Source organism: Onychostruthus taczanowskii, unplaced genomic scaffold, assembly GCF_017590055.1.
Source record: "Onychostruthus taczanowskii isolate IOZ18803 unplaced genomic scaffold, ASM1759005v1 scaffold175, whole genome shotgun sequence".
In the NCBI taxonomy this organism is placed as follows: Eukaryota; Metazoa; Chordata; class Aves; order Passeriformes; family Passeridae; genus Onychostruthus; species Onychostruthus taczanowskii.
Window position 1 is genome coordinate 86,226 of NW_024498962.1, and position 121,896 is coordinate 208,121.

Consider the following 121,896-nt stretch of genomic DNA (forward strand, 5'->3'; position numbering starts at 1 on the left):
GAAAAAAGGTTCAGCTCTTCAGGTCTGCCTTATGATTATGAAGCTGGAAGTAAGCAGACTGGTGGTGTGGGCTGCTGTAGCTCTGAAGCTCAAAGGTGCTCAAAACACTGGCAGCTTGCAGTTTCCCTTACAGATATTAAAATACCTTACATTGAGGGATTTTTAGCACACCTGCTTTCTCTTCCCTCTCCCTGACCTGTACATGAAAGTACAGGCATGACAAAAAGAAGTGCCATTAATAAAGTAAATATAGCTTGAGAGGCTGAATGAATTTTTGGCTTCACTGCAGTAGGGAATACTTACTGCTGGAATCTAGCACACTGGAGTGAAACATAAATCAATGTACTGAATAGGTACATTTTTAGCCATCACTCCAGAACCTCTCCTGCACGCAGAAAGCAGTCCCTGCCTTTTAAGTATTTTGTAAAGTATTGTTGGTATGTGTGTGTGAGAAAGAGAGAGAAAACTGCAATCATTTTTTAAGGTCTGAAAGAGCCTCAGACTATCCCAAATCTCTTAAACACAACCCTTGTGCTGATCTCAGCAGCCATGTCCAGTCTTCCCGGGTCAAATGCAGGTAATGAACAAGCACATCATTGCCCTTGGTAACTTTTTCGAAGTCACAATTAAGAATGAGTCTTTTTTCTCAACGAAATTTGCCTCTGTCCTATGTCAGCTCTTGGTTTGTCTCCAAAGATTGGATGGGCAAGTAGCACGTTTTTCAGTACACCTCAAAAGTCTCGTACAACATCATTAAAACTGCTGTTTGTCTAACAAAGAGTTAGAATTAGTGTGAAATACTCTGTCATTTATTTCAAAGGCAGAATTCATGTCCTTTTGGTGGCTGTTGGAAGCACTACCCAAAGAAATAAAACATCTCTCAAAAATAAATTGTATGAATCACAATTATGGGTTCTGAAATGCAGCATGAGGTAAGCTTTCAAGTATTTTTTGTCTTATTCTGATATTCAAGGATCTGACAGAAACTGATTTCCAGCAGCTATATTTCTCTGCTTATTTGTACACCTGTGCTTGGAGGTATTTTCCTGGTATTTAAATACAGGGGAAAAAAGAGTTATGCCACTGCCATTAATCCCTGACACCTCAGTACTTTGATTTTTTTGCCACACAGTGTTGATGAGATCATTAGTTAAATACTTCTAGTAAAAGAACATTTCATACCTCCCGCTATTACAAGTAAGGGATCAGGCTGGATCTACCTACTGCAGTTTCCAACTGCTGCTGTTTGTTACAGTTTATATAGTTATACTTTTTATTTGCTCCTATTCAAAAGTGTTTACAGCTTTTAATTTGGAATTGTTCAACATACTCTTTGATCCCCAAAACTTCTACAGGAGTCAATATTTATGTCTCTCCAACTTGTGCTTTTGCTTATGCCCTATTGACAGAAATGGCACAAGGTCTGAGCACATACAGCAGTTAACTATCACTGAAAATTCAATATAAAAAAAGAGAACACTGAAATCCACACAGCACAGGAATTATTTTTACATTCTCAGTTGTGATTCTGCACAAGGAGACTGCAGGACTTTATGCACTTCTATTGCTGGGAATCATACACCTGAAGAAATGAACTATTACATGTATTTCTCAAGTATCCTACTAAAAACTTGTCTTGGAGAATAGGAGTTTGGGCTTTAACCACAAAAACTTCACTTTATGTACAAATGCTGAAGCACTCTGCTATTACCCAGAAGACAGGTATAAGCAAATCAAGCAATAATTTGACATGACATCTACCTCCAGGAGACACTTACCAGCTAAAGTGCTCAATCACTTAATGGCACATCATCTCCTACTGGGGTGCAGCTCACAAGGTTTCTCTCATGCTTTATTGAGGAAAATCTTCAAGTCAGATCGACGGAATTATCAAACTGCAGCATTAGACAATTTGCACTATGTATTAGGCCTGCAAATGTAGCTTGTGACTGTACTTTATTTTGTATCTTGTAACTCCAAATAAAAATTGTGAGCTAGTTGAAGGTGGGATCCAAGGTGTCTGAATGACCAGACTCTTGTGGCAAACAACTATGCTGCGTCCCTTTGTTCTGTTAGACTGCCCAGGCGATAGCACTTCAACACCATCATGAGCACTTACACCTTCTCCTCCAGACAAATTACTTTCACCCCTTTTACTAAGTCACTTCTTCATTAAGTCTCTGTTCACCTAAGTTTCTGATGTTTGTAGAGGGCTCTAAAAAGAAAGCCCAGATCTGCAATTGTAGTGCAAGTTTTGGGACTACATGACTCAGTGTAGTCATGAATCAATGTATCAGTGCAGCTGTCTCTCAGCCGTATAACCTGTAAAGTGAGATTCATCACTCAGTGCGCACGAGATCTTTGATGAGAAACTGCTGCATGCACAGCAATTCTCAATGAAAGCTTGAGAACAGTTGCATCAAACATCATGCAGTTAAACACCATCTTCAGACTAAAAACATGCAGTAAAACATGAGTGAAATGAGGATGCCACATACAAAATAATGTCATACACTGAAAACACCAAAAACTACTAAATGGCATAAGTTCTGCTGAAGGTAAAAGCAAACTCCAAATAATGCAGTGAAGAGCTGTGTGGCATTAAACCACACAACACAGAGGAGACTCTTGGAAGAATCAGTCTCATCCACTTTTGGTGGGACATGCACGTGCTATAAATAAAATACAAAATATTGACATGTTTCTCTGCAAGACAAATTTGTGGTCTTTTTCAACTTATGATATCTACATGAGAAAGCCAAAGCACTGGCTGGCCTCTGCATTAGGAATATTGCTGTGCAGATTTACGTGGAGATCTTTTTTCTTTCTTCTAGGTTTCCCATTAAAAGCCCGTTAAGGTCATCAGTTCTGTTTCCAAACAGAGTTCAAGGGAAACATCTTTATCTGCTTTAAGTCATATATTGATTTTTCCAATTGGAACATGTTAACTCAAATCTTTTTTTTTAAGGTTAGGCCCTCAATGCAATTATATTTTAATGCTACATTGTGTCAGTCTAACTGATATACACACATTACATAAATAATTTGCATGTGGAATCATTCCATAAGAAGATGCAGAGCAAGGACTCCAAGACTCCTGCACTTTAAAAAAAAATAAATTTAAGTAATGTTCATCATCTACTTTTGATAAAGAAAGGTATAGTGGAGCCAAGACATACAGCTACTACTTTGCCACCATCTATAATCTGCACATTTAACAAAAAATGTTACTGAATGTGGCTACTGGTAGGCATTTAGAGCCTATCAATTTAGTCATTTAGAGACAATTGCATGGAGGGAATGCAGAGGAATAATTTTTAAAAAATTCCTAGACTGCTCTCAAAGTTTGAAGAGGGACCATGTTTTTTCTCCCAAAGTTAATTCTCATTGCACATACACGGGATCAAATCTCACCTGAAATTTCACGTGTGTACCTACCAACAAGTATCCCAAGGACCGATCCCTGGCACAGGGGCCAGCTTGCCCAGAACAGATTTCATCAATGTTATTTACCTCCTGAACTCCGTAACAGGCTGATCACATCCAAAGTGCCCACTAGAGATGGTACCTTGCCAGTTCCTGAATTGAGCACAGGCCAAAATCTGTGCCAGCAAGTGTTCTAACAACCAGTTGTACAGATGACTGAGCTACAGTGTCCCAGAAAATTTCCCAGCACTACCAAGTCCAGTGACATAGATGTAGTGTGGCAGGCTTAACATTAAGCCTTTAATGTACTCATTTTGGTCTCAGTCAAAAACATGATTCAACTTTTTTTAACCACCTACTTTAGGATGAAGTAATCTCTAAATAAGCTTTTGTCGCTCTAATTCTGACTAAAAGAGGCATCTGACATCTCACAGCATTATTGCTATTAAAGCAAGAGCAAAGCATGGGTTTTTGTGACATTTAGCCTTGGAAGCATATTAAATATGGTACGAATAAAGCTGAAGTGTGGTCTTTGCAAATAAGAAATGCATTTTACAAGTTTTCTTGTCAAGTGTTTTTCTTCTCTTGATGATCCAATACAAAATGTTGAATACCTCTTATTTTTTAATGCACATTGAATTTTATACAAGCTCGTGAGTCACAGTCCTCATGAAAAACTCTGGAGTTAAAGGAATTTTTCTCCACCTTTTTTTTTTCCCTCACCCTCAATATAAAGATGTTCTAGTAAGACAATGTTTTGAATAACCTTTGTATAATATCCCTGAAGAGTAACTGAGACCTCAGGGTAGTCAAGAGCAATGTAAGCCAAGAAGTTGTGCAAACACGCAGAATTTGATTTGCAAAACGAGCACAAAGAGCAACAATTGGTAAACAGAAGCTGCTTTGACATTGGAAGGAGTTGGAAGAATGGATGTGTGACTTTCCAACCCCCTCACCGTGACTTTACTGTGTATCAGCACATTCAAGTTTGAGTTGTGGGGATAATTGACACAGACACCTCTTCTGTTAAGATTTTAGCAGTTTTCTGAGACTTGAAGTCCTGGAAATGACAACACTTGCTCGGTATGCTCACAGGTGGCACAACTGTGCATTTTATAACTTCATTCTTGACATAACTTTAGTTTCATTTAGCTTCTTCAGGTTTCCACATGCATTTAAGACTAGCTCAAACTACAAATTACAAATCTATCATAAAAGCTAGTCTCTAAACCATTATTACAATTCATAAAAATAGTGCCTCACAGTTTGAAGGGTTTGCATCTGGTGATTATTAACTTGCAACAGGGTAACTGAATTTTGCATAAAATTATTTTTTAATATCAGGATGTTGTGAAGTACTAGGTCTTTCATAAAAACAGTGTAGTAACTTCCCTTTCCAATACTTATTTCTTAGTCTTTAAAAAATATTTATTAAATTTTTATCAATTTGTCTTTTCTTAATTCAGTTACATTAAATCAAGTGAATTAAATTACATTACAAATATTGGCAGTTCAGTATAGTAGCATATTGATTTCAGTAAATCTAGACTTCAATTTTTTGTTTTGTACAACTGTCACTGATCTGTCCAAGAGTCAGTCCTTACTTTTATACCCTTTTTCTCCCACTCTAGCAATTGAAGTCACTTAAATGATACCAAATGCAGAGAACAGCTCATGTTCTACTTGGGCTTCTGATGTTTCCAATTTACTGGAAATATTATTTTCAAAGAGAAAAACATATCAGGACAATCCAAGATTTTAGAAGCTATAACTGTCTTTTTTTAAAACAGGAGATTCGACATGTCTCTTGCAAATTCTACAAGCAATGTATTGGGAATCACTTATTTGTTCACTTGAGCTATTATCTATTTGACATGTTTGCAGTCTAGTTTGTTATTTAATATGAGCAAGGAAAATTTTCTAGCACCTAAAGTCTCCAGAGAGAGTCCATGGTCCTTAAAGAGCTACCAGAGGTAAGTACTGACCACCTCCCTGATGCAAGGTACAAACCCAAAGGAAAAGTGGCAAAAAGGAGGACTCTCTGTAAAGAAGTCCTGGAGCTGGCAGTCACTAAAAGGAACAGAATAAAGGCAGCCGCTTAGGAGCACTGAGGAAACAGAAAGCAAGGGCTGGATCAGAAAGTACTCACTGTTTACTGGTAAACTAGGGGCCAAGAAAAAATGACTTGCAGGTGGAAAAAAAATTAAGAGCAGTAAAAAGTAAGTATTGTTCACGGAACAGGCTGCATCTTAGATAAAAGAATAATTCAGAGCTTCATGATTCATTCATCCAGGTCCAAAAGTGCATGTTGTAAAGAAGGAAATCCAGACCATTACTGTGGGCTTTCCATTATTGTATTATCGTATTTTGAGGAATTGAGGCAAACAATTTTTTTATTCAACTTCAGAAGACTAAAATTATTTATAGATTCAGCATAAATTACAACCTTCTGTAATGAGTTGGCAGATACAATGACCAATAGTTCTTCTTCAAGATCACAATGTCTTTTGACTTTTTAAAACCAAAACACAACGCCCCCAATACACACACACACTCACACAGACACACACATACACATCAACCTTCTTGCATCACTTCTGAAGAGCACATTTGCAGTTTATCAGTAGTTTCATTTGTTAAGATCAAGTGAGGTGAAAGGCACCAATAGAACATTCTTTAAAGAGAACCAGACTAGTAGCTTATCTTAGGTAAACATACTGTCACACGGGAGAACAAACTACTTATATTTGTAAGGCCAGCATGTGGACATACTACAAAAAAGATTGAAAAAGAGCCCTAGATAAAACTATGCAAATACCTTTGTCCTTGTGTACCCCCTAGTGGCTGTCGAGGTTGTGCTAGCCTCACATTAAGCAGGCAATTTCCTCAACCAGACAGAATCAGAGTGCTTCCCTCTGCAACATCTCTTTTAAAGAGATGGAGATTCATGAGATCAGGGTTCTGAGCAGGCGAAAGTATGGATTATTTGAAGTTTAAAATTTACAACAAATTCTGCCTTGTTAGTTTAATGAAGTGAACCCAAGTTTTCCACTTAAAAAGTGCCAAGATACATCAAGCTATCCACACAGCAAGCATTCAGAGCATGTGCCTGTGTAAAAGTGGTGTATGTACACGCAGCATGCAAACTGTGGCAACATCAGTAAGTTAACCTGGTTATTACTCTTCCAGAAGTCCTCTCAGGTGGAAAAAAATCCAACACACAGGATCAGAGACTACATAAGAGCCACCTATGTATGAAATAGCAGTTTCAGACTACTGTAATTAAACTAGAAATGGCTGTTTTGTCTGTACATGCTGAAGAACTGGATTACATCAGGGACAAAAACTGTCATCCAGCGTAAGAACATTCTCCAAGCAAACAACCAATGTTTAATTTGGTTCGTCTTAAACAAACATAAAAGACTGTACAACAGACATTTCAAATAAACCCACTAAAAATCTCCACCCCTCACACCCAAACTCTCCAGTAAATAAAAGCAAAGGTCAGCACCCTAGTCAAGGTACGAAGTCCTCTCCATAATGGAAAAAACCTCAAGTCAATTCTCACTGCTAGGATTTATCAAAAGAATATAAATTCATTCCACTGTATAGTGGACCACACAGCTGGTAAAACATGTAAATTAACAACAGTCAAAAAGAACTCTTTTTCAAGAACTCTAGATGCAACAGCTAGCTGCATCATTCAGCTAAAGATGCAAGTCATTAAGAAACACCTTGAAAGCTGCTGAAGTGTTGAGCCTTCAAGAAAACATTACAAAATTTGTGCAGGAGGGAAGTATTGTGTGGCCTCTCATGATGCTGTGCCATTATAAATGAGGCACTCAAATTATCAACACGATGAAGCAAAGGGTGCAGAAATTAGACTAGATACCAATCCCTATATATTACAATAAAAAAATATCAAAACACTGTCTTGAAATAATATGAAATAATGCACATTCAAGATGAAGACTTCACAAAGAACAGGATGCACACCACAGATGTACAACACATAAGAAGTAAACTGAATCGCAGGCTACATGTACAACAGACATTACTTTTAATAAAAAGGTTCTTTTTTCTTCGGTACAGCATATGGACAGAGCTGTCCAGTCAGTCCTGCAGATAACTGAGATCGTTTCCCTTCAGACACAGCAATTAAGTAGTCAGCAGCAAGAACACTGGCTCTACTCTACATGGCAGGCACAGGTGTTTTTTCTGTACCCCAGATGTACATCAGAAAAAAAGCCATGTGATCATATAGTCTAACCAGCTCTTTGCTTATGCTATTCACCTGCACCATAGGTTCATAGGCAGCAATGCAAAAATCCCTCTTTCTGTGTGTTTACAGCTTGAGTTTAAGGTAGTCCTTTCTCCATTTTTGAAGAGAAAACCTGAACAAGTGGCCAGTCATTCATCCCCATGCCTGAGTTTTGCAATAATGCAGTACAAGCTTGCCATCACTTCCAAAACACTGCAAAAAAAAAAAAAAAAAAAAAAAAACAAAAAACAAGAGCTGTTACAATTATTCATGGGCCAGCATACACATGAAACAAAACAAAAAGTCTTCCCAGATAAACATGTCATGGAATATTGTCACGAGAAAGCTCCCCATTACAGTGAGAGGCATAAAAACACAATGCACACGAAGGAATGCATTTCCAGAGACTGCATGAAGTCACATCTCTCTGGATCCCATTTACACAGATCTGTGAATATCAACTACACCACATTAAATGCAAGCTATTAGTGCCAGGGGCAGTGAGAGATTTCAAGTGCCTGAGGTGTGCTGACAAATCCTGCTAAATGCATTTGGAAAGTATATTTAGGATGAAAGTTACCTCATAGAGGGTCCCCACTTCCTGGTCTGGAGATGGAGCAAAAGACTGGTTTACATATATGAACTGCAAGAAAATGAGAGAGGAGATGGAGATCACACAAGGACCCCACTGGGAACACAGAAGAATCACTCTGCAGTCAAAAATTCTGCTATAATCTTTAAGCACATAACAGACTATGACCAGTTACTATCTTCACTTCAGCGTGGGGGAGCAACAGGACCATGAGGAGTCACCTGTCTGGCCAGCCAGACCAGGGCAAAGTAAACGTGCTGACTTCCTTTTCCTGCAAGCTGACCCATTACTGTCCCACACAGCTGCACAAAGTGGTTTAGCTGTTGCTCTTATTTCAGCCCAATCCACTCATGCTATTCCAGATTTGCTCAATTAGAGAGTGGCCAACAGACAAATCAGAAACATCCTGTTATATTTTCAAGTCATCCTTCTCACTTCCTGCTCCAAAAAATGCATTTACACGTATAGCAGCTAATCCTCAATGACAAAGAGGGCCTTGGGATCTGCCGTGTGAGGCAGCAGTGGGTACTGAGGTATCATGTGCTGTTTCCAGATAAAAGATATAAAATTCCTAGGGCTTTGTTCTTTGAGTATAGCCTTAGGCTTCAGCCACACAGGAAGGCTATGTGTTCCTGGGTTTTCGTCCTGAGATAATGAGATGACAGTCACTGAATCAAACTGTTGAGAATGTCCTTAGTCAATATCATACTTATCACTTTTCTTTGAGATATTAAACCATGGAAAAGCAGATCCCTCATGACTTCCAGGTGAACCAGAAGGCCAGTGCATTTATGCCTATATACTTAAATAAAATCCTCCAAACCAAGAACAGAATGAATTCAGCTACACTTTAGTTAACTACTTTAATGAGTCTAGCTTTATCTGTATGTCTTCAATAAAAACTCTGGACTGTATTGAGAGTTCACTGCAGAACAACAAAATCAGTGCAGTTGTATTTCCAGCTCGTCCAGTGTTATCACGAGACCACTTTGGCTAGTCACTTCTGTAGGAAGGACCCCATAAATAACACTGTCAAACTGCTGCCCAAGGGCAAACACTTCCCAACTCCCCATTTTAAAAGCAAAATCAGTCCTATGACAGTAGCTAAACTGTTTTAGATGCGAGTTCTGAAGGAAACAGACACTCAGATTCAGAAAGCTGATCCCAAAAACTCTGGACTGGTTCTCCAATACTCTGTCTCTATACCTAGTTTCACCAGGTACACAGTGCCTAGCAATGTTTCCCTGGGACACACGGCTGCCCAGTGTGCACACAGCTCTGCCTGGCAGACACCGAGAAATACAGACACTGCAAAAACCCCAAAGGTCAGCACCGAGCATACCCACACTGCGCTGCAGCAGCTCGCTCAATATTACATACAACCTGGGGCCTACTTGGAATAGTTCTCTCGGTGCTCCTACTCCAAGTTTCCTGCAGGCAGCTGCAGCCTGGATTCCAACAGTCTTTGCAGGGTTTGACAACGCAGGCCCTGCACGCTCAGCCCTCCCCCAGTGCCCGCCCGTACCAGCTGTTCGGAGGCCATCAGCTTGAGAAACTTCTTGATGAAGTCCACGAGGCCCTGGATGGTCCGGGTTCTCTCCACCGCCCACTTCTTGGTCCTCATGATGGGGGTGTCGCCCACGGCCTTCAGCAGCACGTCAACTGCGGGGAGCGCCGCGTCACAGCGGGCCCGCCCCCGCCGCTCATTGGCCCGCACCGCCCGCCCGCGCCGCCCATTGGCCGCCGCGCCTGCCCGTCACCGCTCCCGCCCGCCCCGGCGGAGGCCTCCCGCCCCATTACTTTTCCTTTTTGCGTCGCCCGCGGGCTCTTCGGTGCCCGGCGACCCGACCGGGGGCGGGCCCGGTTCGGCGGGCCCCGCCGCGGCCGCGGGCCCGCCCCCCGTCCTCCCCGCCGTCGCTCCGGCCGTCGCTCTGCGCCGTGGCGGGCGGCGGCCGCTCCTCGGGCTCCGCCATGGTGCCGCTGACTGAGCGGGTGGCGGGAAGTGACGCCACGCGAAGGGCGGCCTCTGCTCCGCGACGCGTTTTGTCCCTCGTGGGACGCCGCCTTTTCCGTCACGTGACACGCCAGGAGTGTCACGTGCGGCGCGAGCCGTCCCGCCGGCAGCGGCCGCGCCCCGCCGGTCACGTGGTGCGCGCGCCCCGCTGGCAGCGGCCCGGGAGCGGGAGCGGGCTGGGCGAGGGAGCCACAGCCGGGGCGAGGGAAGAGAAGAGCAAGGGAAGGAGGGAGGAGGACATAGCACCGCTCGTCCGGCCGCCGCCGCCCGCCCCCGCCCCACCATGATCAAAGCCATCCTCATCTTCAACAACCACGGCAAGCCGCGGCTCTCCAAGTTCTACCAGCGCTATGTACGGGCGGGCCGGGGCTCGGCGGGGCGGGCGGGCGGGGGCCGGGCCGTGGCCGGACGGCAGGGTCGTACGCGAGGGCCCCCTGCCCTGCCGGCTGCGCCGGGCCCGGGGCAGCGCCGCGGGAGAGGGACGGTGCTGGGACTGCGTACTGGAGGCTTCGGAGCCAGCCGGTCCTGTTTTCCCTGGGAGTTGCCTTAAGGAGCTCCGGAGGTGAAGGGGGCAGCGAGGGAGGCAGTCTTGTCCGGCGGCAGGCTCGGCTCTCTGAGCTGTGGCGGGGAAGCGGCGCTCTGAACTCCGCTGTCCGTCGCCGTGCTGCGGGCCGGTGTCACGGAGGGGCTGGCAGGGCGGGCCGGAGGAGCTCCTAAACAGAACCGGCCCTTTCGGAAAGCCCCGGTGCCCTGTGAAATTGCAGATGACGTGAACACGTAACGAACTAGAAAAGAGCATTCTTTTACGTGGTAGAAGACAGGAAGCTCTGAAAAGGCAGCACAAACGCTCAGTCTGAATGGAAAGAAGGTGCACTGGAAACTCGTGATTTAGTTAAAGGATAAGAGATTTTAAGATACGTTTTGAGCACACTGTATTTCCTAGCAAATATGCTGAGGTCTACTTAGGCATTAAATACAAGAAAACAGTTGGTATTTCTTAAAATTACATAAACAAATAAGTCGTTTTTTAGCAGTGCAGTTACGTAGATTTGTGGCCTCTTTCTTGCAGCTCTGATGATTAGCGAACTCATAGTTCATTGGAAGGGATGTATCTTACTTGCACACCTCAGGGCAGAAGTGGTGACTGTGACACTTCAGTTTGCACGGTCAGGTTTTGAATTAAAGGAGCGTAACTGGTACAGGTCCTTCTTGGGTGTGACTGAAGTAGAAGGGAAAGGAGATGAACAAATGGCCAGAGGATACCAGATTTTTCTTGTAAAACCATTCTGATCTCTTAGTTTCATAACTGGTGTTTAAACAAATTCTCAGGGCTTAAGTAGGGTAATATGTTTGTGTAAACAGAATGTTCTGAAGTTTTGAAAATGTGAGTAGCAAATTAAACTAAGAAACTTTCTGGTGCACAGAAACAGGTGCAATTATTTAAATTGTATTTCTGATGTGTGATTTCAGTAATGTGGATTTGTTTGTGGATGTTTTGAAACTTTTGCATTCTTTAGTATCAATTGAACTGGTACTAGAGGCAAATCTCAGCTTTTGTCTATGAGGGGATGCATCTCCTGCTTTCTAGAGGGATTAATTTGGTCAGATCTGTGAAAGCAGTACTTACTTCTGTCATGATACTGAAACTTATAATATGGGTCTGACTTTTTCAGCTGATATATGTGAGAACAGAAACTGCATAAAATGGAGTTAGTATTTCGTAGTTAGGTAGAAAAACAATTTATGGCAATTAAAATACATGTCATCATTTCGTCTTTCAGAATATAGACCCATGGCCGTAATTTCAGAGTTAAAAATAAAGTTTCTAAAGAGCCAGAAGAATTGGGTCTCAGAAGAGATATTCTGCTCTGCTAAGAGTTAAGGTCATGGCTTAGGAGAACCTGTTGCTCATGGTGCCCTTGTGTTTTAGGGTATTTCTGGAAGTGTTACATATTGTGGGATTTGAAGCTTCCTTGCTCTCTTCGAGCTTTGAGGATTTTGTTTTACTCTCAGTTTATGGATAAAAGTAGTTCCGGCTACCTTGGAGATACAAAACATTCGAGATACTTGAGAGCACTTCTGGTTTACTTAAAACTACTTTTAGATTAATTTGTACCGAAGTTCCCAGTTTTCCACATTACTCAGTTATACCTTCTTCTGCAACTTGTAAATAATGTCTTTTTGTGTTGAAATGCCACAAACAATACATGTCTTGTTAACTGGCAGATTTAAGGCTTCAGAAGTACATAGTTTGAGAGTGCTGATGTACTTTGTGTTTTACAGTCTTGTGTGCTGTGCGTTGTCAGTCCTGTTTAGCAAAGTGTATTTTCTTTCACAGAGTGAAGATACGCAGCAACAAATTATCAGAGAAACTTTCCATTTAGTATCAAAACGTGATGAAAATGTCTGTAATTTTCTAGAAGGTGGACTGTAAGTATCAAGTTTGAAATAAATGCCCAAATACTGGCTTTCAAGTATTATTATTTCTGATTACCTTACAGCTTTTCACAGCTGTAATGTAAATGCCATGCCACTTGAGACTTGTTGATACACAAGGAATTAAATCATTCTGCAGCAAGTGTACATATTCTTCACTAACTGAAGCATAACTGTATATACCAAAATGTCTTAGGCAATAAAATTTTTTTTTCTATTGCTGTAATGGCCACAGTGCCATATCAAGTGCCATGATTATTTCAGATACAAGGATGGGGAAGGAACAGGCAGATGTTGTTTTGCTATAATCAAGCTAAAGATTTCTGGTCACATTTTAAGAGGCATTGGCATATGCCATACACACTGACTCACTGAATCACAGAAAATTCTGAAGGGATCCACAAAGTGTCTGAAGTGAAGGACCTATACAGGAATCCAGAGTGCAGCCTTGGTGTTTTTAGCACCATGCTCTGACCAACTAAGCTAAATCTCTAGAAAATTAAATACTTTGGAACTGTTCTTTGGCTTGAACTCCTAAAATTTGAGCAGACAACCTTTATAGTAGGGTTCTGCAGCCTTTTTATCAGGATTTGGGCTTGCTGTATGAACTAAGAAGAAAAAAAAAGTTTTAAATGTGCTAACTAGTACAGTTTCAACCAAGATATTTTATTAATAAAGGAGAACCAAGGCAGGAGGAAAATGAGGCTTACGTGTTCTGTCTCTGTAAGACACCAAAAAAATCTCTTTAGAATCATCTTCATAGTTTTTGGAAGTCATCTTGCTTTAGCTGAAGAAATTCTGAAATGGAGATGTATTTTATTTTGAAATATTTACTAGCCATCAAGAGTAAATAGATAAAAAGCCACCTTCTAGAAGAAGGAATCAGAACCGGTGGAAAAACCTCATGATCTCCAGTGTGGGACAGAGATTGTCATAGTTAAATATTACATTTATGGGCATTTCTGGTTACTGAAAGTTGATCTTCTAACACCTAGATTTTCTGTGTGCAGAGTCAGTTAAATGCTTAGCTCTACCATATCAGCTAGGATATCTTTTTTCTTGCTCAAAATTATGCCTGTTTTTTTATATACTGTTTTTTAAATATAAATTATTATTTTCTGACAACTCAGCTGGTGATTCTATCATCAGGTTCTTGGAGGTGATCTCAAGTTGGAAACATTCTGGCTTGAATTCTGTAAGTCAAAGGCAGAAGACATTTGGAGCTTTTTAAAAATCACAGCTGCTTAACAAGAATAAACAGACAGAGAACAGAATTCTGGCTTTCCTTCTACTGCTCAGTTACAGGGTTACCATTTCAATATTTTTTTCAGTATTTTTTTCTTTCAGGACAGGGTTCACTTTATAGTTTGCAGTTAACCCAAAGGCCTCAACAGTTTATGTGTAGAAGTATGTATACTTCAAGTATGAAGTATTTGAAAGAACTGGGTAAATAGATGACACAAGAAGAAACTTCAATTGCTAGGTATTTCCGCTGTTCTATTTTTTTGTAATACTGTTGTCTGATACATAAACGTAATTCCTGCTCTTCAGAAACAGAGTTCCCCGTCCCTACTCCCATCCCTGGTCTCTGCCAAGCATTAACGCAGAGCAATGTGCTTAAGCAAAAGTGACCTAAAAGATTTTAATTCTTTTTTAAATCTGTGTATTCTCTCCCTGTGATAATGACAGAAACTAAAGGGATGAGTTACGTTGCACCAAATGGGTGATGCAGTTCTGGTACAGAATTAAGGAAGAATCACAATAGTCATGGCCATGTAGGTTCAGCCTAAAAAATACTTTTGTTTCTCTTGGAGTGGGTCTCTTACAGCTCAAAGCAAATGTCAGTGATCTGATGTAGATCTCCTGTGCTTTATGTGCCTTTTTTTGGAAGGCTATAGCAGAAGAGTGGAAGAACATACCTCTTTAGACCTCTTCTCATTCAGTGCCATGATGATTAGTGAGTCCATAAAAATATAATTGCTTCTGTGACTGTAACATTGCATCATAAACTATTGCTTGAAGCATCGTCCTACTTCTCAAGATGCCAAACATTTGTAGCACAAATGTTACATGTTCTTGGTTATTAAATGGATCATAAACCTAATTTAAGGTGTTTTTTTGGTAATCCAAATGCCAGTCTTCATTACAGTTTGTTTTGGTTTTTTTTCCCCTCTTGATGCTCTTCTGAGAAGGTGAGGAAAGGATTCATAGGCATACACTGTTAATCTGTAAAGCAGATTAATCCCTGTGCAGTGGCTGCCTGCTAGTGTGGAATGGAAGGACGTTTAATATCTGCTTTTTATTGTGATCTGTTTGAATTGATTTTAATAAAAAAACGTGCACAGGTTGATGTCATTTTTATTCATATGGATAACAATAATTGCTTGTGTGGTAAATGTAAATTGGTCTGTATTGTTACTTAGTCTTCTGTTGGAATTATATCACAAAATAAAAGTTGCAATATAGTTGTATTTAGGATAGCTCCAGCTGTTAATAATAGGCCTCCTATTAATTGAAATTACTGTGAGGATTTGCTCAGCTTACCTGAGAAGCTAACTAAGCTTTTCTTGTTTTATTTTCTCTTTAGATTAATAGGTGGATCTGATAACAAACTAATTTACCGACACTATGCCACCTTGTATTTTGTCTTCTGTGTGGATTCCTCAGAAAGTGAGCTTGGTATTTTAGACCTCATACAAGTAAGTTCTTTTTGCTGCTTTGTGGGGTTTTTTTTAGTTCTTAATTACTGTAATTCAACTCTAAAGTAGCTTAGAAATTAAATATTTTGCTTGCCTTTTTTTGGTAATATTTGGAAGGTTGCTTTTATACTGTGAACATACCAAGAAGTGCTGAGTATTATTTTCAGATTGTTTACAGTTTTATGGGCTGTCTTAGAAAAAATTGTTGTCCAAGTTGACAGGAAAGTGAGGAAACTGTTGTGAGCCTCCTGAGCACAAACTGGTTTTTGTTTTAGCTTTTCAGGATCTTTTTTGGCTGCAGGTAAAAATGGCGCAACATTTGCTATACAAGTGTAGATTTTGAGAACTTTAATAGGCAATGCTATGTATTTATAATTATATATATTAATATATATCCAAACTTGCACACGCATACATGCATGCATATATATACTCACTATAAATGTATAGTGCATAAATATGTTCAAAACCTCTTTGGATTAAAATTTCCTTGTCGCTTATGAGCTTTTTAACAGGTATGCCCTAGAAAAGGAGGGGAAATGCTCCCCTAGGTATGTGTTCTCCCCGAGGGGAATTGGGATGGGTAGGGTGAGGATTGGTCAGGAGGAAGATGATCCATAAGCCTATGTTCTTTATTTCAGTAAGAAAGACTCAACAGCACAGATGGTTTAATAACATAACTGCTTAATAGAACAGCGTGAGAAGCTGAGTGTAGGTGGTAAATTTTACAGCCCTTCAGGTGCTGGGCATACCACCTTCATGTGGCACCTAGTAGAATCCAGGTGGGTTTTTCTAAAGTGTGCAGGGCAGACAGATCCTGTGTATGGAGAGAGGCTTTCCCTCTTTTGAATCTTTGAGCTATTATATGATTTCCTCAAAGGGAAACAGCTCTTGCTGAAGGATATTTTCAGGAGAACTTCTTGCGGCACTTTGAGGTCATGGTGAGGCCATGCAGGTCGCATGCTCTCTGGTACGATGTGGGAGCTGCCTGCAGTCTCCTCTGTTACACTGAGCTGGCTGAGTTTATCCCTTAGCCAAGGAATTTCTGCAGCACAGCACAGGCCTCTGTGTCTATTCAGGTTGTGTTATGTGGATGACTAACCCATAAACATACAACAGTCTCTTGGTCAGAATCGGTACGTTCCGTTCCTACGGTTCATTTTTCCCAAGGACATCAGAGGTTATAGATTATATTAAGAAAATCTGGCCTGATCAGCCCAGTAGAGCAGACATGGCCTGTTCAAGATCACTCAAACAGAATATCTTCTGCAAGGCATTCTGTACAGGTACAGTTTCCTGTACAGGTACAGTTTCCTTCCAACTCAGGGACCCATTGGGACCATTGAGTTCAACTCCTGGAATTGCCCAGGACCCCCAAGAATAACACCATATGCCTTAAAGCATTGTTCAAATGCTTCTTAAACTCAGGCAGGTTTGATGCTGTGGCCAGTATTTAAACTGCTAAATATGTCCATTATCAACCTAGTAACAAGTATCGTGTCTGGTAATACGAGCAATCCTAGGTCGAGGCTTCTGACTAAATGAGTGTTTTTTCCAACTTAAAACTTGCAAATAAACAATTTCACCGATGATCATTAGTGAACTGAGATGTGGCAGAAAACAGGTTCACACCACGAAGTGATTTACGTCAATGCATAAAAGGGTTCTCTCTTACATATCTATGTATATAAAACAATAAATATAACTTACTGTTAAGCCTTTCAAAAGCTTGCACATCAAGAGAATCGATTTATTACATAAGTAAAATCTGTCCTGAGACGTGGGACTGTATCAGTTGGTTATTTCACTGTGCATCTCTGAAGCCTCACAATTCCTTGCAGACCTTTCTTGAAGCTGCATAGCTTCTCACAGACACCTCCTACTGTTTTAGGAACAGCTGCTCCAGTGTTGCTGTTCCAGACAGTAGATCCAGAAAAGTGCCTGTGTTCAGGGAAGGAAACTCCCATCTGGATTCTTACATGATCTTTGGTCATAGAACATTCTGCAGTATCTGAACAGTGCAGCGTTAATGAGTAAGGTACACGATGGCTCTACCTCTTCATAGCAGTTTGTTGTACAGTGTTGTTTAGTTGCCTATCAGATAGTGTGTCTGCTTACTTGGAAGTGCCAAAATATTTATGAACAGAGAAAAGACATATTCATACGTAGACAGTGCAACCTAAATTGTACACTCGGGTGTGGAAGCAAATTGCTTGAGCTTACTACTACCCATAATTATATAGCCCCAAACTTTTTGAATTAGAGAATTTAAACTTTTCTCTAAAATGTTTTGGTTTTTGTACCAAAAATACTTAAATAGATTTTGATCTCCTGGTGTTTGTGTTTCGCATCGTTTCCAAAAATGCCCCAGTGTTTAATTACATATCAACATAATTGCTTAAAGGAAACGGAAATAAAAATGCTATTTCCATTTGTAGAAATATTTTGTTTTTCTGACTTGTATGATTTTGTTTATAAATCATACAGTCTTACCACAGTACCTACAGCTGTTGAGGATTCCAAATTCTCTTACACAATGTAATTCAATCATTTGATTATAGTATAGAGTATTGGAGATTGTCTTAGTTTGGAAAGACAGGTGTCTGCTAAGGCAGGAGCCTCCCCTGAAATGGAAAATGTAAACCCCCTCCCTCTGAATTGCTATAAAGTTTAAATTAAGGGGATTTCAGGCAAAAATACAGGAGCAGGAATAACAGTTCTTTATTAGGGAAGAAAATAAGAAAAGATAAAATAAACAATGCAGTAAAGCAAAACAACACTGACAGAGTCAGAACACAACCTGACACCCTGTTGGTCAGGGTGCTGGAAGCAGTCCAATTGGAATTGTGGCTGCAGCTCTCCTGGAGTGTCAGGTGTGGCTCTGTTGGAGCAGGGATCCTGTAGAAGGGTGTAGTCTTCCTCTGAAGATCAGTGGAAGAGGCAGCTGTTCCTCGGGGAAATCCAGTGGAGAAGCCATGCTGGTGTTCCAGGATCTCAAGATTATTTCCTGGTAGGAATGCCTGACTCCTCCCTCTGGGCAGAGCATCTCCCAGTGGCATGCTGTAGTTCTTACCAGTCATGCAGTGACATTCCGTAGCCTCTTACCAGCAGATGTGTCCCAGGAGGGAGGAGTGGTTGTGGAAGAGAAAAGGAGAACTGCCCACTTAACAAAAGACAGCTGCTATATGGATGGCAAATAGAATACAATTTGCTTGGGAATCCAGGATAGAGATATGTTAAATATGAGGAGTATTGACGTTAATTAAATATTTTTAATTTCTAGACTGGCTCAGAAGAAGGATCTGTTTGATCCTCTTAGCAATAGCAATCAGAATTGAATGTATCTTTTACTGAAGGAGGGCCCTCAGAAAGTTTCTTATTACTTGTCAATCCCACATGCAGTGTAGACTATCACAATATACACATGAATATTGAATTGAGCAAATAAGCTTTGTTTCTTCCTGAAAGTGTTGAACCATTTTTATACATCTTTGTTTATTGTAGTTCAGAGATAACACAGGTAAGAGTAAGACATCTGGGCTTTGTTATGAGTCATAAATGTAATGAATTGTCTAAGTAAGTAGATATGTAGTAAGTAGATAGGTATGTTAGTTTATGATGGAAAGTAAACTGGTGAAAGGAACCTAGAACTCAGTATAGCACTTTAGAGGTTTCTGTCATGTAAACTGAATAAATGCATGAGAGATTAGATTACGTATGACAGTCTGCGGTTCTTTTCAGCAGAAAGTTTTTGTTGCGATACTTACGATACTTTCGTGAATGTCACTTATCCCCCCATTAGGTCAGAGCTGTGTCACAGGTAAATCTTCTTGACTCTGGCTTAATGAGTATGCTGTATGCATTACAAATCATAGACTCTGCCTCAGGTTTGATACTGTCTTCAACTTGGATTTCTTTGTTTGAAAGGCAAATTCACTTTATTAATTTTTGACCATTTTCTTCCCTTTTTTTTCTAAATACAAACACAAGTTTCTTTTTGCTTACTTGGATTGGGAGATAGATCAGCATCTGTGCTATGCATAGGTTTTGCAGTCTTTTATATTAAAAATAAAAATTCTGTCATGCTGTTTTAGTCTCTTTGTGTTAGTCTGTGAATTGTAAGGTTTTAGTGCACGGAAGGAAAGTGCGTGTGAAAACTCAACTAGCTGTAGACTGCCATAAGGAAGAAATGAGGGGTCTTTACAATGGTGCCTTAACTATGTTATGGACCTAAGAGCCTATGTCAGCTCCAGGAATTAGTGAGTGTCTTGGCCCATAGTTGTACTTTGAAGACATAATGGTCAGCAAGATAAACTAGATTTTTTTTACACTAACATTGCTTGGCCTGTTTTAAGATGCCTGCAATAATTGCCACAGTGTGCAATTCATTTGACTCAACTAAAATTCAGATGAAAGTTATTCTTATTTTATTTACCATTGCAATTATTGCTGGCATCTTAAAACAGGCCAAGCCCACGGAAGACTGATCTCACATACTCCGCTGACCAGTGTTTTAAAATATCATCTTTAACATCTTTGTCATTTCTGGCATTATTGTGAGTGAACTTGCCATCATGAATGGAAGATGGGGGAAATTTCCAAAGTTTCCATGAGAAATCCTTGGTCAGTGAAAAATCTCTGTGAAGGAATAGTGAGTGCCAGCTGATTTCCCTTAGATTAAAAAATGTTTGTTGCGCATTGCTGGTCATGCATTGTAAGCAGAGATTTGTGAGTTTGTTTAGTGTGTGGTGGGGTGCTGTGTAATAGGTAAAGGTTTAAAATTAACCGCTCCAACAGTGAATCAAGTGTTGCTATAGAAGCTTTATCTACTGGAAGAATGTCACAAAAGTTAGACTTTTATGTTGTTGATATGTGAGCCTGTATGCTGCTACTAAACATATTTTGGGGGGGTGTTTTTAGGATTCTTGAGTTGCCTTTGTCTTTAATGGGTTCCTTTGTTTTCCAAGGAACTTGACAGATGTCAAAGTCAGAGTGTGTGAATCATGTGCAGAGTTGGTGACTATATGAGGAATAGTGTCAAACTCTTAGCTCTTGTAACTAAAACCATTGGACAGAAGTTGCATTTACACTGTTTCCAATCTTCTTCTTGCAGCTAATGTCAAACAGCACTGTTCTTGTAACTGCATTCTTCTAAGGTGCAAGGAAAGTAAGAGAATGTCTTTGGTGATTTGTTTTGCTGCACATGTTGTCAAATGTGTAGTTTTTTTCTGCTTAACATACAAGTTTTTTTTTTTATTTGCTTGCATCCCTTCTTTATAGAACACTGTTATTATTGCAATCAATTAATAACTGCTTGAAGAAAAATCCTTGCTTTGCTTAGCTTCAGTATAATTTAACAGAAGCATATTCATTTTCTTAGTTAACTTGTCACCAAACCTTATTGTCCTGAGTCTGTCTCTGAATATGCTCTGTGTTCCTAGTTTAAGTGACAGATTTGTATTTTTAGTATTAAAGAATAGTCTAAATGCATGGATCATTAGTTAATTTGTAGTTTGATTTCAACATTTAAAAGACTTTAATACTAGTGTAATAGCAAGGGCAGGGTGTGATCATCCTCTCTTTTGCAGTGTGAGAAGGATCTGAAGACCAGCGATTAAGATATGAAAGTAATCTTTGTTGATAACGTGAGATAGACAGTTGGGAATGGGTGATGTCAAGCAGATCTCTTTCACTGGGTCAGTAGATACAAATACATGTCTGTAGAAGCAGGACTTTTATCCACAAAGAGTGGAGGTGAATGGAATTACATCCAGGGGGTGTCTGGTCAGCAGTGGTGTTCCCCATGGCTCAGTGTTGGGGCCAGGCCTCTTTTAATATCTTCATCAGTGATCTGGATGACGGGTTCGAGTGTTCCCTCAGCCAGTTTGCATATGACTTTGTTCTGGGTGGAAATGTTAATCTGCTGAAGGGATTCATACAGGCTGGAGGGATGGGCCAAGGTCAGTTGTAGGAGGTTTGACAGGGCCAAATGCCAGGCCCTGCCCATAGCAGTCCCAGGCTGGGACAGAGTGGCTGGAAAGCTGCCCAGTGGAAAAGGACCTGGGGGTGCTGGTTGACCCCTCAGCATCTGAGCATAAGCCAGCCATGCCCAGGCAGCCAGGAAAGCCAATGGCAGCTTGGCTTAGGTCAGCAATAATGAAGCCAGTGACTGTACTGGGCACTGGTGAGGCCATGCCTCAAATCCTGTGTCCAGTTTTGGGCTCCTCACTACTAGAAAGACACTGAAGGCGTGGAGCAAGACCAGAGAAAGGCAGTGGAGCCGGTGAAGGGGCTGGAGCACAAGTCTTACAAGGAGAGATGGCTGAGAGCTGGGAGTGTTTAACCTGGAGAGAAGGACTGGGGGGACCTTAACTTTCTATAAAGCTGTGTGAAAGGAGATTATAGAGATGCTTCAATCTCTTCTCCCAAGAAAGAAGAAATATGACAAGAGGAAACAGCCTCAATTTGTGCCAAGGGAAGTTTAGACTGGATGTTAAAAAAAAAATCACTGAAAGGATTGTTGGACATTGGAGTGGGCTGCCCAGGGAAGTGGTGGAGTCACCATGCCTAGTGTTTTAAAAACATCTAGATGTGGCACTCAGGGATTTGGGTTAGAGCTGGATTTGGCAGTGCTAGCTTACCTCTTTGATTCATTCATCTTTAGGTTTCCAACCTAAACGGTTCTGTGATCTATGTCAGACCTATGCCTGGGCCTAGGCAGTTTAAAATCTGGTGCCTTTCAGATACTAAGGTGGGGTTCATAAATCATGTGGAACAGAGAATCGAAATGAGGTGTTTGTCTTCCATATTTTTTCTTTAGGATGTTTGAGTTAAGAATTGAATAAAAGATTGCATACAGTGACAGCTTAATAAGTAATATTAAATATACATTGTGACAAAATGGCCTTGAAACATACAAAACTGATTCAAATTTCCAACAAGTTGCAATTTATTTTCATGCCATTAAATAAAAGGTAAATAATTTTTTTTCAGAAATTTGTTTTAACTTTGAAGACCCTAAGCTCAATTTTACATTTACCTTAGAGAGATCTTGACATACCCTGTGTCTGTAGAAGGTATCCCTTGGGCAAAGGGAACTGTGTGTGTGCAGCTCTAAGACTGGAGTCTCTGACAGCACTCACCACAAGCACATGGTGGTTGGCATTCAGGAACTTCAGGACTGCAAGTACAATCATAATTTCATTATCTGGACTAACTGGGGACCAGGTACTTTTGGTGTACCAAAGTACAAACATAAATGCCAAGGAATCTGTTTCAGAAACACCCAGAGGAAGGTGATGTACAGGCCGTATCTGACAGGGAGCATCAGTTGCTGGAGTTCAGCAGCTGCTTGGATTTTTATGCTTTTATATTCTGGATTCAGAAAGAAATTATTTGCCTATGTGTGAACTGCTATAAACTTTTCTAAATTTATATGGTAGTATGCCTGACAGGATCAGGACGTGTGACATTAAGACAGATGCCTTTTTCATCCTGGATTCAGTGAGTTTGTGCTGTACTGGTGCTGGAAGGAGTGAAGTTTACATTTAATAGCAATGTTAGCAGTCTGGTTACCTAGGAATGCCTGCAATGCAGTAATTATTAAAAATAATGATGGGAAAAGCTGGTTTTCTTTGCTTCATAATTGAGTTCTAATGAAATGGGAAGGAGTACTTTGAATCACAGCTGAGATTATAGTATAGGTTATGTTACTGGTTTTTCAAGATGTATCTGTTTTTTAAAACAGTGTGACTTTAAGCAGAATTTTAACCTAAATTGGCTTGTGCATACTGTTTTGCCCTCTACATAGATAACATACTTTTGACATAATGTTAACCACATAATTTCTGTAAATGCCTTTAATGCGTTAAGATCTGACCAGTATTTAATTTCTGTATTTGCTTTTCTTAAACATCACACCTAATGGAACTGTAGAGTTTTTGTTAAAGATTGATCTATGGTGCTTTTTTCCCCTCTTTGCAGGTATTTGTGGAAACACTAGACAAATGTTTTGAAAATGTCTGTGAGCTGGATTTAATCTTCCATGTAGACAAGGTACTGTGATGACATCCTGTTACATTTTTATCAAGTAGAATATTTGGTTCAGCTCATACTTGGGATTAAACTCTGCCTTACTTTCCAGAGAAGGGTAACAAAGCTGGTGAGGAGTCCAGAGAGTAGAGTCTTGTGAAGTGTGGCTGAGGGAGCAGGGGATGTTTGGGCTGGAGAGGAGGAGTCTGGGGGAACCACACTGCCCTCTGCAACCACCTGAAGGGAGGTTGTTGGTCTCTTCTCCCCAGTAACCATGGGCAGGCAAGAGGAGATGCCGTCAAGCTGGATACCTCTTCCCTCAAAGAGTAGTCAGGCATTGAGGCAGACTGCCTGGGAAACTGACACCATAACCAGAAGTGTTCAAGAAACAATGGGACATGGCACTTAGTGCTGTGGTTTAGTCAGCATGGTGGTGTTTGGTTAAAGGTTGGACTTGGGGGTCTTGGAGGTCTTTTCCCACCTTACTGATTCCTTGATTCTGTTACTTAATTATCAGTGAAATGTAGACTGTTTCTGCTAAAATACTACTTTTACTACATGAAAGCTGCAATGGAACATGCCTTTCTGAGGAGCAATAAAATAATACGGGAGATTTGCCTAATAGTACTGCACATCAAATTGTAGAATCTAAGATATCTGATTATTCTTAGGGTGGGAAGAGCTTCAAGAAATAGTGTTCTATTTTGTTTATGGTTAGGTTTTATATAACTCAGAACTGAAGTTGTTAAGCGTTTTCCAGTTTGGACTGGAAGGTGCATTTCATATGCTATGATTATGTCATTTAAATACTGTGTGGATCTTTCTCTTTAAAATCTCTCACGGACTTTGTCTTTTTTCAAACATTTAGAAACAATGTTGTTTGAATATTCCCAGCTACAAGAAACAAGTGTTGTACTAACTTAATTGGTTTAGAGAAATTCTCTTACTATAGTCACCTTTCATTTAAAAGGACTTTGGCATTTTTTGGTGTAATACCCAAAATGCTGAGAATTTAATATACAGAATTTATTTCTCCAGTTGCATTTTGTGCCTGCTGCTGCTTTCTGTGCAGTCGCCTGTCCCCTTCTGTGAACATCTTTCTGCATCAACAGCAAAAGATGTCAAAGGAAAGTACGACAGAAAAAGCAGACTGGAAATAATATCAAGTTAGGTATCTGAAAGAACTATTTCAAACTGACATAGTTTGTTTCAAAATCAGGAAGTTCTTTTGGAAGAAACACTTGCACCTTGACCAGACAGTGAAATGCAGATTACCTAGAGTGAATGTTTAACCAATACATAGATCATGAAAAGTCGTTAGATTTTCTAGTAATTTCCATTACTGGAACATGTTGGATATTTCCAAATGACAGATTAAAGTACAAAAGAGTTTGAGTGTTTATATATTGCCTTCTGAGCTTAAAGAATGAAAGTACTGCAGTCATTTTGTGGGAAGGAGTTTGGTCTTTGTCGGGGATGTACTCCAAGTTGTTTCATTAAAGACTATTGAATAACACAACTTCATAAGCAAAACATTTCTAATAATATGTAGAGAACTTAGGGCCTTCAAAATGTTAAATTTCTTGAAGAATATTTTACTTCAAATTGGCTATGAGGTGATATTTCTTCTTGAAAATTACATATCAAATGGACACTAGAATTTAACTGTTTCATTTGATTTACTAAAAATCTGCCTGAGAATCCCATTAAATGTTTAGACTAGAATTTTTAAACTCTGAGGAAAATGGGAACCGTAAATACTAGTTAGATACTTAAGTAAAAATAATACATTTTCACAATAAAAGGCAGTGAAGCCTTGAGTTAAAAAAGCTCTGAGCTTGACATTAACCAATGCTGTGATTTTTAGCTTGAGTGTAAATGAACAAAAGAATTCAATGTGGAGACATGAACTTCTGCAGTAAGGCAAGGCTGTCACCAACTGTACAGTAGCATTAGTTGGGCAGATGTGACTAATTTAATGTTGTCTCCATTCTTCCTTTTTTTCCCCTCCAGTTTAAGTTCATCAGTATTTTATAGGTCAGAGAACAAAACAGGAAGATGTATCTGTGAGAATTAAAGTGTTAAATTGTCTTTAAATGGCATCAACTTGTCAAGAAGCATAATGCACTGAGCCTTCAGAGTTAATACATTCACTTTCTCTTTCTTGTTAGTATATTTCAAGTGTGCAAAAGGGAAAAACAGCAGCTGTTGCTGTTTGATCTTGACAGTCTTAGTCATAATGGGTGCTTATTTGGGTGCTTATAATGGGTGCTGTTTGGGGTGAAATCTTTAAAATATTTGTATTTTGAGTGGTCTGATACTGAGAAAAGTGAGGTTTGGCTAAGTTATTTGAATGAGAGTTGTTCTGTGTCTTCAGTTCTTGATGGAGCTGTGGCAGATTGCTTTCGTGCAATTCTCTTGTGAGAGCTGCCCAAACCAACATTTTTTCTTGTAAAAAGATGACGTGGCATGTAGAAGAGTTAAACTATGTCATCTCAACAGCTGTTGTCTCCTTAGTAAGATTTTATGTGGTATTTCTGTAAGGAAATATTTATGCTCATCAGGTTTTTGCAATTGTGCAGGACTCAGCAGTGACTTAGAGTAACCTGGAGCCAAGACAGATGCTTATTCAAGAATGTCGATAAAAGTATGATAAATTCATTTGGAGAACGGAATGTACGTGGGAATGAGTGTTTCTAATGTGCTGTAAGAGATGAGGACTTGGGGTGTTGGGGAGTGTTGTTCATACAGGAGAGAATTTAACTTCTTTTCATCTGTATTACAAGCAGCCAAAAAACTTGCTATAGGTGGAGCAAGACACTTTCACATGTCTTGTGAGGAAGAAGGCCAGGTTTATTTCAGTCCTGCACTCATTCCCATTCTGAGTCCAAGAGCCTAATGCTTTCTGATGGAAAAGGCATAACTGAAAGCTATTATACAACTAAAATAATAGAATACATTCAGCTAGGGATGTAAGGGAATACTTTGTTTTTTTCACTAGTTTTTGGCACCTATTGAAATATCACTGGGAGTATCATGATCTCTTGCAAGAGTTTATTATCTAACCAGATGAGTGAACCATCCAGAATCAAATTTCTTGAAGACAAGAAAATGGCGTTTGCCAAATTTTCCTGAGAGAGTTTTTTCTTTATAAATTCCTTCTTGTTTAGAATATGCATTCATGCTTTTAGAAAGTGCATTGAACATAAATAGGAAGCACTCTTGATTTTTGTAAAAACACTTTAAAATTGTTACTACAAAACAGCCGTTTCAAATTTTAAAAAGTTGATGTTCTCAACAGTCTGATCCCTTCTGGAATATAAAATATCTGTTCCTTGTGCCTTCTGTCTTCCACTTAAATACTATTTGGAATACACTATTGAAGTCTCTTTTGCACTTCATTGCCACTTAATGCATTTTTATTTAAGATTTTTTTTAGTTGTTGCTGTTTCTTTATGAAAATAATTAGTGTTTTTTAAATAAGAAAAGATAGAGACAAGAATGTGTATTTGTACATGCAATACGTATTTGCAATGGATTTTAATTTGAAAATAAAAAACAGTTGCTGTTTATTTTTATCTTGTTGCTGCTTGCATATGAGCAAACATATATTTAAGAGGAAGGAGTCAATGGATTATGATAGTTATGTAACTTTGTCAAAGCTGTGATTTCCTTTTATATGGAGATTGCCAAATAAAATTAATTAAATGCTGTTATTTTGAAAGCTGTCCCTTTAGAAGAAAAGTGGGGCAAGACAAAATAGTCAAGCTTCTATAAAGCCATCAGTGCTTTGAACATTTTTAAATACTGTGTGTTAGACTTCAGTATTGCACTCTGAAAGTAGGAAAAAATGCAGAGAAAAGTAAGAATCGTAACCCAAGGTATGGGGTGTTTGCATTGAGGAAGAAGTTAAATATTCTAGAGACTGGAGGCAAAGGAGTAAGAAGTATATAGAAAGAAAGGTTTTGGAAGAGCACAAAGGGGCCTGATGGAGGGCTGTTTACAGCTTAGCCAGATACATTAACTATACATTTGTTCAGAAATACACTTAAAAAGTATCACGGACACAAACTCAATTTTGTTTTTTAGGTATGACACAAAAGGAAGGACTGTGTTGGTTTTTGATGTACTACCTTCCGGTTATTTGATTTGGAGATTTACTTCTGTCCTTGATCCATGGGGAAACTGGGAGAATGTCCAAAATAGTAGTTAGAATTATGCTTTTGAGATACCAGATTGTACATGTTTATTTCTGAAAAGTAGAAAAATACTCCTTGTCTTCAGATTTAAATACTAATATAAGTTTAAAATATTACACATTATGTGGTAACCCTGGATTTTTATAAGTGTGCAGAAGGATGCCTTTTAAAAAAGAAAAAAACCCAAACCAAGTCTTTAATACAGTTTGAATGCAGACTCTGAAGCAGCGATTTATGAACCAGGTCTTTCATCCTCAAGTCAGGGCTGCAGGGAAGAGAGATACTCAGACATGCCCATTTCAGTAATGTCCCTAGCTGGTTTATGTGCTCCTGCAGTTTGAGTCCTGGCTGTCAGCCTTAGCTGTAGATACTGAAGACTCCATATTTATCAGTTGTCTCAGGAATGTCAGTTCTACTTCTGAGCCAAATCTTGGGGTCTGTGATGGGTGAGCATCAGAGTCTCTTCCTTCCCAGGTGTAACCCGGAGGAGTGTTTACACATCTACTTGTGAGCAATTTGTTTAGTCTTGTAGGACCTGCTTCCTAGAGGTGTTACTGCTGTTGATGCTAACTCAAACTCTAATAACTGATGGAAAATGGGAACAAAGAAAGAGGAATGTGAAAGTTTCTTAGCACTGAGAGGTGGTATAGCAGATACGTTTGTAAGAACATGAACATGGAGATAGGAATATGAAATTATGAGCTTTGTTTCCAACTGGCTTTAGATTAAATGCTAACATTAATTAAATGACTTATAGAATACATGTTTCCCTGTACTGAGGTATCTAGACCATCTTTCCAGATTGTGTGCAGGATATTTTACATTTTTAAATTCTCTTTTTGTCTCTTTTAGGTCCATAATATATTGGCTGAAATGGTCATGGGTGGAATGGTTTTGGAGACTAATATGAATGAAATTGTTACTCAGATTGATGCTCAAAATAAACTGGAGAAGTCTGAGGTAAGAGTGATGCACTGTGTGGTTTCTAAACTAAAAGCAGGGTTGTAGTAAATGCATGCTGTATAATGCTGTTTGTACTTCATAGCAAACTAAATAGTGTAAGCTGTCTGCTTTTAGTGCCAACAATTTGCAGTGTATCTCAGGGTGTTGTACCTTTCATCAGAAGTAATAAACTGCTTAGTTGTTGCTGGTTAGATTTTGCTTTTTGTATCTAATCGCATTGTGCACCATTGCTATTAAGATACTTCTGTATTTCTCTAAGTTTCTGTTGTAGAAAACCTTTAGTTCCAGCCTACTTGTTATGCTGGACTAGTGACTTCAGCACTTAAATGAAATTAGATAAAGAAACAAAGCGTGTCTTCGAAGACTACATATTCCTGTCTGATAGTATGCTTCTAAGCATCTGAAATAAATAGCAGCACTAATACTGCAACACAAAGAAATAAATTGGACTGAAGTGGATTAGATATACTTTAAAGCCCAGTTTTAGACACTTGTGAATTCTGCAATTTTGATAATCTGAGGTTTTGGTCTTCAGTGAGTGAGACAATTATATTCTGTATTTGTCCATAATGGGCTAAGTGAGGGATCACACAAGAGTTTTGGGAATCCTTTTTCAATTCAAGTTGTTTAATTTGTGTTTAGGAAAGACATTTGGATTAAGAAGGGATCTTAGAATTACTTTATCTTTGATACAGAATATTACTGTCCCTTTAACGTCACCATATTGGCCTTGTAAGCCAAAATGCTGCTAATGTATCTTTGCTAAGTCTGTGCTGGATTCTAAATGATGGGAGTAATTCCACCAAGGAATACATCAAAGCAATAATAACCAACTTTCTAAACAAGCCTTTGCTTGAATTGAAGACTTTCTGAAGTTGAAGTCAGCTGAACAGACTGAAATCTTCCAGTTGATATAAATATGAACTAAATGGCATTTTAGGAGAGGAACCAGAGAACTTCCTAGTTCTAACTGAAGTGCAATAAAGAGAAAAATGAATTTTTCAGATTTTTTTGTGGTACAATCTATGCTGTTCTTATTCTGCAGTCTCAAGCTGTGCCACCTCAAGTTTTTTTAATACATTTAATTTTTTGTTTTGCACAACTTCCAAACTATATCCATGAACTGGTCAACAATATGTGAAAAACAAGAAAAAGCTAGGTATGATATGACACAATACATAGCAATATGTATCTGAAAGGATTCTGTAGTAGATTTTGGACATGTCCAAGGTGTTCATTTTAATGTTTTTCTCACACTCAGAATGAAACACTGATCACAGAGAGGAATATTTGGAGTTATTCTCATAGTTTTTTATTATATTTTAATAATACATTTTCCTTGTATGATAAAAAACAGTCATGTTCCCAAAAGCTGAAGTTGTTCAGCAGTTGTGTTCTACCACGTATTATGTACATGTTGGTTCTATCTGAAAGCATAATAATGTAAATTATGCTACCAAATGATGTAAATTATGTTACCAAATCAACTGTAGAGCAATCTTTGACTAGTCTTCTGAATTGACAGTGCAGCCAGCTGCAATACTTGCTGTCTTCATCATTCACCAACAAGTCATTCTTTCTTTTAAGAGCTTTTAGTATAAAAGTACATGATCTGAAAAAAACCCACATGGAACTTGAAATATATACAAAGCAAAAGGAACTTGCTCCTTTACATTCAGCAATGAATTATAGAAGGTAAAGAAGTAGCAGTGATAAATTAAAACACTCGGTGACGGGGATGAAGCAGAATATTTCACAGTCTGCTCACCACAAATACTTTCTTTTTCCTTAGTTCTGTGACTATTTATTTTCAAATTTAACAGTTACTGTAATGCTGAGATACATCACAATACCTGATAATTATTTCCTTAGATCATTAATAATTTGTTTCATGTATATCCACAGAAAATTCCTGATTGCTATTTCTTTTCCTTTTGTCTTTTTGATCAAGATTATAAATCTTCGAGTATGTCTTTCCTGAACACATTTTCAAGACACAAGCAAATCCATGTAAATAAAAATAAGTAATAACTTAATAAATTTTGAATGCTGGTCACTAAGAAAACACAACGAGTGAATCTTCCTAATTTTCTTTCATTAAAAAAAAATTAGAAATTAATATTGATGTAGTCCATAGTTTATAGGGGTGCCACCTGTGCCCCACATCACTGTTGCTTTAGTCCCTTTGGCTTTTAGACCACCGTCATACCTCATGCATTTACAAAGCAGCTATTTTAAGGTTAAATGGCCTTTTCTTTTATAGCTGAAATGATGAAATTAATAAAGCTGTAACTGGGTTACATTTTCAGAAATACTTCCATTTTTATTGCGCCCATGTGGCTTTCGGTAATATACAAAATTTAGCTATTTAACGTGAGGTATTTGTTTAGTTATGCACTAGGTTACTAAACAGGCTTTCAGCTAGAATTAAGTGAAAAAGACTGAATGTATTTATTAAATTTACATATATTTGAGCAAAGTTATCAGCTCGAGGAATTTATGAATATTTTCAGCAGAGATTAATTAAACCACTGTAAGGGAGTCCTTAGCTTTGATTTGTGATTCAGCTAATATTGTTTGGATGGGCTACAAAAGAAAGTGTTTGTACCCTGAGAAATGTTGTCTTATTGCATTTCCCTGCCTTTCAGTTTAGTGTTAATCTGTGAATGGGTTTCTGGTTGATCCTAAAGCCAAAGAATCATTGTGATAAAGGGAGGGAATTCTTTGGGAGAGGGGGTCATTGGGATTTTATTCTGAGCTTCTGGAAGTATTGTAGGTAAAGCTGGGCTACCTCTTCTCTATTTGGAGTGTTCAACTGCGTGTAATTTAGACTTTTAAGGTGGGCCTCATTTTTTCTGAACCTCCTGATCTTTTCTGGCTCTTTCCATTCTTCTCTCTTACAGACCTTTATCTTTCAGTCTCCCAGACAGGACAGGTAGACAAAGGTATTGCTGACTTTTAGAAAAAAATGTACTTTTAACAAAAAGGGAAAGCAAAATGATGTCAAAGGCAATAAATTACGTAGGCCAGACTCAAAAATTATGTGTAAAAATACCCATACTAGTCCTTGTAGCCTACTTTTTGTGCTAGTTTCTTGTAGTTCCCTCATCTTTTTATTGGCTATAGTGTATTTTACTAGCTTTTCATTGACATCATATTTTTTTATTTTATTTCTCTTCCTGCATTTTAGAATTTAACTTTTCTTTGTGTCATTGTTAAGAAACAAAGGAATATGAACTTGTGTGAATATTAGCCAAAAATCCTGCAAAATTAATGTCAATAAAAAATGAACACATAGATAACCAAAAAGATATGATGACATAATACAGATAGCTCCTTTGTTGGGAGAATTTTGTCCCTGATAATCTAAAATAAGCCATACAAACTCTTCTGCTTCACCATTTAGTATTTCCAGATGAAAACAAAGAACTTTTCCCTGCTTGCTAAGAGAAGCTTCAGAATAAGCTTCAGTTGAATGAAACATGAAAAATCCCACAATCAAAACCAGCAAACTGAAATAGTTCTGTATAGAGAGAATAAAATTATCAGTGCAATTTGTAAAGATGATGTAAAAATTCCAAAGTTCTTCATCCAGCCTTAAGGATGTTGAACATAAAATGAGAAGGGCTGTCAGCACGTACTCAACGTCAGATGTACATTTGCTGTCATTATCATCTGAATGTCCAGATTTTGCTGTAAGATGTCCTGGTAACTGTAGTCCCTGAACATGAATGTTAGCAAAGAACAGAAAAAGGAGAAGGAAATTGTGTGTTTGAAGTTCAGTTTATGGTCAATATCACCTGCCATTTGTTGTTTGAAATTTTTAGTTTAGCTCAACAGTTTGAATGTCAGTCAGTGTTAATGGCAATACTTGAAAATTAATTTCCACTTGTTTTAAGTTTCTGTGTATTCAAACTGCAGGTATTTTAAACAGGTGGAATCTTAAGCAATTGAAACTTATTTAATTTATTAATAGCTTTGCTCTTTCATTTTATGTGATCTTCCTAGGGTAGTGTACTGCAATACCATTAAGATTTAAAAAATATAACTACACAATTGGATTTAGTAGCACTGAGTTATAAAAGCATTAGCTAAAAATAGTTCTTGGTAACATGCAACATTTGAACCTAAATTTGAAGTATGCTACAGCACATGAAGAAAATCAAGGACGTGACCTTCCTCTGCCTAATATGTTCACTAACACTTGTAACATACAGTCTGTATTTTATTGGTAACACTAGGGAGCTTGATCTCAGATTTTTGGTTTGGTTTCTTTTTTTTTTTTTGTTTTTCTTTTTGTGCAAAGCTACTTTTCTTTTTCTGTGTTCTGCTCACACATACTCTGTTTTTATTTTTGGGTCTGGCAATGAAAAACAAACAAAGAAATAATTAATCATTCCCATCCATTACTCTTTTTGTGATTCAAGTGCTTAAAATTTCTAAGAGTATGTCTTAAGTCTTCTTATCTGTTTGGCCTCATTTTGATATACTTGCAGACTTCATTTTGGTTTTTCTCTAATTACGTTCATTTATTTAACCTCATGAGCAGGGGACATGATCATTCCTTTATATTATGTATCACATCCTTTCATGATTTCATATCCCTGCTGCTTTGATGTCATACTTGTTCTGAAAAGAAGCATTGCTATGAAACACCAGCAGCAGAGAGGTCCTAGTACCTCTGAAGTATCTGGAAAAGGGTGGCTTATTTTGCAGTGTTAGCCTTCATTATTTTGTTTTCCACTAGGCTGTGTTTTTTATATATTTATTTTAGTGCTAGCTAGCTCTGTGTAGATTTATTTGGGATGACAGTTGGAACATTTTTATTTGTATATGCATATTAACAGTGTTTGTGATGTGCAATACTTTACCCAAATGATCTGAATTTCTTTTTAAAGAGTAAAACAAGGTTGCTGGGATGACTTTGATATAAAGTTACCAGTTGGGCATTCTAAGAAAGGGTGATAAGAACAAAGAAAATTGATTCCTATAGTGATTAATAATGACCTAAGTAAATTAATGACAGCTTATGTTTCTCACTCGATAGATTAGGACCAGTAGAGTAAAAATCCTATTACTAAATGTGTGTATTTGAATCTGTGAAATAGTGTCCTTTTTTGCATGTATGGTACTGCTCTTTGAAAGTGTATGAACATGTTTGCAAGCATTTTTTTTGCAGTAATGGAACCTAAAATTTTAATATACAGCATTTCAACATTAAAGCACATCCTTCAACAGCAAATGAAATTGAGAGTACAAAGAAGCTGCAGCAAAACTATGTTGTATTGGCTTATTGTTATACCAGCTGTATACAATTCATATTGTCTTTCTGAAATTGCATTAATTATGTCTTAAGAAGTTTCAGTTTCACTTGCTTCAGTCGTTTGCTTCCTGTGACAGACAATTCATCATTCTCGCAGCATGTTTAAAGCTTGCTACATGTTTTGTTTTTTCAAGTGGAACGGTTTTTTCTTTGCACGTCACCAACTTGCCTGCTGAATTACATGATAAAAAAGGCAGGTGGAACTTGTTGGGTTCAGTGTTACAGTGGAAGCTGAATGCCTCAAAAGTACATGGGGCTGAAGGTACTTACTTGTTGTACCTTTGTGTTTTTAAATACAGCTCGCTTCCAGTAAAAGAAATTGAAGGGTTGTGTACTAGTTCACTGCCTGACATGCTAAAAAGGAGTATTAAGGAATTAAAATATAATAGCATCTGAATTGTATTTGTTATCCAGCTTGGGAGTTCAAGTGCTTTTCAGTAATTTTATCCGTTAGACATTTTTTATGAGCTGTTTGCTCTCTCTTAGAAATGCTGTGTGCGTTCTGCTTGATAGGGTGGACATTAATTGTGCTAAATAGCATTCTGCTATGCATTTTATGTATCCACTGTTCTACAAACTCACTTAATACAGAGAATTCCAGGAGAAGAGAATGTAATAAATAGTTTGAAAATCTCTACTCCAGCATCTGATAGTGAAAGATAATCTTGCTGTCGAAAAAGAGGTAATCTGACAGTCAGTTTGTAATCTGACAGTTTTGTCAGGGATCTTCACTAATCTTGATCCAGAATGGTCCTCATGAAATGTGACTGTTGGAAGTTGTGACTGTGTAGGGGGGTGGAGGGGCAGTGGTTGTGTCAACTGTGGTATTTTTAATGATTCTCAATTGTGTCTCCATTGTATCCTATGCCATTGGGGCGGGAGGCAGGGGACTGTAAGTCTGTATAAAGAGGATAGTAGCAGGTAGGTAAAAATAATAACCAGTTATACTAAAAATGTTATTTGTCCATTAAGACTAAATAACTTCCATTAAATTAGGGTAAAGAATCTCCATCCAAGTCACACAGAAGGCACCTCTCCTTTGAATTGCCAGCCATGTGCCAGCATGTCATTACTTATTACATTTTTCAGATTTCCCGTTGTTTCAATTGTAGTCTGTATAATTCATTCCTTTAATTAGTATTTTCATCTTCTCCATGGAAAACAGTTTACATTGCCCCATTTTGCTTAATGAATTTTTCTTCCATTACTGCAAATAGAATTTAATGGATTAAAAGCTTTTACTGTTTCATCCAATAAGACTTCACTGGAATTACCTCTTCATTCAAAATGAGTATTTCCAAGTTCTCAGTTATAACAGGACAGTGTTGGGCACCTTCATGCCTTCTGCACTGTTTTTTAATAAACAGAAAGAAATTGCAATTTCTAATACTGCTCCTTTAACTTATTGCAGATTCAGGGGTATTAGCAGATTTTAGACACTTTCTTAATACTGCTAGTGTTAGATCCAGGCTTTCCCCTTTAGGAAAATACTGCTATTGAAAGTGCCTCTGAAGTGAATGACCTGATAGATTTGGTGGTGTTATGGAAAATTAAGGAAAAAGAGGGTTTCAAAATACTTTTTTGCACCTTTTGAGTTTTACTTGGTCTGTACTTCTGAGAACTGATAATTTGGTTTATGTCAGGGCCGAAGTGAGAGCAAATTTGATGACATCAGAGATGCAGTTTTCTGAGCTATCTTCTCTGCCCAAAATGCTTTTCCCAACTTTGCCATGTCTTACATAGGAGGATTTGACAGGGAAGATATTGTTAATAGATGACTTACAGCTTTCTGTGTTTCTTCTTCTGGGAATCATTCCATAACTAAAATCTAGGGATTTATGACACTTTAGCCTTTCCACGTGAAGTGTTAGTTCAAAATTGGAAACTTCAATCAGTTTTATTTTGACTTGGGTTATGTTTTTAAGGGGAGAAGGAAGAAGAGTAGGTAGGATTTTAAGTGAAGATCTTATGTTAACTTGACTTTATTTCTTATAAAAGAGTAGTAAAAGGGAGAAAAAAAAAAATTTCATAGCCTTCAAAAAGTAGAGTTGTTATCTGACGAGTGTGTGGGGCGTCTGTCTCCTTTTGTGCCGTTGACCAGTCCGACACTGTGGAAGTCAGGTGTACTTCTCAGTAATTTTACCCTGCACTTGCAATGAATTTTAGTGAAAACCGAGAATCTGAAAAGGTTATTCTTTGGGTGGTAGTCATGTACCAGTGCTTTTCAATAATCAAATATGACACAGCCTTCTTGAAGCTTTTCTTCTTTAATTTTGCTGTATTTCTTGTTCAGAAATACTTTGTATGCAAATTGACTGGTTTTCTCAGTCTTGGACAAACCTAAAATTAAAGACCTTCCATTTCTCCAGGTTTAGTCTTTTTTTAAACCAATTCCTAGCATCTTGCTTTGTTTCTTGTGGATTGCTCCTTTTTACTGGACCTGTAAGATGCCACACTATAAAACTAGTAAATCATACTGTGATTTTTATTGTTTTTGAATATTTTTAATCTTACTTTTAAAACTTTAAAATAAAAGTTAATTCTTTTTACATATTCAGAGAATTTGTAATATGGTATCTTTTTATGCTAAAGATACCATATTCTTATTCTGCTAATAAGAACTCTTCTTTTAAAAATCTCTCATGCTTTTTTATTTCCTTGCAAATATAAAAATTATTTTTACACTTTTGTGGCAAGCTTGAAGTAAAACCACACTGCAAATTTTAAATCCGCATAGGGAATCTGAACTTTTAGGAGAAACATTTCCATACCTAAAATGAATAGTATTGTTTTTTTGCTACATCAAATATAGTAGTAACACTTACCAGTCTTGTTTTAATAGTCCTTAAAATAACAAGGTTTTGAATAGGTTTTTTTCAGAAGCAGTAGGGAAAGATGATTTTTGGTATGTCTTCAGGCCTCTGAGCTGTAAATTGTTAACATTTCATAATATACCCCAGTGTGCAAACTTGGCAGCTACTTTAACTAAAAGCAAAAAGGAAGTCAGCAATTCTCTATTGTAAAACTTGCATGTTTATACAGAAAGGCTCTAGTTTTGTATGCAAAGATGCTGCATGCAGTGGAGAACTTTAATAAAAAATATATGCTGTTTAATAGTTTAATTTGGCATAACTGTATTGTTGTGTAACGCTCAAGGGGATGCAGATATGTTAGTGTATGGTTAGCTACTGTGGGAAACAGATTATTCTAGTTTGGCTGTAGAAATAATCTGTCTGCATGCTCTTTATCAATCACAAATACAGGGTGTTTATCCTTTTCATCTTAGTCTAAATCACCTTGAAATACCTCTGTGTGTACATATATATGTATTTTTGTATGTGTATATATATACACACACACGTGTGTATGTGTTTGTTTATTGATTTGACTGACATTCAGCACCTTGTTACTTTGAGGTTACTTATTCTGAACCTGTAACCAATGCTAGTTAAGTGTGAACCACGTGAACTTTTAGAATAGGTAAGCGGCAAAGGCAGCACACTGGACACCCAACACATCAAGACTGTCTTGTTCTGTAACATGTACATTATATGTGCTTGGATAAGCCTCCTGTTCCTTCCTCTCATACTTTTCCATCCAGTTGACATTACACGTTTTACCATATAAAGAGGAATATGTGAACTGTTTTCTCTTTCTGGTTTAATATTTCCAAGTAACCCATTTCATTCCAAACACAATTACCATGTGGTTTTTCTAATTGTGTAACCATGGAAATACTTGAAAAGTTCGTTGTCTGTGTAGATTGCTGTTGAATCTTCTTGTGACTGACTTTGCCTGACTTGCATTTTTCCTCACTTTATATACAGGCTGGTTTAGCTGGAGCTCCAGCCCGGGCTGTTTCAGCTGTAAAGAATATGAATCTGCCAGAGATCCCAAGAAATATTAATATTGGTGACATCAGTATAAAAGTACCAAACCTGCCCACTTTTAAATAACATGGCTACTCCAGGTAATATCAAGGAAGAAATGTAATAGAGATTTACTGCATAATTGTTTACTAAATAAACATGTCTAACTTTTATTGTTTGGATAAAACTCAAGGTACTGCATAGACATAACCTGAAAAATCAGTGTGTGTGGAGTTGAATGTTGCTTTTGTCTTGTTTGTGAAATTTAAGGAAAGGGGTAGTTCCCATGTGATTTCTAAATTACATTCCTATGCCCTTGCAAGGCATATCACTGTGTCTCAGCTGCTGCAGTATTTTGGGGAAATATTTAAGATGTTCTTTACTTTGTATAACCTATAATGCTGAGGTTTTTTGTATATTCACCAAAGTCTATAATTAGTGCGTTCTTTAACTACTTCTGTTTGTCATGATTATTTAAGACTTAAGTGCAAATGTTGCATGAAAGCATTTAACTCATGTTTTGTTAAATAAAATCATAACAAGCTGGACTTCGAAATACCTGTTTTTTGAAGTCTACTGTTTGCAATAAACCATGTTATTTCCTATTCATGGAGCCAATTGACTATGTATACTGTTGTAGCAGACATTGATGTTGTAGTTTAATCTCTGAAGGGCTTACACAGGGGTATTATGCTGAACATATTGGCTCTTTACATTTCTCACAAAAGCTGTTCATTATTATACTAAAAGAAAAACTGCCTTTACCGAAGATCTGATGATTTTTGTTTACATACACATGTTGATACTTACACAATCTGATAGACTTTCACTGATGGTCTGACTTTGTTTTGGGGAAAAATGGGCAGCCCTGTGATTGCTCTGTATTGTGAGAAGCACAGAATGGGCTGAAGACGTTATATTTGGGCAGCTCAAACCTGTACATGAGAGTCTGTCAAATAATGTGGTAAAGCAAAGCACTCTGGAAAGATAATTGGGGATACTTTAATAGGGCCTCTGTGCCTGGTGACATTTGTGATTCTCTACTTTGAGAATTAGATTTATGAAACACAGTATTGTCAAGTTCTTGGAGAAATCTAAGTGCTATCACCTCTGCATAAATTGCTCAGCTCTTAAACTCTTCTGTGATTTAAAAAACATAAAAGGGGGATAGTGATTGTTTTTTATAATCATGCTCTTAAGCTCTGTGTGATGTATAAGTCTGTTTTAATGAATAATAAAAATATCATTGGGATATTTAAGAATTCCTGCAAAGCCTTTTTTTTTTCCTCCAAAGAACTATTTAGTTGATACAGTATATGAAAATGCAATAATACTGTATCAAGAAAAACAGATTTCAGGGCTAGTCTGAGAGGTCCTGTCTTAATTCAGGAATTTGGATTTGATGTAAATGAAGCGTTATTTTCCTTTCAGTTGAATATTAAGACATAGTCTATAGGATGTGCTTTGAAGCACATCACATTTTCTGTTTGATCAACAGTAACTAACATCTTTTGGGAGCATTTTAGAGAGAAAAGAAAAAGAGAAATTCCTTCTGAGGTAGAAAATCTGATACAATCCCACGAATTGTAATGTATTTCTTAAGGTGGGGTGGGGAGAGAACAACAACTTTATGTATATTCTTGGTATTACATTGGTAAACACCAACTAACATACACCATTTTAAAAATGCTTTTGAAAACAGAGTTGCTCTCTCCCAGCCTCTCAAAAAAAAAATTTCTTCTTCCAAGTGAATTCCTTAGTTTGAGGCTTCCAGAAATTTCAGATGGGGTTTAAGTAATTAACTGCCTCTTTATCATTTTGACCAAAGACATGAAGAGAGTAAAATATGCGGCCATTTTTTATCCCCTATGTGAGGTATTCCTCAGTATTCCCAAGTTGGACATCCTAGCTAGTACAAAACTGAAACTCACCATTTCACCTGCTTTTGCCTACTTTTGTTTATCTTCTTAACGCGTGGCACATGTGACATTGAAAGCAAAGATGTTGAAAGCTTTCCTCATTGTTGCCCCTGTTATGATATGGTTAGTTCTCCTGCCAAAGGAGGAATAGGATGTTTTGAAACATTTGGTACTCTGACCTACAGAATGTTTGTTCTTTGGGCGATTTGTTAAAGCACTCAAAATTTCAGAACGTCTTCTGAGTCCTCTATTTTTGTCTCACTTTCTTCCCTCTAGTTCTTTTTCAGATTTGTAAGCTTGTGTAGTTAAAAAAATTTTCATTCTTTGCAGAGAAATATTTTCTGCATTTATTTGGATGAAACACTTGAAAGTATGTCTGAGATGCATCTTGACATGAAGCATATTTCAGATTAACTTCTTACCTGTCAATAGCCAGCCTGTCTTTCATTTTAGTTTACTAGGTTCACTAGGTTCTTTGCTTTTAACAGTTATATGGCTGTTCTAAATTCTTTTGGTTTAGCTTTGTGGGTTTTACAACTGTTGTCTGTGCTGCTTCTTTCTGACCTGATGTGTCTTCTGCCAAAAGACTTTTTCTCTGGACAGCTCTTCTACTGACACCAGGTTTTCATGAAACCTCTCTGTGACTAGCCAGCAAATATTTAATGTGAGGCTGTAGCTCAGAGCTGGGGCTTCCTTATTTAGAAGTTCTTAAGATGGGAAGAAACATTTTATCAGATTTTTTACAGTAAAATTGCGCTCCTTTCAAAGAAAAATTCTCATCCATGGAAGAGTCTCAATGGTAGAACTTTCCCCTCAAATAAATATTGATGCTATGACCATGTTGGCTTCCTCCAGGTAGCTGAACCTGTCTGCTTGCCACCCCTTTGCCAGAGGAATATCTTTACTTTGCCTGGGGAGGTACTGTTCTCTTACCTTGTTGTTAGACACTGCTGGGAAGAGGGGATACTTGCTTAATAGAAATTATGGAAATAGTATTCTTTCCCTTTACCTTTTAAGGCTTGCCTTATGTCATATTCAGATATTCATAGGTTTGCCACAATATTGATCTGCTTTTGTTCTTCACCTTCATGAGAATGACGTGCCTTTTAAGTTCTTTCTCCTATTTCAGCAGTTTCCTCTCAACCACTGCTTAGAATTTAAAATGGAAACAAAATGTGGGATCTAAATGTTTAAGCTCTTGATTATGAACTTAAGTGTTTTTAGTGCTTTTGTAACAGAAAACCCCACCCATAGCAAATATAGGTGTTTGTGTTTGGATATTTATATGTTTGTATGTGTATGTCTATATAATATCAGTCTTTTGTACATTGGTAAGAAGGAGAAAAGGTCATCTTCAGTCATCCGTCATCTGCAGGAGACAGGCAACTAATTTGCCATTCTCCAAATCCATAGGGTCTGCCTTGTGATGTTGTTAAGGGTACCAGCATGTGTAAGTGAATCACTGAAAGCCATTTTTCCTAACTCCAGGCCTCTCTTAGGACAGCAAAATGGATTCTTCTAAACAAATAAAAGTGGCAGAAAGGATAATATTTCAATAGGGTAAGTGGCCATTATCATCTGCCTCCATAGACTTGGAACAGAGCAGTTAGTTTTCCACTGGGGCAGGGGCAGTAAGTACTGCTGAAAAAAACATCTGGCTCTTCTTTTCTTAAAAGGTAAGCATCTCATGTTGGCGGAGAATGCTGCCTGTGATATCGGCAGCACAGACAGTACACATGCTGTGTCATTGTGTTCCTCTCTCCTCCCTGACACAACTGTTTTGAATATATTATGGGGAAAAGGGAAAATTTTACATTACCAGCATATACAGATTTCCTCCTCTTTAAAACACCTGTTGCTGCTGAGATTCATTCTGCTTGACATGGGTCAGTGGAGGAAGGTGTCATTTGTTGCAAGGAGAAACAGGTTCAAGCCAAAAATTCAAACTCATGCTGCCTTCCTGTGAGCACATTTGACCTTTTCTTTCTAGCAGCACGTACCACTAAATGCTAAAATTAGTCTTGAGTTTTCTTAGGCCTATGATAGTCAAATGAGAACTCGCTAAAGTTCTAAAGGTTACCTCATAAAACTCCTTGATACAGCATATGCAGGGCATACTGAAGGAATTGTCTGCTTATAACTGTTAAAGAAAAACAGAGCCTAGGTCTTGCAGAAAATATATTTCTCAACTTCTGCATAGAGTATTCATAATTTTTAGGAAAAACAAGGAAAGCAACCAAGTACTGCCAAAACCTGAATAAAGGTGAACAGTACAAAAAGTACTGTTTTGTTATTTGCTGCTAACAATTACCATAACAAATCATAAATCTTTTTCCATTGAGGGAAATGATCTGTCCTTGCAATTTTTAATGTTCAGTGATTACCCCAAAATACTCAGTTACTGCTTTCATTTTGTGGGCAAGAACGCAAAGGTAGTCACTCTGCAATGTTGGCTTGGCAGTCAGATCTCTTTTGTGCTGGTTTTGGTCTTGTGGCACAGTAGCAGTGCAGTGTGACCTGAGAGCAGCCACAGGTCAAGACACCCTCTCTTTGCACAGAGCAAGTATGCCTGTGACTGGAATCCTAGGGACCTTGGAGTTGATCCAGCATCTACCCCATGAGGCAGGCTGTCAGGCACACTTGTGTGACATATTCCGCTGCTCTCTTGCCCAGCTGGGCTCTTCTGAGACTCAGCAGCACGCACAGACTTTGGGTGTCCCTTTCTGTGCTGGCTCTGCTTACAACCAGCCAGAAAGGCTGCTGGAGGTGTGGAGGAAATCCCTCTCCAGATTCTTTCTGAACATGACTATAAGCTTGTTACCAGAGCTGCATGTAAACACAGGCCTGTGACCACAGCTGTGAGCTACTTAGATAGACACCTCTCTGTAGTGTGTTTTTTTTTTTGTTAGCTTTCACAGATAAATCCATAGACCTTCTTCTCATAAGATTGTTAAGACTCAGCCAGCAGAATTGCTGTAGAACATGAGTCGAATGTCACAGGTTGGGATGTGTGCTGGTGACTGCATGACCTGTGTGCATGGTAGGATACCTCTGTGATCAGCACTCTCTCTGCACCTGAGAAACTTCACTGGTGTAGCCACAGTGTGTGGCACCCACATCTTCCTCTCTAAAGGGCCATATGAACAAGTTTGGCCAAGCAGTCTGCAGAAGAGAGAAGCAAAACTGAAATGACTATGCATTTGAAATAGGTCATTGCAATAATTTGCTCTGCAGATATATGTCAGAACAGCAAAAATCTTTCATAGTTCAAACAGCCATCCCATTCCTGAGTGAGGTGCTGTTTTACTTCATGTGTGAACTATTTGGGTTGTAGGACAGAACTCATAATTCCTTTCCTTTCCTGAGACACAGTGACGTATCATGTGTCATTGCTTGCCTGCCTCTTACACAAAGTCTGTTTCCACAGGGAGGGCTGTCTGTGTCTGTCTGTCTGTCTTTTTTGTGTTTTCAGGACAGGTACTCCAGCCAAGTCCAGCAGGGCACATCCTGGCTGCTGTTCCTCCTCAAGGTGTTGAGCAGTCATTCAAGATGTGATTGTGCTGGCAACATGTAAAACATAAATTCAAACTGAGAGACAGTGTGTTGAGATTACATGTTAGTAAGCCGTTGTTTACTGCCTGGGAGGTGGCAGTAAAAGGGGTTGCCCACAGAAATTGTGGATGCCCCACCCCTGTAAGTGTATAATGCCAAGACCGAAGGAGCTCTGAGCAACCTAGTTTAGTGAAATTTGTCCCTATCCGTGGCAGGAGGATTGGAACTATGTGACTTTTAATGTTCAATCCCAACCATTCAGTGATTTTATGAATATGTTTCTCTATAGAACTGTGGTAATGCAGACATCTGCATCCTGGCTGAGGTTTCCCTTGCTACTTTAAAATCAAGGACGGGTAAAGGCTGGTTAGGGACAAGCCCTTCTGTGGACCTTCCTCCTGGAACCATAGTGCAGGCAAAGGAGGGAGAATGAAAGTTAGTACGAAAGCCTCTTGCCAGAGGGTAACTTGAGTCTGCACTGTAGAACTGATGGTCTGAGGAAGCTTCATGAGGTGTTACAGTTGTCCTGGGGGCTATGAGTCTACGCAGAAGGCCTAATCCAGGTCTTCAGCAGGAGATGATCTGTGGGAAACAATTGGCAGGTGGGAGCAGAGAGGGTATTTTACAATTTAGAGTCAGACAGGAAATCAGAAGGAAGGTAAGAAATAATACTCATCCTTTCCCTCATGGCATCAGTGCAGCAGATTACAAAAGCTTGCAAGTGTTACCTATTAAAGGGGCCTCCTTGACCTTGGATATTTCAGATTCTTAGGAATCTGTTACAGCCTATTTAAGTAATTTAATGCCACTATAGTATCCCTTTAGTTTGGTTGCAGTTTACTAAAATACTTAGTATTATTTATTATTACTTATCCAAATATACTTATCCAGGTGTTGTGAGTTAGCACAACACAAGTTCTCAGCTGTCCCAGCTGTGTTGCCTCCCAACTTCCTGTGTACTGCCAGCCTGCTTGGAGTGGGGTGGTGTCAGAGAAGGCTTTGCTTGACCCTGCAATACCTGAAATGGGGGTGCTGTCTGTGCTGGTTAGTTACAAATCCAAAACATAGCACCATAGGGGCTGCTATGAAGAAAATGAAATCTGTCCCAACCAATTCCAAGGGAATAGTAAGAGAAATAGTAGGATGAGGGAAGATGATATGAGAAGGTAGTAGCTCAATAAAATGTTGTATCATGCATGAAGTCATTATTTTAAATTAATTCTTTCATAAGTATGTATGGTGAGAGGCTTCCTGCTAAATCTCACTTACGTTTCCCAGGAGGCAAACACCAAAGAGAGGGCTTGGGCAAAAAGAAATTGGTAGTTTGCAGAGCAGCTTGGAAAGGATGCTGCCCAAAAGCTATAAGAAAAATGAGTGTAATTAAGGTTGTAAAAGAAGAAGGAGCTAAACAGCTAATTTTATACTCTGGGAACAAAAGTGTGATGTAATTGAGAAATCATTTATTGGGTTACGTGAGAGAGGGAGGGAGAGAGGGAGGGAGAGAAAATAGCCATTGCAAACTCAGGTCTTTTTTGGCTAATGACAAAAACAGCAAGCTTTAAACTGCTAAAATATGTGTGTATTATCTGACAGTTGATCTAATGTTGCTTTTCTGACAACCATTTATCTAATGGCAGCATGAATGATGAGGAAGCACTAACAAAGATTAATAGAAAACAAATGGATTTAAATGAGAGAAAAGGGAAAACTTGCTGTTTATTAGTTAATTCTACTTAGTATTAGCTGCAAACATGAATGTAAGAAAGTACTTACAGCATGTTTATGCACTTTCTGATGAAAAACAGTGATAAGGCTGCTGTTGGGGTGAATATTCAAGGTATGTAGTGTTAACAGATGGGTTCTCCAGTCTCCCTTTTCCCCTAGCCCCCTTCTACCTGTGCTACCTCTTAAATAAATGACAGACTAAAAAGGAGGTCTGGATTCCTTCAGAGCGTATGTCAATTTCAGTGCCAAGACTGGGATTCCCAAGTGATGTTTCCTTTTAGAAAATTTCTCTCCTGCCCATGAGAGGAATGAATAACATTCCAGAGTCATTAAATTTGCTTGGCATCCATGTTTTTCAAGATTTCAGATATTTCAATTTGTAAGAGTATAAGGAAGACAAAGCATCTTGATCAAAATCAAGAGTGAAAATAACAGTTTGCTTCGTACTTCAGAGTTATATTTAGAAAGTCTTCTCTGAGTTTGACTGTAATACTGTCTGTCACTACTCATTGTGTGCTGTGACAGTCATACCTGTTAGGAGGACACAATTCTGGAATTTCAAATGTCTCTCCTTGTTCCTCCCACTCATCACTCCTTCCTTGTAATTTTTTAGCCAAATGTTTCTAAATAAAAGTTTGAATATGTTGGGAGGGCTAGAGTTGTTAATGGAGATGACAAGGGTTTTAAGTGAGTTTCCAAAATTAAGGCACTTCACTCACTTCCTCCCAAGCTGATCCTCTAAGTTTTATCTTTGCTACTAAAAATTTGGTAAAATAAAAACTCCTTAACACAAGTATGGTATTAAGAAGCAGGCATTCTTTATTTGGGTGGATGCACAGGGACATAGCTCCTCCAATATCCAAGCATGCCGAGTACAGGATTGTTACTGTTTTATACTGTGTTTTACACACATATTGATTGATTGTCCCAGAATAAACATACATATGTTTATCATTTCCCCAAAATCATTAACATATTTCCCCTCCCCTTTACGCATGCATTCTTCTGGGGCTTTCTCTGGTGGTCCCTGGTGGTTGTAGACCACGCTCTTCAAGGTGACCTGGCTGAGTTGGCAGGGCACTGGGGCTGGTGAACTTCCAGTTCTCCTTCTTACACAATAGGCTTTGTGCAGTTTTATAGGCCAGTGGTTTTGGGGAACAAGCATTGTGTTAGCTCACCAGGTATACACAATTTATCATCTGGTAATATCTTCATTAGCTGGTAGAGATATCTGGTGCATTAGCAGGGAGACTGTATTCTTCTAGAAGGGATGGGGAAACTGCAGCCTCCCTTGAGCCCTTCAAAGCACAGCATGTATGAGAGAGCTGAGAATGGGCTACTGTGGCTTCAGGCTACAGACTCACCCCAGGGTGGATGGCAAAAGCAGAGCTGTGTCTAGACAGCAGTGAGGAGGCTGAATGCAGGGTGTTTCAAGTTAGAGAAAACAGTGAAGAAAATAGAGATAATCCATTGCCAGAAGACATGCTAGTGGCTTTTTACTTACTTAGTCTTTGTGTTAGATGTAAATACTGTGCCAAATGTTTGGGAGATCCCGTGATATTTAATGGCCAAAGACCTGTTTAGCACACAGGGTTTCAGCACAGGGCCAGTGCAAATATATTATAATTTTTTTCTGTCCCCAAGTTAATTATTAGACCATATGTTTTCTTTGCCTTAGCAAAATTGTTCTCTTTCCCCCTCCCTAGCTTCTGAGTTTCTGTATTAAAAAAGGCCCAGTTGGAATTTTTGTAGAGATAGGATTATAATTGTCATCATTATCGTTATTACTCTTCTTACTGATTTGGCAGATAAGGGGTTTGGGGAGGCAGTTTGAGTGGAGCATTGGTTTATAGGTGATCTGATGGACAGCTTGGGTTCACAGCTTTATGTGTGAGAAGAACTTCTAATTCACATGGTTACAGCACACATGGGAGCTGCAGACTCCTCCCTTTAGCTGGAGAGGGAACTGCAACTCCGGTGTTTCTGTGTGAGAGGCCACTGAACTTCCTTGCTTGACATCAGGCAAGAGTGGTTTTGACAAAATCCATTAATTTAATGGATTAAAATGAAAGAAATAGAAAACTTGGGGATGCAAGTGGAAATTGAAAAAAGCTAGTTTCATGGCAAGAAGAGAAAACAAATTAAGCACAGTTTGGGTAAAGCGATTTGAGAGAGAGGTGATGGAAAAAGTCACGGGAAGGAGGACAGGCACACAGAGGCCATATGTAGAAATTTCTGAAGGAAAAAATTCCAGAAAGATGATTCACAAATGTAGGATGGGAGGGTAGGAATCAAGATGCTACAGGAAGACTCTGCAGAAGGTGAAGTTTGTTAGAGGACTGCCAGATGAGAAAATCAGGAGGGGCTGTGGCTTCGCTGCAGAGCCATTTGACTGAATGATCAATATGGATCCCATCAATTCCCTGGTGAGAAATATTGGTGAAGTTCTCTCTTTGGACAACTCTGAAATGTCTTCTCCAGGTGGACAGACTTTTACATAATAAATAAAATCTTAATACCAAACTCACATTGATTCTATTTTGTGAACGCAGTAGTATAAAATACATACATACATACATATATATGTGTGTGTGTGTATATGTGTATATATATAAAGTCAGTTTTATTAATGGTAGAGAATTTGCATGAGTTATGTTACCATATTTGCCAAATGAGGTCCAAATGAGAGTTGTACAGCTGCTTAGCTTTGGAGTGAACACATAAAAGTTCTGTTGTTTCTATTAGTGCATTGTTTTAGTATAATCTTAGAGTTAAATGGTACTGCATTCACTTTCTGGTTATGGAGGTGTTTGGGTGGAGGGACTAGAAGAGAGAGGAATGTGAATCAAAGTAGGGTTCTAGGAGTTATTGTTGATGTATATGGAGGAAAATGGGATCTCTGTTTCAAAGGAGCTGTTTCTAAGTGTGCAGGACATGGCTTAAGGGGGAGATAAGCAGGTAGATAGAGAAATACACAGATAAAAGTGCAGTAATTTATTATTCTACTACTTTTCGGAACTCCTTTTACAACTGTGAAAGGTACTTTGTCCAAGATGAATAAATCATAGCCTTACTTACATGACAGTTTTATCAAGATGATTCTGCAATGTACACAGTGACCAAGGAATAAGCACAACTTAAATTAAGACTTAATTAAGGCTTAATTAAACTTAATGTATCATGGTTTCTCTGCAGTTTAAAAGAACAAACCTTCTCCCCAAAAAAAAACAAACAAACAAACAAACCCCCCCCAAAAAACCAAAACAGAAAAAAAACCAAAACAAAACAAAAAAAAAAACCCAAAAAAATCCAACAAAAACAAAACAAAAAAAACCCAAACAAAATATATATATACTGACACAGCATTTCTAGTTTAGGTAGCCACACTTCTCCTTCCTCTATTTTCCCTGTTTTCTATTGAACAGAATTGAACAAAAGTAAAACAGTCAATAAATTTGAGTTGTAGCTGTCTAAGGTGCACTTCCACTGAAAAATCACATGCTCTTAGTTAAGAAGTAATAGTATACCAAAAAAATAAAATCCATGAGAGTTTGTGAAGACCAATATACTTAAATCTCTGGATTTTGTGTTTTGAAGTTTGGGTTGTTTGAATATGTTCTTCTCTGCCCCTTTGATTATAACTTTGAAAAGTAGATTTTTAAATGCTTTTGAGTGGTCTGAGCAGGTCTGACTTGGATGTTTTCAGATCTATTAATGTTGTATAACATTTTTTGAGCTCTACCATAATCAAGCAGTCACAAGGAGCAAGGAGGCTGTGTTACTTCCTTAGGCAGAGCTTTGTAGGGACAGCATAAATGTCCTGACATAAAGGAGATTGAGGATTGTGACCTAAACTGTGTCAGCTCTGATGATTAACTAGTGTTGCTAAGAAATCAGCTGTGCTTGGGGAAGGGAAGAAGGACAAGCACGCTGTTTTTTGAAGCGGTTGTAGAACTTCAGGCACAAAACTACCCTGTTAACCAGCGCTCTATTGTGACTCACTGGTGTAATTAGAAACACACTGTGTTTATTTGTATCCCTCAAACTAATCAGCTAAACTTGCTCCTCCTCTAGGAATAGTAAGATCCATCTCGTGTTTCAGTGGATCACAAACAAGAGGCTAGCATTTTTGTGCTCAGCATCATTGTTTATTTAGAAATGTCCCAATTCTCTACCACATAGCAATTCCCAAATGCAATCACTTGTAAATTAATACAGAGCAGCTTGTTTGTCTGAGGAGAGAGGCATCAATTCAGCGGATGATGAATTTTTCAAAATTAGAGTGTTGTAGAAGGTGCTTGGTTGTGACCACAGCTGTTAAGGAGTGAATCTGAGCTGACAGGAATTTTTAATGACAGTTTTCACTGCATGCAATTTTTGGTTAAAACCAAAGCAACTACCAAAGCAGCCCTGGTGCAAGGACAGCTGAAGCCCTGAAGTCAAACAGTAGTTCCAAATTAACAAAAATGTTATTATCTACTTTGAACTTTTCACTCCCAGTTTCTTTGCAGGAAATCTTGAAAGTTCTTGGGTTTCTTCCTAAATGGCACAGGAATAATTTTCAAAGTTGGAACAGTTTCCAGGCACTCCTCCTAACTCCATCTAACTTGTAGTTGTCTTGAGACACCATCTTCCTAACTAGTTAAACTTCAAAAATACCTTTCAAGTCCTATTCACTGAAGATTAATTATGTTATTTATTTTTATCAGACATTTCCCTAGTGAAACACAAGTGTGGGAATTACGGTAAAATGCAGCATCATTAAGAGCTGGATTGTGAGGAGGTTAGTGGAGTTTAGCAAGACAGGATGTTTTAAAGGTAGTCACTTGGAATCAGACTTGTGTAAGAAAGTTATGTGTGATAAACAGTTCTTCACAATTAGATCCTAATGATGTGAAGGTTTACTTCAGGCCTATAGGGGTTTTTTTTTTCCTCCTTTACATGTCAGCATTTAGAAAATAAAGGTGTGTTTTTACAAGTTTTCACTTTTCAGAATTGTTTCCAGGTTTTGTGATTGAGGGTGATTATGTTGGATGTGAATACATTCCCTATTATATAAATATGTGATTTTGAAATGCAATACATTACAGTGCTTTCTTTAATGTAATATGATTACATAAAAACAGTTTGTTCCCCCAAGATCCAAACAAACAAAATATGTTCTGTATTTACTTCATGGGTTCAACCACAAGAAATTTGACCTTTTTTTTTTTTTTTTTTTTTTTTTTTTTTTTTTTTTTTTAAAAAAAAAAAATATTCTTTTTTTTTTTTTTTGCATAGTTTTTTTCTGTTTAAAAACATGCAGTATCCAACACATTAATCTACCTTGTATCAAAACCACTATAAGACATGATTTTTTCTCAGTATGTGACATCTCAAATTAATAGAAGATTGGCATTTTTGTTTTCTGTGTTATGCAATAGCAAAAATCCAATACTTTCAGTAGGTAGAAAAAATTCTTTGTTTCAGGTGGCAGTTTATGTTACATGGGAGAAATACGCCCATGTTTACAATTACCATTATTTGTTTCTATGAAACATTATATCTTTATATAATTCTTCATATCCCTCCCATTTAAGTTACGAAGGTTGTAGGGAGAGGTTACAAGCCAGGCTTATACCATCTGGAATTTTTTCTTTCTTAGCCTTAAGCACCAGGAAACAGGACCAGGAAATCCAGAGCTCTGGCCGTAGAGAATGAGTTTTTCAAAAAAAGTCACTCTAGTTTTAACAGAGTTGAACTTTTCATTTGGGACTCCACTCAGAATTAGTGTGTATAGCTGCACGCTGGGAAAGAAACCAATAAACCTACAATTTACATTTCTGAGACCAAGCAGTACTGATTAAACCAGCTTCCTTGACACCCTTGCAGCACTGTGCATAAAACTGTGACAGGAACAATGGAAACTGAAGCTAGATCTTGCTCTGAACACAGGGTAGCTTTATTTAACTGAGTATTTTTTAATGGGACTAATGGGTTAAGCAAGTTTCATAAAGGGTCTGGAAAGTAGGATGAGGGGCTGAACCCTGTGATCAAATTTGCCAGTGTTGCTCCATGCATTTTTGTACTCTTGTGTACTCCTGGGACCTCTGTAATTCTGGAAGCCTCTTTGATATTACAGTTTGCACAAACTCCTCTGAAGAGTGCAAAAATTGGCAAAGACTTGCAAAGACTGGTCTAAACAAGTCTGTCTCTCCAGGGTGAACCTCAATGACAAACTCAGCATCATTTTGAAACCACATGCCATATCAAACCACAAAATCCTAACATTCCTAAATGGTTCACAGCATGGCTGTGTGTGCAGAGACAAGAAGGTCCATTAGGCCATATTTAAAAGGCATTTGAACACCTAACTACTACTGTCCTAAGCCAAGGTTCATGAAATAACTTTGGACCTCTGCTTATGGTGCTCTTTTTTTCTAGCTAACAATTTGTTTGCAAACAGAAAAGATTGCCTAGAGGAGCAATCCAAATTAAAGTTCTTTCTTTACACAGATAAAAAGCCCTGCCTGTAATGTGCCCAGTTGTAGATGAACGAACTAATGATAGGCTCTGCCTTAAGCTAAGGAATTGCAGCTCTCCATATACCTCCTTGTTTGGATTGTCTTCCAGATTTCAGAAAAAATAGTCAAACAAGATCTAAAACAATAAAAGGGGATTAGAGTGTCTTTCTGCCACCTGGATTTCATGGCTCAGCTTCTTTTCCAGTGGTTTTGGAGAGCTAGGCTGCTGAGAGTCTATCCACCAAGCAACACAATGCATGGGAAGATAATCACTAGGGGTGCTGAGGAAAGCAACAAGGATTAAGTGTTTAAAAAAAGCAAAACAATCAGTGTCTGTGTGGATGTGTCTTCCTGAGCATATCATGAAGTCCAGTTAACCTTAACCACTCAGTGGAAAGGTGATAAGATCTATGACACCAAAACAGGTGATTCCTGAAGGTTCTGCATACTCTGAATCTCCCCCTGGCTTAGGGCTTTTTAGGGTTCACTGAGCATCCTGACTTGGGGTTTGGTCCCTTGCCAAGCTGACTGACAGTTGCGAAGGCAAACAAAACAAATTCGTTGGAGTGTCATATGAATACATTATATTTTGAGAAGGGTAAAGGTAAACATTTCTATCCCTAAATTAATATGATCAAATGTAAAACAAATTATTCCAGTTGAAAAAGGAATGCAGACCGGATGCATGATATTCTCAGTTTTCCTGTTAAATAGAAGTATTTCCCCACAAAAGGGAGAATAATCTCTCTGGAGTTTTTAGGAGTGGGAAAGCAGCTACATGTTGCAAGGTAGGGACATTTTTTAGCTGAAGCATTCCTTATTTTGATTTTTAAAATGTATTTTCCTCTTACTTTCCACACAGCAGAGCACGTGTATTGTTTCCTGGAACAGGAATATGACCCATCCTTATCCAGAGAGCTTTAGCCAAGCATTACTTTCAAGCAGCAATATCCCATGACAATTTAATCTCAAGAAAAAAGAACCTGTATTAGAGTGCAATTCCTAAAAGATCAGAAATTGCCGTTAGAATAACAATGTTCCATGTACTTGCTGAGACTTGGTAAGTAAACCAGAAGGAAAGACAAGCTATTCCATGAGCAGCAGAACTAGTGAATCCTGATTTCCTCTAAAACCATGCACTCTGTCACCCAACACCAAGCCAGTTTCCCTTCCAGTAACCTGGGAGATGTGCCTCTCAGTAACTTGAGATCTTGCTATGCTCGCAGATTTCCCAGTTCACCACTTTCCTCTATATTCTTGTCTCTTTTCCCACCCTCTGTGTTTCTGAGGTGAGGGGACAAACACTGGCTACAGTTAAGAACAAGCTAATGAGCCAGGCAGTGCCACATGCCATGAGAGCAGCCAAAACCTGTGGGATGGATGGCCTGCGACTCCATGCCAAAGGAAATGGTGTATAGCAGTTCCCTCAGCAAGAACACTATTTCATTTTTTCTCTCTGTAGATACAGAACACCTGGGTAATTAAATGTCTTTGAGATGTCTGGTTTTGTCACATAGGCTGAAATGGATCAACAGATTCAAAGGTGAGAATAAACTGAAAAAGCTTTCTTCCTTAGATACATGACAATAATTGTGTATCTGCCATTTAGCATGGGTAAGCATAGCTTTAGCTATTTGAGACATCTGGATGGCATGTAATGATTGTAGTATGGAAGCTTAGATATATAAATAAACAATTAGTAACCTACTGCAGTTGGGTAATTCAGTGGTTATGAAGTTTAGCATAAAAACCAACTGGCTGCCCTGCCATGTTGTAGAGCTGGAGGATTCATCCAGCATTATTAGTGCATGGATGCAGTGTCTGCTCTTATTTCCTTAATTATGTGATGTGTAAAGAACAAAAGTTGAGCTCCACAGATTCTCAAAGTTTTTTCTCTGTTTATAGAGCAACCAGTTCTGACTTCCCAAAAGACATATTATTTAGAATTGGATAAATGTGCTTAGGGTTTGGAAAGTTTTGTTTGTTCTCTTCACCTAGCCATGCCAACTGTGTTCTAACTTATAAACACAGGTATATTAAATAATTTTTTAAAAATTCCAATACATTGTGTTTGTGGGAGTTATGATGTCATAAACATGTTGGATGTGTTATTAACATGAGCCCATCTAGAGAAAAAAGTGCTTTAACCCTTACATGAATACTAATCCAGATTCTTTTATGAATTTATTTCCTTCCATTATGTATAATTTTTCTTTCACTGTGTATCCTCACATAAGGCAGTAGTTTATTTTAAGTCTTATATTTCTTACTAGGATGTAAAACTTGACTGATTACATTTTGTATAATCCACATCACTGTAAGTGCTGTAGCTTGATTACTCTCCAGAGGTCTTTTCATGTTAATCACATTGGGATGGCTTTCTTCATGTGGTTAGGGCAATTATATTAAAGTCTGAAGAACCAAGGCTGTATGCTTTGGAAAGTGGCTGTTTTAACTGGATCTGAAAGTATAAGCTATTCCATACAAGTAAATGCCATGTAATGGAAACATAGGAAAAAAAATTTCAAAATTGTATGTGCTTTTCTTGCAGCTCACAAAATAACTTTTCATAAAGGCTGGTTCAGCTGTTACAAATAAAATATGTTTCTGATTCAGTTGCTTACTTCTTTTGGATGACAAAGTTACTTAACAGACAGCCTTTTGTTTTCAAAGCTATTAAAAGTTCTGGAGAATTAAATATCTATCTTCCTATTTATTGTAAAGAGACTTTAGCATCTGTCTGTTTCAGATGAGATACTTGATTCACTCTCTGAATGCCTCCAGCAAAGTTTACTACTTTGTGCAGGTGAAAAATTCTGATTTTTCTTTTCTATTCCTCAACTGCCCTGTTTTATTCTCTTTCTTCTTGTACAGGATATAAAAGGTCCATTTGTCTTTAACAAATGAATCCATTGTGTATTGTGTATGCTCTTTGTGCCTTTTTAGTAGCCTGTAGTAGTTTGTAGTTTTAGTAGCCTCTAGCTGTTGCTTCTAATCAGTATTCCTCAGAATTTTTAGTAGCCTTTAGTTATTGTTCCTGATCATTATTAACTTGCCTTACCTGCCTGGAGAAGAGCTCTGCCTGTGTCCCAAAAAGCTCTTCAGAGCTGCGCAGACTTTATCAAACACGACATCGCTCCTTTACAAAGCCTCTTGTCATTTCTGCATGATGGATTGCAAATTGCTCATCAGTCTGAGATTCTGTGCTGACTGCTTGTGCCACAGTATCTCCTGCCTCTCTTCTCCTTTCTTGGGAGGACTCAGCCTTAGCAACCTATTAAAAAGTGCAAGGCTAAAACAGATAAGCCTCAAGACAAAGTGGAAGTAAAAAGGGGCTCCTGAGATGAGTTGCAGAGACAGATGCAGTGTAGGAAGTGTGAAAGTGTAATTCAAGACAACAACCTTGTGCTGCTTCTCAGTTTTTTATAGGACCTGTAGCATGCCAGTACATCCTCAGACAGTATCTGTGCTTTTCCCTGACCTCTGAGCATAAAAAAGGGTTGCTGGCCAGTGAAACTGGCTGTGCCCTACAACTGCATAGCTTAGCTGTGTTTTGATGGGTTTGGCTTTATTAGTTACTGAATGACAATGACAGAATCTAAATCTTGGTCTGTGCTTTCTCCCCAAGGCTCTCTATTCCCATGATTTCCTGTTTGCAGTGTCAAGATCGTGGTCTTATCCTCACTTGTCAAACCCAGATAAACTAACCACAGGATCATGGAACCCAAAGAGACCTCATGTCTTTCCTAATGTTACAGCTGAATGAACCTGATGAGCTTCATCAGGCATTTTACTGTCCCAGTTTTCAGGTGTTTTCTAAATCTTCATCTGCCCTGTGCTGTCCATTGTAAGCAACAACAATTTAATAAGTGGAGAGCCAAAGGACAGGCCTTTTTGGATGCTCCTAGGCAGTATATACTGTATAATATTTCTGAGAATTTTGGGCATACAGCCAGTTTATTTAAAGGCATCAAAACAAAGACTAGGGTAAAAGTTTCTCTGTTAAACAGCCTAACATGAAAATTTTAAAGTGATAGAATGCTAAAATGGGTAGGTCTGGGAGCAAGTGTCTCCAAACACGTGGTAAAGTCAGCATTGTGCCTCCGTCAGCCACTCTGTTTTCCTTACCATATGCTGGCAAGGAGTCTGTGGCTCTTTGAGTATATCCTGTCTCTCAATCAAAAACAAAAGATTTCTATGGCCTGTACATTGTGCAGAAGTCTTCCCAACCATTCCATAAATCTTTTACATTTTTTTCACATACAGGTGGTTTACATTTTCCATTCTCTTTTATATCTGCATTGGATAAAGTTTTTTTTATCTTACAGCGACTTCAATTGAAAAATAAGCACCCATGCATTATGCCATTATATCACGTTTCTTTGTTTGAGAAGGAGTCTGAGGAGAACTCTTCTAAGTTTAGTACCTTTGCCTTAGAAATCTTGGACTTTGTAAACCTTTTTGACATGAAGTACTCATTGGAGGCTCTGTAAGAGTTAAGAATCAATAATTTATATGGGATTCCATCTGCACTTTCCAGGCAAAAACCTCAGAGGTGGAGGATAGTATTTTTTCTTGCTTTTTCTGGGCTCAGAAGAATGGTAATATTGATGTGGTTCAGAAAAAAGATGATTTAGTACCCTTCCAATTTGCTTCTCCAAAAGTACTTTCTTTGTTTTCATACTATAACAAGACGAGTACTTTCTTCAGCCAGTGCTGCCAAGAAGAGGGTGTAGCCTCCATGCAAGTCATTAGTTCATTAATTTAGCAGTCTAAACACAAAGTTTAGAAGGCAAAGTCATATCACTTGCAGTAATTTGGCTTTATCCCAGTATTCATGATAAGAAACAGTTTTGTTATGCTAACCCAGAGTTTGGTCTGGCTTGCCAGCCAGTGAAGATCTAGATTTTAACTGGGAAGAGTACCATGCTAGATTGTCATTCAGAAAATGATACTGCACAGGCATTGACAATCATTACATGGAATTTAGAGAAGCAAATAATTCAATAAATGTGAATGGAAAGGGGGCAATTACCACTGCATCATTGCTTCTCTTTTTCCACTCTCTGAATTTCTTCTTCAAGGGGACGGGGGAGGTTTAAGTTCTTTTCCTTTGCTCTCACAGACTGTAACATTGGCTCAGCACAGAGTGGAGGGAGAGTGAACAGCTGCATGAAGGCAGGAATAAATAAAGGACTGAAGGAGGACAGGAAGTCTTAAAACCAGTACTGTCACTAGAGATGTGTAAGATGAAATTGCACCTTCCACAGAGATGAAGATTTGTTAATATACCAGAACTCTCACAGAGACATTCTGTGTAAGTGTATATATCACGTGCCCTGAAAACACAGAGCTGGCTGCAGCAAAAAATCCAACTACTGAAAAGTTACAGGATTTCTACTTTTTTTTTTTTCACTTTAGTTGAAGAGTCTTTGCTGAATTCTAAGTGCTTCACTCTGAATTTAGAGCTTTGTAGATTTCTTTGGTGCTTTTTTTTAATAGTATATGTATTGTAAGTTATCATTTCATTATATGTCTGTTAATAATGTTTTTTATTAGAAGTATTGTAGATATTTTGTAATAAACATATTAAGACTTTTTTCAGTAAATTAATTACAGAGGATAGGAAGTTGTCATTATTTAATTGTTCACTGTTTCATAACTGATATTAAAAAGGATAATATGACTGTACAAAATTAAGACATGAGCAATTTAAAAAACATTTCAGAATTAAACCAGCTTGGAAATTATACAGTCTGATATGTTTGAAGTGTTTTACTTCACATAACTCAAAAGTATCACTTCAATATTTCTCACCAAAATTAATGATTCCTATTTTTTGCTCAAGATACACACACATTCTACCTCTGTCATATAGCAAGGTTGGCCTGGGTAGATGTGCTAGCTAACAGCTATGAACTTTTCTGTCTGCAGTGGGCAAGAGTAAAGCTGAGCATGCAGCCTTGAGCACACCGCCTCAGTTGTGAGAGGCTTTTGAAGAGTAAGTAAAGAAACAATCAAATAAAAAAAAGTCAAAGGAAAATAAAATATCATGATACCAGTATGCTGGATGTAAACCCCTAGTGTTATTTAACTACTTACAGTCTCTGTTGCTGGTTATTTGGTGCTTATCTGTTTTTTTGGACCTCAGCAAGCTGTGCATTTGTTTTTATTAATTTCACCAGATGGCTCCAGTGAATTGTATGGTCAAGATCTGACTCCCAGGGCCATTAGAGGGCCTGGTTCTTTCTGTATGGTAAGATGCTTATTGAGCTCTACCCATTTTCTGATACTGCAGTCATTTTGTTGTAATCAATTTTACACAGAAGAGGGTAGATACTTTTGAAACAACCACAAAAACTTTTTACGTCAACTAGAGAGTACGTTTACACAAAGCATTCAGTGTAAAGGTTGTAACATTCGACCTCTAATAATTTCTCTTTTGGTTTTGAGGCAACAGTCTTTCTACAAACATCAAAACATGTAATGCAAATAAGGGATTGATCATTCAGAATTTCACCTCTCTTTTTTTCCACCCCTCCTGTTGGAGCTCTGTTGTACCAGTTCTCTGATTATTTGGACCATTCCTGGAATTCTTGCTTTTAATTTAAAAATTCCAGAAATGTTGTCGTGCAGCTTGTCTTCATCTTTTTTGTAATTGCAAATGAAATAATTTTTGCTGGCAGAATTCACAATACAGAATAAGAGAATCTCTAACTGTCCTAACCAGCTGTGTATGCTCAGATTCAGTGTTTCTCATTTGGAAAAAAAAAAAAAGCACGTACATAAGATGTGGAATTTTGTGAAGGTATCCTGAGATCTATTCCAGTGGCAGACAGCAGAAAAGTAATAATGTGCATATACTTAGGGCAGTGTGATGCCAAACTTTTTAAAAGGGCTTATCAGAAATTGATGCTCTTTTAATTGGCAACTTTCCTCAGTTAGAGACACATGGACGCCTTCCTTTTACCTGTAACATTCATACTTTTACGTGCCTTCATCCCACACTTCTTTCCAGTTCCAAATCTGTCACTCATTTCCCACCTCATGACCTCTTTCCCCTTCTGCTAATTTCAGGAAAGCTTCTTTTTTTGGCGCAACAGTCATGGCAATGGCAAGTGTGGGTGTGGCACTACACTGGCCATGCCCAGATTTCTGCATGTGAGGCATTCATGTCTGCAGGTTAGATGGTAGATGAGGCAATAGGCATATTTTGGTGTCTGTGATCCATTTTCTTCAAACTGCTGTTGAGTATCATCATTTCACAACTGCTGGATAGATAAGTGGATGATAAAAATTGTGAGTTCCTCTATGGTACTGGATATATAAGCAACACTCTAACGAGAGTTCAGGCTAAGAAAACTGATGGCTGCAGAAGTGGAAGATGTCTCTCCTCAGAGCAGCTTGGCCCTATCTTCCCTGTGCCGTGTTTCATTGTCTCATTGAGCTGTGAGCTGCTGGGGTAGCGGGGAACCTTCCTGGATGGACCCTCTCTGATGGTACTAAGGGATACAGCACGGCAACAGAGATATCAATAAACACAGCTGTTAGGCAATAGTTAGCTTGTTTGCAGCTTTATGAGGAGAGTTGTGATGTTAAAATGAAGTTACCATTCCCCATGGTAAAGTCTTTAGCTCTTGCCTACTATGATCACATCACTTTGTTTTAGGGTTGACACAATGAATTTGGGAAGAGTACTGAGATTATTCTTGGGATACATGCCAAACTCCATTATTTCTGCTACATACCCACAGCAAGGAATCATTAAGATATTTGAAGTAATCCCTGACTGCCATTTTATGATATAATAAAATATGTTTATGCAACTGAAGTGTCTATTATGTGAGAGAAGGAAAATAATGATTAAGTAGTGTAACAATAGTGGCATACTGCCAGGGCTTTGGTTCACTCGCACTTTTTATAAATACAACTATGTTAACTAAACTTTAAAAACATTTTCAGTTTGAGACGTAAAATCCACAAAAAGTGACTATGCAGTAGTTCTGGTTTTGAGATGGAGTTCTGAATAGCTGCATTTGGTTCAAAAAGTTTGTTTGGGATATTCCTCCTAACATTCTTTTGAAAAACTACTTCTTGTAGAAAATTCTCTAGAAATTTGATTAACCCATAATAGAATATGAACCCCATAGAATATATATATAATATTATATTATAGAATAGAAATATTATATTATAGAATAGAAATATTAACCCCATAAACAGAATGTGATCAGTGGGTAGTAAAGAAATTGAGAATGGAGTAACTGTAACTTGGTGTGCTTTACCATTCAAACAGAATTATTTAAGAGAAAGTTAATTACCAAGGGAAAAGAAGATGTATAAGGAGAAGCAGCTATTGAAGAAGTAGTGGAAAGGGTAGTGCTCTTTCTTTGGAAGGTATACTGTCTACTGTGCTTTACATTGCTTTTTACACTTGACAACATCTTCCTGGCCCAGAGAAGTAGTGGTTAAATACTCTACACCCATATAACACCAAATTAATTGCATTGCTCTCTATATAATTTCTGGACAAGTCAGCACCCACTCTATTTCATGACAGCATTGGCCAGAGTTATCATCCAGAGACTTGAAGAAAGACGGTGAGATGAAATCTACATTTGCCCTTTGTGCTTCCTAAGTCTAAATGCAGGCAAGATGATCAGGTTCAACACTTGAAATTTCCATGTATTTTGAAGTTAAATTGGACAGATTGTTGTAAAGGTTTGGGTTCTAATGTATTCCTGCTTGTATCCAGCTTTAAGAAACTGCTCACAAATGTCTCTTTGTTCAATACAGGTGAGGTATCTCAGCCTTCACCTGTACAATACTTGCGGGAAATCTTTGCTGAATATGTTTTAATGTAATCTGTGCAATATAAGAGTATCCCAATTACATGTTGTGCGTCATCTTTACTGTGAAATATGTTATCTCTGGTCCAACCAAGGTGAAGAACAGAAAAAAGGGGAATCAGCAAAATGTGTGTAATGTTACTCTGCACACTGGTTTCCAAAAATTTGCTGCAATAAAAGGCCAGCACTGGTGTCATTTTTTTGACAGGCCTGGAATTATTTTCCTGCCTTTCACAATTCATGCCATAATCATTCTGTGTTTCAGTACTTTCACTTTCCTTGTTGCTCTTTCTTCTGCATTTTGTCTTGATTATGGAAGAATACCCAACCAAGGCTCAGGGTTGTTATAAACTGCCTTGAGATGAGTAGTTGTTGCTGATGTGTACTCTCTATGCTGGGCTTCATCTTTGTCTATCCACCACAGCAGGAAAAACCTTTCCTGTGAAGTATCTGTTTATAACCTCTAAGGTGCTATCAGCTTAAGCAGAGTATGGAACAGTAGTCAGCTGAAGGGGAAAGAGAACACTTTGTTCTCTTACAGAAAGGAACACTTCAGATTTCACATTTTATTGGCACATACATTATTTTGTGCTCATGGTGAGAGAAGAAGTCATGCAACAGGGGACCAAGAGAATATTAAATGAGCCAACATATTGAGGAGGTGCTTGAGAAGGGTAATCAAAACCAGGAGGGTTTGTTACTTCAGAAAAGGAAACACTACAAAGAATAGACTGTTCATCCTGGACATCACTTGAAATGTGCATGAAATGGGTGTGGGTTTGGTAATAAAAGCTCAGCTTACTTGACAATCTTCCAATAGCTTCCTGTGAGTTCCCAGAACAAAAGTTATTTAGAACTTCCATTCTGTAAATGAGCCCATGATAATCCTGGTATAGTTATGCTGGACATCTGCTTGGGCTTTGAGGTTTATCTTTCCTGAAGTGTCAACTTCAGGGGATGTGACATGGGTCTTGTAGGGTTCAGTTTTAAATTCTGGTTAAAATTTTAGCTGGGATCATACATCATTCTGGTCAGAAGTGATCCCAGGGAAGAAAATTAAGGACCATTCATAATGCAAGAGACAGGAACTGAAAATGTGTGCATGTCCTATGGTGTGTGCAGTGGTCTCTCTAGAACAGGTGGACTGATGTAGTACAAAGGTAGTGCACTATGGCTCCAAGTGGGATTCAGTGATACTTAAGATGAATCTGAGTCAGTATGATACCAGCGCAGTAAAGGAATTACAGTGAGCCAGAGTTCCTTCAATATGTGAATGAAACTCCTTTGGAACCACTGTGAGGTAAGAGTCTTAAGGACTAAAGTTCACCAAAAAGACATAAAGAGGTTTTTTCCTCCAAGTTACTGAGTGTATTATAAATTTGCCAGAAGTCGCTAGCTAAGACTTTAACAAATAATTCTGGCATGTGAGGTCCAGTCACCACAGCAGATCATCCCAAAGGCTTGCCAGGCAATAGGAAGGGAAGAATCCTGGGGCCCCTCTTCTTTTGAGTGGCTAGCACTACAATACCATGCTCTTTTGCAATGTCAGCTTTGAGCTTCTCATGGCCGGAAGCTTTGAATACTTTGCCAGGATGTCCTTGCTTTTTCCATGGTATTTGTTTTGGTTTACCTGCCTGCTAGGCTCCCCTCTTCCCTTACCTCACAACTAGATTTGCTAGTTTCTGAAGAATGAAGGATGTGGCTAGCAGCCTATTTCTGTACTTCATCAATGTTATTCTTTCTGTTTCCAGAGCAAACTAATAACATATGTTGCATGCATCCAAACTTTCTCAGGTTGAACTTGTCCTAGTTTTCAGTCATTTCTCAGTTATCGGTTGGGATTTTTTGGCACAGAGACAAGGGGAGGGGTACATGTCTCCCCCGTACCAGACATGAAGAGTGGGATGCTCCTTTTTGTGACATATCCCTCTGTCCCTCATAGAGATTTGATAATTTCATGGTTTAGATTGATCATAATGTTACAAATTTTTCACAACTTTATGAGAAAACCATCATTCCTGCAGTTTGGCTTCAATGATTCAGAAATTATCCCCTGAATTAACTAGCAACTGGCTGCCTTCTAGGCCCTGTACCTTCCTCTGGTTTCTCCTCATCTTGCTATCAGCTCATAGTCTTCTTCTCTCTGATCTTCATGTCACTGCTGCCATCTTCCTCAGAAGTGCATCCTGACTGTGCTCTCCTAAGACTTTTCCCATACCATCTCAAAAACCACACAGCACACTTTGTAGTTGGTGGCATGAGTCAGTCTGCAGTCCCACAACTCTGTCAAAAGAAAGATCAGAAATACTTCCCACTCTATTATTGTTACTGAGCCATTCTCAAGGCATCTACTGTATCATTAGTCCTGAAAGAAAATCCTGCTTTTGTAACTCTAGCTTTTCCAACACAGACAAATGCACAGAAGTGTTGTATTGGGTTTCTTCTCTGTTCAGGGTTTTGCTTTGGGTTGTTTTGTTGTTTTATTTGTTTGTTTGTTTGTTTGTTTAATATAAGGAGATATCCAAAGGCTCACCCACATATTTTATTCTATTGTGATCTTTTCTGCACCAAAGACAGGATCTACTAGCTAGTAGCATTATTATTTTATTCACATTAATTTTAAATGAAAAATGTATTCCTATCCTATTGTGAGTAGGAATGTCCTATTTCTGTAACTTATTTTATGCCACAGTCTTTGTAGAAAGCTGATTTGTACAAGAGCTCAGAGTACATTCCTTCCTCTGGTCCATCTATGCAAAAGATTTATTAATTATATTTTGTAATTTATTTATTTTGAGCTCCTTCCATGATACATGTTTTCTTGAGACATGTCACATGTCACCAAGTGTAGAGACTTGGCAAAAACATTGGAACTCTTTGCCCGCCAATCACACAGGCTTAAGAGAGATTTTTGGTTTTTAATTGTCTCATTGGATCAGAGTGTTTGGAGAACAGATGAGACCAGATTTAGGATTTATCAGAGCAAACCTAGCAAGTAGAAGTGAAGAACTGCAATGGGACTGCAGGCTGCACCACGACAAGAATTCTAAACAGGTACTGTGCTCTGGGATGCCAGAAAAACATACTAAGGGGTTAAACTGGAGACCTGCTTTATTCCGCTTATAAATCATGCTCAAACCTTAGTACATTTCCGCCAAAGGCCTGCCAGAAAGAGGCCCTGGAAAACAGTCTGTCTATGGAATGTAGGGATATACAGAGCTCTGGCCAATTTGATCACAAGTTGACACGTAGCCACATTCTGCAGCAAAGCACAGGTTTGTTGGACCAATAAAGAAGAGAGTGTTTTGTGAACTTCTTCAAGAAGTCTATCTTTCAAAATACGATACCTGGAGTGTGGGGATAAAGATGATGTGTAAGCTTTATATTTGTTGGAGTCTTGGGTCTTTAAGTCTCTGTCAGCGTGGGAATTCCCACTGGTAATCTTCAGGTCAGGCTGGTTTAGTGAAGATTTTAATGGAAAAAAAAAAAAGTGTGGGGGAATAACTGTACTAATTTCTCAGTAATTTTTGAAAATCTGACAAATCTCAAAATGTGATAAACAGTTTATAATCTTAGAGGACAGATTTAAAACACTACTTTGGAATGTGAACTGTATATACTTTTTTTTAGTCTTTTTGATTATGATGAGCCAGTGGAGTTTGCTGTAGATGTGCAATAATAGAGCTCTGTTCAAAGCTAACTCCCAGTACAGAAAAATTGAGCATTTTCTTGGGAAAATGGACTAAGAAAGATTAAGTTGGCATTTAGAGGTATGATGACCCTAAAGAAGCAAAGCAGTCAGTGGGACAGAGGACCCAGTGCCCAAAGCATGTGCATTTCCAAGGAGTTAACTTTGGATTAGCTGTGATGCCCTGGACCTCTCTCTTCTGTGTCCTGGCCCAAATGCCCATCAGTGGTTGGAATGCACAATGTGCCCCGGGAGAGAGGCTTCAAAATTCCTGACAAAGACTGAGCATGGCCCACTCTTCTGGACAGCTGGACTAGCTGGCACTAGCTTAGTGCAGATGAAGAGGTTATTTCCAGCAGGAACAGCCACGGCTTTGTCTTCTGTTATCCTCCAGTCCTAACAGGAAAGCAAGCTGGATGTGCTAAGGTTCTGCTTATTTCCCTTTCAGTTCCCTCTGCATCTCTAGGCCTGAAGTTAGCTTTGTGAAGCATTTCCTGTACTTGGCTGTTGCAATCTTAGGCTTGCATACCATCCAAGAGCCCTCCTTGCAACAAAGCAGATGAAATTAGGGGAGATACATGGGTCCTGGATCCAAATCCATTGGTCCAACTCCATGTCCATGGATGAGAAAAAGTTTACAGTATCGCAATACATAAATTTTTCAAAATTTTACTTGATATTCCTCCTTGGGAGCTGATAAATATCAGTCCCCCGACAAGCACTCGGGAGACAAGTACTACATTCCTGGTTAATTTCAGTGAAGCTCCCAGAAAAATAATGGGCATCTAACAGCTTGTAAAACATATAATAAAAAGAGCCAACAATTTAAAAAATTACACCATTCATCATTAAGCAATATCAATCAACTAACCACTTCCTTGCAGTCTGACAGGATGCAAGCCTGAAAATGTTGGCATATTTGGAGAAAAGCTGATACCTCTACAAGTTGTTTCTAAGTGCAGTAATAATCAGAAAACATTAAACTTCACAGGAGAAGAGGTTAAATGGTGTCTGGAACAAAGTTTCATGGACCACTCATCCTTTTTTTATTAAATCTGAAACAATTTTCTTTCAAAACTTCATTCCAGAATGCATTTTTCCAGTCGGGTTTTTTCTTGCAAAGCATACTGATGAAAATGTTTCATGATGTTTCATGATGTTTCTTTGCCTCGGTTGCAAGACTTAGTTTATCAGTCCTATCCACTGCCTGACAAAACTTCAAAGCCAACTGATAGTATCACCAGCTATAAAAAAACAACTTACAAAAATGCAGCCTCCTTATTTGTCATCTTCTGCTATATTCTGGTTAGTGGTTTTCATGTCAGCTGTGCATACCTCTGTGTTGCTTTCCATACTGTTCTGTGGATCTCTTCACTTTTCCTAGAAATGCTTTCCTGACCCTCCCTGAGGTGGAGGTACTTTTCCCATGTATCCTAACTTCAAACAAGGCTGCAGGTCTTGCTGGCTTCTTTGAACACCCTCAGCTCTTTGTAGGAAGTCTTCAGCATTCTGAGTATTCAGTGACTCTGCTCATAGACTCATCATTATTCTATTTTACCCACACCATTTAGGGACTGCTCTGTTGTCCTCCACAAGCAGAAGTACCCAAAGAAATGGCTTTGTTTTGCTCCAGTGGCTGTTCTTTCTCCAGTGGTCAGAGCTGTTGCTGCTACCCAGCATTTGCTCTTCAGATCCCAGCCATTCCAGTAGTACACACATCCACAGAGGCAGTCAGCAAGGCCCTGGTAAACAGCTCACACCTGGTATGTCAAACAAGAACAGAATTTACAGATTTTTGCATGGTTTCATCATCTGCAAGACAGAGAATTATCAGTGGCCTGTCAGTCTGAAACACCAAGAAACATATTTTAATTAAAACATAGGTAAAAAAACCCCTCCAGTTATAGATCATGCATCATTGCCAATAATGGTAGTATTTCAAGCATGCTTCCCTGCATACAACTTTTAAAATAGATGTATAACTTGTGGTGAAAGCACTTGATTTGCTCATATAGTGACTGACCACTGCACAATGACACCTCACTCAAAACCATTAACCTGAATTTTCAATTTCATTCTTTTTGATGGCATTGCAATGCTTGGTCAAATGTGACCCTTTTAAATTTGAAATCTTCTCCACTTTGCCTTTCTGTATTGCACTGTCCTGACCAGTTAAGACAGTGTTGTCAACACAAATACAGATCTAGGTTCAGTTGATACTGTGACAACTTTTAAACTTACTCACAGTTCTGTACCAGGAGTGTAGAAAATTCTTGAGGGCAGAAACAGTGGAACAGAGTCTGGTGGTGGGTTTGGTTTCTGCTTGTTTGTTTGGGTTGCTTGTTTGTTTGCTTTGAGGTTTTGTTGACTTGCTTAGGTTTGTTGGTTTTTTTTTTGTTTTTTTTTTTTTTGTTTTTTTGTTTTTTTGTTTTTTTTTTATTATTATCAGGGAAAGAAACGTAATTCTTTCAAGTCTAATTCTAGTTCCTTGGTGGCAAGTATCATGTGTGTTGAGTTTGATATTGAAGATACATACTCCATAAAGAATGACATAAAATATTCATCCTGAGTCCATAGGAAAGCTAAAAACTGCTTAAAGTGGTCCAGACAGAAGATAAGGTCCTCAGCTGCTCATGCTTTGTTCATCTCTATAAAACTTATTTGCAGATAAACTAACTGTGCATGGTCACCTTTAGCTCATGCTTCCTACTTCAGATGGCTGTGAACATCCTGAAGTATCCACTTATTTGGACCTTCAGAGCAATGGTAAAAATTTGTAGCTTCAGCATCTTCCATGAATAGTTCCTGCCACAGATGCTCTCAGGCATTACAACATTTTTGGCTCTGATACATTATTGTTAAAGAAGGACAATAAATGATGCAGAGAAAATTACACTTTGTGAAATGATCAGGCCAAGTTTTTAAAATGGGGGAGAAGGGGATTTCACTGTACACATGGATTCCTCATGCCTAGAAGTTCTGATCTTGTAAATATAGAAGAAAACAGATACTTTCACAAAACCTGAAGAGGAAACATGATCAGATCTATTAAAAACAAAGTTTCAGGAGTGCTGATCACCCTTGACTAAATGCTGGAATTACCATATAAGCCACTCATCCTCAAATTAGAATGAACAAACCACTAAGAATGTGATTGAGGGGATCATCTTTCAACAGAAAAACTATTTCACATTGCTTAAACATGTGAGTGTCCTATTTCTTGGCATTCAATAGATATGATTTATGATGACATCACAATATTTTTTATGAAAGCAATACTATTAATCTTAAAATATTGAAAAACTTTAGGGAAGGGTCACTAACATTTTGCTACTTGAAATATGTCAAATTGCCTGGCCAGCTGCCACAGGAAGTGTTGTATACCTTACTGCACCTTAATAGACAGTAGATCCCATGCTGTCAGATGTGACCTTTCTCTGTTGTTCAAAATTTAGGGGACACCAATAGTACTTTGAACAGCTGGTGAGCATGGCACAGACCCCATAATCTGAAACAAGATAGTAAAGTTTGTCAGATGCTCTGGTGCTCTTCAAAGCGACAGAACTGACTTCTATTATAACAGGTGATTTGTTTCAATCCTCATATATGTTTTAAAAGCTTCTTTTGACTTAAATATAAACCTCCTGTTTCCGTTCAAGGTCAGGATTTGATGTGTGCTATGGCCTGAATAAAAAACTCTGCCTGGCTTGCCATGGTCAGAGTGCCTGGGTCAGAGTGTCTGGGACCGCCTGCACCTTCAGCTCCAGGAGCATGTCATTCAGATGTCTTAACTTTGCAAAGTCCAGCAGAAGGGATAAACTGTAATATTTGCACCAGAAGCTCCTCACAGGTTTTGTACTGCATGCAAATATTTTCCCAATTCTAACATTCCCTGGTATATATGTTTCCACCAGGAGGGGAATGTCCAGTTGTGGCCTTCACCCATCAGTCACTTTGTGAGATTATAAATTATTTGAGAGGAAAAGGTAGTTAAACAACACTTTTAAAAACATTTATTCTAACTCATAACTATTGTGGGTTTATTATGTGTTAATGGAGGAAAGGAGCAGGTTTGAATTCTCCACTGAAAACATGAGAAAATAAAGTGTGTTTTACAAACATGAACTGTAAACTTTAAAACATATCCCGCACTGTTAATAAGGGCAACTTTCCCATGGGTTGAGAACTTCTCAGAACTGAGAATTCTGCCTCTTTTCACAGATGTGGAATGAAATGCCTCAGTTTTAACTTTGCCTGTGCATTGTTTTGAGGAGTTGGGTGGATGAGAATGGCTTTACTGAATAGTGTTTAGGATGAATTAAAAAAAAAAAATTGAAAACAGGACATGGAAATCCTCCTTAATTTTCTAAAATATCTCTGCTCTCCTTGCCATCATGTCCTTCTCTGCAGTGCTGTCTTGTCTATTCTGATCTTTCTGGAAGCATATTCTTCTTACCTCGTGTTCTTAGTGTGTCAGTGCTTCTTCTGTGGGATGGATCAGCTCTTTGGACTGGCACAACAAACTCTTTCCCAAGCTTGCAATGTCAACAAGAAGGAAAAGATACTTTCCTAAACACTTGAATACAGTTCATGTGAAATATTTAAGTGACATGCAGCAGGTCATACTTGTTGGAGGGCAGTTAGTTCAGGGCTGCAGGTCCAGCAACCTCCAAGGAGTTGGCTGGAGGTTATTGTAAAGCCCTAATAGGAGAGAATATGATGGATGTTGCATAATATGTTAGGAGAAAAGAGAGAGGCTGCTGATGTGCAAGATGAAGAGTAAAGTTACGTGAGGCATGTGCAAGAGTGATGGGTTAAGGGGAAGGAGTGCAAAGGCCTGAACAGGGAAACAGAAAAAGTCCCAGGGTGTGGGTGGTGAGGACTGGGGTAAAACCAAATGAGAAAAGAAGCACGGAAATAGAAACATACAAGTCAAGCTGTCTGAAAAAAGTAAAGGAAGATGGGTGAGCCAGCACCAGAAGACAACCTGTTGTGAACCTAATGAACAACAGCAGCAAAGGCATTGGGACAGGCATCAGATGAGGCAAGAAGAGTGGGAAGCAACCAGTGGAACAGGCTCAGGCTGTCAGAGGGTATTCCCCCATCCCTCAAGTGACAAGAAAACAGGTTACAGTCTTCTTCTGGAACATGAAATTTTCACAGTGCAGTGGCTCAGAGCTGTTCCCTAGACCTGGAGCAGCCAGCCCTGCTGTACCCAACATGAGGAAAAGAATACCTGTATTCTGTATAGGACAACTGGAAAAGTTATTTATCTTCATTAACAACTAAATTAGCAGGAGATACATCCTTTAGAGTGAGGTTATTGAGGTGAAATTTGCTTTAACTCTGATGACCAAACAGACTGTAATACCTAATCGATTTTGCAAACAGATGTTTGTGGAACGTGGCTCTTGTGCAGACTACAAGCCGCAGGAAATTATCTTGGGTTCAAAACAATGCAGTGGGTATGTGTTTGTTGAAAGTAAATTAAAAGGAAAAAAAAAAAAGGAGGGGAAAACACTGCTTGTAATCTTATTTACAGAGTGTCTAAGGCAATGGAGCCCAAGAACCACTGTTCCGGCTTCTGCTCCTGTTAATGCATGGCTCATCGTGATTTAGAAAAGGAGCTGTAACTGAGAAAAAAACACCAGTAAATTTTACAATTTACCCCAGCTGGCAAACCCTTTAAGTATGTGTTTAAATGGCAACACAGGATTAATCCTATTGATTGTAATGGGGTTAACTATGTATGGACAGCACAGTGATGTTTATAGCCTCAACTGAACTGCAAGAAATGAGACTCTAAACTATTTATTAAAAACTCACTTTGGTTGCGCCTTTATGTACCAAAGATTTTTCAGACTCTGTCATCTAACGTAGATTTCCCTCAAGAACAGATAACACTCTAACCACAACAATTCTGCTCCTCAGTGACCCCTCCATTTCCTCATCTTTTCTCCTGCCACTGTGGTAAAAGATGTAGGAATATTTGTGTGGTTTTGGTTTTTTGGGTTTTTTTTTTCTGGCCGGTACATGGGGAGCCCGCGTCACTGGCCCGACGGTCGCCTTCGGACCAGAGCTTTTTTGCAGCCCCGAGCCGCCGCCCTGCACCTAGACACGGCCGGGACCACCGGGGGACCATTCCGTCTGTCCAGGCAGCGCCGTTATCCCTCATTCCCGGGGGCTCCTCGGCATCCAGCATCTCCCGCCCACCCCCGCCGCCGGTACGGCCACCCGCCGGGACATGAGGAGCGCCTGCTCGGCTGCCCGCCGTGGCGTTTCCCCCGCGGGCTGCTGAGGCAGACGGGACGGGGGCAGCCGGCAGCTTACGCGGCCCAAGGCTGCCGCGCCCCGCTACCCGCCGGCCCCGCTCCTCGCACGGGGCCGGTATCCCCGGGCCGCCCGCCCCGCCGGAGCAGCCCTTGGCAGAGAGGCTTTCCCGGGACGGGGGGGAACCCGACTCCCCTGGCCCGGCTCGTCCCGCCCTCGGGCGCGCTCACTCCCCCGCCCCGTAAGTAGCGGCGGCCGCGGCCGTCGGGGCGCAGAGCGGCGGGGATGGGGACCCGCGGCGGGGGGCTGTACGTGGGGCGCAGGGCGGCGGCCGCGGGGGCCGCGCTGCTGCTGGCGCTGCTGGTCGCGCTCCTGGCGCTCGCCGCTCTCTACCCCTCGCCCCGCGCCCCCGGCCCCGCCGCCCCTCCGCCGCCCGCTCCTGCTGCCGGCTCCGTTCGCCGCCTGCCCCGCCACCTCCTGCCGCTCCACTACGACCTGGAGCTGTGGCCGCGGGTGCGGCCGGGCCAGGCCGGGCCTTTCGCGTTCACCGGGCAGGTGAACATCACGGTGCGCTGCCTGCAGGACACGGACACGGCGGTGCTGCACAGCGCCGGGCTGCGGAGCCGCGGGGCCGCCGCCGTGCGCGGGCCCCTGTCCGAGCCGGGCGCCGCCGTGGAGGTGGCAGGGCTGCGGCAGGAGGAGGCGGCCGAGGTGGCGGTGCTGGAGCTCGGCGGCAGGCTCCGCGCCGGGAGCCGCTACGTGCTGCAGCTGGGCTTCCAGGGCCGGCTGGAGGAGGACCTCGACGGGCTCTTCCTCACTCGCTACACCGACCGGGGGCAGAGCAGGTAGGCGGCGGCGGCCGCTGCGGGGAACCCGAGCCCCCGCGCCGACGGCAGCGGCCGTGCTGCGGCCTCGGGTCGGGGCCGCCCGTGCCGGGAGGCTGCAGGGGCTGGCACCGCGCCGCGCGGAGCCGCTCGCTGCCGGGAGCGGGAGCGGGAGCGGGGCCTGACCGCTCCGCACGGCGTGAGCTCCTGCCACGGAGCGCATCCCGGGCTCCGCGGGAGGTGCCGCAAACCCGCGCGGTGCCCAGGCTGCCGCTCCGCGCTGCCGAGAGCATCGGCCAGGCTGCCCTGGCTCTCCGTCGGCAGGTCACTTCACCTGCAGCACCGGCTGGACAACTTCTGGTCTCTCCGTGCCTTTGCCTGCAGCCAGGGGGTCAGACAGTACCTATGCCCAGTGCCCGGGAGATGGAGCCCGTCTCAGAACCTTCATCCCGGCCCCACACATGTCCGTGTAGCGCTGACAACTCCCCACCTCCTCAGCCTGTGTCTGTGGGGAGCATGTCTTTCTTTATCAAGAACCCGGGATTCTGGCTGTGTGTTTGGGCATGAGTTTAGAGACGCTGACCACAGGCAATTTCAAAAGCATGGTGGAGTGGGATGGGTGGCTGCTTCAAACAGCTGTGCCTTCCTTGTAGGTGCTATTGCACATGAACTTGTTCAGCTGTCACCAGACAATCCGTTATTTGCATTGTGGATGCTATCAGACTGCTTTCCTACTCTTTTGATCTGCCAAATCAGTGCTGGGACAGTGTAAGCTTATTAGGCAGTTAATCATCTAAAACATTTTCACCCTCAAAATAATATTTTTCGTTTTCTTTTCCTTTTTCATTTCTGGATGTGAAACCTGATAAAGAGAAGGGGAATTTAAGATTAGAATTTAAGTACTTCCACTGGAAGACAAGTTTCTCAAAATAAGGGTTTGAAGAAGAAGCAGATGAATTACTGGCTTTAAAGTTATCTCTTTTTTAATAATCAAAGATGTTGTGATTTCCTGGGCAAACACCAAGTCAAAATGAAAATTCGAGTATTCTTGGCTCTTGTCTATGAGTCCACTAAAATAAATTCTGTCTTAGCAGTTCATAGGCTTCTTGTTTGAGCAGGCAAAATGCAGACACAAGATCTATACATTCAAGTCTCTGTTGAGGTTGCTCTGTAGTAGCAGTAACATGAAATCACAAAATGGATAGTTCTTACTGACATGGGGGAGGACTGTGCGGCTCTTCTGAACAAGCTGGCGTTTCAGCTGCCAGCTCTTGTGTAAATCTTGATACCATTGTCTGCCACATCTGGAAAATGCAGCTTATACAATACAGGCCTTTTTTTTTTCTTTTTTTCTTTTTGTCTTTTTGAAGAAAAAGGTGATGATTTGGTAAGCCTTAGAGAAAAGTGCAGTATGACAAGTATTTGAGGAAGCACATTCTGTTTTTCTTTAATTGCTATTTCTTCATTCACTGATTGTTGTTCACGGGATTATTTGTGTAATTTAAGGAAAGAAAAATCTAGAATTTTTTTTATTTATATAGTTTTATAAAAATCCAAATTAGAAAGAAACAAGTACTTAATTACTTAATTCTGTGCCATTGATATACTCTGATGCAATATTAATTCAATGAAGTCCTATCTAAGTGATGCCTAAAGATTTTTGGGTTTTAAGTATTTTTCATATATTTGTAGATTTTTAGACCATTTATATGTGGTTATAGAGATCCTGGTATTTTCTCTACTCTTTCTCTTACATTTTAGAGGAATAAGCTAACCTTCTAATACATCCTGAAATGCTGTTTAATCTTATTGTCAAGTAGAGGACCTACAAGAAGAACATTTCTTTTTTTTCCCAGTCAGAATCTGAGAAGCCATAACAAGAAGCGGGGCAAAGAAGCCCTGGACCGACACCAATGGGAGAGTACCCAGGGGAAAAATTACCTTTCCAACTGCTCTTCTAATTTGACAATGTTTATTATGTCCATATGATATGACAACAAATATAATAATTTATTAAACTTATAAAAATTGTAGAAATCTGATACTGGCAAGCCCACAGGCCATAACTGTGGAGGCACCTGGAAGCTTCCAATAAAAAACTGCATTTTTATCTTATCGTCGTAATACTGTTGCAAGTAGTGAGAAGGCAACGTAAGAAACACTGAATTAGATGCTGATTTTCTTTTGATTCAGGCTGTATAAAATTCAGAGTATCTGAGAAAAAAAAAATTAGCTGTCATCAGCCTTGCTGGAACAGTAGAAAATAAGAATAAAAGTTTTAAAATCATTCAAATAATGTGTGTAATTAAGTTTCCAGTTGTTTAGAGAGTTTGTGACCAATTCTCCTTTTCATTCTTAGCTCATCACAAAGCACTATTGAAATGTGAGATTGCAGTCTGGTTAGAAAGATGGCAGTGGTTTTTTGACAATGGAATAAATCAAAGAAAATCCACTGAGTGCAGATGTAATGTATTGATTTTTTATTTGTACCTGCACACATAACTGATATTATTGAATGATTTTGCTCTTTTATTTTCTTTTTTTTTTTTTTTTCTTTAAAAAAGGTTTTCTCTGAATCAAGGATATGCAATAGTATCTTGTTATTTTTCCTTCACTAAGATTTAGGTCATCACTTTACCAGCCGTTTCTTAACCTGATGGGTTCCAAAAACACTGAAGGGGTTGGAGGAGATACATTTTGAGTGATTTGTAAGGTCTGTCAAGGTATTAATGATGTAAAAAAGTTCTAATTCATTAGAATTACATAGATGAGGAGTGATATAAAAACTTCCAGTGCCCTTCAGCTGTCAGTACAAAGCCAGTCACTGTTCTGCAAGGAAACTTCCCCCTCCAGCAGACTGTCCCCTAATTTTTCTAAAGTGACTCGTACCAGTCCTCAGCAGACCCTGGGTCAGTTTCCTGCAGAGGCTTTCTGACCTCAGTCCCTCACTGAAACCAGTAGCTGTAATAGGAAATGTGATGTCTGTCTGCAGTCATGCAGTCCTGTATTTGTCTCTATGTGTTACGTAGAATTTTGATCAGCTGTAGCATGCTGGATTAATCTTATTTGCATTCTCAATACAGTATGCTCATTGCCTCCCAAATGGAACCAACATATGCCAGGAGAGTTTACCCATGTTTTGATGAACCTGCCATGAAGGCCACATTTAATATCAGAATTATCCATGACCCAAGCTATGTGGCTCTTTCCAACATGCCTGCTATTGGTAGGTAAACAACAACTTGAAGTATGGTTTTTTCTCCCCCTACTTTACTTTTAAAAAGGGTGCAATTCATCTGAGAAGTTTATGTCATCCAGAAAAGTGTTCTGTTGTCCATTTGCTAGTGTCTTCAAAAGGCACAGAAAATCTATGCCTACGAGCTTAAAAGTTTGGGCACTGTTATTCACAATTAACATCTCTGATGGTAACCATTCTGTTGAACAATTTTATCAGTTGTGGTGTGCTCTCCTCTGCCTGCTGGAGGCTGCACAGTGTTTGATTTCTGGTATTTGCTGCTCCGTTAGTGTGTCTGTCGTACTGTGTGACATCATTTTAAAGCAAAATGGCAGCCCCAGGAATGCAAAGCCTGTATTTGTGACATCAAGGGATTCCTTTAATTCTCAACAGATGTTAAGATATTTATGGCAAACAAAAATATTTTTTTCCAGGCAGAGACATTCTGGCCTCCTGTGAATGTGCAGAATAGGAGCAAGAGGACTGTAAGGCTCTGGAGATGCTCCTTCTGTCCCTTGCTGGGATCTCAAGTGGGATGTCTGTGGAGTATAAGATTCCAAACAAATTTTCTAAATTAGTATTCCTAGAGAAATCCATTTGGTCTCTTGCCTCTTTCTTAAAAACTCTTTTTTGCAGTTCAATACCATGAATCTTTATTTTTCAACTGAATAATTTTCAGCTATTTTCATGGTAAAACCACTACAGCCATAAAAGTAAGTTTTATGACATTTGCGTGGAAACTAAGTCTCTTAGGAATTATAATAGGTGGGATTGCTGTGAGACTCACTGGAAGCATTTTCTACCCCAAAGAATTGTGCCTATGTCCTCCTTACTTAGAGGGAAGGTATCTGATTAAGTATTTAATAATTCTTAGGCAGACCTGACCAATAGTTTGGTCATAACAGGTTGTACGTTTTAGATAGGCAGCATGGGATAAATTGTCCTCAGCTTGCCCACAACTTAAAATTGATGGAGTTTGATATCCTTCCAAGACTTCAGTCAGGAAGCCCAAGAGTAAATTTTTGCTGTTTGCATGGAAGGTCATGGCTCTGGTACGTGTCAGTAGCAACAAGTCTGGCTGCTTTCCTTCTCCCAGAGATATAGTGCAGTTAGTGCAGGAATACACCATACTGAAGAAGGGAGTAAAAAATAAACATGCAGAAAACAGAATTCCTTGTTTATTGTGGAAGAACTTTGGTTTTAATATTTCTTTGACTTTTTTTTTTCTAGATGTATCTGAAGTGAAGGATGAAAATGGAAGCCTGTGGACAGTTACCACATTTAACACTTCACTGAAAATGCCAACTTACTTGACTGCTTTTGTGATTTGTGATTTTGATTATGTCACCAGAACTGAGCGGGGAAATGAGGTACATATGAGGCTGCCTGACACGTTATAGGAATTTACAACAGAAGTTGGCCCTCTGGTGCATCACGTGGTTTGAGGACATCACAGACATTGACTGTGCTAAATACTATTCCCAAACTATCTGCTTATGTTGCAAAACTGCTAACATTTGTCCCATAGATATTTCTGCAGAAAGTTTTCCTTTGGGACAATTAAGTTGTTGTCGTATGCATTGTGTTTGATACAACTGCACAAGTAGGTATGGCCTATGTATATTAAAATATAGGAGGAGATTCTTTGCAGAAAGTACTGGTTATAATTCACGATCTTCTTACTTTCTTAGGTGTCTTAGTTGGAAAACATACCCATTCCTACTGCTGTGACAAACCACTGATGTTCAGTGCCTTGTTCCTCAAGGTCTTTTGAGAGCCATATGGTGACATCAGGAGTAACACTGTGCTCCAAACATTTTGTATACTAGTACATTAACCTTCTATTCCACAGTATGCAAACTTTTTAGCCTCCAAAAGTGACTGTTTTTGGTTTGAAGTTTCTTCATCTGTGAGTATTCCGTATTGTTCTTAGACTAAAATGGCCAAGGCTTGCTGAGAGAAGCTGTAAAACAATGTACTGCATGGGCAGCAGTTGCTTCACTTCCTTTCTTTCATTCAAAGTCAACAGGGAAAAGATGTATCAAGTTTTTCCAAAATAAACAGTAAGTTCAAGCATAAAGCTATTAAAGATAGATTTACTTTATCTCCTTATTAAATGAGAGCATTTCGTGGTTAGTTCGCTCTCATCCTACTGAGGAAAGGTGGGACAATGTAAGTGGAGAGTGCAGAGATTGTCTAAAAAGCACAATGTTGGGTCTTTTTTAAAGGGAAGATTGGATTTGGTAAGTCAGATCTGCCATCTCCTTTGTTGAACTTGTTGCATACTTTCAGCTATGGCTGTGGTGGCTTTTTTTGGGCCTAGTTCTTGGACTGAGTTCTTGGACTGAGGAGTCAGCAGAGGAGAGTATTCAAAAGAGCTGTTTTTCAGAGGGAAAAGGCACCACCTGTGTTCTGTGACATTGAGTGAAGAGGGTATTTCACCCCTAGGTTTTGGACAGAGTTGCTCAGTTTCTGCCTCCACAGTATTTGTGTGAGAATGTTTCTTGTGCCTGTTTTGATGTTTCTGGTAACCTGAAACACTCAAAGCTCATACTAGGATTAGGATTTTAAGATGCTAGTTGTGTTAAGGTTTTGCAAAATTAAGTGGTTGTGTCTTTGAATGTCTTCTGGAGCCTTGGCTGAAAAGAGGGCCTCTGTTGACTGAATATGCTTGATTTTTTTTTTCTTTGTGTATTAAATCCTGATGCATCCCAAGCATGCTCTTGGTGTTTGACTGTGCAGCTTCTTGTGAGATCATGCGTTGCATTCAGGTGCAAGAAATGTGAAGGTTTTGAGCTGCTGGGCACCTGGCAGGGCGTCTCTTGTTCAGAGATACATGGTGGAGGCTACTCCATCACCTTTGGCCAAGCAGCTGCTCTTTTCAGTATGGGGACAAAGTCAATGGGCACAGGAGAGGAAAGATTTCTTGCTGCTGTGGTTTTCATTACTCAGAGGTATGGATGTCATCTGCTCAGATGTCACCTGCTCTCTCCAGCAAAGGGGAGGCCAGTAGTCTCAGAGAAAGTTCAGGAGATATGTGCATATTAGGACTTCAAATGCTCTCTGGGCATCTATTTCTCTCTCTTCAGGAGGACTAAACGCAAGCTTGTCACCCAGACACTCTCACTAGAATACATTGGTTTAAGATGTGTAATTCTAAATAGTTTTACAGAGTTTTCCACTTAAGAAAATAAAAGCTATGATTTAATTTGTTCCTGTAAAGTATAGTTGCAGTTGTAGTTCAAATTTTTGTCCTTTTGAAGTACTGGAACTCTCCGAGATTTTAGCAGGATCAGGGTCTGTGCTGCTCTTTGTTAGGTCCAGTAAAACTTCAGTTAGATTTTTTAAATTAAAAGCTTCATTGCATGGTCTGGTGTGGACAGACAGAATTTTTCCAACAATGACTCACAGAAGAGAAGCAAAGAAGATGAAATGTAAGGGTTGTTTGAAATAATTCTTCCTTGTTTTATTGCAGATACGTATTTGGGCCCGGAAGGAGGCAGTTAAAAATGGGTATGTTGACTATGCTTTAAATATCACAGGACCAATATTTTCATTTCTGGAAGACATACTTAATGTCAGCTACCCTCTGCCAAAGACAGGTGAGAAGACTTATTTTCTGGAATGGATCGTAAATGGCTGCTGATGGTGCAATGTTCACAGAAGCTGTGGGGTTTTTCCCAGGGTTCTCCTTTTACAGCGTACCACATTAATGGAATAAATCCTCTAAACTTTAAATGACTGAATTCTCCTTTCAGTATCATGGCTTTTATTAACCTGTGACTCAACACTCTTACCTTTGCATTCCACCCATTCTTTTAAAGCCTGTTTTCCCAATAAAAGGGGTAGGTTGGACAATAAAGTGGATAGAAAGGTGTAGGTCAGTCACATCAGCTGTCTTCGGGATCATAGCATGAAAGGATGTAGTTCCTATGTGCTCCTAGCAAATCCTAGTAAAATGCTGCTTGTATGTAGCCTGTGTCCCCACAAAGCATTCCTTGCTTTCTTCAGTATCTCCCTGTCTTCCTCTGGGTGTATGTTCCTGCACATTCCTCCACAGAAAAGCTGCCCTGCAGGAAAACATTCTTTCTACTTTAAATGGACATTGAGTAAGTGGGTTCAGCCAAACTTCAGTCAAAAAACCTCAATGACACCATGTAGTTTCACTGTACAGTTTGTTTGCTACTTGTTCTTGGATTCCCAAGGGCTTCAGCATAAATATTATGGGAAAATGGGCAGAATATTGAGAAGACAGCAAACAGTTCTTTTCTAAAATTAATTTTGGACCTGCCAGTGATTTTAGAGGATTGCAGGACTGGGGGAAAGGAATTCCCCTCTTTTCTTGACTGGATAGTTTGTTGATTGGTCAAATCTGTATTTTGGCACTTGAAGAAATAAATTTTAATATGTGTGAATTTATTATCTCCCAGAATATTTCTAGTAACTTGTAGAATTACTCACTACACTTATTTTGGAAAATGCAATATGCTGTCTACACTCTTCAAATTTTCTTGTCTTAATAATCTTACAAGCTAGTCAAGGGTTGTAGATTATTCTGTTTCATGCTTGTGTTCTTGTGTTTAGCAGCAATGTTGATACCTTAATTTATTAGCATAAAACTAGTACACAACAGAAGTAGAGGAACAGTGTTGTAGACTTCCTGCTAGGCAGGATTTCAGTTTCAGAGAGGGCTGTAATACCATCACATTCCCTACTATAAGGTCACACAAAATCCACTGCATTTCCCAGTGTCTTTCTTGGAAGTTTCACTTAAAAAAATGGTAAAATTAGACCAGTCAAGAATGCTTTCTTGTAAAAATGCAAGAGATTTCTATTGCAAACTCCAAATGTGAAATGAAGAACAAGCACATTTAAACCCAGGGGTCTTTAAGGATTTGTCTACACCTGATTTTAGTGCCGTTGTAAGTGAGGTCTCCTGCCCCAAGGCTGGATAAGGGCTGCCTCACCATAAGTGAAACACCTTGCTGTAAGATAGAGACAATAGTCCCAGGTGAGATGCAGCATACCTGTAAAGAGATTCAGCACCATGCTTGCATTAATTGCCTTGCTTTTGGACTGCAGTTTCCTTGTGGTCAGCTGCTTATAAATGTTCTGTACACCTGTTCCAAATTTTGATTTTTGCTGCTGAGTTTAAACAGTATATCTTTCCTTGAGACCCTGATGTTTTGTCTGGCTCTGACATTTGAAGTGGAAAACTAATGCCTGTGCATAAGGCAGAAGGGGCGGGGCAGAGGTGACAGTCTTACTGTGTAAATAAAGAGATGATGTTTCTAAGGCACTTGTCAAACAAGAGTGGAAAAGATACCTCTTCTCACAGAGTTGAGAGAGCAAGACTTCTTTTGTATCAGTTGCTAGGCTGAAGGAAAAGGTAATTATTATCCTACCCAACCACAGGAGAAACCCACAGAGAAAGATTTCTGACAGCCAGCAGTGAACATATATTCTCTTCTAACCTCCATGTTTATTCAGAACATTTTTAGGTAGAAAATACAATACAGATCTAGGCTTTGTGGGAATTAATTATGTGGCTTCCTGAAAAAAAGGCATCATAGGTGAAAAGCATGACAAGAAGAAATTTCAGATCATTTGCAAGTTTTGCTGTAATGCCACAGAGAAGCAGTACCATGTAGTATCCTTCAGTGGGTGCTGAGCTAGTGTGAGCATTAAAATTGTGAGCATTTTATTTATAAAAATGTTTAAGGTAACTTTTTGTGTGTGTGTGTCTGTTTGAATCAATTTAGATCTGGTCGCACTGCCTGATTTTGGAGCAGGTGGTATGGAAAACTGGGGGCTAATGATTTTCCAAGAAGCATCATTGATGAACCTCCCAAGTGATGAATTCACAAGCAGGAAGGCAATGATTGCCTTAATTGTGTCACATGAACTAGGACACCAGGCATGTGGTAAAAAATTCTGTACATGTATTTGCCTATGACATTGTTTCCTCACGGTTGCTGGTGATGCAGTTACTGATTAATTGAACCAAAATAATCACTTAAGAGTAGAGGGTGTGTGTGAACACTAGAGAACTGAAAGCCTATTTGATCATACATTATGCTGATAAAGCTATGTTAAAAGTAGATTCTCTCATCTTACAGACTGCATACTTATTGTTCAGGACTCATTGATAGGAAACTGTTAATGGGATACTTGGTTTTTTTTCTTTCACAGTACTTGAGTGCTGTGAGAGAAGATACTCTAGGGATGTAGGGATGACAGTACTGTCCATACAATAAATGTAGTACTTTGTTAGGACACTCATACTGAGTTCATCAGTAACCTTTTGCAGTGGCAGTGCATGTACATACTGCAAGGGGTATTTGTTTTTCTGTAAGACACAGCCCATAGTTCAATAGAACAAAATTAAGATGAACATACTTTGCACTGGATCTTTGCCCAGCTTTCACAGAGATTTCCGAATTCTTTCTGACTTTATTTGGAATGATAATACAGTTGCACTTCCTTACTGACAATGTTTAATTTCCTGTTATTTGCCAGAGCAACAACTCTTTGCACTTAGTCAGTAAAATTAGCAAAAAAAGCTTACCTTGGCTAGTGCACTTCTACGCCTTTCTGACAAGGTCTGTAACGCTGCAGGCCTTCAGATGAGCAGAGTTTTCATTGTAGGCCAATTAAATAAATGTCAGTGGTTAACTATAATCTATTTTACAATAAACTTGTAGTTCTGTTTTTTAAGAATTAGCAAATAAAATATAAATCCAGAAATTAGCAGTTTTTTGTTAAGTATTAAATGCCAGATATGAGTACACAGTAGCTGTTTTGGAAGACTTGTACTTGCCATGAGAGGGATTTGCTAGTTTTGGAAATGGCTATTTCCCCAGTTTGTTGTATCATTCCTTTGACAATTTCTCTTTGTTAAGAGCATGGAAAGATGATTTTGTAATTGCTTGATAAATGCCCTACTTTTACTCCTAGCCTGGTATGATATTTTAGAAATTTAACTTATATTCAGAAGTCTTTAAAATTATATTTTCTAAAAGAATGACATAATGCATTGAGACTGACCCTCATGGTATGAAATTGTAGATGAAGCAATTTAAAAATTACTGCCCTGAACCTCTGACTTTTTCTAAAGTACATCTTTTTTCTACTGAATTTTCACTACCTGAAGGAACATTCAGCATTTTATTAAATTTACACATAGACATTAAATAAAGTTACTTCAGCCTATTTATGTGTCTTTAACTTGCAAAAGCTGTTTAACCTGCAAAATAAGTGAAAGCAGCATTTCCAAGGAGATTTTGAGATACTTTTTCTTTCAATTTAAGTGGTTTGGAAATCTGGTTACAATGAGCTGGTGGAATGATCTGTGGCTTAACGAGGGCCTGGCATCTTACTTTGAGTACCTGGGAGCTACCTTTGTTGAACCCAAGCTTTCACTGGTAAGTGCCAACGCTCACTAGCCAAGTTCCATCATGTGAAAAGGAAAGGAATTTCCAGGAGGTAGGAGTTAATTAAACAGTGCTATTATAAACTTCACTCCTGGGGAAAGACCAGTAGGTCTTGATTCTTTCCCTGCAGGTCTCCATCTGTGGGGGCACCGTGATGATATCCAGCCCTCTGCAGCTGGTGCAGAGAACAGGTGGACAGCTGGGGTTCTGCAGTGACACCCCAATTTCTCTCCTGGGTCCTGGGTTGTAGCTGGTGGTTCTCCTCCTCACCTGCCACACTCTTTTCTAATTTTCCCAGTCCTGAGGTGTCTTTACTAGGCAGAGATTAGGCTGGGCTATTTTGAGTCTGTTAACCCACTGGGTCCCTGGATATCTGGTTGTAGATAAGACAAATACAATGCACATAGCTAATCCAACAGCAGGGTAGAATTCCTTCCCATTCTGCCCAAATGGGAATAAGCATAAATCCCATAGCATTTAGAAGACTCCATTCATTGTTAAACTGACAGACAGATGGATAGGGGCTGCTAATTGCAGCCATGAAATGAGGTGCACTTGCCCATGCAATCTTAAATTGTGTGGTGCCATCAGCGAAGGAAGGAAGGAAGGAAGGAAGGAAGGAAGGAAGGAAGGAAGGAAGGAAGGAAGGAAGGAAGGAAGGAAGGGCCTTAAGTCTGGGCAGCTACTCCAGGGTGCTTTTTATTTGGGTGAATTGAAACATCAGTTGTCAATTTCCTTTTTGCATTCACCAAATCTCTTAATGACATGTTTGATTGGAAACTAATAAAGGCATGTCAAACAATTTCTGTCAGGAGGATTTCTAGGTCATGAGATATGCCTACCTTTTTTGAACTTCAGCAACAGCTCACTTTATTCTCTGCAATGCAGTGTATTAATACCACTGAATAGTGCAAAGGTCTCAGAATTTTAAATTGGAAATAAATACTTGACTTCTTTTTAATGTAAACGTTAAATTTAGAAGCTTGCCTTTCTGAAAATCAGCAGTTGTCATTTGTGTCCATAAAGTAAATTTTAGTACTGGGCAATAATTCTGTTTGATACATTGCAGTTAGGTAATGTGCCTTGGGAATGCAGAGTTAATCACACAGGTGTGAGAATATAGATCTTTCTTGCACAGTTTTGTAGGTCATAAATGTTCACAGAGTCACAGAATGGCTGAGGTTAGAAGGCGTGTGGAGGTCATCTTGTCCAGCCTCCCTGCCTAAGCAGGGCCACACAAGATCCAATTGCCCAAGACTGTGCCCAGACAGCTTTTGAAGTTCTCCAAGGATGGAGGTTCCATAACCTCTCAAGGCAGCCTGTGGAAATACTCAGTCACTTCACAGTGAACAAGTTGTTCCTGGTGTTCAGAGAGAACCTCCTGTCTTTCAGGAGGTTCTCTCTGAACACCAGGAAGTGTGTTCACAGGCAGTGTGTGCCCATTGCCTCTGCTCCTGTCACTGGGCACCCCTGGAAAAGCCTGGCTCTGTGCTCTGCTCAGCTCCCTTCTGGTACATGCACTGGCGAGATGCCTCTGAGCCCTCTCTTCCTCAGGCTGAGCAGTTCCAGCTCTCTTAGCCTGTTCCTACAGGAGAGGTGCTTCAATCCCTTCCCTGGGCTGTTGAACATGGCAGGTGACAATTACTCCGGAGATATTTTCTGAGGAGCCACTTTCCTTCCCTATTCCTCACAGGGTGACAGCAGCAATGCCACATAGCTAAACTCTGGTACCTTCAGTAGCTTAGGTTTTAGGTTGTTGCTCCGGGTTGCAGCAGAAGAAACAGAGAATTTGGGAGGAAAATGCTGCCATATTAATAACAGAAATAAATTAAATGCAGGCTTTCAGTTTTCACTATTTGTTCATTTCCTGTTTTAATATAGTTGACTTAGTTTTGCCTGAGGATCACACTGTAACTGACTGTCAGGCCTGAGCCCGAGTACTTTGAAGATGTAACATTTTCACTGGTCACTGATGCTGCATGTAGAAAATGTCAGGATCAGGTGTATGGTCCCTTGTTCTTCAGTAGAGAGCTAGGGAGTTGGGGAGCTTGCTTATAGACAAATTATTCATAATAGTGCTAATTCCATACGCCTCATTCTCTCCAGAGAATTAGTAACTTCTGTTCATCTCACATGACAAGATTTGTCTGCTTTTTGCAGGATAAAATCTTTTATGCTCATGTTGTACAACCTGTCTTAAGGGAAGACAGTGAAATAGCTCGATCACTGTCAGAGAGTGAAGACAAGATCAAAGGATCATTTTCTTTAATGTCCCTTTTTGACAACATTACATACAGCAAGGTAAGAAAAAAAGAAAATTTTTCTGGTTTCTTGCAGATTCTAAGCTAATGGTACAAGGTAGGTTTGGGAGGAACTGTTGAACAAAACTAACTTTGTCATTCAAAACATATTTCTGCAGCACACACAAATTTATTGGGTGTTGCAAATCTACTTAGCTATGAAAGAAGAGGTGAAAACATTTTTAATCTCTGTGAAATATGAAGTGTGGGTGTAGACCAGCTAGCATCTCTGGAACATTTGAAAAAATAGTGCAACAGTAATTGCAATAATAATTCATTTTTTCTCATACTTTGTTGTTTTTTTTTTGTACTCTAGGGGGCTTCTATAACCTGGATGCTTTCTGGTTTCCTGACTGAAAAGTTGTTCATCAGAGCACTTACTGTAAGTCTGAAAAACAACCCCTTTCGCCTTGACTTATAGGTTTGAAAATGCCAGTTGTACAAATTGCTTGCCTTGCTAATGGTTTTCATTGAACCTTCATGAATTCTGATGCTTCTCTTTGTTTCCTCCCAGTCCTATCTGAAAGAATTTTCCTTCTCAAATGCTAATCAAGATGATCTGTGGACCCACATCCAGATGGTACTCATTTTATGTCTCTAGTATTCTTTTCCTGCTGTTTGGCACAGTCCAAATTTAAGGCATGAACTGTTTGTAGAAGACTGCATTGGAATGTGCCTATCTGTAGTGCAGTCTTTCTCCTGCATAGTTCTTTCAGCTAATATCTTCTCAAGTGTTTATTTGGCTGCTTTGCTGCACCTGAGACCAGTGGGACTGAGTACAAGGGGTAGAGAGATGAGATAGGAAATCAGGACCAGGCAAAGTTTTGTGTTCCAGAGTAGTTACATAAGCCTACATGAAACTGCATAGCTTATTGTTCTGGAGCTTAGTTTTTGCTAGATCAGAGTGTGTGATGCCTTGGGCTTGATGGTAAAAGATGCTGGTATGTCACAGCAGAGTCTATACTCAGGGCAGTAGCTCAGCATTTTACCCTTCAATGGTTTTGGCAGAGATCTGACTAAGAAAACATATGCTAATATTAGGTTATTTTTTTACAAGTCCAGCTTCCTGGTGCTCTAAAGAAAATTTCTGTTGTGTTTCAGACTCTGTCTTAAGAATGGGAATGCTAGAATTTCAGATACGCAATTCAGATATGTTTTAAGCCAGTGAAGATTGTACCAATTCACACTAGTTTGGACTCCATCTTAATGTCTTTCCCAATTTCTCTTCACAAGTTCAGTTTGTTTATTATGTCACTTAAAAATATTTGTGTTCCATCAGTTCTATTTGAATGAAATTAACTAATCAATTCTTTCATAGCCATAGAGATGTGGTAAGTATATTAACACTAAAAAGGGAAAGTTTGTAGCAGGTTGTAGAATGAAAAATGTCACCTCAGTATTTCATAATTCCTGAAAAAGGCTTATGCCTGTATTATGTCTTTATTAGGATGTCAAAAAGGTTCCTTGGAATTTGTTGCATTGATTTTTTGCATGAGCCAAAGACCAGCAAGCTGCTAAGCATTATTTTCTCTACTACGTTAGAAACAGTCCCAGAGATTCACTGAAGCAATATCAGTAAGTACCTGTTCATCATAAGTATTTCTTATTTCTCTTTCTCTTTCAGGTTGTAGATGCACAGGATGAAGTTCAGTTGCCAGCACCTGTAAAGCAAATAATGGATTCCTGGACATGCCAAAATGGGTTTCCAGTTTTAACATTAAATCTAACTACTGGAACAATCAGACAGGAACAATTTTTTAATAAAAACAATAGAAAGAGTACTGATTCTTACAAGTATGTTTAGCTTGTGTTTTTACTGTATGTTATACCCTGTTTTTTACAGGAAATGCTTCAGTTACAACAACACGTTTTGAGCATCTGATTTTTTAACATGTGTTTTTTTCTTGTGACGAGCAGTCAAGTAAAATCTGTTTGAGATTTTGCTGGACTTTGCGATAGTTCTGCAAATTCTGCTTGTTTTTCCAAAAAGTTGCTTTTCTCTGGAATAATGACTTTTCCAAGTCAGATGTAGGCAATGAGTGTGTTGCAGTGAGGATTTTTGCCTGGCATTTTCTTTCCTCATCCCTCAGGTATACAGACTGGGAACCTGGATGAACCATGCTTTGCTTCTTTCCAGTGCACACATTCCCAGTCTCTTCTGCCTGACAAGGATAGAAGGGTTGCATTTAAGTACTTAAATAAATGACCCCTTTCTCAGAAAGTGCTGATAACTGAACAGTTTTAAGTTCTTGTCAGTGAGCATTTCTAAGTGCCTGGGGCTTTTGAAAACTTACTTAGATAAGTCTGAAAATGATGATAGAAGTAGCTGCCTTTTGTCACCCACTTTGGAAACTCTTGGCTAGGATTTGAGCATTTATGAAGAAGCAATTGATATGAGTTTTGGAGTGCATGGATGAAGCCCATGAGATGAGTTTTCATCAGAGGAAAAAGTGTAAAGGAGAGCAAAATCCAAAGCAGTTTTTTCTTGGAAATTATTGCTGGTAATACAAACAGACAAAAGGAATTTTCACAAGAGCCACAGGGTTTCCTTTGCTCCCAATCTCCAGGAACTGCAAAACATTAATCCATTCAATATTCTTGGTTAGCTCAGATAAGGAATTTCAAGTCACAAGTGTGAAGTCCTGTACAGTTAGCCAGCACAAGTTACCATGTGAATGTAAGAAAGCGCAGGACCCGTATTACAGAATTTTTCAGGCGTTTGAAGCTTTCATCTCTTTTACCAGAAAGGAGTTTTACATTCCCTCAGAAAAGAAATTACAGTTGTTGGAAAGACAGCTGTATTGCTTTTCTGGGACCTTTTTTTGGTAGATGTGCTTCTGAAAAGTAGTTTTAAGGTCTCCATAAATAAGGTGAAGTCTAATAAGTGAGGAGAATAAAATTACTGATTGGAGAAGGAAAGACATCACAGAAAGACAATGGCATTGAAATACCTAGCACTGAACAATATTCTTGATATGACTGACTTTTTAAAGCCCTTTTGGAGAAGGTAAATGCTGATCCAGCAGAAGTACCATTATCTGATGAGGTTGTATGCATCAGAGAGGACAGAAGATAGATGGATATTCTTGTAAGATGGAACTAATCTGCATTGTAGTTTGGCATCAGCTAAGAAGAATTTTTAAATATAAGAATTTTAATTTTAATAATATTCTTTTATTTGTTAAGTAACACCTGGATTGTTCCTATTTCTTGGATGAGAAATGGATCATCACAACCCTTAACCTGGCTAGATAAAAGCAGCAGTAAGTAATGTATTTGTTTGCACATTCTAAAACCAAACTGATAAGAACACTCAAAAAACACTTTTTTAAAAAACACTTTTTAAAAAGAGGATATATTTGAATTGAATAGGGAGATAAATCTTTAATACAGAAATGTCTCTGTTTATCCGTAGCAATGATTTTGTGTTACAAAATAGTGGTAGATTTTCAATTATGTCAATATAATGTTCTTTGTTTAATCAAACTTTAGTGTAAGCTTGAGTTTTTAGTAATACAGTACAACACATTTTATGAGTAGAGATTTCCACAGAAATTATGATTTTATAATATTTTACACAAATCCAAACTTTTAGGTCCTCATGCTTTTGTAATATTCTTCTCCCAGTAGATGTCATTGATGTTAATGACAGCTTTTGAATATAGACAGAATCTAGGCTGTGAAATACCAGAAAATTATCTGCTCGAGTAGTAGACAGAAGACTGGAAAAATTAACACTGTCTGTGGGAAGTGACCCAAATATTGTTGCACGTTAATGTCTGTAACAACAGAAAATTAATGTTTTCAACAAGCATTTAATTTAATTTGTGTATGCAAATTAAATTAAAAATTATCAAAATAATAGGATTTCTAAAGTTTTAAAGCCTTATAATAGATTTTATGGGCATCTCCAAATTACAAAATCAGTTCTTTCTGAATTCAATGCTTTCCAATAGCTTTTTTTTTTTTTTTTTTTTTTTGAGAAAGAAGAAGTATTATCATTAGAATGGGGTAACCATTTTGCTTTGGCAAGTCAGGCATGCATCAGGTTTTAGGGGAGTCAAAAGAAAATGCAGAGACTAATGCAGTGGAATGCTTAAGTGCAAATCTTCAATATGCTGTGCATATTGCAGCTCTACACCATTTTCTGGGGTTAAAACTTACTTCCTCTTTTTTTTAGGCAGTAAGATACCTTGAGTGATCATTAATTTGGCTGTATACAAACAGGCAAATGAGAAAAAATGCATGTATATTCCTCTGAACACAGGATGAATCTTGCAGTACTTGCTCTGTCTAAACACTGGAGTCTGAGTCCTCTGTTCACAGTAAAGCTCTGAGGGGTGTAGACGACTCACCAGTATTGACTTACTGTCTTAGCAGAGTTTGCCTTCTCAAATCAGAAACAGAATACTTTTCTGATGAGGCAGCTTAGAGCCTTCAGGGCTGCACTGGCTCCTTCAAAGCACAGTAGGCTCTCAGGAGCGGTCAATCAGGCAAGAACACACAGGCAGTGAGATGGACTGCAGGAGGAAGCTGTTAGTGAGTGATGTAACCCAGAAGAACTATGGGAGTATCTTCTTTAAAATAAGCATTTTAGATTACTTGTCTCCTGGTTAAATTTAACAGGGTTATTGTTGTTTCTTGTTCTTGATCTGCATTTATCTGAATACTGGTAGGTGGTCAGTTCTTCTGTGAGGTGCTGAGCACTGTTTTTGGAGGTGGGAGCAGCAGGTGTGCTGCAGGTCCATGCTCTACAACAGGCATGGGAGGATATTGCTCCTCATCCTGAGAGTTTACTGTTGAGTAAACTTCCTGAACTCTCACAGCTGCCTTTGAGCTAAAGGGCTAGAGCAAAGTGGGTCTTCAGCCTACTCCTTGGAATCCCAAGGTGCTCAGTACCTGAGGAATCATTGGCTTGCTGAAGTCATCCTGCTGGGCAGAGCAGAGATCTGAAGTCCACTGAGCTTTTGAGGGATTCTTTTTGAGTCCAGCCTCAAATTTGTGTCTCATATCTCAGAGGAGCACCAAGTCCATTGTTTGTAAATTCAAAAGAAGCAGTGCATGGAAAACAAAATGATACATTCTAATGTCACTTTTCAGAAATGTTTCCTGAAATGCAAGTATCAGAGTCAGACTATGACTGGATCTTGCTAAATGTAAATTTAAGTGGATACTACAGAGTGAACTATGATCAATTAAACTTGAAGAGATTAGCACGCTTGCTTGAAAATGATCCAAAGGTAAGATTATGTTTGTTTTCTCAAGCTTATGAGCAGACTCTTTCTGTAGATTTTTTCAGGCAGTTTTTACCTGGAATCACATTGATGAAAACCTGGAATAATGACAAACTCAGCATTGCACCACTAGTCACTAGCTTTTTGTAGTGGAAGATGACAGGCTTGAACTGTTCCACATAAGCATGAAAAACAACTTTACATGACATTTTGTCTTCAGATTTGTGTTACTAGCTTGTGGCTCTTCTGCTCTCTTTAAATCTGTCTCAAGGAGCTTTCAGTATGAATGCAGGATTTGAGCCTTAGCTGGTACAAAGTAATGATGAAGAAAGAAAATAATGAGAAAGTCTATTTCCATGTTTTGTCAAACCATAATGTTTCTGCCTGAGGAATTCTAAAAAAAAAAAAAAAAAAAAAAAAAAACCAAAAAAAAGTTTTGTTTTGGTTTTGTTTTTTTTTTGGTGGGTTTTTTAGTTGGTCGGTTGGTTGGTTGGGGTTTTGTGGATTTCTTTCTTTGTTTTTTTTGGTTTTGGATTTTTGTGGACAATTTTCCTAGAAGTTCCAATCTATTCTGTTTGAGCTCTTTCAGTCCTCTGTAGACACAGACTCAGAATAGATTTCATCCCACTTTTGACTTGCCATAGCCTGAAAGTGAAGGTGAAAGTGGTACAGAAGGCCTGAAGGTGAAAGTGGTATAGGACAAATGTGACTCTATATGGGGTTGCATAGTTTCAGTATTGCCTAATCCTACAGTGAGCCAGAGGCTGCAGTAGTAGTGTCTGCTCATTCATTTTAGTAACGAAAGTGAGAAAATTTAACCTTTTGACCTAATAGTATACAGTACAATCTTCCTCTAGAGAGTCTGGACACAGGGCTGATCAGAGCACATTAAACCTTCCTACAGCACAGTGGCTTCATTTCTTCTGGGCTTCTTTCTTTCAGGGCAGATTTACATCATCAAGACGCTGGGTGTGTGCTGACTTGGGAGCATTTATTAGCACATACAGGGTTTCAAAAATGTAACTCTGGGCCAGACAGGAGGTGCAGAAGTAGTCTATTAAGTATAGACTACTATACTTAATATACTATACTATTGGTCACATTCCAACAAGGCAGGTTCACAAGTACCATGGGTTATTAGAGACAACAAAGGAGTTATTTTGGATTGATGATGACAAGTGCATTAACTGCAGAACAAGCTGTGGATAGCACTAACAACAGTACTGCAATCACACGCCTAATTTCTTGAGTGAAAGCATTTCAGCATGGCCAAGAACACAAGTCTTACCATAAGGCATCCCTTCTGGAAGGGTGAGGAGGACAGACACATTGTTCTATGCCTACAATTTTGTGTCAAATTCTCACAATCCCTAGTCACGTACAAATCAGGGTGCATTCTGTGCCTTACTAACCACAGTTGTGCAAAGTGCCTTGGGTGGTACTGTGGTCAAACTGTCTGTTCTTTGTGGTAGTGCTTCCTGGTGGGAAGTGTTCTCCATAGCTGTTGCGCAATACTGTCTGTTCCTCCTACTCACACTGTATTTAGTATTTCTTGGTATCGAGAGGTGGGACAAGAACACATGGCTTCCACTCAGCCTCACATTCCTGCCTGGCAGGTGTCAGCCCAAGCCACCTGACTTCTGTCTGGTTCCAGCATTTCTGCCCTGCTTTATGCTTCCAGCTGTCAGAGGGAATGTTTGCTCAAGCAGTGACCAAACTGCAGGGGCGTGGGACAGGGAGGAGGCAAGGAGGACAGCAGTCCTGCCACAAGAGCATGAGATACGCACATGTAAGCAGAGATACACCCACGGCTGTGCCTCAGTCATTTATTTCATGGTAGTGATAGACACGCTGCTCTGCACTGAGAACAGATTCTGTATTTAAACCTCAAAAGGGAAAAATGTACCAAAATTGTGTAACTAGGATATTTTTAAGAAATGTGGCATTTCCATGTTTTGGTTTCAATTACAGCATGCATGTAAGAGGGGTCTTTAAATTCTCTGGTTAATGGTCTGTAGTTATATGTCCATATACAACACAATATATAATTACATTATGTAGTTCTGTGTACAGAACATATCTCTTAAAGCACATAAATAATTTCAGTTTAAAATTCAAGATCCATTTCTCAATGTTTTGTAGGCTGATTTGATTTAGAAAACCTCTTAGGGATCCCTCTGAAACATCATAAAGCTTTTTGTAAAATCTTTATCACATGTTGAAATCAACTAACACAACACGAATGCTTTCTGCAGGCTATTCCCACTGTCAGCAGGTTCCAGCTGATAGATGATGTTTTTGCATTGACAGAGTAAGTATGTTTCCAATATGTTACAGAAATTGATTAAAAAATATGATTGCACTCAAGACTTCTACTTCCGCTTCCTTCATTCCTACCCATGTGTGCCTCCCAAGAATAACTGCTTTGACAAAATGGTGGGGGAGTTATTTAATCCCTTCTTTTCTCAGTGCTGAGTGATTTACTTCAAAATTTCTTTTGTTCCAGCTCCAAGGAAATGATTTTAAATAGTTGCATTGCCGTGAGTTCTTTAGGGATTGACCTGTGTTTAACAGAAAAAAAATATTCCAAATGAAGATTCTGAATCTTCCTTCATTTATTCTGGGCTGTCTCAGCAGTGCTGTACTGCATCACTCAAAACCTCTTTAATTTCTCTTGCTGAGTCATGACTTGGTTGTTCAGGTCTGTGGTGCTAAAGAGGTCAGCAGTGTCGTAGGGAGCTGAAATTAAGTATGATTAAGTGTGTCTGTGCCTCATGTGTGCCAGAGGTACCAAAAGCACCAAAGCACCAGACACCTGATGAGGGTGTCCCTAAGATGAGGGACCTCAGGGGTGAGGTGGCCAAAGCACACTGTCCTGCTTCAGGGACTGTGGACGTGCCTCTAACAGGAGAAGTAAAAATTCCTATTTCTCCTCCCATAAGAAAGTCCTTTTCCATAAGAGAGCTCAAAAGTAGTAGCTAACAAGGAATGTAACTGTGAAGCACAGAACTCTGCTGCTATATAAGTACACCAAAAATAGGGTTTTTTCTGGAGGAAAGAAGCTTGAATTGGAATTTTTTGTGAAAAAATGAATTCCATGTTTATTACACACTGAGGAACAGAAATGCCATGCTGAAATAGTTAATTCCACAAATAGTGTGCATGTTAATGAAATGGTTTGATTTTTACAATATTCCACAAAAGAACATGTAATGAAAATAAGTTATTTCACAATAAAAATAAAGTTGTATTATAACTAAAACAGTGCTTTTCTTCTTAATTTTGTTGCAATGAGACAGACACCTGCTGTAAATGTGTTTGTCCTGCAGACACAAAAAGATACAGTGTACATGCTGCCATGCTTACTGCCATGATTGGCCTATTGCTTTGCACAGCACTCCTTAATAGATAGTTTTGAGAGTTCAGCTCCTAAAATCACCATTCATTTATATTTCTTTTATTTTTTCCAGTGCCTTTGCTAGGTTACTTTTCACACAGTATCCTGATGTTTTATTGCCTGTTCCATAAATAAACATATACGTGTGGTAGGTGGTTAATATGAATAAGTATGCTAAAATGTGTGGGGGGTTTTGTTTTGTTTTGGTTTTGTTTTTTTGGTTTTTTTTTTTTGGTTTTTTTTTTGTTTTTTTTTTTTTTTTTGGTTTTTGTTTGGTTTTTTTTTTACATAGCTTCGGATACGTTCCAATTGAAACAGCACTTGAACTAACGAAATACCTTGCCAGAGAGGATGAGCTCTTCATATGGAATGTAGTATTGTTAAACCTTATACCTGAGAATTTGGAAAGTACACTGAAGAACCATGAAGTATATCCACTTTTAAAGGTATGACCATTTTGTTAGTTACCAAAGATATTAGACCATGCAAATACATTAGTCTAATGCTTTTTAAATTCTCAAGGATGTAGTGGTGGCTATGATGAGTCAGAGAGCTTGCGATTCCTTTTGCATGACTTTATAAATTTTTGTTGTTTTTTTTTTTTTTTTTTAGTAGGAGGAGATACTTAATTATACATACTAGTCAATGATAAGTCTCATTGGATCTTGAGCTGATTCTTATTGAAAAGCAGAAATACATTCACAATCTTTACATTAAGCTTCATCCTTTGTTTTCTGAAACTGCAAATTTGGAAAGTAGAACTATCAGTCAGTAGTAAGTGAAAAGACTAACACTGCTATGTATAAAAGGCATATAGTATATTTGTGCTCTGTGCTTTGTACTGCTTTTCATCCACCTTCATGAAGTGAAAGAAGGAATAGTGCTTAGATACTAAATGAAATTATTCTCTCCCACATTTGACTTACCTGAAATACTACTGTCATATTTATTTCCTTGACTTCTGTTTGAAGATTCCACTTATGTTTGAAGCACAGTCGCACAGTATTAGTTCTCTTAAGCTCTAAAAAATAAAGGTATATTAAAATAAGTAAGAAGAACAAAGTATTTCCTATTGAGAAGGGTTTTTCCTGTTTCTCTGAGAATTCATTGTCTTTCATAATAAGTTCAAAGGTTGTAGTGATGTGAAATGGTAATGTGCCAGTTTGATTTGAAGTACAGGTATATTGAATTTTAGACCCAGTTTATATTTAATTTAATATTCTGTGTTTTCAAGACATTAATAGTCGTAATTTTTTTAGGATTAATCTGAGTAAATAAGGAAAACAAAAACTTGTATGTAAATGAAAGTAATTTTTTTTTCCCTTCTTTTAAAAGAAATACCTTTTAAAGAGAATGTTGCCAATATACCATTATTATGCAGGTTTCATTCGTCAAAATGTTGATGCTTTGGAAGATGACTATTTTGCTCAGTAAGTATCCTGCTTTTCTTAAGAGTTTTTTCTGGTGTGATTGGATCTGGTGGATTGCAGTTTTCTCATGTAAATTTAAATACAAGATATAGGAATAATTCTCTAACTAATGTGAACGTAACTGAATTGTTATTTTACTGTTCTGTAAAGTGTGACACCTTTATGCTGACAACTCCAGTGAAACTGCAGTATCAGGATAGCAGCAAAAAGGATGATAGTTTAAGGATCATTAATTTTAAGGATCATTTAATTATAGTAGTAGTTCTCATTTGTCAGAGAACGGGCTCAACAGCCTGCTGCTAGTTGAAGAAAAACTGACAGCAATGAACTTAAGATCTGATTTTTGGATCAATTACTAACACTTCAAAATACTTCATTTTGCAAGGCCACTGCAGCCACAGGCTTAAACATCAGAGTAATTTGGACTAGATGCAACCAGTACCTTAAAACTTTCAAGAGTGTTATAAACCACAGAAAAAACTTACACAAAATATAGTACATTATTTGCCTCACTATATATCCACTGATATTAATTCTGGGGACCATTATTGTTTCTTTAATTATTTTATTAAAACTCAGTTGTTCCTAGTGGAGGTTCTCATGGGTTAATGGCATCATGTTCTGAAACTGTGGCGATCAGGCACAGTTCAAATATGCCAAATGTGGTATGCATATCTTTTATTCTTACTGTTTTAACTTCCCTTCAAGAGTGTATTTGGAAAAACTCTTGGCAACAGCATGCTGGCTAGGCCTCCAAGACTGTTTGGACCTGTCATCTGAACTGTATGCTAAGTGGAGGGACAACCCTGAGTACAAGTAAGAATGGTGATCTGCTGTTGCAGGTGTGCATGTCTAAGGGAGGGGGAAAGTTAAAAGGCTGTTACAAGGGGGAGGCAGAAGGAGAAATGCCTCGGTACGCTGCTCTTATTTCTTGACAGAATGGCAGAATTTAAGACAACTATGTCTGCCCAACCTCCTCCTCTTCCCCAAATCCCAGCTTTATGATGATTTCATAATTGCTGCATTTATATAAACTTAACAGGCTGGAGGATGCAGATTTTGCCATGAAGACCAAAAGCTGGTTATCCATGTAACAGGTGAACCTCCTATGAGTGCTAATATCCCACTTATATGGGATATAATATAATATATGGCCAGTCCCTTTGCTGTAGTACAGCCTTGGGGTTGTCACGTACACCAACTCAGCTTTTAAGCTTTTCTTAACCATGCTGAGTGAAGAGATGTTTGTGTGATGCAGCCATCTGCCCATGGCGAGCCTGTCAAAGTGCCTTGCATGTCCTGTGTTCACATAAAGAGGTGTTGGGAACAGCTGTCAGTCCTTTTGCTGGTACTGGAGCCTAGTGGTCAGGGGCCTGATCTGTGAGAATGGACTCTGGACTCTACCAGGAAGAGACTTTCTGTATTCAATCATTGCATCATTTAAAAAAAATTTACAATGTATTGACATTCTTATTCTCTTTTCCTTTCTCTTTCTTTTGATGTCTTTCTATGCAATAGTCAAATAGTGTTGGCTCTGGTGAGTGAATATTTAAAGTTTATTTTTATTTGTTGTAGTTGTGACAAATATTTTGGTTTTATTTTATATATGTTGATACATGTAGTTGGCTAAGTAAACTGAACTTGTACTATTATATTTGAGTTTTCTAAAATAGTTTCATAATGATCATCCTCATAAAAACCAAACTGAGTTTTGCAGTTAGACTGAAAAGTTTAAATAGCCTACATAAATTTTGTTCCATTCTCGAGACTATTATTGCAATTCCACACTAAAAGCAACAGTGTTGTGCTGAATTGTCAGTCTGTTTTCAAAATACTCATCTTTCCCTACTAACAACATTTGAGGTGATGGAATACTACATACCTTGTTTGACTTGAATAGCTGAAAAGTCTGTGAAATATATTAGCTGATTTGGTCTTGAATTTGATTAAGACTATTAATTTTGCTGCCCTTTTTGGCACTGAGAAAAGTTCAAGTGGATTTTACTGGGCTTCATGTGTGGAAAAAATGAAACTCTGAATTTGGTAAAGTGAAAAAATGATAATGTTTTAAGGAGAAAACCCCAGAGAAGATAGGACACTTAGGTTTCAAGCGACAGATCACTGTTCCCATGCAGTTAATGAAGAGACTTTACATGTGCTGGTTTGGAAACAGGCACAATATACTTTTGACCCATATTTCAGAGACAAATCCCTTTAGATGCTCTTATGTTCTTCATGCTGAGAGCAAATTCATAACAGCTGTTTTGCCACAGGTGGAACCCAGAAGGATTCTCACATCTGTGGAACGAAGTAATGCATTTCTGTTTCAGATTGGGTGATCAACTTTCAGCTGAACATTTCCAAAGCGTTCCTGGCAGAACATAGCTGGACTTAATACAGTGCATTTTTATCTGTTTCGTGGAAATAACTAGAGCTGTAATCCCCAGCCACTTTCTCAGTTTTACTCTTTTTTCACTATAGGAGTGTAGTGAAGCTTGCTAAATTAATGTATTCTCTTAGATGCTGTTACTGACTTGTCTTTTGAAAAAAGGAAACTAGCCTTGGGGGAGGGACAGTATTTCAGTCCATTTTACTTTTTTACTAAAGGTTCACATATACTTCTGCTACTCTCAAAAGTTAAGAAATCACCATGTTATTTCTGGATTGATTCCAAAAAAACAATGTAAAATAACCTGCCCTGCTTTCCACCAGCTTTTTGCATCTTCCCCAAGATACAGAAATGAGGGATCCTGGCACGCCAGTAATGTCAAATCACACAGCCAGGAAAAACATCAAGATTAATAAGTCACACCCCTCACTTAATAAAACCTCAAGCTCCAAAGTCCCCCATAGGTGTCACCAGCCAGCAAGCCATTGCTGTCCAGCCTGCCTCAAATGTTGTACACCAGAGCTGCAGCCAAATGATACATAGAACTTGTCTACTCACACACAACTTTACACTTATTAATGAACATTTTCTTGCAACTACTGGAGCAGCTTCAGTAGCAAAATAAATAGCTGTACTTTGGCCAAAATAGCTTTACCCTGTTGTCACCTTACTATGACCTCTTACTGCAACATTATGAAAAGATTATTAAACAAATTACTAGACCCTGTAACTCAGATCTGTTAGAGAAGGATTCCTCACAGGGCCATACTCCAGCCTGACATAACTGCTCTACATGTCATTCTTGGTGGTAAATCCCTTATGTCCCAGCAAATATCTAGGTAAATAAATCCAATCTATTTTTAAAAGTAAATATAGAACATGCCCATGCTCTCTGTTAGTCTGGCAGTGAAACCCCACATCTGCAACAGAACTACCAAAATCCTTGCATCTTGCCTTTTCACTAACAAGTGATGTCTGTCATGTAAAACATCCAACTCTCTTGCTCTTTCCTACTAGTCCTTTGTTTCCAAAATTTTTAACTGTCTTTTCTCTACCTTGTACTCTAAAGACTGATGTCATATATCCTTCCTCCTGACTCACTAACTCTGTTGGCATCATCCTCATTTTCTCTAGGATAATCTGCTGAAATTCAGGAATTTTTCTCAAATTGTGTTTAAATGTGAATTTGCTCTTTCCAGTTTTGGGCCTGACAAATGGCTTTTCTGACCAGAAACTTATCTGCTTTTCTAAGTGTATCCCCTGATCAAAGGGAATGTAATTTTTACACCTTGACTTACAATCTTGGCGTAATGCAATAATAAGGAGACTAACAGTATGAGATGGGGAAGTCAAATGTTTTGCTTATAGCAATGGGACCCATTCTTCTGTAGAGAATTAGTCCAAAATACCATTAGTTGAAACTGTTTTCAGATAGCCTGCATAGTAGAATACTGCTTTAACTAAAAAGTGTTTACAATGTCTTAATGTCAGGGACAAATAATTGCTGCAGGAAAAATTTCCTGTTCAGCCTTTGCATATGGGGCATTATACTGGTAATGTTTGCATTTAGTTTCTGCTGTGAAATTCATTGCCATGTTGAGGCCTCTTCCCTGGGGTGGGAGTAATAGGAGGCTGCCTGTTGCATGGAGAAATGTCCCTTCTGTTTCCTTCTGTGCTGCAAATGGCTTTTCCTACTGGATGCATTCACTGAACGAACTTAGAAAAGACTTGTCTGGGATGATGCATATATGCATTAGTACACTCTTTAATGGTGTGATCCATTTCCTAGGCTGTGATTGGGAACAGTGGCATTGACACTATATGTGCACAAAAATACTCTGGTCCAATTGCTCTAAAAATATTGGGGGTTTTTGTTTCCTTTAAAATGCATGCTTTTTAAATGCTTAAATCATAAATAAAACAAACATGTTTCCTATCCTTATTTACACTACTATTTTGTACTTGCATTCTTGTGTATCCTTTAACTGTAAATAAACCTTTTATTTCTGTTATGCATTAACAACAGTGTTTGTCTCTACAACAGTACAGTGCCTTTAAATCGTATTTTGCCTTGCAGGATCCCCGTTCTAATTAGAAGAACAGTCTGCTGCTATGGTGTTGCAGTGGGAAGTGATAAAGAATGGAATTTTGCATGGGAAATGTACAACCACACCGACTCCGTTGAGGAAGATGAAGACATCCTGCTCTATGCCATGAGTTGTGCCAAAGAGTCATGGTTACTTTACAGGTGAGTGACCTTGATCAAAGCATATCTTTGTGTATGTAGAAGTAAATAATAAGAACAAAAATACTTTACTGTGCAAAGCTGATAGAGGTTTGCTTACCACAGAAGCATGTGTCTTGTCAACCACTGGTAAAGTTTTAAAGAGTTTTGTTAGGGAGTAAGTAGGAAAAATGGGACAAACACAAATAAACAATCCTTCTGCAAATACAACATGTGGGTCATCAGGTCTTAAGTTCTGACTCCATGTGGGCCAACCAAATAGTTAAGACATATATGGAAGAATCTTGTCCAAAAATTTCTAGAACATAGTTTGGAGCATTGTGTTTATTTACCTTTACTGGCATTTGTATCTTTGTCAGTAAAATGATGTTGAATTCTCTAATCAGTCATGTTTGTTGTACCTAAAGCATTTGTTAAGGGATAGAACTTTGGCAGTGATAGTCTAAAGAATTGTCATCCAAACATTTACATAAACTCCATGGGTCTAAAGGTGTGGAAGTAACACTTTAGTCCTTCCAGCCACCTGCTCTAGTGTGGTGGTCATTTGGGAAGACAGAAAAATATAACTGAGAATAAGACAAGAAGTGGTGCAAAGATATGCCCAACCAGCTATACTAATTTCCCTCTTGACCTATGATCCTATGGCCTTTTTCTTGGAACAGGCTAGCATCATTCCCTGATAAATCAGGGAGTTGATGAGCTTCTTCCTCCATGTACTTCAGCTGCTGATAAACCAATCTGTTTTTTTGAAATGCCACTCAGGGAGTGTTTTGGGGTGAAGAATGTTAAGATATGCTTTCCCTGGCCCTCACAATTATGTCCATTATGTTAAACATAGGGCATGCAAAAGGGAGAAACCCAACTTTACCCATAAAGCAGCTGCCTGCAACACCCTACAAGAAAATAACTCTAAAAGGGTTCACTTGGAAGTAGGAGCATACAAGGTAAAACACTGAGGCAACACAGAGAATAGTTACTTTTCAAGATCTTCAGGCATTCACTGCCACGGACATCATTAGAAGACATTTCTGAAATCCTGATTTAGTCCTCATAAAAATTTTCCAATTGGGTTTCGCTGTAGGGGACCCTATAAACACGTCATTTTTTTGTAAAAGTATCTCACTGGCATACTCTGTAGGCTCCATTTGAGTCACAGTTAAGTGAATTGCCTGAAGGTGAAGAGCAGTCTGCCTTTCCACAAGCTTGTCTGGTAGGAGCAGTTTTTTGGTGCCAAGATAAGAAACACATCTATGTCCATTTGATATTCTACACCCTCACTTTACTAGAGAAGTGAAGAGTCCAGTGCAAGAGCAAATGTTAAGGACAAAACCCGAGCTGAATACACAGCTCAGTGACACCAACTTTGGTATAACCTTCCACCTGCTGATATTTCTTGAGGTAGGAATTTTTGTGAACTGGATTTTATTTCCAGATTGCAATATTGTATATTTCCATTTTAAAAGAAGCAAGTGACAGGTTCTTTTCTTTCCTGCTTTTCTAACAGATACTTGCAATATGGACTCAGTGACCCATTATTTTCTTCCAATTGTACTTCAGTCATCATCTCACATGTAGTGACTAAGGATATTGGGCACCGTATAGCCTGGGAATTTGTTACGGAAAATTGGCCACTTTTAAGTCAAGGGTAGGCAACAAGTTTTGGTTTCCTTTAATTTCTGTGGCTCTTTGGCTTCTTCCTCTATGCTTGAGCTGTAAAATTCAGGTGCAGATTTTCCTTCCAGGGATGGCTACTTGTAATGACTGACTCAATTAAGTATGCAGAGCAGAGTTTTCAGAGGATTCAACTCTGATCAGGGTTTAATGACAAAGAATAGCTCATCAAACATAGAAGACTTTAAAAATTAGTCTGTTCATGACTGTTTCTGTACTTTTAAGTACTCCTGGGAATCCTGACTCTAGACTTGGGTTTATCCACTAGGATTATACAAGTGGGTGCAAATGCTGTAAATTGTGGGTGAAAAAAGCTGAAGTAAAATCCTCATATGTAAATTATTGCTAACACTAGAAAAGGCAAGTTGTAGCAGATTTGTGTCCTATCAATTTGCTCCCTTACAGAGCCTTTCTGTCTTCTAAATTTATGAGAAATTTGCTGGAAAATTTCCCCCTTATTTCCAAACGAAAAGAACAATGCAAGTGGTTTTTTTCTATGCTACCCTCAAAATAGCAACAGGAACACCAGCTTGTTGGACACATTACTGGTTTTGAGTCTTTCTAGCTCAGTTTGGCTGTATGGCCTCAGAGAGATTATCTGTTTCATGCAAAGAATTCACATTACCAAAGTACAAATACCAGATCTTTGTAGGAAATTAAAATGCAGGGTAATTATTGTATTTCATGCAGCTCAAATGTCTAAATTGAATATTAATGGTAGTTCTTTAAAAGAGGGAAAATAGTCCATTGTCCAAACTTCAGCTTAGTTGGCATTTGCAGCACAGTAAATAATCAATAAATAGTGTGAGTATTTTCAAAAGAGATGAAATTTTATATATTGGCTAATGTGCTATTTGAAGGACCTTTATCTCAATTTTACAGATATGGGCATGAATTATTGCATGGTGTACTAAAAGCCATGGGAAGATTTGTCAAAACAGATGTACAGATCCAAGAGGTAAATCAGAGAAGAATTTAGTCTCTACTTCATGGCCAGTTTGTAAATATAAGTTTTTGTTCATTAAAGGAATCATTGACCATAATGTTAATGTCTTCCAAACCTTCATGTTTTGAGCAGAGTCCCCACAAATTCTATCAAAACTGTCTCATTTTCCTCTATGAAATCTGTCTGTAGAGACAACCTCTGCCATGGTATCTACTGAAAATATACGAACATTTGGGCAGCTGGCCTGTTATGTTGTCATACTGACATCTGTTTAATTCCTCATATTGTTCAATGACTGCTTTCCCCAAACCTTTATTTACTCTTCTTCACTCATCTTTTGTCTTTTGCCTATTAGACTGATGAGAAAGATTTCTTGTTCTGTGATTGTAGAACAGGCAGCACAAGAGGATTCTTCTACCCAACTAGTCCTAGACAGTGTGGTACCACCAGTACCAGTGAAGTTGGCTGCATTTGAAAGGATTTTTAGAGGAACAGCAAAAGGGCACATTCTTGATGTGTAAGGAGCTTTCCCACGTTAGGGTAAATCAGTAACCTTGCCTCACCCCCTCTTTAGTCTCTGTCATCTGCCCCTTTTCTGTGCAGTTCTGTCCAAAGCATCTATCAGGCACACAGTTGCTTGCTGCAAGTGAAGTTACGTGTGAACTAAGCTCATGTGTTTATTTCTTCAGTTGCAGGTTTTTTATAATGCTACCTTGGAAGAGGATGAGAGAGAGGCTATTACTATGCTACTGGAATCTGCAAAACTTGAAAATATTGAAAGGAGAAAACTACTAATCAAAATTGCCAGCTGGTTAGAGAAGAATGTAGATGATTGACTTGGAAAACAATTTCCAGTATATTATATGTGATTCACTATCATATTGGTATTCATTATAAGCTGTAATTAAAGGTAAAGCACATTTTTATGAGTCCTGTGGTTGTATTCCCACTGGAAAATCTGGGTAAAGTGATTCACAAAGACATCAAGGATTTAGGAAAAGAAGTTATAAACATATTTGCATCTTATGTCTGAAACAATTTCCTCCTGAATGAGGTCTTAGGGATGCATTGCTAATAATAATCTAACATATAGATACAGTCTTGAATCCTTTGGGGGTTTTCTTCTGAATATTCAAATGAAAGGTGTGCTGCATATTTGTGGCCAAAAAAAACATAAGGAAGCTGAAAAAGTTTATATTCTGTTTTGTTTCATTTGTGCAGTGATCTATAACCTGTCTCCACTTCTATGTTTCTAAATTGCAAAGAGGACAATAATTTAGAACAGTTCTGTGAAACATAAATTTCAGAATTACTTCAGGCCTGTGGGGAGGAAAGGACTACAGAATCCTCAAATTGTAATTTTAATTAAGAAATTAATACCTTGTCATTTCAACTTTGTTTTTTTTTTCTCAGCAGATCTGTATTTAATGTGTCTACATTTGCGTTTGATTAGGAACAGCTTTTGAAGAGATCCCACGGTCATCTCTGTTTAGCATGCTTCAACCCCCAGAATAGTCATGGAGTATGTGAACTGGATTATCTTTGGATAAAATTTATCTAGGAGATGACGTGTGTGACATTTGAGGGTCATTTTGTCCATGGCACGAATGTGCAAAGTCTTGTCTAAACTAACTGTTCTGGAACATCACTGTTCTAATTGCACTGAGGTGCTCACTGATCATGGAATCGCTCGAATACGCTGAGTTGGAAGGGACCCATCAGAATCATAGACTCCAACTCCTTTGCCGTAGATTCCAGGTTAGTCACCTTCATTACACAGCCCTTTGGAGGTGACAGGCAGAATTCAGCCCATTAGTATTAGCAAACCATATTAACTTGTGCTTAAAAAAAAAACCCATGGGATCCTCAGTCCATGCAAATAATTTATTTGTAGAGTGACAGTATTGTGACAAACTTACAGTACAGGTGATCAGTTAACATGTTATGGATCAGGAAACACTGTTACATGGGAATGCAGGAGACAAAATAAATTAGAATACTGATCTATGAAAAGATCATAGATCTTTTCATAGAATAAACTCCAGACGTGTTAATACAAAGGATTTTTCACTGGTGCCCGCTAAATACATTTAGGAAAAATGCTGCCATGATGACTGCACTGAATTTCCTCTGCTCTCCATGGCTGCAAAGAAAAATTCAAACTATTTTGAGACTGCCTGAGACACCCTTTTGATCTAGTTAAGGATAATACCAAAGAAAATTGCATGTATTCTTGCAAGTTTTCTTCAACTTGACTGAGGAAGCAGGGGAAGTTGTCAAGGCTGTGGTGAATTACAGAGGTTTTATCATAGAATCTTTAGGGTGGTTTGTAAGGAACCTTAAAGACGATGTAGTTCCAATCCCCCTGTCATGGCATGGGACACCTTCCACCAGACTGGGTGGTTCAAAGCACTGTCCAGCCTGGCCTGGCCCTGCAGGGATGGGAAGTCCACAGCCTTCCTGGGGAACCTGTGCCAGTACTGAAGCTGTTTTGCTTCAGCATTTTCTGTGATTTCCACTAGTTAATCACTGGTACTATATGTCTCATCATGTGTGTTAAGCAAAGGTCAAGAAACATCCCATAACTTCACTCTACACCCAGCAGGTTCAAACCATTTCTCTCCAACCATGAGCAACCACACTGCCTTTCTAACCAGTCTTTCATGCTTTTGTCACTTTTTTCTTCATCCTGCTGAACAAGACTTTTAATATGAACCATCAATGTGTAAAAACTACTAGAATAATTTAAAATAAGAAGCTATTTTAAAATAATGGCTGCTGACTAAAGTCTGCCTCCCAGTGACAATCTGTATTTCAGAATTTCAGTGTAGTTTTCATGGCAGAGGCAGAATAGTGAAGGTAATTGCTAGGCAAGCTGCCTGAGTAAGAGCAGATCTGAATCACTTCCAGAATCCACACATTTGCACATGGTGGCATGTATTGGTGGCATGTATCAGTGTCAGCTCTTGCTGCTGTTGAGTACAAGCTGTGTGCAGAAGTTTGGAGTGACAACTGAGAAATACAGTAAGGGAAGAAGAGGTGCATGGGAGGAAACCGGGAAAAGCTGGGGAAGCTGCTTTATTGCAGAGACAATTGGGGTGAAAGTAAGTTCATTGGAAATGAATAGGAGGACATCAGGAAATGAGCTTTAATATTACTTTTGCAGACTGTGTAGGTGTTATGGAGCGTGTAATTGTGCAGGTGTGCACGTATGGGGCAATTTCAAATAAAAATAGCTGTGTGTCATTGATAGATAGGATGCATTCAGTAGGCCCTGAGTGGGGGGAAAAAGTAGATATGATGTGAAGAGACCACAGCTTTTTGCTTTAAGTCCTGCTTTCTGCCTTGAGAGTGAGGAAGTCATAAAGTTACACTTATTCTGTCCATACTATATGTATGTGTGACAGGGCAGCAGAGGCGTGAGCTGGCAAGAATACACACCAAGCCCAGAAGAGAGGGAGACTTCAGAGCTGTTTGAGCCAAGGTTCAAAAGCACCAGCTTACTTCTCCTCTGCATCTCCTAGCACAGTTGTCTTGCTTCCCCACTGGAGGCTGTGCCCCCTTTCCCTCCTGGCACCTCAAGAAACCTCTCAGGCAAGAACAGGGGAGACAGCTGGTTGTGGGACCTGGGTGGCCAACGCACAAACCCCACGCCATCTGGCTGCACTGACAGCACATTGATGGGATGAGTGTAGCAGCCTGCAGCTTGCTTCAGGGTTGCTGGAAGTCCCAGAAGAGTGAGTATAGGATAGTAAAAGGGGATGTAGGCTAAAATGCTAAAAAATGAACTGAGTTCATGTGGCCTTGCCATATTCCTGCTGTGCAGTGACTCACAAAAGATAAAAAGACATATCATCTCTGCATCCCCTGGCTCAGAGGTGCAGGGGCTGCTCCAGAGCCAGGTGTGATGTATGGACCCAGCCTCTTGGCTAAACTAATGGTACTTTGGTTCAGACACCAAAGGAAGCAAAGGTCTAGACCACAACCAGGTTGAAACTTCTCTAGTTCCAACTTGTTCTCTAGTAGCCCATGCAGGAAAACAGTGGCATGCTGAGCATTAATGCTATAAACTTGGAAACTGGAACTGGAAATATGTGATAACACAGGAACAGCAGACTCATTTGTCAAGGAACAAAGGGGGTTGTGGATACCAGGAGTCTCGCCTTCACCTTTTCCATCACTTGTAATTTGACTGTGAGCCAACTGCTTTATCCCATAAATAAGACAGCCTACGTGAGCCTTCTCTGAGCTCTCTGCCTGCTCTCTTCTGTTTGCCTTGTTATACATACTAAGTAAAGAACTGTTGTCCCTATCCTCATATCTTCACCTGAGAGCCTCTTAATTTCAAAATTATAATAATTTGGAGGGACGGGGTTTACATTCTACATTCCAAGGGAGACTCCTGCAGACACCTGTCTTTCAATCCAAGGCAATTGGTAAGTGAGCAACATGAAGCATAACCTTGCGTCATAGCGCACTAAGACTGTGCATTGGTAACTTTGAATCATTACTGTATTTTCTATGCAGTAAATAACAGAATGAACCTATTGTTAAACAACATTTGATAAGTTTCACAGTATCTTACTTCAGTAAAACCTCTGTCGCTGCTATGGTTCTTTAAATTGTGGAAATCTTCCCTGCGTCAGAGGGGCTGTGGGCTCTGGTCTTTAGGGGGGTCACTATCTGTCATTCTTTGTGATGGGATGAGACAAGGACCTGAGTAGGCAGAGGGGGAGACTGACTTTGGCTGGCTGTGGGATACCCATTGTGATGAACACATTGGAAGAACATGAGGTGAAAAAGCACGTGTTGAGAGAAAGACAGGGAGATCACTTACTGCCTGTCATTAGGGTCATGCTGTAGTTAAGGAATGGCACTCCTCAATTTAGTGCTCCCAGTGAGACTCCAAACCACATGCTGCCTGCTTACTCCTTCCCTCCTCCTCCCTCTGCAGCTTGATGGAGAGGAGAGGAGGCACAAGAGGCAAGTATTACAGGTTGAGATATGAACAATTGACTGCAAACAGCAATGAGATATGAAAACTACAATTACAGGAATAATACTAATAACTGACAGTACAAGAAAGAAGCAAAGATTCACATAGAAACAATACCTGACCCGTCCTTCCACTGACCCCGGAAGGGACCTCTTCAGAAAAGACCCACTTCCAAGTGAGAAATAAGAAAAGCCTTATGGAATAAGGACCCTTGTCACCTTTGTTAAATCCTGTTCACTTCTGTTCACTTTTGTTCACCAGAACGCACTCTGGGAAGAGTTTAGCTGTGGGTAAAGGTAAAGGCCTTGTTGAGCCTCTAAAGGGGGGAAATGATGCCTTAAGTTTTAGCTTTCATATTTTTCAGATTCTGTGCTGCTTTCCTGTGTAGCTCTGAGCTTCATGTTAAGTGTTGGCAAGTTCTCTTCACAGGGTAGGTGGACAGAACAATCCTTTTCCTTGAGACCAAGGACAACTGGTACAAGCTTCAAGCCTAAAGAGTATAAACAACGGTGAACTGAAAAGAGAAAAGCAAGGAGAATGGAACTTCATAACCTGGGGCTATAACTGGACAATTAGCTCCATTATGCAGATGGACCAAAACTTATAAATCTGTGAGACCTCATTACTGGTCATCTATTTTGTGACTATTTTGGGTTGATCTTGGCTGTAACCCTGGCCAGGCTCTTGTACTGCCCAAGGTGTATCCATTAAGGCCTTTTAGTAAATGCCTACTTTATTCTTTAACTCTGTCTAGCCTCTCTTCTAGGTCAGACTTATCACGGCATCAGGATGAGTGGGTTGATAGTCACCTCTTGTGTGAGGCAGAGATCACTTTGGAAGACATGGACATCATGTGATCAGAGAGTGTTGTGGCGTGTTTTTATCCCCAATGGTTTGTTCCTTTCCACCCTTGCATCGTTGATTTAGTCTGAGTTGCACCTTCCCATCTAGTTATCAATCTTACCCTAAAACTTTCCCCTTGTTGTAGAATGTTCTCTGCCTCTCCTCCTTCTGAGTTGTCAGTCCCACACTGTACATTCCCCTGGCTCTGGAAATCCCCTAATACTCGAAGCCCCATTGGCCTCTTTGAACAGTTCCCCTCTCCTGTGTTAACCCATTGGCTTGACTGTTGTGAACCCCGCCTAATGCTCCTCCCCATCACTTTCCCTATTGCCTAAAAATTTGTACCCTCCCCTGAGCCCTTCCCTGTATAAAAATCCCTGCACAGCTGTGTTCTGTGTCTTGTGTCCTTGGACCTTCTATGGAATAAGCCTCTTTGGAACCTATACAACAGACCTCTCTCTCATTCTTGCCCCTGTCTTCAACACTGAACCACTGATGCTTAAGCCCTACATCTGTATCCCAGACTGCGCTGCTTTCCAGGAGCAGCCCACTCCTGGCGTGCAGCCGGGAGCTCGTGGGAGGACTCCGGCACTGTGTCAAGAGAGTTCGTTGGGTAAAGCTATGCGTGAATGACGACACCACAGTGACAGCCAGCCAATGTGGGCTTATTTCGATTAAGTTTTGGTTAAGTTTCAAGTATAAAAAGGCTTGGTTCCTTACCATAAACAATCTTTGGAGCTAGCAAAGAGGTCTGTATGTGTTTGTTCCCCTGTCCCTGGCAATGATGTGGTGGTACAGAGTAACAACCATAACATCAATATCCTTGACATGCCCCGTCCTGCAATTATTGCAAATATTAACCTTCTTCTAGCTGCAACCAGGACAGGGCAAAACGGACTTGATTTGGGGAAAATAATTTGATTTGTTGCTATTAATACAGATACCTGATGTGAAAAATGCCAATCACTTGGTTATAGAATTTTAAAAGTGTAATAGTAATGAAATGGTTATAAAAATAGTATTATAATTAGAGTAATAAAAATTTGGACAACTAGGATTTAGGATGAAACAATAAAAACAAAGAGTTATGGACAGTCCGGGTACCTCTTTCTGGGCAAAATAAGCCCGAAAAAGGACACACATTAACAGAGGATTAACCCTTAAAAGCAATAGCCTGTTGCATATTCACACATCGCCTATATGATGCATAAATTCCACTCAAAAAAAGGATTCTGTCTGGTCAGTGTCAACTTCTTCCTCTGAATCCTAATGGCATTTTCAGGGCTGAGCGAGGCGGGAAGAATTAGTTTCTTCTGACAAGAGACCAATAAATTCTCTTTCTCAGAAAGACTTAGGTGTCCTGTAGCTGCTCTCTCGGTGCAAGTCCTCTCTTTAAAAAAAAAATCTTACATAGCATAGTTTCTATTTTAACATTATGTTATAACCTAAAACTATATTTAACACGCTACTTAAGAAAATTAATACAGCATAACTTTCTAACATAACACATGTAATACTCATTTTAATATTTGCAGATGCCAGTCACAAAATACGCATTTTTCATGCCTAATATTTGTCATCCATTAAAATAGTCTCTGATAGTGAGAAACAAAACAAAAAGTTAGCCATCCCCCCACTCTTCCTCTTTCCCAGGCACATCTTAATTCCCAACTCTTTCACCTCCACTCCTTCAGCAGCGGGAAGGAAGGAAGTGGGTTCTTTCTGACACTCCTTCCTCCCCACTGTTCCTCTGCTCCAGCTTGAGGGGCCGGTCTGCAGCTGCAGAGCCGGGCCGATTGGCAAGGAGGATTTGGACAAGAGGAGTTTGCTGGTTTCCTCTCCCCTTGTGCCTCACACAATCCTTGCACATTCTCTTCTGGGCATCTTGGTCACTAGAATCAAATCCCTGATGTTATGAATGAAGTTCTATATGTCTAATTTAATAAACAACAAAATTAGAATTTTAGCAGCAATTGTAACTGAGCAGCAATTTTACACAAAATAAATACAATCAAATATAATCAAGCAGATACAAATAGAAATTTGGCAGTGGTTCAGATAAAGCATAAGCAAAACCAATCGAGTATGATTGGGATATGGGACGGGGGGGTTTTCTCACCCTGCCTCCCATACAAAAAGCACAGGAATCTAAACACAACTTATATACTGTATGCTAATACATATTCATCAATATTTTCCCATAAATCTCCTCCTATTTTTGATTCTTGGAATCTACATCACTATACTACACAGTGCATGCTCCAGTTGTTGCTAAGGGGTCTTTTGGCTTTTCGGTGGGCGATTCGATGAAGGTTTCTCCTCATCGTCACTGTCCTTTGAACAACCCACAGGCTGCACATGCACCCCAAGTCTTGTGTTATAGAAGGCAGCATTGTATTTCAAAAATAAGCCTTATTATTTCATAGATACCTGGAATAATTTCAGTTTTGTCCATTTCAATGCTGATTCTCTAATTATCCCTAGACCTATTCCGTTTTGGGATTTTACTTATCTCAAACTACATCCTGTATCCTATTCTCTCATGAACATCTGAGAACATCTGTTTTGTGACACTAATGACATATCCTTTTTCTCTATTACTTTTTAACAAAAATTTCCTAAAATACTGATATAGTTGCAATTGTTAGCATGAGTCATATTCATTTATCACATGGACATTCGTGTACTTCCCCCCTGTCTGTTCTGCCCCTTCCACCCTACCCTGTCCTTCTCTGTGACTGTTGCTGATTCAAACGTGTAGAAAGAGGCAGGAAAACTGATAAACATGGTTGTTCGGAAAAAAAATGAGGGTAAAGGGAGGAGGAGGAGTAAGAGGAGGGGAAAATTAATTGTAAAATGGGAAGAACAGCACTCTGTCAAAATTTTAACAATTAAATAATAGAGATCCAAAGAACTGTTTGCAACAGGACAAGAGCATCACAGATTAATTAATTACACTGAAAAATGTGGGTTTTTTCTTTTTCAGCTGCTCCATTTGTCTTGCTATAGGTCCTACTAAGCACATTGCAGGCAGAGTATGTTGGGGTGTTTGAGGAACAATCAGCCTGACCAGAAAATTCAAGAGAAATTTAAGACATCTGCTCCCCTGCACCTCCCTCCCCGCAGGTAGGGACATTTTTATTGTATCTACCCAGGTGTATTTACAGTCTCATGCTCATGGCAAAGAAGACTTGTCCCTAGAGGAACCTGTAGGAGTTTCACCTCTGAAATCAATCTCTCTAAATGTCATCTAAGATTTTAATCCTCCTGTGTTTACATCCTTGTAGCCTGACACCCAGCCAGTAGAAGTTTTTCTGAGCAGATTGCAAGCTACACGTTACCAGGTATGCCACAATAAACAAATACAACTCATGCACAAGCAATTCAGAAAAAGTACAGGTACAAAAGTACAACTACCAATGTGGAAAGAGATATTAAGCACAGGATGGTATAATTACAATTTTTATACCGAGCCAGTTAACTTCCATTTTCTTCATCAAGTAGAATATGGAGAAAGAAGAACCTTGGAAAAATTTTTGAGAATAAAACAGGTTGTATGTTTTTTGGTTATACATAACTTGTTGTTATGTAAGTACCTGGTATACTGTGATTTTTTTTTTCCCTGGAATGATTTCTGGTTTGTTTTTCACAACAAAACCACCAAAAACCATTCTGTGAAGCAAAATTAATACATATGTAGCAGCATTTGCATCACCTAGCTAAGGTCTGCTGCTTGAATGATGTATCAACTTTTGGGTTTAAAAATTTTTGGAGAAAAAAAAAACATGGCAAATCAAAAATCCACTTGCCTCCATGTGGGTTATAAGCTAGCTCAGAAAATGGGTGGATACAGCTGATTAAGAGAAAAAGACATGTTGGTCTATTTGTCTAAGCCACAAAAGGAGAATTTGTAAGACTTGACAGTTTCAGATGCTTAGGATTTAGCTGTGTTGTAAAAAAGAATAATGAAAGCCATTGGTGATTACAGCATGCTGAAAATTGGCATCTGAAGGTATCAGGAAGAAGGCTGAGTTATCTGCAGTAGTGCAACAAATAAACTTGAAAAGCAAGCTGAAACATGAGGTCGCACTTCAGGAATTGGGGAACATATTTATTTTTGATTCCTGGAAAGAGTGAATAGAATCAAGAACATTGTATCTAAAGTGTATCTAAAGTGTTAAATTATTTCTTTCCTACATCCACATCCTAAAAATTTATCACTTTTAAATATGTTTTAAATAAAAAATGCGGTATTTTATTACATGGTATTTTTCTTTACTCACCTTAAAAAACAAACAAACAAAAAACCAAAAACAAACAAACAAAAAAAGCCAACAAAACCTCTAGGAAATACATTTGGTCTGTTGTTCACAGATGCAAATTAGAAATTAGAATTCTCATCCCAATTTATCCAATTTCTTTATTCCCACTCTTTGTGCTCAGTACTATGTAAAAGCCACAATTAATGAGACAGAAAGTGTGAGGTTCTTTAAGATAGTTACCTGGCACCATCTTCAGCTTGCTTCTCCGGGGAGCACTGTTTTGATTATTTGTCTTCTGTTTCAGTCTCTCTGGGGCTGATGTCATACTGCCACTATCAGAGGAATTGTGCAGCAGTAAATCCAGGCTGTGCCATTCCTCTCCTCTCTTTGGTAAGTACAGTTTAAGATTATGGAGACCCTCCTTGCTCTCTTGCTCTCTGCTCTGAAGTGAACATACACCCTTCAGAACCACAGGTTTTTAGAAGGTAGGTAAGTACCTGGCAGATCTCTTCAGCCTATTGCATGACAACCAGAAGGTGCACATGATTTTATAATTAACTGTTTATCTTCAGCTACAGGAGCCCTCACTTCCTGATGCAGCAGAAAGTGTCTGGGTTTGGGAGGGAGAACATATGAGGATTTGTGTTATTTTACTTGGAGAGGGATGTATTTGCTCCTCCAGACCCCTGTTAAAGAATAGGTCATTGCACTGTCACCAAGTTTGTCAGTTCTGGTAAACCAGCTGAGTTACAAGAGATGAGATCTATTTCTTCATCTGGTCTGTGTTTCCTACCTGGCCTTAAGGCTGTCCTCTGAACACATACACACATTTACAGCTGTGAGAGAAGGCACAGAATAGATGCCAAGTGGTCTTTCCACAGCTTTACAATTCAGTCCTCAACTGTATAGTTGATCTGAGAAAGATTAATTTACTCCCATTCTTAGTTTGGCTGGCGTCAGATGTCCTATAGAAATTCCAAGATGTGTACTTGAATGCGCCACAAAATTGACTGCTGGTTCCTGAGCTCACAGACATCTCTGCAGAGCTAGACTGTGAGAAATGTGGGACTATTGCAATAGTTCTTTCTAAACCATGTGTGCACAGGGGGATTAAAGGCATAGGGGCAGCATCTCATCTTCCCTGGTGAAGGTGATGAACATGCTCACGTATCTCAGCCAGAACATCTCTAATGGCACAAACAAATACAACTTGAAAACAATGTGAATTCACTCTGGCAATCCCTGCAGAGATATGAGCTTTCGGCTGCTGAGATGAAACAGCCTGAAGTATATGGAATGCTTTGCGCCACCACATTTCACACCAGCTGAAACATGTAGCTGTGTAATCTGCAGGAATCATAAACAGAAATATTAAATTCTTGAAAAAATAGATACAGGAAAATATTTCTTTTATGAGAATCATAAACAAATGTAATTCCTTCCAAATTCCCAATAACTTCTGAAATTGTTCTCTGAGCAGAAACATCTGTGTCACGGATAAGGCTCTAAATATAACACAGCCTCTGATTTTCTTCTCCCTTACTCTGATTTTAGCCTGGTCAACTGTTTCAAGCTCTGTGCTGAAATTGCCAGTTCTTAGCAATACTGTAGCCACAATGGGATGTTCAGCTGTGGGTTATCACCTCCAGAAAATACTTGCTGTATTCAAAAAGCATGGGAGAACACAGGTTTTGGTGGAGGAAGAATGCAATTAGTAGAAATCCCAAGAGTTGAAATTTTTATGGAAGAGAACAGTGTTCAATGCATTGCCCCCAGTTATCGCTACAGTCAAACTAAAAACAGAAAACAGAAAAAATCTGTTTCAGGACCAAGAATACTTTCCTTGTATAATTAGGTTCCGCAGACTTCATAGTGGATGTCTGCATCTCCCTCATTTCCATTTATCCTCTGAACACACTGTGGAGGATAATCTCTCCTGCTCACTTCATTATTCACTTTTTGTTATCTCTTCTGAAGATTTAAATTCAACATTAGCTACTTAAAATATTTGTGTGTGGAGGCAGAAGTTTGCCACATTCTCTGTGTAGGATATTTTTGCTAAGGTAAAAGGGCATTTGAAACATATCTGTGGAACAAGATGCCTGTTCTTTTCTGTTAGTATTTAAAATGAGGTCTCTGATTTTGTTGTTTGTTTCTCGATAACTCTTGGGACTTAGTTGTCAAAGCAGTCAAATTTTTACAACACCAGAGGACGCATGGAAACTCTCAGTGTGTCACATTGGTAGCTGCTGATGGCTTTTCTGCTCCTGAACCTGATGTACTGTGAAAAAACAGGCATGGATGACAATCGTGCATACTCATAAAGAGCTTTAACAATGCTAGATATATGGTTGGACTCAAGAGGAAATGTAGGAAGCAAATTCTTACCAGGACTCCACCTTGATAATATTTGCCTTCTTTTGAGTGCTGCCCTTCATTCTTTATTCAGTTGTGGATGCCTAACAAATTTACAGCAGGAAAGCAGGCTCCCCCACCCAGTAAATATTAATTGCCTGGTAATAGAATTCTTTTTCTAACCTTAAAATGATACTGAAGTCCCAGAAACAGTTGCTGTAAAGCCTCCCATTGTGAATGAAGAGTGTCACATCTGTCATTCTTCAGGTTACTGAAGAGAGCAGGAAGACCTCAGTGAATCTGGCTGAAGGCTGTTTCACCTCTCTCTCTGAGACAGCCCCTCCAGGTAATACAAAGTCACTCCCTTGTGGTTCCTATTCTCACTTTGACTGTCACCCTGCAGGAAGTGGCTGCAAAAAAGGAAAGCTAAGGCTTGGACTCCTGCTTATCTTAGAGAGGTGCTGGTCCTTCAGCACTGGTGAAATGAAGATCTTCTCTGGGGCAGGGTTGGGGCAACAGTCCTGAAGTACAAGGTAAACTGATAGAGGCCACTGTGCTACCTTTCAGTGGTGATGAGAGAGACTGGGCAGCATGTGGGAAAGGGTTGGAGGAACTCCAGAAATCTTAAATTATTTCTGGTTGTGTTTGGGGTTAAAGACTGAGGCGGTGGTACTGTATATATTACATAAAAAATTTTAGCTAAGTATTTGCACAAGGTTGGTAAGAGGTAGGTAATATCCATGTTGATGGCACAGACGGGATGGATGGCATTTGTAGGATAGACTCACAGAACCCACAGACCTCCATGGGTACTTTGTTAGCAGAACAAAGGTTTCCTATTAAACCTAAAACGTCCACATTCTATTTCATTAAAAAATCTTTCGCAAAGGAGTGAGATTCAAAAGCCAAGCAGCTTACGTTTATTCCGCTGGTTGGAATCTCCGGGAAGGTCCCCGTGGACCCGCAGGGAATGTCGCGGCAGCAGCGCCACCTGGGGGCTGGCGCGGGCACTGCGTGCGTGGTGACCGCGCTCCCAGCTCCGTGCCATTTAAACACCCGCGGTTTCCCGGCCTCTGCACAGCGAATTATGCAGTGGCTCTGGTGATACAGCTTTTGTACATGCTCGTGATATTATTTAATACCTTTTAAAAATAGAGTTTGTTAGTGAGCTACGTTTTGTTCTGCATTTGCTGCTGATTAAGAATACATTAAAGCCTTGTGTGGATATCGCTTGTTTACCTTAAAACGTTAAATTAAAAGTCTGTTTATGCCGTTGTAAATGTTTAACAAATATGTGCTTATTTCACAAGGGTGGTCAAATGAGTGATCTCGTGGAAGAAAACTGCAGGAAAAGCAACGCTTCCCGGGAAACATCTGCAGAAAAAAATGTGTCTCGTGCTGAGGACTGCTCAATAAGACTCAAAAATTTGGTATGTCTTCTCCAGTACTATTTTATTATCAAGATACTTGCCTTCAATTTTTTCAGTCATTACAAAAATAAAGAGCTGGACTCAAGAGGGAAATATCCTTGTTGTAACAACAACAGTGAAATGGATCAAGTTTGTAGTGCAGTGATTTAGAGGGCAAAGAGCGATTGGGGTAAAGAGCAATTGTAAGTAGGGAAACAGAAGAGTAGGCTTAGAGGAAGGACTGTCACCATACCTTATTATTCTTTTGCAACTTAAAATTGCATTATTTATGATCATGAATGGTGATGATGCTGAAAACCCCAGAGTCCAAAGCAGACATGTCTGAATAAGGTACATGAGATTGCCCTGTATGTTTTCAGGAGGACGCAGCTGAAGATGCACAGCATCAACCACCTTGGAAAAAAGTGCACTCAAGTGCCTGGACGTTCCTGAATCACTGTATCAGCAGATCGGGCTGAATGACCACTGCTTTCCCTTGAGAAACTGTGAAAGTGCTTAATTGTTTGTGGAAAATCCTGTGAACTCTGATAGGAGTGTCCAGGTGTCATTTGCTAAGAGATGGCAAGGCAGCCATATATACATAACAGGCGAAAAATATAAATTTGTATGTATTTTTGTGCCTTTACATAATGAATGACAAGTGCTCGGTCAAAACTTACAGACATTGTCCAAAGGGAAATTGTTTGACATTATGCTTATGTTTGCAGTGACATTAGAAGTATTTGTCAACATACATGGACTATGTGGAATGGTAATACACAGCGATAATATTTTAGCTTCCAAAAGTATTCAGCAGATTTAATTAACTGTAAACATGAATTTCATAAAATTGGCAGAAAAATGCATCCTCCTATTTCTCAGAAAACCTTGCTCAGCTGAGCTTCATTGTTTTTGTCTGTATGTTGGGGGTTTTTTCCTCATACTTCTTGCTTGTGCAAATGTTTCCTTACTGTATTAGTTGCTCCTGCAGACATTTTTCTTGCCCTCAGATTATTTGGACGTAGTTTCTAGGCATCTGAGGGAATAGTGAAAATAAGAGTGAATCCACTTGAGATGCTTGTAATCATAGTACTTGTAGCAGTTCGTTTGTGGGGGGCACCCTGGGGTGTCCCCGGAGAGCCCCCTAGGCTGTGAGTTCACTGGCTGCAGCAGGCGGGCAAGGAGACTCCACATGGCTTCTGAGAGTGCTGATGGTTTTTTGGGGGTCCTACCCCAGGGAGCAGCATGGTTACTGAGGGGGAAGGGGAAAGGGGGAGGGAGGGGGAGGGAGGGAGAGCCTAGGGAAGGGAAGGGGCAAGAGAGGAGGAGAAGGGCTAAGAGAGGATCTGGTTTCCCTCGCACAGGTTAAGAGAGAGATTCAAAGTGGGCGCGGAATAACACTTGGGCCAATGGGATTACAGATACATGATGGTTCAGGGCAGGACCACAGGTTTGGAATATACCATACATTTTGGAGGGGTGAGACAGAACCACAAGTACTTGGTTTTACATTTTAGATGAAGATGAAGAACAAAACACATAATTCTGCCTCTCACACGGCAACTTGCAAACTCCATGCCGCTGTACCAGAGTCATGATTGTTCAATCATTGTCATGATTGAACATGTGTTCAGAGTCATGATTGTTCCATCTCCAGTCAGGATGCACAGTCAGTAAAGGGAGTACTTGATTAATAACTAGACAAGCAAACATTTTAAACAATCAATGTGATTTATCAGTTATCAGGGATATTAATTTTAATGTAATTCAGAAGAAAGTGAGGACACTTGCCAGCTAAGAAAGATATTTTCCAATTGTAATTTACTAATTACAAACTTTCTGTTGTTCATTTATAGCAAAAACTCGAGAACCAATTAAAATCCTTAGCCTTTCAAAATCCAGGACCTCAGGTAGCTGACTTCAATCCTGAAACTCGACAGCACAAAAAGAAAGCATGCATGTCACAGATGAAACAAAATTTTTTTTATGAGTCCAAGTAAGACACCTAATTTATTACTTGATTTACTTTTAAAAAATGCTTGATAGGCCATTCACTGAATCAAAATAAAATTAATAAAAACATTGTATTTTGTAGAGTGATTTCTTGAAAGCCATATTGAGAAAACAAGATTTTTCTGTGTGACTTAAAGGGAATTTTGATACAGTATGGCATGCATTCATTTTTTCGTACCAGTAGCTGTTGCAATTAGGATATAATGCTGGTATTTTATTTTGCTATGAGTTTGTTAAAGAGTAAATACTTGTTGTACAGATGTTTTCCACATGTGTTTGGTTTAGTGTCTGAAGGCATCGAAGCATTGTCTGAACATAATTTTTGTTCTCTTTCACAGATTTACAAAGAAGTATGACAAACATGGCAGGCTGCTTTGTAATGACATAGATTTATGTGATTGCCTGGAAATGGACTGTCTCGGTTGCTTCTATCCTTGCCCCAAATGCAACTCAAACAAATGCGGGCCAGAATGTCGCTGCAATAGAAAATGGGTTTATGACACGATTGAGACTGAAGCTGGGGATGTGATCAGTGAGCTACCATTTTTTGTCCCTGACTGATTATGTTCTGTTAGGTTTTGTACCTGAACATTGCTCTTTTTAATTCATGTTTTATTAAAGTAAATCACCACCTGACAGAGGTGTTTGTGATTTTTTTTTTTTTTTTGCTGCCTATCTAGCAAACTTTACCATTCCCCATCAAGTAAAAGTGTGTATTTCATTCTTCCTCATCCCTGTGAGCTTTGCGGAGGCACTTAGTCAATTCTTTCTAAATTCTGACTTTATAAAATTGAAGGTATCTGAACTGTTATGGGAAGATAATTTTCTTACCCTGGGAAGCTGAATTGCATTGCTTGTAATGAGGGTTTTTTCCTGATTTCTCTGCTTGTTCCTTTACTCAGATGTGTGACACAGCTCTTTCTTTTGTGTAGGCTTGTCCAAGAGCCTTCTCATCCTGATGCATTCATTCCTCATATAGGTGAGTTAGGAGGCACTTGAGATAACAGCATTCTTTGAAACTAGGTCACTGCTTTCCATGTTTCTCTGTATATTAAGCAAAGGAGAGTGGAAACAACTCTCTCTCAGCAATTCTTTCTTGCTGCCCAGGTTGAAAAACTGAAACCAACATGAATAGCCCACAGTATTTTTTTGCAGCATGGGGCACATTAAATGTCCACTGGTCATTAATTATATGGCTAAACAGAGTGGATATTTTTTCTTCTGGACAGAAAAGTCTCTTTAGTTCCAGCAGTTTCCTCTTCATGTAAGACATGACAGATTTTAAATACAATAACTTACACCCAATGAAGTTGGTATTCTCATTCATGCTAGCCATCCACACCCTTTTTGAGGAGTGAGGGTCTCTCTAGATCTTGAAGGCAAGAAGGCTGTAAATGGTTGCAGGTGATTTCCAGGAGCATGCTGCTAATGCAGGAATCATTCCTTGGGTCTAGTGCTTGTTTGTTTTTGAGGAGGCTCTCCCAACTTTGAACATGGCACCATTTTTCTTCCTTACCACAGGCCAGTCTCAGGGACAAAGACCATCTGCTCAAAGATATTTTACAATACAAGAAACTTGGGAACAGATCCCATGAATGTCTTAACACCAAAATTTCTTTCTGACTTGCTACCTTGGAAAGACTTTTGTTCCTTTCAGATAATGACACCTTAAGCTGGTATGATGCAGGCAGCATGGGCAACAGGCTGGAGGAGCTGGAAGCCATTGTGCAGTGGGAATGCTGTGACACAGTCACCATCAATGAAACATGGAGGGACAACTTGTACAAGTGGAATGCTGTGATAGATGGCCATAAACTTTTCATAAGGGATGGGTGAGAAAGGAGAGGTGGGGAGGTAGCCATGTAGGTTAGGAAGAGTTTTGGCTGTCTCAAGCTCAATGATTGTGACAATAGGGTTGAGTGTTTCTGGGCAAGAATCAGTGGGAAGGACAAAAATGCAGATATCCTGGTAGGAATTCATTGTAAACCACCAAACAGAAGGGAGAGGCAGATCAAATATTCTATAAGCAGTCTCACAATTTCTTGCCCTCCCTCTCTAGGGGAACTTCAGCTTTCCAGATGCCTACTGTCAATACAATATAGCAGAGAGGGAAAACAATCCAGGAAGTTCCTGGAATATATGTAAGACCATTTTCTGACACAGCAAGTCAGCGAAGAGGAGGCACCTGTTGGACCTGTTCTTTGTGAACAGAAAAGAACTAAAGGATGGTATGAAGGTCTGAGGCAATCTTGGGTACAGTGATTATGAAATAATAGCTTTCAATTCTCAGAGAAAAAAATGAAGGGTGTCAGCATAACAGCCATCTTGGATTTAGGAAGGTCTGCCAAGGGGCCTGGATGTCAAAATCCCTTAGGAGGCAGTCCTGAATGGAAAAGGAGTCCAGGTCTTTCCAGAAGAAACTCTTCAGGGTGCAGGCTGTTCTCATGTACCAAAAGACAAGCTGATGTGGAGGAAGGCCATCTTAGCTGAACAGAGAACTTTGGCTGGAATTCTGGGTAAAAAAGAGAAGCTAACACCTTTGAAGGAAGGGGAAGGCAACTTAGGAGGACTACAAGAATGTTGTGAGGTTATGCAGGGAAAGAAATTGAAGGGACAAAACCCAGAAATTAATCTGGCTACTGCTGCAAAAGACAACATAAATGTTTTTATGAATACACCAAATGTTTTCATAAATACATAGAGAAGCGTTTGGACAATGTTCTCAAGCACATGATATAGCTCTTGGGATGTCCTGTGCAAGGCTAAAAGTGCCTTCTGACTCAGCATATTCTGTGATTAGGTGATCACAAAAAAAAAGGAGGGCTAAGGAGGATCTCCTTACCTCATAGATGTGGGGAGATGCATCATGACAAAGGATAAGGAAAAGGCAGAGGTACTTAGTGTCATCTTTGCCTCTGTCCTTAATAGCAAGGTGGGTTGTTCTTTGGGTCTCCAGCCTCATGAACTGGAAGACAGGGATGGGGATCAGAATGAAGCCTCCATATTAAAGGGGTCATGACCCGTTATACCACTTAGACACATCCAAGTCCATGGAGCTGGATGGAATCCACTCAAAGTTACTGAGGGAGCTGTCAGCAAAGTTCACCAAGCCACTTTCCATCACGTACCAGCAGTCCAGGATAACTTATGAGGCCACAGATGACAGAAGGTTGGCAAATATTATGCCAATCTACAGGAAAGATCGGAAGGAAGATTCAAGGAAATATATGCCTGTCAGTCTGGCCTCAGTGCCAGAGAGGATCATGAAGTATATGCCTTCACTTGGCGTGTATGGGGCAACCAGGGGATCAGGCACAGCCAGTTTGGGTTTAAGAAAGGCAGGTCCTGCTTGACTAACTTGATCTTCTTTTGTGACAGGATGACCCTACCTAATGGATAAGGAAAAGACTGTGGACTACCTGGACTTTGCTAAAGCCTTTGACACTGTTCTCCACAGCATTCTCCTGGAGAAACTGATGGCTCATGGCTTGGTCAGGGCACTCTGCCCTGGGTTAAAAACTGGCTGGATGGCCAGGCTCAGAGAGTGAAGGTGAATGGAGCTATGTCCAGCTGGAGGCTGGTTAGCAGTGGTGTTCCCCATGGCTCAGCCTGCTAAACTGGTTTGAATGGTCCCACAGTCAGTTCAGAGATGACACAAAGTTGAATGGGAGTGCTGATTTGCTGGAGGGTAGGAAGGCTCTGCAGAGGGATCTGCACAGGATGGATTGATACGCCAAGGCCAGTTGGGTGAGATTCAACAAGGTGAGGTCCTGGGTCCTTGGGCCACAACATGCAGGAGTTGGAGAAGAGTGGCTGGAGAGCTGCATAGAAGAAAAGGACCAGGGGGTGCTGGTCATCAGCAGCTGAACATGAGCCAGTGTGTATGCAGCTGGCCAAACAGGCCATTGCCTGGTGGTGTAGACACAAGTACCAGGGAAGAGATTGTCTCCCTGTACCAGGCAAAGGTGAGACCACACCTTGAGTGTTGTGTCCAGTTTTGGGTTCCTCACTAGAAGAGATACCTTGACTCTGGAGCATGTCTACATTCTGGAGTGAGCCCAGAGAGGGGCAATGGAGTTGTTGAATGATCTGGAGCACAGGCTCTATTAGAAAAAGCTGAAGAAGCTGTAGGTGTTTATCTTGGAGAAAAGGAGGCTCAGGGGAGACCATATGTCTCTCTACAACTGCCTGAAAGGAGATTGTAGACAGGTGAGGGTTGGTCTCTTCTCCTGGGTAATAAGTAATAGGATGAAAGGAAATGGTCTCCATTTACACCAGGGGACTTTTAGATTGGATTTTAGGAAAAAGTTCTTCACGGAAAGGGTAGTCAGGCATTGGAAAAGGCTGGCCAGGGAAGTGGTGGAATCACCATCCATGAAAGCACTCAAAAGGCATGTGGATGTAACACTTGAAGACTTGGTTTAGTGGTTGGACTTAATGATTTTAAAGCTCTTTTCCAACATAAACAATTCTATGATTCTATAAAAACACCTACTACCAAAAAAAAATCATCACAGGAATGTCTCCTATAGTGGTTAAAACACTCTGTTTGGTAATTGGATCTGGTGATGTTCTCTCACTGCTCCCCAAGTATC

At 39.3% G+C, this 121,896-nt stretch overlaps 4 protein-coding genes across 10 annotated transcripts; 3 read left to right on the forward strand and 1 right to left on the reverse strand.

The window, feature by feature from the left end:
* Window positions 1–7,469: 7,469 nt before the first annotated feature.
* On the reverse strand, window positions 7,470–10,339 carry ATG12 (autophagy related 12). Its single transcript, XM_041400211.1, is given in 5 exon segments — window positions 7,470–7,900; window positions 8,268–8,330; window positions 9,805–9,941; window positions 10,080–10,171; window positions 10,173–10,339. Coding segments are annotated over 5 exon segments (432 nt in total). The 5' UTR covers window positions 10,253–10,339; the 3' UTR covers window positions 7,470–7,840.
* Window positions 10,340–10,444: 105 nt separating this feature from the next.
* On the forward strand, window positions 10,445–74,348 carry AP3S1 (adaptor related protein complex 3 subunit sigma 1). Of its 7 annotated transcripts, none has more exons than XM_041400207.1 (7): window positions 10,445–10,645; window positions 12,632–12,723; window positions 15,317–15,428; window positions 23,412–23,483; window positions 28,511–28,618; window positions 37,772–37,914; window positions 74,227–74,348. In XM_041400207.1, exons 1-6 carry the CDS (start codon window positions 10,577–10,579, stop codon window positions 37,898–37,900), a joined length of 582 nt encoding a protein of 193 aa, XP_041256141.1. In that variant the 5' UTR covers window positions 10,445–10,576; the 3' UTR covers window positions 37,901–37,914; window positions 74,227–74,348. The 7 variants fall into 7 exon arrangements, with proteins under 7 accessions (XP_041256141.1, XP_041256143.1, XP_041256138.1 ...); XM_041400209.1 differs by lacking the exon at window positions 74,227–74,348 and adding an exon at window positions 57,698–57,724; XM_041400204.1 differs by lacking the exon at window positions 74,227–74,348 and adding an exon at window positions 57,447–57,545.
* Window positions 70,605–102,326, forward strand: LVRN (laeverin). The gene is made up of 20 exons (XM_041400202.1): window positions 70,605–71,164; window positions 74,227–74,369; window positions 75,609–75,748; window positions 77,854–77,980; window positions 80,141–80,295; window positions 81,689–81,802; window positions 83,972–84,112; window positions 84,428–84,493; window positions 84,626–84,691; window positions 85,736–85,905; window positions 87,298–87,374; window positions 89,212–89,351; window positions 91,601–91,656; window positions 93,035–93,188; window positions 94,078–94,172; window positions 94,881–94,988; window positions 98,639–98,809; window positions 100,311–100,451; window positions 101,360–101,435; window positions 102,113–102,326. The coding sequence occupies exons 1-20, from the start codon at window positions 70,605–70,607 to the stop codon at window positions 102,257–102,259; spliced, it is 2,847 nt and encodes a 948-aa protein (XP_041256136.1). The 3' UTR covers window positions 102,260–102,326.
* Window positions 102,327–115,198: 12,872 nt separating this feature from the next.
* On the forward strand, window positions 115,199–117,862 carry ARL14EPL (ADP ribosylation factor like GTPase 14 effector protein like). Its single transcript, XM_041400226.1, has 3 exons — window positions 115,199–115,309; window positions 117,145–117,284; window positions 117,640–117,862. The coding sequence occupies exons 1-3, from the start codon at window positions 115,199–115,201 to the stop codon at window positions 117,860–117,862; spliced, it is 474 nt and encodes a 157-aa protein (XP_041256160.1).
* Window positions 117,863–121,896: the final 4,034 nt, after the last annotated feature.

Bases quoted from the DNA above. Each gene is read 5' to 3' on its own strand.
- ARL14EPL (XM_041400226.1), top strand. From the start codon at position 115,199: ATGAGTGATCTCGTGGAAGAAAACTGCAGGAAAAGCAACGCTTCCCGG. The intron at 115,310-117,144 runs GTATGTCTTCTC...GTTCATTTATAG, and splicing joins CAATAAGACTCAAAAATTTG to CAAAAACTCGAGAACCAATT. The intron at 117,285-117,639 runs GTAAGACACCTA...TCTCTTTCACAG, and splicing joins AATTTTTTTTATGAGTCCAA to ATTTACAAAGAAGTATGACA.
- AP3S1 (XM_041400207.1), top strand. From the start codon at position 10,577: ATGATCAAAGCCATCCTCATCTTCAACAACCACGGCAAGCCGCGGCTC. The intron at 10,646-12,631 runs GTACGGGCGGGC...TTTCTTTCACAG, and splicing joins CCAAGTTCTACCAGCGCTAT to AGTGAAGATACGCAGCAACA. The intron at 23,484-28,510 runs GTACTGTGATGA...TGTCTCTTTTAG, and splicing joins TAATCTTCCATGTAGACAAG to GTCCATAATATATTGGCTGA.
- LVRN (XM_041400202.1), top strand. From the start codon at position 70,605: ATGGGGACCCGCGGCGGGGGGCTGTACGTGGGGCGCAGGGCGGCGGCC. The intron at 85,906-87,297 runs GTATGTTTAGCT...TTATTTGTTAAG, and splicing joins AAGAGTACTGATTCTTACAA to TAACACCTGGATTGTTCCTA. The intron at 101,436-102,112 runs GTAAATCAGAGA...TTATTTCTTCAG, and splicing joins CAGATGTACAGATCCAAGAG to TTGCAGGTTTTTTATAATGC.